Source organism: Dermacentor andersoni, chromosome 10, assembly GCF_023375885.2.
Source record: "Dermacentor andersoni chromosome 10, qqDerAnde1_hic_scaffold, whole genome shotgun sequence".
NCBI classification, from domain to species: Eukaryota; Metazoa; Arthropoda; class Arachnida; order Ixodida; family Ixodidae; genus Dermacentor; species Dermacentor andersoni.
In genome coordinates, this window is record NC_092823.1 from 108,640,634 (window position 1) to 108,784,812 (window position 144,179).

A 144,179-nucleotide genomic window follows, 5' to 3' on the forward strand; every position below is an offset into this window, starting at 1 on the left:
AAATCTTACATAAGGTGTCCCAGTTCTGTTGAACAGGAAGTCGCTGCGTGGATTCAAGGGGGCTAAAGAACATAGTATATGCGTTGCATAGCGCGATTATTTCATGCAGGAACACTTGTGCAAAAACAGAGCAGAATTTCGAATCGAATGTGTAATGAGTTTTATTTCTGAACAAATTAGAACAAAAACGTTTCATAGAAAAACGATTCGTGGAAGCATGCTAATCCAAAGTATTCCTAATGAGTAGTGCCCCCGGTCTTTCTTTAGTAGAAGAGTAGAAGAGTCGATATCGCCGCTTTCTGGCGACGGCTACTCCTTTTAACTTCATTATTAACTAATTTAGGATGACAATATAAAAATATATATAAACTCTCGCCATCAGGTAATACTTTGCATTAGGCAACAAAAGAAAGAAAATGTTGCTAGGCTAAGGCTGGAAGCCCCCCGGAGGGTTTCAGTCCTAACAAAGTTCGCGGTTGTCAAAGGTACACAGACACCGTTTTTGTCAAAATTAAGCCAACTACTTCACGCCGTCACCCTAGTATGTTGTTCGGCTGTGTGGTGCGGCTCCCGAGGCACTCCTGACGGCAAAGACATTAGGATGTCAAGTGCGATGGTTCATTTTATTGGCAAGGGCGTTGGAACTTATGGCATACCAAGGAAAATCCCTTAAAGAGCCTGTTTCTCAGACTGGTGGACGCTTGAAACTTAGTCGACGTACTTTTGACAAAGAGGGTACGTTTCACGCACACGTACGAATGAGACACTCACAATTGCGCAAGGTTCTGTGCAGTCAACATTAACAACGTGTGCTTGTCCTTGCGTTCTACTAAATGAGTTGCGACAGGTCTTGCTCCACGAACGTTTATTGTATCGTAGGCACTGAAATCGTCCCTATGTCTTGTGTAGGGCTTTACGTATTAGAATTTATATTCTTTGCGTTGGCATATCTCACGGGGCGGAACAGTTCGGGCCTGTTGCTGATCTATTTTGATACTGGTGTATATCTTCCATTTGACTGGAAGCTTCATTTAAAAAAAAAGAAGGAACGTGTATTCTTTTAATGCTGTTACAGATGTTGAAATTTCATTTCATTTCGGCAAATATCCCGCGGATTTTCTACGATTCTTACCGTGTACTGTTGCCGATTGCGGCCTCGCACTTTAGAGGTTGACGGCTTGTGGAGATTCCCATGCATCCTTTCTTTTAACGCGACAGCTTTAAGGAGCTCGTGTCGCAGAAAAGCCGGTGTCGTCGGCGTCGGTGGCGTTGGTCGTGAGCGATAAATCCCGGCAGGCACTTCATGAATAAAAAACAACTTGCAAGATGGGCTGGGTGAGAATCGAACCAGGGTCTCCGGAGTGTGAGACAGAGACGCTACCACTCAGCCACGAGTTCTTTTTTTTTTCTTTATTTTCAGCCACGAGTTCGACGCTTCAAAGCGATACAAAAGCGCCTCTAATGAATGCGGTGTTGCCTTAGAAACGAGCTGTTTCTAAGGCTCAGGCGTGCGCCGCTTGCTCAGGCGCACATTTCGTTGCCGCGCCGAACACTGCGTTGCTCGACGCTCACCGCGTCCGATGCGGGGCGCCTCGTAAGTGATCGCTGCGCCATAGCCCATTGTCTTACACCCCTTGGCGGGTCGACGGGAACGCTGTCGCGTTCCACTCTTGAAGGCGAAGCTTAAGCGTCCTCCAATTTTTTTCTTCCTCGGCCATCCCGAGAGTGGCAAATAAAGTGAATTCTGTTTAATATTCGTCAAACTTTGTAATTTACGATGCCTAATACAAGGGAGAGTTCAGGGCTGGGCTAATGTAAACCACTCTAATCCGATTATTTTTTATTTCGTGTTTTGTCAGTGGTACGAGGTGTGCTGCGCCAACGTTACAACTCCAACCGGCCAGTCGTGAGCGATTAGTGACACGAAAGCGGTAGAACTGAGAGAAAGGAATTTCTAAATCACATCCAGCTCAGTTCTCTAAAGAGCGTACGGTCTGCCAGGCACTCTAGGAGATGCAGCTGAAATGTTAACTATACCTAGTTCTGAAGACAATGACAATAAAAGACAATGACAGCCATGAAACCAATCAAAAAGAGCGTACACAGCGCCTTCTTCTTTGTACTACAACATTCAAAGGAGGAAACGGATCTCATCGACTAAAGAAAGTGCAATACAATTGCACAGAACGTCACTGTGTGAGTATATGAACAGGGTAAGATCCGACACTTAAGAAGTTGCGTTTGGTTTTGCCGAGACTGCAGCAAATTCATCGGCAGCTAGGAGCTGCATCGTCGTCCCGAAATAAATGTTCCAAGCACTCGCTCACTAAGTTGCTGGTGCATCGGCGTAGCGACAAACTCAGGTTCTGCCATTCGCTATGCATACTAATTACAGGAATATAAGGAGCAGCGCTTAACGTCTAGTATATTACGTCTGGTCAGAATAGATGTAATAATATATACCGCGAACCTCGAGGCCTCCCCCCCCCCCTCTATTACACTTCTTCATAAATGGCTGATTATCATGCTTAGCTGAATTTAAATGTCGTCTTTCATTGCTTCAGTTATTTCATATTTGATCACCCTGTTTTTCTCGTCAGCTATATATAGCCAGTCTAATCTTACTAAGTGCATTAATTTCCCTTCGGCGCCCTTCAATCTTGCTTTTGAGTTCTGTATTTTTTTAGTTTTGTAGCCAATCTCTGCCAACTTCCTGTTTTCCGGGGAGACTAAGCCGACCGCCTTAAAAGTGCGTTAACGCACTTGAAGGTTCTTTTCTGCTGCCATCCTATACTTCTTCGAAGTACTTGCAACGCTACCCTTCCCCTCACCGCACTTGCCCGCTTACTCGCTTTCGCTACTAACAACTCCGTTATTGAAGCTTTCTATTTCCCTCACTTTACGCAGCTACGGCGCTTGCTCATTCACCCGGGGGTGGGAAGAGTGAGCAATGTTAAACGCTGCCAAGAAAAGCAGATGCTGCCCTTGCAAGGACAAGTTACGTAACCGAAAGACGCCCATCCCTGGTTACCGACTAAAACTTCCAGTCTTGGACAACTGTTGATCCCTCTCATTCCGCTGAATCGTTTGAGAGAACCATTGATTGCGCGGTTAGTTCCTCTTGAAGGCTCAAACTGGTGAATGTTGCTATTCCGTATGTACCGATATTAGCACGTGTACTTGCTTATCAAGGAACCGCGTTTCATCGTCGAACAAATGTTATCGCTCAGCGCAGGACGCGCCTGCATGTATCGGAAGTTTCTGGAAGGTTACCGATGGTGCTATCCGCTGTCTGTTGCCACCGAACCTTCTGTAATCTGATTGCATCTATGCGCGACGCGAATGGTGCACAACTTTGTGGAAGACGCACGGGCACCAGAGATTGTTCTAGAACGTTCGATGGCTCGTGTATAAAAGCCGACGCGCTTGACCCGCTGATCAGATTTCCGCCGACCGCCGACTGTGTTCGCCGCTGTCGTTGTTCTTTGAGTCTAGTCTGTTTTTGTGGGCCCAAGTTCACCCAATAAATGTTAGTTTCGTCATTCACAGTTTTGCTGCTGTGTTCTTTACCGTCACTAGTGCGTGACAATATGAACGGCATTTTCGCAAACACGGAATGTTAAATCCTCCAAAGCCATACCAATACGGCTGGCGGATTAATATTCCAAATTTTGAGGAATAATTGAACGTCCGTAGAGAGTGATCGCAAACAGCTTGTTACACTCTGTTCTTACTGTGCTAAGTTACACGTAAATGCCGTGGCAAGCCCGAGTCGCTAATTCTGCAGTCATTGAATTTCTGTGAACACTTGAGGGAACGATGACGGTAATAACAAAAGGGAGCAAACGAAAAGGTGTCCCACATCGGGAATTTTTTTCCTGCCACCAGTTCAGAGGACACTCAAAAGCTTTTAATCACAGGCCACATAGGGAATTCCCCTGGAATCCGCCGATGAGAGAGTAGGTGCGAAGAGGTGTGACATTTTTTTGGTGTCCACTTTACTAGGCTTTCACATTTGGTCAGTCGGGTCTTCTGCGTAATGTTCGTTCTGATAACTTTGCGGCTTTCATACAGCCCTTTCTGATTCTGCTACATACTCCTTCCCCTTTTACCCATACGACTTCGGTCAATTGGATATCGTTGCTTCTTTTCCTTTTCCCAGTAAACACGTTTTCATCATCTAAACGGGCGCTGCACCGAACAAACGCAAGCGGCAGTCGCATGCGCTGTCCTTGGACTCCTTGTGTTCGCAGGCAAGCTGACACGGCGCGCTTTCTATTCGCGATAGAGCATAAGGGCCCCTCGGTGTACGTTCCGAGAGGGCGTGAACTTTGGACGCGGTCGTTTGTCTGCATAACAGATACGAAGGGCAGCAGCTGGTGTTTGCGCAGCGGCTCGACTAAATTTATGCTTCGGAGAGTCTCTCCGTCTGTTGGGGCCGGACCGGCACAAGCGAAGGCGCTGCATCACGACCAAGTGGATATGCGCTCTCTGCGTGAAAAAAAAAAAAAGAAGCAAACTTTTGGGTAATCGTCGTCACCTGTAGTCCGCGAAGTCTGCGGTTCAACTGGACAAAAGGGACCAGGTAAGTGAAACGTGTAAGATGTCCTGTGCCCCGTATAATCTCGGCAAGGTAGGCTGAGTGAATCTAGTTGCTGTTGTCCCTTGTCCCAGAAGCTCCGTATAGCAAGGTTGCTTTGCAGACCTGCAGCTGTGTGTGTGACTTCTTGTTGTTTTTTCGCTTCTGTATGAGGAGCCTTGCAGAACGTGTAGACGTTATGTCATTTTTCGTTGGCATTATTCTAGGCTGAAAGCATAGAAAATCCTTAGTATTACTATGTGAAAATCCCGCGAGACTAGGTAGATGTCGTAAACGTAAAGTTTGAAGCAGTGAAAACTAGCCGCGAATTACGGGCAGTGCGAGACAGAATGTATCGACGTGCATAATTTGATGCAGATTTTTCCAGTTAGTTACTGAAAATATGATCGCGAGAGATACGTGCCCTCGATTCCTCCTGTCTTCTCTCCCGTTTTTCATTTCTTGCAGCAGGCTTCGCGTAACCTGCTGCTTCTCGGTGGCAGCGGTTTATTCCTCTTTCTCGCTGTCATAGCGTATCCCATAATCATTTCCTCGGGACACAACTCTGCTTTTGACTCTCAAGCTTTGTCGATGTTCTAGAAAACCATAGGGAACATGGCCATATATTTCTGGCCCACTGTATTATTACAGTGTGCCGGCATACTACAATAATTAATCATGGGGTTTTACGTGCCAAAACCACTTTCTGATTATGAGGCACGCCGTAGTGGAGGACTCCGGAAATTTTGACCACCTGGGGTTCTGTAAGGTGCACCTAAATCTAAGCACACGGGTGTTTTCGCAATTCGCCCCCATCAAAATGCGGTCGCCGTGGCCGGGATTAGATCCCGCGACCTCGCGCTCAGCAGCCCAACACCATAGCCACTGAGCAACCATGGCGGGTGGCATACTACAAAGAACACACGCACACACACACACGCACACCTAAATTTTGAGGTCTCGCCTGCCAGAACCGCAATGTAAGTATGCCACTCGCCGTAGTGGGCGACGCCAGATTAATTATGATCAACTGGGGGTTCATTAGCGTGCCCCTAAGTCTATGTACAGGAGCGTGTTCTTGCATTTCGACCCCATCGAGATGCGGCCTCCACAGTGGGGATGGGATACGCTAGCTCGAGCTCAAAGTGCGGCATCGCAGTCGCTGAGCTACGGCGGTGGGTCCTACATAAAAAAAAAAATGCTGCAGAAGTGATCTACGATGACTGTGTTTATGAAAATAATGTGACGTTGTGGCGTTATCACAGGGTTGATAGACTCGCGCATGTTTCCTCTGACTAGACATAAAAAATTGTACAGCGATTTCGGGGCCCACGACAGAAAGTAGGCGAAGGCTGTTTCCTTAAGTAAGTTACGTATATTAGAAATTTGAAATGCTTTGTATACCTTTGGCGAAGACGCAATCACACTCTCTGTTCATGAGTGGGGGAGTTAAATTTGTCAGAGGAAATAAAGAAAACAAACTTGCGCAGTGATCCCAAAGGCAACATGTGAGCTATAGAGGCTGCCAGAGCGCCAGCTCGCTTCCCGTGGTCACCGGTACTGCGCCCTAGGCTCTCACATCGACAGGTGGCGTTTCAATTTCAAGCACCGATTTCCGTTTCTGTGCTCATGTGTCTCCCTGTATTTCTTCTTTAAACGTCTCTTGATGCCAAGCTGTCTTGTATGAACTCCTCCGGACACTCCTGACCACGGCTGCTGGGTACAGCTGCTGTCTTGCCTAAAAGCTCGTACGTAAAAAAAAAAGGAATGGTGGAATTAAACCTCGGCCCCACAGCACAACATCCCGGTTCTCTAACCATTAGGGCCACTATAGCACGTACTACCGTGAGCAATATGAGCGGGAATGCGCAAACGCGTGGAAAATAACTTCGAAACCGCATTAGAGCGACACGTGGAAGGCGCTGCCGAAAACAGAGGGTGAAAAGGGGCGCTCTTCCGCTAACTGTTGACACTCCCACAGCGCCTGCTTTTCTTGGAAACTGTAGCAGACGGCATTCCACTGGCCGTTGACAGCCGCTAAGACGGTTATGTGTCGCAGTGACTTACAGTTAGACATATTTTTCTTTCATGCTTTTTATATCTTTAGAGTGCAGCTCACAGTGTAAGGTGCTTTCATACTCGTATATGCCCCAATAGGACCTCGTGTGTAGCTTATGGAGAGCATTGTGTCCCGCATTACAGGCAGACGGGCAGATTTCCCAGGGAAGTAGCTCTTGAATGCTTAGTCATTCTTTTACGCGTTACGCTTAGAAACAGGGATACTATTGGTCACGCTTCGGTGCACAGTTACCAGTAACCACAACACCAAACAGCGCGTTATCAATCTGCGTTGGCGATACGAAGTTCCGCACTTTGTATGAACAGACGCACGGTGGGTGTGCCAACGATTACTACAACGGCGTCCTCCTTTCCACTCTGTTTCCGACGGCGGCAGCCGCGTATCGCCCACAGCAGGGTTCGAGGCTATCTGAAACGCGCTCCTGGGTTCCCGCTCATATTGCTCGCGATAGAGCGCTGCTATCGTGCCAACTTCAGCTAGCTATTTGAGATGAACTGCACTTGTGTCACAGTGCGGAGCACGGGCGTGCGAGAATGCACACTGGACAGCTTGTAACTTGAAGGTCTGGCTTGGGCGGGTGCCCCTTCGGCATGACCTTGCAGTCAGACGGCAATGACTTGGAAAAATGACACAGGTTTCAGCACCGTTTTGTGTGCCTGAACAAAACTTCGGCGTACGTAGGTCCGAACAAGGGGCCGCAGTTTTTTTTATCCATTTTACCCGTGTTGGTTGGGAAACCAGACGTTTAATGGTTAACCTCCTTGCTTTTCCCTTGTTTCTGTCCCTCTCTTTTTCTCTCTGCAGTGTAATTTACGTTATCAAATAAAGGAATTCACATTTTGCGCTGGTATGCCGTTAATGGGACCCGTTAAAATGATCTTGTCCCCTAGAAGAGTCAGGTTAAAGAACAATATTTCCTGCGGACAGTGCAATGCGGTTTTGTGGTGGTTGCAAAGCGCACGTGCAAAACATTCCATGCAAGGACTTCGGCACTGACCACATCGACGAGTCATGGAATTCTAAACGTCGCGTGAGGCATCACCAAACTGATGACACCACAGCACGCTGTAATTCGAGGGCCCTATCCGAGCAATACAAAAAATAGGCGGTTCATTGTATCGACCGGAGCAGAGCCTTAGTAGTTGCTGCCGATTAATGCCTATCGTACGTTTGAATCACTTCACACGGAAACCAGACCACATGCCCTAAATCGGGCATGAGACACTCCTCCCAACATTTATGCGTGCTCGCCGTGTCTTGTGCTTCGTCCCGAACCGAAACGATCGAATTTAACATTTCACACATAGGTTACTTGAAGTACGAGAGAAAATTTTACCAGCTTTTGTATTCGCGGAGCGAGGCATTTACGATATAGCACTGACTCACTGGGAATGTTTTACGCATCCGTATATTTTTCTAGGTCCGCATAATTGTATGTAAGCTGACGAATGTCGGTGGTTTGGATTTCTGGTTGTAATTGCTCTAGAACAGTCGCAGTGCCACAGCCGCCATGTGAATAGTCCGAGCCATCCTGCTTTCCGCCTGCCCTGTTGGTCTCCACTTAACTTACCTAAATACCTAAACGGGAGATGTGCATTACATTGTTTTCACTCACACTTGCAAAGCGACACTTTATTTCTGCACTGGCTTATATTCTGGTATGATAGTTCGCTCATTTGGCCCGAAAAAAGGCACCGGCTGAGAGTCCAATTTCATGGAAACTTGTACCACTGTTCTGTAGTTGCCGTGGCTTCCAATTCTAAAGTACCGTTACAACTTGAAGCTGTGGGAACAACAGACCATTGGTGTGTGCGTGCAGGGAAAGTGGACTTTGAAGTCTCCTGAGCAAACAAGCGAATAATTCGGCTACCACAAAGCCAGCGTAAACGTGGATATTGAAAGCGTGTCATCGAGACTGGGCCCACGCTTGGCAGGCGTGATACGTGAAACTGGCCGAGGCTCACACGTAAACTGAGATTTAAAGAAAAATAACTTCAAAACACGCTTTAGAGACGTTACGCGCCGCAGAGCTTACGCTAAGGAAGCACGTTCATTGTGTGTGACACAGCGTCAGGCATACTGCGAGCGCGTGAAAGCACGCACAAAATCACGCTTCCTCAGCGTTACAGGCTCAAAAGCGTATTTGGCGAGTGCATCTCTTTTTGTGTGTCAATGGTGCTCCTTCCTCACCAAGTTGCTTTTCTGTATGCACTGGCGTACACCATCATTAATGACAACTATTGCACGCGTCTTTCTGCATGGTATAGCCAAACCCACGGGTGATTAGTGTGCATAAGGAGGGGCAAAACTGCGATTAACAAAACAGCGATGACACGAAGCCCGCGCTCCGTGTGTGCTCGAGGTGAAAGTTTCGACCGACACTAGAGGATCACGAAAGAGCTTCCGTGTATTTGCTTTCGCTTCCCCGTCGGGGCTGTGGTTGGCGCTGACGGATCCTTGAATGCGCTTCTCAATCGCAACCAACTCGGGTGTGTCAGCAAAATAGAGACGAAGAAAAGGCCCACACGTATTCTATACAAAGCGGTGATTATCGAAGTCACCTGAAAGACGACGTGACATTTTCTTTGGGAACGGCTTCCACGGATGCATGAAGCACAACTTGAAAGCCGACACCGAGGGCATGCCTGTTCCCTTGTTCGTTACTTGGTTGAAAAAAAAAAAAGAACTCGTTTAACCAATGTAAACATTCCACCTAGGCTGTAAACTGATTAAACTATAATTGCAACTGTGCTATGCCATATCTTTCTTGTCTCTTTCTTCTTTTTGCAGTTTGCGCAGTATGTTAAAAAAATTACAGGGTCTCTTAAGATCTCTCGTAAGAGGTGAACGGCGAAAGCCTACTCTTCCTCCTCTTATCATTCGCCTCTTTCTCTTTGCCTCTTCTCTTTCTCTTCTTTGTTTTAGTCATTACTGCTCACTACTAAGCATTTTTAGTCATTTGTAATCAACTGTGGTCATTACAAGCCGTCGTTAGACATGTTGGTCATATCACAGTCATTAGTAGTCGTTACAAGGTATTAGTAGTCATTTAAGTCATTACTACTAATTACTATACATTTCTCGTCAATTGTGGTCCTTACAAGCCGTCGTTAGGCATATTGGTCATTTCGGAGTCATTAATAGTAATTACAAGTCATTAGTAGTCATTATTAGTTATGGCTAGTGATTATTAACCTCTACCAATCTCTATTATAACGTTATCATTCACTAACTGTCACTGTCAGTCATTTTTTATTCTTTTATCTCTCTTCAATCTATCTCCATATGGCGTGATGACGCTTCAGCGGACACTCCGGCGGTCAAGTCTGCTGACGCAAACTTCACCACGAGCCTAGAAAGGCTTTCACCTTAATATAATGGTCCAATCTTGACAACTTGTTCCTTGTGGTTCAAATTGACGGCACATGTTTTAAGTGTGGAATCACGAAGTCGTAAAAATAGTCGCACTTGAATTGGTTTTGAACTAAGCAAATTTTCACATTATATTGAAACAATTTAAGAACGTAGAGCAATGTTCTACTACCAACAGTCGTTAGAATGGAAACTTTTCTTCTACAAAGCAACAGAAAGTATACTCGATTCGGTTATACAGTTGCCCGAGGAGCCAATCTGTGCGTTTCGCAAGCTTCATTACCTAAATGGGAAATGGCGTCTAACCAAAACAGCTGTTTATGGTTGCCCTTGTTTTCTTTGCGCATTTGTCCAACTTCTCTAGCACGGAGTGTCTTCCCTCTGCAAAATCACTTCCTCCCTCTCCCTAACCTAACCTTGCAGTGTCACGATCTGCGTCGCACATTGGCGTCCAGTGATAAGAAACAAATATATGACACCAAACAATCGCCGTGAGTCATTCTGCCCCATTCCAATCCACTCTTTCTGTCGGTCTCCTTTACCATTGCTGACTCAAGGACGCCTGGTACCGGTAGGTCGTACTTCTTTCTTGCATGAATTATCACGAACGAATGATACTCATAGGGCTGGCCGGTGCTGTTGCACGTGAGGTCGAACGCTCTCTCACGTTCTCGTTCCGTCCAAGGTAGCATTAAACTTGCAAAGCACGCTCTGTCTGCGTACGGAAGTCGTCCGTGAAGATCGTGTTGTGGCATTCATCGGAGGTCTTCGTTCTGCCGTCCGTATGGCGGCTACACGAAGCTGTGTGGTGAAAGGTATGGCAACACTATTTTATTGCCAGTTCTTGCCTTAACTTGCCAATTTCGCCTTCTTGTCAGTTTTCTTTCAGAAATGGTGTAGGTAGTGTCAAATTGTTACTTGTAATGAACTTTTGTGCTGCTTTTAAACGGGCTATTAAACTTTCTTTCGGGGTCGTTGGTTTATTTCGATCAACCGGCTTTTATTTCATCTTACTATTCCTACACGCTGAACAGGGTTTGCACGATGGTCTGAGCAGACAAAGCTAAGATTGGGATGCGTAGTTCTTTGATCCCATGGTTGGGCCTTGCTTTGCGCAACACTGTGCAGATGGGTTTGTTGGCGTTTTACTATTGAATTTTGAGTGCCCAGGAGAAACACGAATACTGAAATACGCCAGATGGGTTCCAAAGCTCTGTTAAATGCGTATCGTAACACAATATTAACTTAGTAGGTATCAAAAATGAGGCATTATCTCAAAACTATAATAAGACTGCATATTGACTGTAGTATATATGTATATGACTAAAGGCTCTATGTTGTCAAGTCAGCCACTGGGCTTACAGTAGCATGCGGAAGGCAGTAGAATAGCTCCGTGAGAGCGAATTCGTCTTCGTCTACTCTCTCCCAATTCCTTGCGACTGGCATGCAACGCAGGGAAAATGCACTCAACGTGCATGTCAATACACAGCACTATATAGACTTCTCGTAGAGTACGCTGCTCCTTTGCGGATTTGTTCTCTTGGCTGTGTAATCTCTATAAACTCTCTCTAAGCGAGAATAAGAAAACTTGTGTACACCGCCTAGAGCGCAGTCTTGGAACCGCCAACGGGACAGGTTTCAAGTAACACGACTGTGTCGTCTTAGCGGGCCGAATCAGACTCTACTGATAAGAAAAAGACTGTGTTTTTTTGAGTTTTTTAGAACCTTCCGAGTCGCACCTTCCCGCCTAACACAACTAAGTTAACAACTCTATTTCCGTAAGTCAACATTTGTTTCATCGTAATAAACGTTAAAAGCCTTAAGCGTTACTTTATGTAAGTGCGTTTGAACCTGCTTGCAGTGATATATTTACTGTGCAAGTGCCTCCTTTAATGAGGCTTTTCTTGGATGAAGTGCAGCTGTGACAAAAAAGAAAGTAAGCCCAGTATACCACTGCGTGAAACACCACGCTCTAGTAACAAGGCTCTTATGGCTGGTCGTTTAAGCTACAAGAGATTATTCACTTTGAACTTAAGCACGCGTCATCAACGGAATCGGGGTATTTAGCCTTTGCAGTGAGTATGCCTTACTTTTTTTTCAAGAAATTCCTCTAATCAGTTAGAGTCAAAATTGATGCTATAAGTATCAGAATGTATTTGTTTTTGCCATTTGTGGCTTCGCATTATATAAGCCATGGATTGGTAAATGATAGCTACGTCTGTTACGCTTCCTGCTCAATTATGTATTTATATTCGCCAGAATTAAGTAAAAAGTTATACAGACATGCAGGCCAGATAATAGGATATAAAACATACTGTTTGACAATAAATATTATTTTATATATGTAGTGGTTTACTCTCTTGGCTCGTATGGCAGCTCCTGGATAAAGGCGCATATTGTGCCCGACACACCAAAACAGTTGTCCCTCAATTAGTTCCACCCTTTAGTCTGCATACTTGTACTCGCGCAGCAAGGACCCTCCTGCGTACTCTCAAACACAACACCATGCCACTGTTCCCTTGTTACTGTTGCACCGATTTTCTTGTAATTTTTGTTTTGTTTTCTGCGTTCCTACGTTCTCAATGTACAAAGCTGACGCTATGATCAGGCATGGATAAGGTGCTGTAGCGCAATCTTCAAAGCAAGCGAAGAAAAAAGAAAGCCAAAAAGAAATAGCCCGAAGGGGGGAGTCATCAGATTTGGCGTCAACCGAAAACACAGCACCTCGTGTTTATCGCCGAGAGGCAATTCGCAGTAAGCACATAAATAACCTGCCTTGGGGCCGTTGTGCCTGGAAAGTCAATACGTTGACGACAGTGGCATGGCAGAGCTCTCCGCATACGGCGGTTATACTTTCCCAGAGATATTTACGACGGAGAAAGCTGTTTAGTCGTCAAACGGCTTCTCCCTCGTGATTCCATCAAGCTTGAGACGCACTTAGTGTTTCTTTTTTTTTGTTTTCTGAAGCTTGTTGCAGTGTTTCTTTCTCGTTTATTGATGCTCTATCATTAGCAAAGGCGCTACTCAGATGGGAGAGCGTCTTTCGCTAATTTGCTCATCTCTCGCTTCAGTGGACGAAGACCACCTGTAGACTCGGCGATAACTCCCTTGAGAATCAAATAAATGAAACCTAAAACGTACGATAAAGCACGAATTGCTGACAAACATACACTCATATGCGCAAAACTTTCCTCTGGACAGTGTCAAGGAGGTTCGTTTCACATTAGTCTTGTTTTCTGTCCTTGGTATCTTTTCGTTTTGTTTTCATATATGCCTACCTTTTTTTTCTATGTTCATTTCTGTTCGACCACTTCGCTGCGACCAGGCACACGCTGAACGCAGGATGGATGATATTTTTTGTTCGCGTGATGCTCCCTCGTTGTTTCAGTCTATTTAGCGGAGCGAAGTTCACAGGTTCATTTTAGATATGAGCTGCACCGGATAGAGAAAAAGAGAGGGAAAGAACACAAACATACGTACGCACTCACGGATGCTACAAAGCTGACTAAACAGGCAAGAAGGAGGTGGGGATGGAAGAGGGTGTCGGCGAGTAACGTAGACCGCACTAGGGTTGCGAAATTCGTCTGCTTGTCAAGCCTCATTTCGCGGGGGGAGAGTTGCCCGTTACGTCAAGCGCACGCTTCGGCATCGGCCAAGCCCCGAGTACTTACGGTGCGCGCGTTCGGCTTGTGCAGACTCGGGTGGCACGTGGCCTGTGAGAAACGCACGAACAGTAGACACTGCCTCGGAAGCCGGTGCGTCTCACATGCCCACCTCGTTCGCGTAAGCAGCAACCGGTCGCCAAGAGAGAGAGAAGAAAAAAGAAAAAAAGAATCCGCGGGCATTAGCAGGCTTGGTAAAGCCGAGGAGGCGGTGACGCAAGCTAGCGATCGCGGAGAAATCGTTGCCGATCGCGCGATTCCGTGACATGCGTTGCTAGTGAGTGTGCGTGTGCGCAGCGAGTCGTCGGAAGGTGCCACAGCCATTGTCGACTTCTCCCCGCTCCTGTGCGATTTGAATTTATCGGGCGCCGTTCGGCAGAACGAAAGGTATCGCCAGACGCGTTTAGTCGGGCAGTCAGCGTTGAAGTGGACGATATCGGAAAGGTACGCCTCTTGCGCGAATGTGCGATGTAGTTAGTGCCGTCACTTTGTGCCGGCGCTGGCCAACCGGCCTTTTGGGATTGTGCTAGCGAGCTAGCGTTGCAGCAGTGTTAGGATACCACTGTTTCAGTGTTAAGTATGCAGCTGTCTTCCTACAAATGAAAAAAAAAAAACGTTCTAAATGAGCTTGTGTTTTTGCCGATACTGATCTTAGTTGCTTCGAGAATGGCATCGGCGTCATCGGTAGCACCTTCATGTATTTAGTGAAGTCGTGATTGTCATAATTTGCAAGGCTTAACTGTTGGCGACATATGGCATTGAATATTCTCTGAATATTGGTGCTCATGTAGTAGCCATGGGAAGCCGCTTAGCAGTCGCTGAAACTTTTAATGTGCTAAGTTTGTCATTGGCTCCATGCAGTAACTTATGATAAAATCCTTGCTCGTTCTTTCTAAAAGGTACAAAGCGTCACGTGAGCTGGGTAGTGAATGATAGCTTTACTGTGGAATTTCGCCTACGGGATTAAATTAAGTATACTCAGACGTCATATTTTGGCCAGTTAATAACGACTGATACTTTATTTGGGCAGCCAACAGAAGACAAAGGACATCATTTCGTAAACGGCCAGATGCTCAAGAAAAAAAAAGAAAAAACAAACAAACAAAAATATAGTTTTTTTTTCTAAAAAGTATTATTTATCATGGCGGCGTGGTTTCAGAGTTATCATTTTACGGTGCGGAGTATGTATCTTGATGTTTGATACAATTTGTAGGGTGACATTTTTCTCGAACGATCTTGAAATAAGACAGTATCAAGCTTTGCAATGAGCAGAAGTAGTAAACTGCTCGACAGGCCACATTGGAATCCTACAGGCAAGCTCCAGCGCACCACGTGACGAATATGCAATAGCGCTGATATTAGCTTTCACGTGGGTAGCGTGGATAGAACAGATTACCGGCGTGAGATTTCCGGGGCCATCAGTACTGATTGACATGTTTTCAACAGTTTCTGCATTTGCTGAACCACGAATAACGTTCATTTAGCAATTCTCGTTTTTTTGGAACAACATACAACGTGGTTATGAGGCAAAACAACCAATCGGATGCAACAGCGATGAACGGGGCAAGCTATGGTCTTCGTGCCGACATAACTTGGCAGACATTCCAAACACATGGGCCGCAACTCGGAACATGAAAGTCCTGCTTCTATTGAGGCCGCGTGCCGGAAGCTGGTGTTCTAATGCCACTTTTCGTAAATGACCTCTTTCCCTGTGTATGAACTGTGATTCCATCAGGAAAACATAGTTTACTCGTGTGGAATATAATGGCGCCGGTAGCCCAGCGACTATGGCATAGCATTAGGTGACGTGTCACATGTTCAAGATCACGTTTGAACTGTCAAGGTCACGTGTTCGGTGTCGGCCGGGGTGGCCGAATTTTGATGGAGGTTAAATGCAAGAAACGCTCGGGAAAAAAGTAGAGTTAGGTGCACGTCAAAGAACTCGAGGGGGTCAAAATCAATCGGCATCCGCCCGCTACATCGTGCCTCGTAATCATATCGTGGTTTTGTCATGTATTTTTTCTTAGTGTAGCAGCACGCCACACATGCAAAAGTAGTGGTTCTGCTAGCATAATTTTTGATTAAGACACTCGCAAAGGGCAAACAATGGAAGTGAGTAGAAATTAAGAACATTTAGGGCAAATGAGAACAATATCCAGATAAAAATAATTGAGTGGCCAGGGAGCCACTGCAATAGAATGTGATATCCATCCAGGGGACAATGGTGACGAGTTTGCGTAAATTTCATGCACTATCTGCTGCCGAGACACATAACGCCGGATTTGCTACAGAGTGTAGCGCTGCCTTCGAATGCTGAACCCATTGCGCGGCCGGTAGCATAGTGGCTATGACATTGTGCTGCTAATCTCGGGGTCACGGGGTTTAATTCCAGCTGGAGCTGTCGCCGTTAAACAGGGGCGAAGTGCAAATTGCACGGGTATTTAGACTAAGGTTCCCGTTAGGAACGCCCCATGATGGCCATAATTAATCCGCATTTCCTCACTACGGCGTGCCGCCTATTGATGTAGTGCTAAGGCGCGTCATACCCCAATATTTAATTTTTATTTGTAAAGCATGACCCATACATGAGGTGGCAGCTGCTGACGCACGTAGGTCACGATAATTTGAATAATCACAAATTATGCGATTGTACGGCCATAATAATGAAGTTTATTTGCACGGAGATTGAGTCCGACGGGACAACCGCAGCTCTGATAGAGCTGCTAGAACTGGCTGAACCGTCCATGAAAACATGCTCCCAGTCGCAGTAGGAGTCAATTGAATAAAAATGGCAGCAGTTTCATGGCTAGTGGTGACAACTTTGCCTGGTTCACGATCTCGACAACATGGAAATGCGCGTATAAGGGCTTTGGGAGGCACCAAAATGCAGAAACTGGGCGTTTCGGGCGGGGCTTGGACTCGTTTGGCATCGAGACTCGGGGTACAGCCACGTTACTTTCATTGACCTGTGCATCGGCTCACACACTATATGGTGCTATAGTTGCAGCGAGAGGTTTTGAATGTGTGCTCTTAGCTTTTCAACGGTGATATTTGTAATGACCAGGTGCACCTGCAGTGTGCAGTGACTGTTGTGCCAGCTTTTAGGCACATCCCGAGAGGCCGAGACACAGAGGTACGATGCGCTTGGTGCGTATGCTTTGTAGCTTCCAGAAGTATGTACTACATGTCTTCGGCAAGACATCAAGGTCGCAGCGCAAGACTCTGCACTATTGTAATAGCAAGAAAGCTTTGGGTGCACCCTGTGGTTGACAGCAGGCTCGTTCTGCCCAAATATTCTGGTGACGCTTAGAGCAAGCATTCTAGCGTTGGATAAAAATGCCCACTTATGACAAGCTCCACGCATACTTATGCACGTTGCCCCTCAGTAAGCTGCCTACTCGCTACTGTAACAAGTTTAGTGCAAGTATGGCTTCCTTTTCACTCGTCAAGCTACTTTGCGGCAAGTTTCCGTCAGTTTAGTTATGTTTTAACTGACAGGTGAAGTGCTATGAGCTAGTCGCTTCATGCCCTTGGCTATGCGTATGCATAAAGTTATCCTCTTTTCAATCGCAGCATCCTGCCAAACGGGGTGGAGTAGCGCGGCACTTCGTCACAACGATCAGGCACCGGCCATGAAGGTTTCCTGGGTTTTGTTCATCGCTCTGACTGCAGTGCTGTGGTACCTGTGGCCACAGCTTCCGCTCCTTCCGGGCATTGCCCACAGTCTCGGTTCCCTGATGGTGATGATGTGTGCGAGTTATTTTCTCGCAAAATACCTCTGGGCAATCGCTGGCGGCCGCCTGGTGAGCGGATATGGGAAGGCAGTGCTTATCACCGGTGAGTAACCAACGCTTTTTTATGAGCTAGTTGGCTGGTAGAAGTGCGGCTCATGTTATCAGCCTAACTGGGCCGACAACAACGAATCTACTGCTACGACACCACGAATGCTGGGCTAGCGCTAACATTCACTTGACACAGGGCTACAGCAGTGGATTACTGCTGTAGCCCTGTGCTGAACCAATTACGATAAGCAATAATTAACATACTCTATGCCCATTCTACTTAATAAACTCGCAAAGGAAGAGTTGGATCCGTTGTGTAATCCAAACCATACAAGACTATTTTTTCAGTTACTCCAGATATGCCACTTGTGTTGTGTATGATCTTTGTTTCGCTGACATTGTAGTCACGCATGCGTGCTATATATATATATATATATATATATATATATATATATATATATATATATATATATTCGTATGTTCGTAACATAACTACTATGTATACGGGTATTTCTTTTGCTTAGTCAATTTCATTCCGAGCATTATTTTCTTTGCGAGTGCCACATTTTTTGTGATGTTCTGCAGTGCTCTGCTGTCAACTGTATAAGGGGGCAGGACCCTTCTCAAGCTGTACCCCAGCTTCTAGTCCGGTATCCTCTTTTTCAAGGTGAAAAGGACAATAAGAACGATTGATCGACTGATTTACTATGGTAGATTGGTGCGGATTCTGGCTGGCGTAGCTGTCTGTGGAGTGAAGGGTTTTTGGAGTGAAAAGTTTCTTCCTCTGTCTTTGACGCAGTCTGGCCAAAATATGATTGCAGTGCCGCAGCGTTTCTTCAAACCAGCCGAAATGCAAACACGACCGTATCCAGTGTATTACGGGCACGGTAAAGATCCCCTGGTCGTCAAAATTATCCCAGAGTTTCGGACTACGGCATGCCTTACAATTAAATCGTGGTTTTGGCACGTAAAACTCCAGAGTCATCATTCTTGAAATCATGAGGCCTATGAATCGTTTGTGATTTAACCCAGGAAGTGTGAGCATGTGTGTGTTAATTCTGTTCCATCATTTTCTGTTCTTTTGTTCATTCTCCCCTTGCCCTGTGTAGAATAGGTAACTGGGCTCAGCCTATTCAAACCTCTGTGAATTTCCCTTATCGCTCCTTTCGGCATCTTTTCGTGATTGTTCACCTACAACTTATCTACTCGCTCCTATGGTATACCTGTGTGCGTGTTCATGTCGCTAGGGCATCTATATAAACAAATGAAATCATTTGCGTGGTGTAGTCGCACTGTTGAGAACTAGATAGGCTGGGCATAATCGTGTATTCACGCTTGTTTTCCTTGCACTGTACAGGTTGCGACACGGGTTTCGGACATCTGTTGGCTAAATTCCTGGCCCGGGACGGCTTTCTCGTCTTCGCTGGCTGCCTGGACGCTAACGGGGAAGGAGCGACGTCGCTCAAAAAGCTGGCTAACGTCAAAGTCCTCCAGATGGACGTCACAAAAGACGCCGAAATTGACGGGGCTCACCGTGCGGTGAGAGAAGAGCTTGGAACACGCAGTAAGAGACATATCATCTGCTTAGATTATATTGAAACTCTTATGAGAAAAACTTTTACGTTGGTGGCCAAAGGGCTGCACATCTTTGTAGTGATTCCAAAAGCGTTATAGCGAAACTTAAGTGATCCGACTTCTTCTGCCATCTGGTTTCTTTCGAGAAGAAACAGACTGTTTGGAAATAAGTGCACAGAAAGTTCCCACGTGTAGAAGAACACGTGCAGATCGTATGCAGATTTTAGTGTAGTCGATGCAATTCGAAACTCATTCTTCTTTATACAGAGCTGGAGCTTCACAACCAAACAAACTGTGAAATGAGATTTGTTTGTTCATTGGTCAGGTTTTCTGGCTTGGTTAGTTGATTGCTCGGTCAGGTGCATTGCTTGGTTTGTTTCTTGGTTGGTCAGTTAAAGAAGTGTCTAGTTGATTAGGTAGATGAGGGGTTCGTTCCAAATGGTTTAAGCCTTGCACAGTATGAATGGTCAACGTCTCCTTTTGAGCGTCTTTTACCGTGGCTCGAAAGCGTGCTACCCATTTACATCCACTGAATTTCGGGCATATACGTTAGCGAGTAAAATTCACGACACCTCTGTCCGGGCTATATCTACCGGCCTTCGGCGGACACTAGGTTGTAGCATACAAAGATGCTGAGAAACTGTTCTTTGCATTCTGTAAGTAGAAGCGAGGCAGCGCGCTAAAAATGACGGACAAAGGGTTCGCGTTTTTTACTTGCGCCATTTAAGTTCGTGTTTCCTGCGCGCTGTACTGCTTATAATGACTCAATGAACCAACTAGCTCAAAGAAAAAATAATTGCTCACTCTTCTTCGCACTTGAAAAACATGCTTTCTCTTGACGCCAAAGCACAGGGAGGACCTGATAAAGTACTTCGCATCACGCATATCAGTGCACTCTGTGCTAAAGTTCGACAGTTTTACCATCGTAATCACAATGAAAGTCTTGTTTTGCATTTGCCGCCATGAAGGAGCGTATTACCGCGAGACCCGTTCCTTTATTCTTGTGCGCACGTCGAGCCTAATTCTGACCCAAACGAATTAATTTTGCGTGGTATTTGGTGATGTGAAAAAAGTTTCATTGAGGAGAAAATTTGACGCCAATCCGACGGTAGCAGCGTAATTTGCCCTGTGGAATATACCTGCTTTGTGAGTTACCGACTAACTAAGCCTCACTGTGTGATATACTAGAATTTGGCTCAGTACGTATGGTAGAGCCACGGTCCAATTAAAATCCACGTCCCCGGGTTCGATCCTCGGACTAGGAAGAACATTTTCTTTGATCCGGGAAGTGCTTTCTTTCTAATGGATAAGTACAATTTTTTTCCTCTTAAGTTTGGGCCGCCGTCTAATGGATGGCCATTCTTGTGCCTTTCAAGGATTCTGGGCATGGCTCTTCCTTCCTCCATTGGCACCCGAATTGCCACGCCTGCCGGCACGCATAAAAAACGATGGTGGCGTCGCCTCTGCGAAGACGGTGAACGCATCACTTCGTGCGTATGTAATACAGTGCTATAAAACTGCAGTAAAAAGCAAAAAGATGAAAAAGAAAAGCGACCAATGTAAAACAAAGCACTTCGTAACTGCAGTGATTGTCACGCTCTCGTACTACGTTCGTGAATGGCTTGCGCGTCTCCTTTTCCGTACTTGCCGGAAAATATTGCTCGTGTAATGGGGCTCACAAAGGCATGAAGGAAGCTCCGCGCGCCACGCTTCGGCTGCCGTTCGAGAAGCGCGAAGTGGGCGACGCGTAGAAGTGGACCGGTTGACGCTTCCTTGTTCGAGGGTGCGCAGCTGTCTCTCCCGCGGGCGCATTTTGGAGCTCTACCCAAGGCGCCCTGTGGACGCGATGGCATGCCGCTGCACATTGTGAGGTTTTAGCGCGATGGCACCGCATCGCAACTATGAAGGAGGCAACTGAAACAACACAATGGTCATGTTTCAGCCAATCAGAGAAGGTGCACCCACGTTGTGGGCCAACCAGGTGTGAGAAAATGGCAAATTTTGCCAATTGGCCGAGGTCTGACAGTCATAAAGCGTGTCTTCACTGAAAGACACAAAGACAGAAGGAATGCAAAGCGTATCGGAAAAGCGCAAACAAGAACAGTCATTTTCGAGATATGTCGGTCCCTGGGATTGTCGATGGCTGCCCCTTTTCGCATAGAACGAGTGCGTAAGGAAAAAAAAAATGAAGAAAATGGTAATATAGTTTCTATTATTGTATGAGGAGGAAAAAGTCCAGAAAAAGCTATTTAGAGGTTCTTTACTGAAACAGATACATAAGCAAAGCGGGCAGTTTCCAGGATCCTCAAGTTCAGCAAGCTTGTGCCTTGCTCTCTCAACGTTGCGCAGAGGATTATAAGTATACGTCGTAGTTCCTCTATATATTTGTTCAGTATCCTTCTGATGGATAAACTTAAAAGCATACGCCACATCACTGAGATACAAAATTCAGAACGAAAAGATGTGAGCACAAATGTAATGTGCAATCATAAAAAATAAAACGAAATAGGTGAAGTGCGCTAAATACCGATAACTTTGGCCTACGAGTTTGTATTATGAGAACCTTGCATTGTACTCCTGTGCGGAGAACCTTGAAGTGACTGCGTGCAACTATGTAGACCAGAACGGCAAGTGCTTTAAGGTTCCCGTCAAATTTTATTAGAGCTAATGACACAAGTACGTAAGTACTACCACCATACTTTGTCATTAGGTCACGTTTCCGTTAGAGAGAGCAAGCATCAGTCGCAAAATATCCCCCGCAACAGCTCTTACGGCTTTAGCGTCTTTAGCCGGTGCCACCACCGCCGTCAGTTGAGCTGGCACATCTTGAGCACTGTCGCATGCACGTACATGGATTCGCCTCGTTGGCGCGTTTTAAGCCAATCAGAGAAGGCGTACCAACGTTGTGAGCCAACCAGACGTGACAAGATGGCGAATTTTGGCAATTGGCCGAGATCTGACAGTGCCCATAATGACACTTTTGGTACACCAAAAACCATCAGTCGTCCTCGTGCGCGATCGATGACTTAGCCGCGAGCAAGTGTGCGAGGCGGCAGCGGACTCTGCAGATTGACGTCACCCAAACTCCTCGCGTGTGCATTGTCTGCACCTCTGAAATAATGGCTCACTGCCAGCGGGTATGGGTGCGTCAGTGCGCTTCGAACCCCGTGCTGCCGGGATGACGTTTAGACCCGTGAGCGCTCGCAACAGATCGCGCAGCGAGCAGGAAGGAAGCCGGTGGTGGATTGGTGCCAAATGCGAGCTTGACGCAATTGTGCATGCGAAGAAAGGGATTTCTCCAAGGCGAGTCATTATAAATGCGACGAGTTGTCTTTATGCTATAACTGCTATAGCAAGTACGCGCCGCCATAACCAAGGTCACCAGATTGTTGTAGATTCAGAATGGTATGATGCAGCACATTATCTAGCTCAGGTGATCTCCAAGACCGGAGTGGACGCTGTCGAAGGATTACAAAATGGCGCTTGTGACACCACGTGACTAGTATTGAAAATGTGTCGACAGCTGCATAGATAACGTGAATTCTTTTTTTTTTTGGCTCGTCGAGGTTACCGTCTGGGAAGCGCTGGTATAGCGTACATGTTTGGATCAAGAAGCACGCCCTCATGACTACCGCTTGGCGTAGGAAAGAAGCTTATCGTAAAAAAAGAAACCTTCTTACCGACGTCGGCGAACAATTTTTTTTTTACTCGCAGAGCTCTGGGCCGTAGTGTGCAACGCTGCAATAATGAACAGCGGCCTCATCGAATGGCTGACGATGGCGAGCATCACTCGCATCTTTGACGTCAACGTGTTCGGTGTGGTGCGCGTGGTCAAGAAGTTCCTGCCGATGCTCAAGGAGAACAAGGGTCGAGCAGTCATCGTCACGAGCAATCTCTGTGAGTGTTTATCGTAACGATGAAAAGAGAAAACGGTTGGTTGCAGTTAAATAAGAAAGTAAGTCCAGTTACCACTGTTGAACAAGTTCAGGCATTAAGGACAAACTCTATTACTTTTCCTGCTTTAACATATTTCAATTGCAGAATTTCTAGGAATTCGACATTTATTACAGTTATTACAGTTTGCTTCAATTGAATGATAACAAGAAAAGGCGGGAGAGACTGCCAGGGACGTAATTTGTTTCATGCATGATAATGATCTCTAAATAATAAGTGATGAAAATACCGAAGATTAGAAAAATTAAACAGAATGTTAATATCTTTGTGATTATTGAAACTATCTATTCGACTGTCGTTATCACTGAGGATGTGTTTATAATTAGTATATACAAGGAAGATTAAATATAATATACATTGCTTACTGGAGTGGTTAAAGTTGTATTTACCAAAAATCCATGCTTAATAAAAGAAGGCAAACTATAATAAAGTATTTCATGATGTTTGACTACTTTAAGCGCTCACATAGATGCTATTCGCAGCATTGCCCCATCTTCTTTTGTTCAAGTGTTTTATACGGCACACATAACATTGCATGTTCCTTTTGCGAGTTTCTTCAATTTGTGTATTCAAATTCAATACCTTACATACTACAAAGTGACCAGCTCATGCTGAAGGATGGTTGTAAATGAAATAATCTTTATTTCAGTCACCTTTTGCAGTCCCTTTTCATAGACGCCTTTCACAAGTCAGTCACCTTTCAGAGGTTACTGAATAGGCATACTAATGTAACAAATTACTCATGAACCTCCACTTCAATGTAGCACTGAACTTCAACAGAAAGCCTTGCGGATCCCATGAAAGAAATGAGTACATCGAATGTGAATTTCGCACTCTGTGTGAGGTGAATAATTATGTGCTATACAACTGATGACGACGCGTAAAAATGTGTTTCTTTTCATTCTAAATAGCGTGTAATGAGATGCAATGCTTATCCACCACATTACGGTAATGTAATTTATTTTTATGCACTACATTGCTCCCAAGCTATGCCGAAATGCCAACTCTACAACAGATGGACACAAAGTGTCAGACCTCTGTGCAGTGACATCGGAAGTATGATGGCCGAAGCCTGTCGAGGGTAGAATGGTGGTGACGCACTGTGCACAGAGAAGCAAGTACATTAAAGTAAATGCATTTAGAGATTCTATACCTGAATAAAGGGAAAATCAGACATCCACCCGTTCGCAGCAATTGCTACAAAGGAAACCCATACGGGTTCCTCGAAAGAAAAGCCTCATAGTTGTAGAAAAATTCGTCCTGGTCCGGGACTCGAACCCGGGACCACCACCTTTCCGGGGCAGCCGCTCGAGTCCCGGACCAGGACGAATTTTTCTACAACTATGAGGCTTTTCTTTCGAGGAACCCGTATGGGTTTCCTTTGTAGCAATTGCTGTGAACGGGTGGATGTCTGATTTTCCCTTTATTCATTACTTCTCTCCAACTTGCGGGTTTCCGCAGAACTACTAGGTGAAATTCTATACCTTATATATATATATATATATATATATATATATATATATATATATATATATATATATATATATATATACATATATATATATATATATATATATATATATATATATATATATATATATATATATATATATATATATATATAGAGAGAGAGAGAGAGAGAGAGAGAGACAGAGAGAGAGAGACAGAGAGAGAGAGAGAGAGTGAGAGAGAGGAGAGAGAAGAGAGAGAGAGAGAGAGAGAGAGAGAGAGAGAGAGAGAGAGCGATAAACTACACCAAACCTTGGGGTAGGGAGGCGGGCCCGGTAAACAATACCTCACTTCAAATTACTACAGTTATTGCAAAATGAGTTATTATTATTATTAGTGATTAGAACAAAATTGTTACAGTTACTACAAAATTAGTTACAGAGAAAGTAGTCTGAATTAGAGATTATCCTTTGTCTGGTATGTGGTCAGTTCAAGCCGCGCGAGACATCGTTCTCGTCACCATGCGCACAGGCTGCACGTTCAGCGTGAACGCCTCGTATGCGGAATAGTATGCAATAACGTTCATTTTAGGTTAGAAATAATAATTGCGCCAAAGTGGCCTGCTGAATATACATTCTGTGGAGACCGTTCGTTTTGTAGTCGAAGAATAAGCGGTTTTCTATATCAAACGACATTTTCTAACTTACAGCGTGCCTCGTTTACTTAGTGTAACTCCCAAAGAGTCATTTCTAGGAATTCGACATTCAGAACTTCGGTACTCGGGCAGAGACGACCTTGTTAGTGCGGCAAAAGTTTAGCCTCAGGATGTTTGTGCACGCAGCTTTTCCGCTTGTCTGCAACGTTGGGGTGTTGGTAGAATCGGGTATGAGAGAGGTATTTATTATGATAGAAAAGCTGGGAGGTCGGCCTGATTCAATGTTCGGACCTGCTACTCGGTGTTGGGGAAAACGGCGTAGAAAGAAAGAAGGAATCGGGTATGAAGCCGCTACGCATTCTTTCCGTCATGCACCTCCGAGTTTTAGGGTGAACACGCTGGACCGAAGACACACCTTTTTCGACACTACCACTGCTAACATCTGCATCATCTCGAATTTTAAAGTGGGTGGCAGCAGCTCGCAATAATAATTATGTAAACGGAGACACAAGGAGGCTAATACTTTATTTATCCTCTTTCCATTCGCAGCGCATTTCACGCTGCCATTCACAACGCCTTACGCTATGACGAAGCACGCGGTGCTGTCTCTGGTGGATGGTCTGAGGAGAGAGACTTATGGGAAAGGAGTCGACATTGTCGCCGTCGAACCACTCACCTACAGGTAAGAAGGGAGCTCAGTACGACAGTGGCACATTTTGTAGACGTCACCTTCTCTCGATAACACGCCAATTCAGGTGTAATTATAAGACTGGAGATACTCAAATGAACAGTCCCTCTGGAGCTTCTTGCCTTAAAGCCGCCGCACTAGCTGGTGTCTAAAACCTGATGTTTATGACGTGTTTACGGCTCCTGCACTCGCTTCCGCTGCATGCAACGAAGCAGAAGCATGGCCTTCGAGATCTACATCTGTTTAACCAGAGGGCGCCCCCACTGGGGAGTGGACTTGGGTGCCACCAAACGATACGGAAGTGCACGTACGTCGCACTCAGTGCCGCGACTTAGCATATAGCTTAGAGAGCTCTTCAGTAATAAGAGTACCTGAGGCTTGCGGAACGGAGGTCAAATACACGAAAGAGAACGCGCTCTCATTCATGCAAAGTCTCCGATTTGAAGTTTTATTACACACATATCAGATCGATAGAGAAGAAAGGAAGGATACCCTGCACCTGGAATTCCATCTAGACTACAAAAAAAAAAGAAATAGAGAGAGAGAGTGAGATAAAGAAAAAAGACCTTGAGCTAATTTATCACGAACATATTTTGCTCCACCGACTGAAGAGAGTATATTTCACGTTTCCCTCGCAGGTCCAAGGTTACCGAAGCCGTAGGCTCCCTCGATGCCGTCGAGAAGGAATTCAAGAGTCAACCTGCCGAAGTAATGGCTGGCTACAACGCGCAAGAACTCCACGACTGGACCCGCTCAATGAAGGCACTCTACGAGTGGAGGATTAAAGACGACATCGAAGAGCTGGTCGACCAAATGGTCCTGGCTGTCAGGGAGAAGCATCCGAAAACGCGATACCGGACGATGGCCATCTTTGACTACGCATGGGTAACTTGCCTGAGGACGTTACCGGCCGAGGTGGTGGACCTTATTTTACTATGGTCGAGACGGATGGCGTTGTGGAAGAAGTGAGCCGGTGAACATACCGGCCTGCGTTTGTGCCTTTATGGTGGTGCTTGTGTCCGCAAGACTTTAGCTTGTGCAATCGCAGTGAATTGAGTGTGCTGGTTCGCGCTGACTGATGGAACTCTTCGTGGCAGTGAAGGGTCGGTACCTTTTCGGCACAATCTTCCATCTCCGACTTCATCGTTTCGACAATTCACAATAACCCTTTGTTGACATCACGGGCTCATTCGTCACACATGCCGGCGCCACAAATGGAGGCGCGCAAGAATTTTTGTTTTCCCGTCAACGAACTGAAGGTGTTGCAGTGGAATCTGAAATTTCCCAACGTGTCATGTTTTGTCTCGCATTTTAAAATGAGTTTGAAGTTACCATGTGGAGAGAATGTAAAGTGTTGATTGATTGAAACGCTTTACTCAGAACGCATGGCTGCCAGATGTTTTTACGGCACCTGTCGGCTCTGGAGACACAGAGCTGATGCATTGTGGCATAGTGTGTAAGTGCGTCCTTTTGTGACGGATTGTGACGGTATCTGGCCCTCCAGCGATCGCCCAGGACTCATTGGTGGCGCTAAAGGCGCCGCCGCCATGCCCTCCAAGTATCGCGTTTTATTCGCTGAGCCCCCCATGACAGCCCCTTGCGCTATCTTACTGATTGACGCTAGAACGGTATTGTACTTTGCACTGAGAGTTCAACGAAAATTTAGGATTAGAAACGGTTACACTGTGGCAATAGAAAATAAGAACGGGCGTATACCTAGAAAAGACACACTATGAAGTTTGGTTTCGTTGACTGCATGAACTGTACCAGTGTTTTGTGAAGGCAGACGCCAATCGAGACACCCGGCATTTTTTCGGGGTTAAGACTCGTTTAACATTTTCGTGCCCTTTTACGTCATGACAGTGCAAAAAATGCAATTATTATTGTTCTATGACAGATGTTCTTGCGCACAGCTTTAAACATTTATCGCATAAATGTTTGAATGGTTTTATGCTGGATGGTTTGGAATTTATCAAAGAGTTGTCTTAAGAGTGCACGATTTGTATTAGTTGTAGAATGTGTCATTGCACCATTCCAATGCGAAAATTTATTTATGCAGGGAAGGGAACCTAGACGAAACTTTTACGTTGAAGGAAACCAGATGATATTTACTTGAAGAATGTAGTGGAGTCAGGAGTGAAAACAGAGTTATAGCAATCAAGTGACAATGCCGTGCTAATTTTTGGAGATGCTTTAAGTGTATCTAGTCCACGTTGCATGCCGCAGCAACTACTGAGTTTTTGTACTACCATGCCCTCTTTTCTCAGTGAAGGGTAGCTAGCCGGTCTCACTCCCGGTTATCCACCCTTCCTTTTTTTCACCGTTCTCTTCAGCGACATTTCTCACACATAGGTACATATTTCTTGCCTTAGTAGGAGCAGAGAGCAGGTATTTGTTTGCCTAAAGAAGCGTTCACTGATGCCCTTCAACATGACTGATGCAAGTGGGACTAATTGCACAAGTTGCAGATTTCGTAAGCCCTCTCATACATTGAGACAGGGTCTTGTTTAGCTAGCGCAACACGATGTCTTGGCTAGCCGCACTGCAATTGATCAATAAAAGTGTACTTGCGGCTTAGCTATCCTACCCATACTGTACGTGGCACAGTTGCTCGCGTTAACATATACAAAATACATGTAGTGCAGAACAATAGCCGTTGGCAGTAACCAATGAAGCATAGCATCATCTGCAGTGGTGGCTGAGTGGCTATCGCGTCTTGCTGTTCACCGCTATTTTTCAGGTTTGATTCCTGACCAACCTCCGGAAGGTGTGTGCTAGTTTCGGTTTCGCTGAACATGTGCGCTCCAAGTGCTTGAGGGACATCGCAACTTATTTCTTTTCTTTTTCTTTTTGGGGGTTTTAAATCGGACGAAGCGCGGGAAATGGTTGTCTTCGTGCGTCCGTCGAGCTTACCAACGCTCACTCATGCCACTCGCTCCGCGATATCACAAGTCGGATCACCCTTGGTCATCTGCTTCGGTTGTCGTCCCAAGTACGAAGATGGGAAAGATAAGACAGAGACGCTTGATCAGGCGTGCGACGAACGGAAGACGCAGGAAACCAGGTCAACCAAGCATTAGACGAAGACGGCTAAATCGGGGCATAACATTTGTGGCGCGGTTCTGTGGTGTTCCAACACCAGAAATTCCAGTTCTGAGAAGTCTTTCAGGTCTCCTAATGACAGCAGGTAAGCACAAGTATTTCACTTTATTTTCTGAGCAGCTATTCATTCTGCGCGGGTAAACCAGTTCTGTGCAAGCCTCAGTGGACTGACATAGGAGCAATGTCACTCGACCCAATCGTCATGGCGGCAGCCCATCTGCTGTCGGCGAAATACTTGTACTCGAGGGCGCGAGTGAATGTTTGTTGGGCTGTGCAGTTTGTGTACTCTTTACTTTGTCGACACATACAGCCAAGGCTAAAGAAAAGAAAAATCGACACAGCCGTGATGTTTATCAAATTTCTAGAGCAATGACGGGAAAAGAATGCGCGTACGCAATTTCTTGTTTCGTTTTGATGCACCGCTACTAAGACACCGTACTGAAGAAAGTTGAAGCTCTCAAATGTATCTGAATTTAGGAGCGTGGACGGTACTACGCGCTCAGTTACCTTGCTTTAGGCTCAGCTTCGGCGTCTGCAAGTTTTTGAGCAGCTGTATTACAGACGAGGCGCAGTGTTACTTGTTTTGCCGGCAAAATGTATTTAATAATATCAGTAATACAAGTATAGAGCATTTATTACTAATTAAGTACCAACTGGTAATCACCCTTGCAATGTGCTATTAAGTTTTTTATGAATGGTTGGTTCCTTGCGTTGCTGTTTCGTCAAAATAGTGTCCTAATATTCTCCATGCTTTTCTGTATATGTGAATAAGACGCAAAGTATGACGACAGGCAGATTATATGCGCTTGTAAGCGGTACAGAAATATGCTACCTTATCCGGCACGTAGTTCAAATAATGAGAGCAATTACAGGCCACTTTCTTTTCATGCAGATGCATGTAGCCAACTTAAATGTCTGTGGGTCCTTACTTTTCATGCTGTCAATGAAATACATGTACTGTACTGTACCTTCTTTCTGTAAGCCACAAAATGTGTCGCCGTCATAACATAACTGATAGTCCAGCTTCGTGTGACCAGCCCGTGGTCCTTAATTTTCGCATTGGTTTGGATCTTCTGGAATCTATGGTCGCTCTTTATGTACAAAGTCCCGTTGTGAATTAAAATTGCTGCTGCAGAATGGAATTTTCGCACTGCGTGGAGGTCAATCTTCTTGCAGTACGGAATGTGTGAATAAAAACAAAAAATACGTTCAACTTTTACTTGTGTTGAGTTTTGGCTGACTGAGAAATCGGCCAACTTTAGTGGATCCACTTCACAACACACGAACAAAATGAACTATTGATGGTGTGTGTGTATGTCTGTGAAAACTTTTATTGTAATGAGGTCCGGAGGCTCGACTTCTTAAACCAAGGCGGGCCGCTCCCACGTTGGCACTGTCAGGCCAAGCCTTTCAGCGACATCATGGGCCCTCTGGACGGCCCTTAGTTGGTAAAGAAAATAACTTCCGGGCACCATCAATCGTTATAGATGGTGCACAACGATTGATGGTGCCGCGAAGTTACTTTCTTTATACTACCACCACTATATCTGTGGTCTAGTTGAACAGTAGCCCGAAACTTAAGCACAAGTAAGGAAATTCAGAGTGGCTATTTTCACTAAATGATGATATTAATACATTACCTGCAAATATTGGTTGTAAGAGACGGTTTGCGATATAAAAGTTTTTCATTATAGTTGCTTGGCACTGTTGTGTACGAGCGCTGTTCCAGTAAAAAACGTTTAGAAGCTTTCAAGGTAAACGAAGCTTTCAGGGTAAAAAAAGCGGATCGCAAACACGGGTCTCTTCAGTGGCTTCTGCTCCGCGATTTGGCCAATGTCGCTCGCACGGCCAGCAGACCTGCAAGAGAGCACGAACGCAGTCCGTTTGCACGCAAAGTTTGAAAAGAGGGCTTCGCGGCAAGCCTCTACATTGGTGCACTATAAGGCCTCCTCCTCCCGGCGGCATGCCCTCCCGTTCTACCTTCTAAACTCATCGGTGACGTCATGGAGGTATTGTTTTGTTTGTGAATTATTTCTCGTTGGATATCCGGCAACCGCCAGCGTTGGAAGCTGCTCTGCCACCGCGTATATCGGGATGGGACCAATTGTCCCAAGGGAGGTATAGGGAGTCTGCGCACCCTGTCCTGACCGCCACTGTCGTATTCCGATGGAACAGAAAGATTAAACGCTCATTCACTGTGCGTTGGGTGGATGGATCTTGTGCTATGTAGGGCCCACACTGACGGTGGCAGAAAGAACAGTGACTCGGAAGGACGACACAAGCTGACAGGAAAAGTGCCACTCAACAACTGGTTTGTTGTCCGATCTAATCACATTTCCGTCAGCGTTTCTTTTGCGCCCGGTAGTGCATGCCATACATATCACAAGAAAAGTGAACGCAAAGCCACTAGCTCGAATAAGGGATGGGGTAAACGTGCTTTGAGAGCAGGTTAAAGAACACGAGGTGTTGAAATTAAAGCGGAACCCCCCACAAGAGCGCATTTCATTGGTAGTGTGTTACCACTAAACTACACAATGTAACGCTTTCGGTGACGGTGTCTCCATATATAAAGGCAAATTACTTTTTGAATGTTCCGACTGGTGACTTCAAATAAAATTCGAAGATAACCCAGACTGTAAATTTAACCATTCCTCAAAAAAATAAGTCAACGTGAGAAATCATGCGAGTGGAAGGTAATGCAGAATCAGGGTATTATAAAGTGTGCGCTACCAGATTCAGCAGAAGCTTGATGTGGGCGAGTTGGTTGAGCATACTTGATGAAAAAAAGGTAAGCGAAGCGCCTTGTCTGTCGTACATGTTGTTCTTTCGTCCTCGTCTTCGTAGCGCTCTTTTTTCATCAAGCTACCAGATTCGACGAGATATTAGACGTGTTGATCGAAGTGACTGCTGTAAATAATATTCATTACTGCGTCAGAAGGCAATCGATAAAATAATAACCAACGCATCTATTTGTGACTAATATTAAAGTTATTTCCATAATTTAACGCATTACGTATAAGAGATCAATATTTGCGATAATATTTGTAAAACTTGACGGCTGGCTTGATGTGAGTGATATGTTTATGGTGCAGTTCCAAGGGTGCTTTCTGGAATGTGTTCATGATCTCTCATCGCAATAGCTAGCACGAACGAAAAACAAGAAGTGGTCATAGCGCCCGTGAACGCCTCTTGTTTTTCGTCTATGTCTACTTGTTGCGCTGGCAGATCATGCACACATTCCAACTCGTACAGTTCTCACCCTTCGTGCGTGCAATGTTTGCGGCATGTTTTTTAAAAAAAAACATAATTTAGGTTGCCTTAAGAAGACTCCGGCATAATTTGTGACTGAAGGGGTAACATGGCGTGCGTTGCGAACGTTCAGAATGTCCAGCCCTTCTAAAAACCTCAGAGCAATGTTCGCATGAGCAGGAATTATTGGCGCATTGTTCAGCTTTGTGGTTGAACAGAGAAGCTTCACGCCGTTACAGTCCTCTGGTGATTGATTTGCTGAGGCTTGCTTGCAGCTGGCGCCAACATTAGTACCATTATGACAACATTTCGTGTGAAAAAATTTCACGAATTCATTTCTGACTAGGGCAGTCACTTCATCCTGAGCTGAATCTTCCGGGTAATGGCAGCGATTAGGCTAGTTATTTCACTGGGTAATGCCGTCTCGAGGAATATGTAGGGTGCGTCTCGTCCACAGGGTGACCGGTAGAGATACTTAGGGCAAGTTTCCCTGACTGCTTTCTCGATGATGTCGACAGCTTCCTCAGGGTCTTCTCTCATGAAAGTGCTGAAGGTGTTATCGTTGGTCTTAAGCCAGTCCTCTATGTCCTGGTGAGTGTAGTCAGCGATGGATTCTGGATCTTGTTGCTTGAACTCTCGCAGCGCGATGTCCATGGGAGCCGAGCCGGTTTTAAATATGGACGTCCTAGACGTGGGAAAGGCACAATAAACAATGAATTAACACTCCCTTTACATGCCGTTTTGAAGCATACAACTAACCGTTCATGGTCATAAACGCTGAGCGTCCCCTTAGAATGTTAATGGCATAAAGGCCAGTGCATGGATGTCTAGCTAAGAAAATACATTCAGGGAAACTTTATATAGACTGCTGAGTATCCTGCATAACTAGAGGGTGGCTATGGCATTGCTTAAGTTCGTCTTGAACCTTGTGGCTTATTATTAGCATATTGTTTTGGCAATAATGTAGTTATTCCACCGGAAAATCAAGGGCAACAAACTTGTCACTTATGCTGGCTTATAATATAGTTTTGTAATATACACATGTAAGACATTTATAAGGCACAAATCAAGATTTGTGAAAGATTTGTGGCTATACCCGCTTTTTAAATAATTTTAATTTACCTTTACTGTTGGTCAACCTACCGGTAAGCCGAAGGCTCCACTGTAACGAAGTCGACCCCTTTGCCATAACATTCTCGGCGGAGGCCATCCATCATGGATACCACGGCGTGCTTCGACATGCAGTAGGGCACGTTCATGGGGAGTGTGAAGTGGCCTGCAATGGGTCGAAAAAATGACGTAAAGCGAACGAAACATCCAATAGAGCTCGTGTAGGTCTAGTACAGTGCGGCTACAGGTCATAAAGAAGTAGTAGTAGGCTTTTGCTTGATCAATAAGTAGAATTTAGCAGACCCTTTAAGCTTGCAAAACAGGTATCTTAAGCGAAGTTCTTTTGCCAGCACGGGTTCATTACTTGTTAGTTCTATAATGTGCCCTCTGCGAAGCACCAAAACAATACAACAGCCTTCAAAATTCCTGGCGCGGTGCGTGTTTGCCTGCGCACCGGTTTGCTGCTCAGGCAATCCGAACACCACAGCGATTAAAAAGACACATTGTTCCCACATTCAAAACACTTTTATAAGGGCTCAGATGACATCTGGTCCCTGAGGTCCGAAGTGTTCAATCTGCTTTGGACTATGCTTAAGCCCCAAAATAAAAGAAAGGCACCTATCGCTCGTTCGCAAGAAAAGTTGATGGCGCTTTCTAGTTATATGCTGAAGAAGTAAAGGATTTTGCAAAAAGTATGAGAGAAAGTAGAAAACTTTAAAAACGTAGTACATTTCACTCATTTTCTCGAACACGACAAAAATGAGTAGATTGCGAAGTTTCTATCATTGAATCACTATAAATGTAAAAAAACGAATGGGTAGACCTACTTATAAATTAGGGTTTTTAGCAAACACTGCTCTGGTAGTTTATTTCAGTCAGAAATTAATATGAGCCTCGCACCATGGTATTACGTCCGTGTCCCGTTTCGCTGCCAGTCATATACATCCACAGCTTGCACGACAATGTTAAGTTACTGTTAACAAAAAAGGCATTGGGCACTGAATTCCTGCACAAGTACAGTGCACCGTATGAAAAGACTGAATGTGCTTTCAGAAAATAGTTGGTTTCATAAAACAGTCGCAGATAATTAACTTCTAATTGCCTACAGTTGGCTGCCATCTAGCATAGATGAGGGTTTACGATGTGTGAGTGATTGTTGAAAATGAAGAAATAGTACGCGCATTGTGTTCAGGTTTGGGACATCAAAGTTAACGTTAATTCACTAGGGCATAAACCTTTTGGGTTCTATCAGCAAAAGAAGGACAAATAAATGATGAAGTTGACATAATTTTCAAGCAAACGGCCCGAGATACATATTGAAACAATCGCTGCGCACAATGAGATAGGTAAGGGGGTCGATACCCCGCACTTCCACCAAAAAGGTTGTTACGGGGATGACGTTTATTTACAAATTATTACTGTCAATGGTCAATTGCATCCTGGTACATTGTTACAACTATGATGAGAAGCACCTCACTTGACTAGACGCAAGCAACTTTGAGGAGAAAGTAAAGCAAGGTAGGCGATGGCGCTTTTCGGAGCTGCGAGGGGTGAACGTGATGTTAGTGGCTTAGAACAGAACGGTTAACGGTTGCTTAAGCGATGGTGCAGTGCTTTGGTGTGGACGTACTAAGACGTCGTCGGTGACTCGCCACTCTGACGGCACAGCAACGGAGCGAACGGCCAGGGCGGAGCAAAAAGGAAAATTTTTACTTAATGCAGAATCTTTCCTCACGAGAGGCACAGAACAGAAGTAGCATCCGTACCGCAATAGGCAACAATGCGTCGGCGTTGTGTGTTTGTGGGGTGAGCGTCACCTGCTGACGCAATGTTAAAACGAAACTGCCCATCTCCTCCCCCCCCAATCTAAGAGTAGCGCGCGGCTACGAATAACCGGCGCAGTTACCCTGTGGAAATGCGTGAGGCTGCAGATCTCAAGGCAGAGATTTCGATCCCGGCCACGGCGTTTGCATTTCGATGGGAGCGAAATGCAAAAACATTCGCGTACTTACATTGAGGTGCATGTTAAAGAACGCCAGCTCCCCAAAATTATTCCTCGTCAACCCAAGAGTAATTGCCCACGATGTATACTTTCAATTTGGAGCTTATAAGTGCGCGATTGGGTCTTTTAGAACACGCGCGTGTGCTGTTCTACCTACCTAATGGGCTCGCGATAGCGACAACCCTGCCTTTGCATTTCTTCAGGAGAGGTAGGAACTTCTTGATGACTCGAAGGACTCCGAAGACGTTGACGTTGAATACGTCGATCACCGTGTCCATTGTGAGCCACTCCAAAAGGCCGGCGCTTGCGATGCCGGCGTTCGCAACAACCGCCCAGAGCTCTGTGTCGAGGAAGGGGAATAATAAAAACCGATATCGTCATTTTCCTGTAAAGCAGAAAGAAAGCCTTCCTCTCCACATCTTTGAATCCTTGCCTGTTTTTGTGGGACAATTCCATAGGCAGTTCTGACCGTGTACTTTGATACTTAGCAAACTAGGTCTCTTTCATATATTAATTGTATCATCGACTGTGGGGTGGGTTCTCAGCGCTAGTGCATTCAGTGTAGGTGAGACTAATTTTCTTCTTTTCTTTTCTTTTTTTCCCTGTCCACATACCTCTCCACCTTGTTACTGGAAATATTGCGCATGAAGTTTTCGGGAGTCAGACGATTGTCACTATGCACCGTAATTTATCTTAGAGACGAGTGTAGACCTTAGCTTCATTGACTTTGCTACTCTGTAGCATGCGATGCGGTCGCGTCACTTAAAACTATTCATCATCTGTTCACTGCATTCTCTCTCATCTCATCTTATCATCATCATGATCTGTTCTCAAAAGTATGTGCGCGGTTCTTCTCACTGTGCGCGTGAGTTTAGGAGATTGGCGTCAACGATTGCTTTCAAAGTGTATTTTGCGATGTAGAACTTCCCCAACGGTATACAGTATAAAACGAGAGAGTTAAACGCATATGAATTGTGCCTTGCGGAAACGCCTCTGCGCCTATGCTACTTAGAAGAGAAAAGGGACTACAAAATAGAGCTGAAGGGTATTTTACCTTCGTAACAAAACCCCACTAAACCAACCGGCTTTCCAGAGCCTACTTAATTATTATGCAGCGCAATAAATTTGGATACGACACTGTGGTTGAGCGGCAATATGCACCATATCAAAGTCGACAAGCAGTATATCACTTGCATAAGGAATGCATAGATAACATAATGGCCTAATAATTATAGTTATTTTCTTGCTGCGCGGCAAAGGCTGTCCGTTTTATTATTATTGTTTTACGTCTAGCTTTTCTAGCATTTGCCACATTACGGCAGCGTTCATAACAAAATGGAGCATTTCACTGTTTGCGGCCTTTGAATTATTATCTGGCGCAATGTTGCTTTACTGTTAGTGGAAAAAAATGTTCACGTCTTACATCCACATTATTGACGTTTACTTTTGCTCACGGAAATGACATGGCGAAATACAAGTCGACTAAACTTGGCGACGGCAGGAGCTCTTCATCAACACGCATGCAGTTAAAGGCACAATATTGACTCCTTGCATATTATTTACCTCAAACTGTTTTCATTGTTCTTATTGTGATTAGAGCTTATACAAGAGAAAAGTGTTTTCCCGGTCATAAGCAAGTTGTGGAGTTGCCCTCCAAGGATACCTCCACCCCACCCACAAAAAGGATGTACTCCTTTGTTTCGATTTGGTTGTTTACATTGCTTAAGTCATGACATTTCTCATAGTATTTCGCCTTTCCATGGAGGCTGGTAAATTGATTGTGGTTGAAATGGTAAGTGAACTAAAAAATTCGCAGTTCAGCCCCAAAGGCGAAGCACTGATTACGATAGCAAATTAGTAGATAGCTGTACTAATTAAGCTAGGATAGTAGTTTTATCGGCCGTGTAAACTAGTAAACATTCGCTTACAACCAAAATTAACAATGATATAATTGTAAGCGTGACTCCACGAGGACGTAGAAAGAAACAGATACACACAGACAGCGCTGTTTTTGCGTGCCTGCCTCCTTGTTCAGCCGCGCTTAGCCATTCTGTCATAGATTCCAATGAACTAGCCCGTCAACGTGTTTTACATAAATTAACCAGCGCGGTACCACGCGCGCACAGGTAAACGTGAACACATCTCGCTCAATGACAGCAGAAACTGTCTGTGAAAACACTGTCTGTGGAAACTGCCTGTGGAATCGCGGTGGTAGCCGCGAGCCAATTGACCTGCGTGCATCTGTCGCTTCAAAGCGAACGTCGAAATGCGCATACGAAGCTGCATACGAAGCATACGACGTTTGCAGAGTGCATTACGAGTACTCTGCAAACATCTCAGATCGCTTCGAAGATGAGGCCCGCTCGGGCGCCCGCTTTGGCCACGTCGCAGAATGCGTTCAAGACACTCGAGCGCCGGCAACGCGTCCCTACGGTGTCCGCCAAAGGCATCTACTACGGCGTCCGCGATTCGCCTGGCTAGACACCTCCGCTGTAATAACACTGTAACGCTGTAATAGGCACCTCCATTACTGTCTCCACTCTGTGGGGAACCAGCGCTGGATAGGCGGCGCGTCGAAAAGAGTGCGTTGTACGCCGCCCTGGCGACGAAACGCGGCATATTCCAGCCGCACAACCAGACGACACACATATACGCAGCCGTATTATAGTTCGTATATTTCCGTTTTCGCGCCGCTTCAAGTGGAGTTTTTGTAAAGAAGCTAGCGCCATCAAGTGAAGAAATGACGAAAGAAGCTTTTTAAACTTTATATATTTTTCACAGTGCGTCGCGGCGAGCACGTGTGTTTCTTTAACGGTTGCGTCGTGTATCGATGCCATGCTTGCGTGGCTGCCTGCCTCGCAAATCTAGCAGTTATGGCTCCGGTCGTGCTGCGCTATGGTTTCGTAAGTATTAGTTGGCCTGAAGATATTCCATATTTCTCTGGCAAGACATAAAAAATTCTGATGTTACTTCGCCACAGCAGTCAATGGAGAAGAAAGCTTTATCGCATCAGCTGACTCGCGCAAGCAAAGGTTTGAGTGCTCGGCTGCTTCATCCGTAACAATCCTGGCTATATTTAGCACTAATTACATAAATTTGCCGGATGCATCTCAGCGCCGAGTGCTCATCCGCATGCGCATTTTTATAAACACATAGGTGGCTTAGTCGCGCGTGCGCCGGCACTATGCGCATACAACTCGTATTACAAGGCAGCTTCCCTCCCACATAATTCTTCGCAATGAATGGATAATTTTTACCTTTCGCATCGTTCACTTGGTGCGGTGGCGTTGGAAGGGGCTTGGCGGTGGCATTGCGAAGGAAAAATGGTATATATGCCGGATGGTGCATGCTATTGCTCATTTTGTTTCCGACGAAATACCGACAGCAGATTCTGCTGTTTGGTACTGTCTGCCATGGCTGACCGTCTTCACTATCGAATAAACCAAGGATACACGCGAAATTTGATTTAGAAACCAGCCCGACACCGCTTGACAGGGCGACAAGACGGGAGCTTACTCCGCTCGCCTGCCTGCTTGGATCCAACGCCGCCTCCGTTCTTGTTCGTAGGGTTTAGATGGAAAGACGCAGAAGGATACATCCTCCCTCATCCCGACTTAGTTGTGGCACTTGTATACGCAACAGTATCGTCGGCGCCCTTTTGTTTTCCTTCGACTTTAAGGGCACGCAACGCAATTTTCGTTTGCGGGGGAGGCTGCATTGTGCACGTTCTGACCGCCAGGGCGGCGCTGCAGGCGCCGTGAAAACTCCAGCGCTGGTTCCCCGTACGGAATGGTGGGCAAGGAGGACACCGAGACACCCTGGCAGCCGCCGGAGAAGAACGCTCCTCCTCCCTCGCCTGACCCTTGCCTCGCGCGCCACAGGAGAGGGCACGCATCCTGGCCGCGTTCCTCGATGGCGTACGCGAGATTGAACCGCGTTCGCCGGCTTACCCTCACACACTTTCACTCATACGGATCCTCACGGCGACGGCGATGCCAACGCCGACGGCAGAAATACGCCTGGAGTGTCCAAATAATGGCTATCGCAATAAGCCAAAACAAAGCATGTGATGTTGCTCTAGAAAATAAAAACGAACAAACGGTGCCTTACCCCTTTCGCCGAGATGCTTTTTTATCGTACCCAAGGCTTTGTCCACTTGCTCCTGTTTTGTCACATCCAGCTCCAAAACAACTACGTGTGGAAGAGCCTTCAGCTCCTCTGCGCCAGCGCTGTTGGAACTGAGACAACTGGCGAACACCAGGAAGCCTTTGCGCGAGAGTCGCTTCGCTAGTCGATAACCAAATCCCGTGTCGCATCCTGAAAGGTGAAGTGTTGAAATGAGCAAAGCCCCATTGAAATTTTTACGTTCAGGTGACCTAATAGGAGGCTGTAATCCTCCTTGACTAACCCCCCTCGTCAACTGTTTTAGCGTGTCTGCTTTCTTTCTCAGCTGTTCCTTCACCCTTACACTTGCCACCTGTAGGGTAGCAAACCAGAAGATTGTGTTCCAGTTAACATGCCTGCGCTTCTCATCTCTTTTGTTCTCTCTTTTTAAAGTGAAAGTATTCTGCGGTCGAGATGAGCTCTCACATACGCAAGAAGAAATGACCCGGAATACAAAACTGGGACATGTAAATTCAGGGCAAGGGATGAAGATAAACAGACAACAATGACGGCGCCATGTTTCTCGTCTCGCTTTCTTGATCTTCATCTTTTGTGCTGTTCCGAGCCGTGAATTTTAACGTACTTGTCAAATTCTCTACTCCTCAAGAAATCTTCATAGTGAAAGATCCAACGAAGTTCCCCAAATATGAGGTTATGTGTATAGGAACTATCCGCTGTAAACATGTATACGGGGCATGATGTTCGTTCGAGGGAACATAGGGTGCACTTGTAAATCAAATTCGTCACTAAGGGGTAGGCAAGCTCTGTTGCTCTAGAAATTTAGTTACATGATTTCCGCCATACCACCCACATAGGTATAAATATTTGGGGGAAGTAATTAAATACCACAGCAACAAAGAAGCTCGACTGCACAACAACTCTAACATTTAGGGCAACTTGAAATACTTAATCCTCACGTATTTTATATCAGCCAGTACACAGATAGCAGCAGCTTTTCTGTGTACACAATTTCTGAATGGTTTCTTTAGACCTTTTACAGTTCTCTCGTTCATTAAGCAACTTTCTTCAGCATATATTTCACATTCAAGCGATGAGCACTTCATTGCAATGACAAAGCGTTACAGCGTGGTTGCATGTGCGTTGCGGCACTCGCATCATGCTGCATAGCGATTTAGTATAGCAGTTAGGATGATAACACAAAAGGCAATTTGTTAAAAATTTGCAGCATGGTTGTAAAAAAAAGGTGAAGATCTACCACTCTTTGGACGCTTCGAACACAGCCTAGATTCAGCCTTTGGGACGTGTAAAATAACATAAAAATATGTTCAGCGTAGCAGACTCGTAAACTAACGAGCACAGTGAGAAACTCACATGCTCCTATCATATGATGTGCCAGTACAGGACTTAGCATTGTGAACCTCCCGCTAATTTGGTTAGCACACGAATGAATGTTCTGCCCTAAAGATCACGTTATTTGGTCTTAGATGACTATTTTGCTCAGTATCAGAGCTTGCCAATCGGCTTTATGATGTCCATGCATGTGTCTAACTTTTGCTGCAGTTTTGGACAACGCAAAACTAGCCACAAAAATTTAAACGGGTACCTGTGTTAACGAGTAGGATTATTGCAGCAGTAATTATGACATCGTTGTCATCGCCATCACCCCCTCCACCACCACCATTATTATCATGGTAATCAATTTGCTCCGTCTTCTTTGCGAAGTTACAGGATAAAACGCACGAAGTCGGGATTTCTGGCGTTTTGTGAAGTCGACTACTACTACTACTACTACTACTACTACTACTACTACTACTACTACTACTACTACTACTACTACTACTACTACTACTACTACTACTACTTATCTGTTACTCTTCCTCCCTAAGCAATCTCTAGAGTCTAATTCACACTTGGGTGATTTGTGTACTGTCCGACTTCAATACTACCGAAAAAGCGCCTACTTCACGAAATTCGTACGTTTACACTGTCAGTCATGTATGTGTTTGATACATACACTATTGTTACCATTATGTAGGAGTGATGAGTTCAGTTGAGAGCCAGTTAGCACTGTTTCTTTTTCTGCCCTGTGGTATATCGCTTTAAAATAGGAAATTCAGAATCAACTCAAGTGGGATTCTTAAAAAAAAAAGCATTCACACCAAACATGCACAGTCCCTTGAGGGCATACTCACCCGTGATGAGCAGCGCCCGACCTTCGCCGCCAACCTCGCTCACAAAAACGCGTCCGAAAACTAACCGAGACAGCGTATAGGACAGAGTCAGGACAATCCACGCTGTACCGACTATCCTGCTGACTTGTTGCAGAGGAATGAGGTAGTTCCACAGCTGCCAGAAGACAAGCAGGAAGGCGAAGAACAAAACCAACGACGTCCTCATTTGCAGACTGGTGAAACTCGGCGCGAGCAGATCTTTGTTGCCACAGTGACCGTGAAATCCCTGTTCTACTTCAAATTTGTGGATGCGCAGTGTGAGTGAGCATCCCGAGGTGCGAGCACGCCATTGAAGGAGCAACGCCACGCTTTGTGGGTATTTTTAAGAGCACCCGACGCTACCTGCGCGGGGCCTCGTAAATAACTCATCTCACTGACCCAACTCGTTTTACTGAGCTGGGCGTGGGGCAGGTACGAGGAATATTTTGCAAGGAGGATTCATTCTGTCGACGCGAGCAGAGCACAATGAAACACCGTCAGTGAGTTTGAGGGTGAGAGGAGGAAGCGGGCACACATTGAACCTCGTGTCATTCCCTGCGTTGAGAAAACGGGTTTTCGCGGCTGTGCGAGGTCACAGCTGAAGGCCGAAGAAAGCGGCGTACGGAGTTGCAAAACAGGAAGGACTACACGCGCTTCTATTGTTCGTTTGCATACGTTCGTTGATGTACGTTAGCACGCGTTCATTGACTTTCGTTGATGAAATCACGATCTGACGAGAAGAGAAATCACAGCCCCGTATGAAGGCAAGATTGTAGACAACATCTTAGAAGCTGTAACATTTATAGGGTTCGACTAATACCCGATTAATGAATCCTTGTGTCCTGTTGTGGCAGTACTCGACCTATGTCTTGGGTTCTCGCACGCCGAAGGACTTATTTTTTCTTTGGTATTTTTTTGCATTTACAGTTATTGCACGTGTTAGTACGCCTTGTGGCGACGTGTTTGCGTAATTGAGTCTATGTCCACGTCAGTAAATTACCGGCTAGCGGTTGAAACCCCATCTACGTGTACATCCAAGTATTGTATATTTGTACTGCTGCACGTCGGTGGGCGAGTTCTCTTGCGCTACAGTATAAACGCAAAGTGACGATATAACGAAGCTGTAATCTACACAACTTTATTTCCATGCTCCGCCAGCACGTGGTACATGACAAAACTGTTTTCGCTATACATTGTCGTTGGGCTGGAACTGTAATTGTTCGAGGTGCTATATTACTAGGAGGGTGGCGGCGTCACCTTTTTGGTCGTCCATCTTGAAACGAGTGAGATGTAGCGCGGACAGGGGACACGGGGACTGTGGCAAAGTGCACAGTCAGGCACACACGCTTAGCCGGCCGGGAGCCACCCCCTTCGTGTTGCGTGCATTGCCTTCTGGAAGAAACATTCATTCGTGCACCGCGCCCTGACGTATCTACACGGTGTCAGAAGTGGTGCATTAGTGACCTAGTAACGCAACCCACGGCCGAAGAACGATTGCGCAGCCGTCCAACACGGGAGGCTCCAAGTTACATCGGACCAGCGCCGCGGCGAAAGACGAGCAGCAACTTCGTTCGCAGTCGCTATGCTTTTGCCACCCCCAAGAGCCCTAGACACAACGGGAGACGTTTGGCAGAACTGGAAGGCATAACAGCAGGATTTCGAGCTCTTCGCAACAGCAACGTGTCTGGAACAGAAGACGAAAGAGGTGCAGACAGCCACTTTTCTCATCAGCATGAGAGAGGACGCGCGCAATACGTACAACACTTGAACGTACAAGCATTTGAAGCCGGAAAAGAAAAAAAGCGACGTTGAAGTACTGAAGCGAAAGTTTGAAGCTCTATCCTAGCGTAGTATGGAGTTTCGGTTTGGAAAGCGTGACGACAAAGAATAACATTTTAACGACTGGCTGACTGAGCTGCGTGTGCTTGCAAAGAGCTGTGAAATCGGGGAGTTGGAAGAACGCAGGCTAAGAAGCAGAATCATTCTAGGAGTTAGAGACAAGAAACTTCAGGGAAAGACTTCTTTCAGAAAATGCTTCTTTTGCCAAAACTGTTGACATGCGCCGAGCTCGGGAACACGGTAAAGAGCAAAGCGAAGGAATTGAGTCTCGCATGAAGGGTAGAAGTCGACGCCGTTAGTAGGTGTTGTAGCATGCAAAAATCTACAAAGACCGGGAAGCAGGCCCTGCAAAGGGACGCACAGCGTAAAATCCGGCAAAACCAGGAGCGTAAGTCTTGCTGCGAAAGAACAATAAGTGGCATTACTCGAAGGCAATGCAGACAGACAGGCAGAAGATTTCTGGTTGGAAACGTTATTACAAACCAGCCAAAATGATTATCGCTGTACTGCAATAGTAAAAATGGAAGAAACGTCCGTTGTCGACAAGCTCGATACAGGCAGGAACTGCTCAGTCATATCACGCAGTCATCTGCAGAAGATAAAGCGAAAGCAGCTCACAAACTACGCCGCCGTTCTAAACACGATTCCTTGGCTTTCAGAAAAAAAGCAACCAAATATATTTGCATTCATGTGACCAGCCCTGAGGGAACGTTTGAAACGGAATTCTTCGTAGTGGAAGACGACGTATCCGTGACTCTAAGCCCTCTAAGCGGCTAAGTCACAGAGAAGCTGGACTTGGTTCGTCGAATTGCTTCACTGGAACAACAACATTCTTACGACGTAGTGAAGCCTTATGATGTTTTCACCGGAGCTTCACAGGCGAACTCAAGTGTGTCATCTACCACCTGAAGCTCAAACCAGGTTCCCAAGGAGTGGTCAAGTCAGCAAGCAGGATCCCGTTAGCAATCTAGGCCACAGTAAAGTGGGAACTGGACCGCATGGAAGCCGACGGAGTAGTTTTCAAAGTGACGGAGCCAACAGAACGGTCCAGCTACATGGTTATCGTCATAAAAAGAAGGTACAGATATGTCTTGATCAACCGGATTTTAACAAAGCACTGTTGAGGGAGCATTATCCTGTGCCAAAACTAGGAGACAGTGCACCGTCTCTGAGCGGAGCACAGTACTTTTCGACTTTGGATGCTGATACAGGATTTTGGCAGATAAAACTGGGTGAAGAAAGAACCGCAATTTGCACGATGAGCACTCCGTTCGGTCGTTAGATTCCTACGTATGCCGTTCGGTATTTATTCGGCTCTGGAAATATTTCAGCGCGCCATGTACAACGTACTAAAGGGTCTTACAAGGGCAGCAGTTGTTATAGACGACATTCTATTCTGGGGTCAGACTAAAGAAGACCATGAGAAAAACATTGTAAACGTGCTGTGAAAATGCCAAGAGCACAACTTGAAACTAAACCGCAAGAAATATATTTTCTTACAGGAAGCTGTCAAGTACCTTGGGCAAGTCTTAACGCGAGGCGGGTTGAGCCTGGATCCAGGGAGGCTGGAAGACATCCTTCACGTCGAGGTGCCTTGCAATTGGGATGAGCTACAGACACTCTTAGGTATGGTGAATTTCGTCTCCCGGTTCATTTCGAACATGTCAACACTCCCAGCTTCGCTCCGAGAACTCTCGAAAAAAAAAAAACGCCGTATTGGCTGGGGAGCACAGACATCAAGCGAGCCTCGACGTACAGCGCGAGGCACTAGCAAAAGCTCCCGTATTAGAAAACTGCCAGAAGAGAAAAACCATTCACTCTATAAGTAAATGCAGCACAAAGTGGAACTGATGCCATGGTAATGCAGGGTGGGACTCCGTTAGCTTACTCATCGCGTTCGCTGGTGGAGAAGAAACAGAGATACGCTCGGATAGAGAAAGAGGTGCTCGCAATCGTCCGCCGCTGCGCGAAGTTCCAAGATTACCTTTTTGCTCAACGAGAAGTCATTTTGGGATCGTGCAATTTCCCCCAGTATGCAACCGCAGCGTGGCTCAATGACAAGATTGACGTCATTCCCGAACTGCGCAGCAACTGGAGCTCCCGCGACGAGCTGCATAATTAAGACGGCCTCGTGTTCCGGAGCAATGGCCTCATCATTCCTGCCTGACTGCGAAGTCAGGTACTTGGTCGTCCTCAGACATAAACGTTCATTCATGCACCATGCTCAGACGCATATACAGACACAAGAAGGCACAAAGGAGTGTGCGCTACGTGCGAGTATTTTTCTTTTTTGTCTTCATATGTACTTGTTCCCCAGTCCGCGCTACAACTCACTCGCCACATTTCTCTTTTGCTTGGAATGCCGTTTGACATTTCGAGGTACTGTAAAAGTTCTGCAAGGGAACGTTTGACCGGTCTTACTCTTGTCATGGTGTGAACAAAGGCTTCCCGACCCTTCACTTAGACGCAAATATCAGACTAAAGGCGCGCATAAATGAGACATGCTGCAGAGTTTCCTATGAAAGCAGCATCGGCATTTTTCACGTGTGGTCGATGCTCTCCACCGCAGGCTTACGCGCGGTGCTTTTTGTCACCCAGTTGCGGTACTTATTGATGTTTTATCGTGCCGTTGATATGCATACACCATTTTGACACGCTTAAAAATGTTTTTTCAATACTTATGGTGTATTTGGGTATTTAGTGCCCAAATGGTGCTTCTTTTCTTTTGTCGTTTTACTGCAATAGCAGTCAAGTGCTCGAAATTTGGCTTTTATTGTCCGTCTAATCCGTCCGACCATTCTGTTGTGCTGACGACATCCGTTGTCGTCATCGATGACGTACCGCGAAGATTTTTGCCGGCTTCATGGTCCCACGTCATCCCCAGCTTCGCAATGACCGCAGCATGAAGCAAACGAAAAAATTAGGAGGATGCTTAAGCTTCGCCTTTAGGAGCGGAACGTGATAGCATCCAAAGATCCCTGATTGCTTCTCATGCTTCCCGGCAACTGCGGTTTATCTAGCCGTTATGTTCACCGGGAAACGCCGGCGGCGAGCGCTATGAACGAAGGCGAGCTTCGTGTGTGTGTGTGTGTGTGTGTGTGTGTGTGTGTGTGTGTGTGTGTGTCTGTTTGATGGTGTGCAAAGAGCCGAGGTTGCCGCACCGTTCCTACTAAGATACACCTCAAACGGCATCTGGAAGCTGCTATCGCGCTTAAAGGGGGTTTCTGTTTCAGTTTTCGCGTAACAGAATTATGTTTTCTCGTATATTCAAATTTCAACCCGACGCTATCATGTCTGTAGGTTGTGGTGTAATTGGTATTTTACGATTTTTCTGCGTATTTTACCTTCAGAGAGTCAAGTGGTTCATTAATTTCCTTGTGCCATATGGAGGGCCTGCGTGGTTGGGTACTCGTGGTTCGTGATTCTTTCTGCCGAAGGGACGTCCAGCGTGGGACGCCGGCTTTCCCGCGACCGGGGCCCTTAAGAGGAATCATTAGCATGGGCCCAACTCCGACGTGGCCTATTCAAATGGATGTAAAACGCAAGAACGTTTTTCTGAGGTAACCCCTGGACCGATTTTAATGAGACTTGTTGCATTTGAGAGAGAAAGTTAAGTTCTAGTGACTGTTGGAAGCTGAATATCGATCCAGGGCCTGAATTTTGTTAAAAGGATTCCCAAATTTCGGAAGCCTGAAAGAAATAGAAGCACAAATTCGATTAATTAATAGATCTGCATCAAGAAAACATATCGCGGTTCTCTAAACGGCATCTATTAGAACATTTAAAGGGGGCGAATTTGATATGTCAATTTATATGTTACGTGTATTTGTTACGTTGAGTAGAAGGCTTCCGCAAAAGCTGTATTTCCATATTACATTTTTTTAGATTCATGTGAAACTTATCAATTTTGTCCGCTTTAGATGCACTGTTAGAAGGAATTCACACAATTGTGGTATCATCTTTCATTGCAGGGCTACAGTGTTGTAAACTTGGTAGTTTCATCATCAGCGAATCGCAAGTTACTAAGGTATTCTCCGTGAACTCTTATCCCCAATTCTCCCCAATCCAGGTCTCTGAATACCTCCTGTAAACACGCTGTGAATAGCATTGGAGAGATCGTATCTCCCTGCCTGACGCCTTTCTTTATTGGGATTTTGTTGCTTTCTTTATGGAGGACTACGGTGGCTGTGGAGCCGCTATAGATATCTTTCAGTATTTTTACATAGGCTCGCCTACACCCTGATTCCGCAATGCCTCCATGACTGCTGAGGTTTCGACTGAATCAAACGCTTTCTCATATTCAATGAAAGCTATATATAAAGGTTGGTTATATTCCGCACATTTTTCTATTACCTGATTGATAGTGTGAATATGGTCTATTGTTGAGTAGCCTTTACGGAATCCTGCCTGGTCCTTTGGTTGACGAAAGTCTAAGGTGTTCCTCATTCTATTTGCAATTGCCTTAGTAAATACTTTGTAGGCAACGGACAGTAAGCTGATCGGTCTATAGTTTTTCAAGTCTTTGGAGTCCCCTTTCTTATGGATTAGGATTATGTTAGCGTTTTTCCAAGATTCCCGTACGCTCGAAGCCATCAGGAATTGCGTATACAGGGTGGCCAGTTTCTCTAGAACAATCTGCCCACCATCCTTCAACAAATCTGCTGTTACCTGATCCTCCCCAGCTGCCTTCCCCCTTTGCATAGCTCCCAAGGCTTTCTTTACTTCTTCCGGCGTTACCTGTGGGATTTCGAATTCCTCTAGACTACTCTCTCTTCCATTATTATCGTGGGTGCCACTGGTACTGTATAAATCTCTATAGAACTCCGCAGCCACTTGAACTATCTCATCCATATTAGTAATGATATTGCCGGCTTTGTCTCTTAACGCATACATCTGATTCTTGCCAATTCCTAGTTTCTTCTTCACTGCTTTTAGGCTTCCTCCGTTTCTGAGAGCATGTTCAATTCTATCCATATTACACTTTCTTATGTCAGCTGTCTTACGCTTGTTGATTAACTTCGAAAGTTCTGCCAGTTTTATTCTAGCTGTAGGGTTAGAGGCTTTCATACATTGGCGTTTCTTGATCAGATCTTTCGTCTCCTGCGATAGCTTACTGGTATCCTGTCTAACGGAGTTGCCACCGACTTCTATTGCACACTCCTTAATGATGCCCACAAGATTGTCGTTCATTGTTTCAACACTAAGGTCCTTTTCCTGAGTTAAAGTCGAATACCTGTTCTGTAGCTTGATCTGGAATTCCTCTATTTTCCCTCTTACCGCTAACTTATTGATCGGCTTCTTATGTACCAGCTTCTTCCGTTCCTTCCTCAAGTCTAGGCTAATTCGAGTTCTTACCATCCTATGGTCACTGCAGCGCACCTTGCTGAGCATGTCCACATCTTGTATGATACCAGGGTTAGCGCAGCGTATGAAGTCTATTTCATTTATAGTCTCGCCGTTCGGGTTCCTCCACGTCCACTTTCGGCTATCCCGCTTGCGGAAGAAGGTATTCATTATCCGCATATTATTCTGTTCCGCAAACTCTACTAATAACTCTCCCCTGCTATTCCTAGTGCCTATGCCATATTCCCCCACTGCCCTGCTCCTTGCCTACCTTGGCGTTGAAGTCGCCCATCAGTATAGTGTATTTTGTTTTGACTTTACCCATCGCCGATTCCAGGTCTTCATAGAAGCTTTCGGCTTCCTGGTCATCATGACTGGATGTAGGGGCGTAGACCTGTACAACCTTCATTTTTTACCTCTTATTAAGTTTCACAACAAGACCAGCGACCCTCTCGTTAATGCTATAGAATTCCTGTATGTTACCAGCTATATTCTTATGAATCAGGAACCGACTCCTAGTTCTCGTCTCTCCGCTAAGCCCCGGTAGCACAGGACGTGCCTACTTTTCAGCACTGTATATGCTTCTTTTGGCCTCCTAACTTCACTGAGCCCTATTATATCGCATTTACTGCCCTCTAATTCCTCCAATAGCACTGCTAGACTCGCCTCACTAGATAACGTTCTAGCGTTAAACGTTGCCAGGTTCATATTCCAATGGCGGCCTGTTCGGATCCAGGGATTCTTAGCACCCTCTGCTGTGACGCAGGTCTGACCGCCGCCGAGGTCAGTTGCTTCGCAGCTGCTGGGGACTGAAGGCCGGGGTTTGATTGTCGTGTTCATATAGGAGGTTGGTAGTTTCATTTTCTTAAAATTTTTGACTTCCGCCACTGTTTAATAAACAATTGACGACCGATATAAAAAATTCAAGACCACCTGTGAGAAGATTTTAAGTTCTTTTTTTAAATGCCACAAACCTCGCCAAATTTGGTGCAGTGGTTGCCTAGAAAAACGAATTCTCCTTTTAGATGTATTTAGACTGGAGCACCCGGATTAAAGCTTCCTCTTAACGCTCTCGCGTTGAAACTTCGCCACAACAGGCTCCACCGGGATTTGAGCCCATCGCAGTGAATCAATGTGCATTTGAAAGTCGAGCGCGCTAACGACTGAGATATCGCGCAACAACAGTTGCAAGCATGTGGTGTAAAGGTTTGGGCTCCACGCAGGCTCTCAGGGCAGTAGCGTCTGTGCATGTGTTTCCAACGCCATAAAGAACAGTACTGCAGAAAACGAGGATAAGGCTTTGCGTACCGCACAGAAACTGTTATTGGCAAGAGCGGGTAATTATTGATTGTCATGCTTGTTAAAACTTTGGCGGCCCTAAGCAGGCGTACAAGAGAATGATGATAAACCTCAAACGTGGCATACACAAACAAGAAAGGATGAGCCTAGAACAAGGTAGTCGACGGAACACAACGTCGAAACCATTGTCAATGTCAATTCCATCAGCAACGTCGCAGCTACTATGCCAGGTTTACACAGTGGTTCACAACCACAGCATTTAAAGCCTGCCAAGTGTCCTATATACCAGCACTGCAAGCTTACAGAAAAATGGAATAGTTTAAATTTGGTAGGTGGCACTGTGACATTTAGCTTGGGTCCCACCTTCCGGAAACAGTGGGATTTAAAGCGGATAGATGAATTAACCGTTCAGTAGTTGAGAAGCAAGAGACGTTTAGAGTATTGGCGGAAGAAAAACAGGGAAGAAATTGATAGAACCGGATCCGTTACAGGCATAGACAACTATACAATGAAATAATTGGAGGTTTAAGGAAGAGAGAAAAGATTAAGGACACAGACGAAATGCTAGGACTCATAAATATCTACAGATTATAGTTAGCTCAACAGGCTTTGTGACTCTTCGACGCCGCACCATTTCGAGTCGGACGCCAATTAAGCATCATCACCATCATTATCATTTGTTGTATAAGTTGTGGTTAATCTTTAGATCGAATATTCAAAATGACGCATCGAACGTGAGAAGCAAGAAGCTTTAATGAAATAAACCTAACTTACTCCCACGGGAGGAATCTGAGTGTGCTATAGCTTGTCCGTGCACGCAGTTCTAATTCAGCAACATCTATTACTAATTCATACAGGAAGGAAGTTGCGTGCATCACAAAGAAGTGAACGTCGGCACTTGTTTATCTAATTCACACTAATCTTTCTGTGCTGTCACACAATCATAATTCCCTTTTAGAGAATGCAGTAAATATATATTTTTTCAAGTTCTTTCTTGAAGTTATGATATACTTATACAGCCACATACTTCCGACCCGGACGCAGCGCCCTATAACCGCTAAGTTCTATGTTCCCCGTAGTATTTGAGCACATTTATTCAAGAAAAAAAAAAGGCAAGCGAAACTAACATAGTTTTATTGACTGTGGAGAAATGCTGCGGCAAATGAATAGATAACCAAAGAAATCGCTAAAGTCTGTGGTCTTCCAGGTTCCGTTTAGGCACACAACGAATCTCCTATGAACTGGTGCTGGTGCCGCCAAAGCTAGCCTATGTTGGCTCTTATATTCAGTGTTAGAATGTCTCACGCACGTCGTCACACCACAAGTGTCGATAATCAATGAAGGACTTTAAAGCCAAAAAGGACGAGCGGACAGTTAAAGGCCTCCAACATTTCACCTAGCTCACGTCAAGATATCGTTTGCACATGATCCTGGATTTAATGGTGGGGTCAAAAAGGCTGACGGAGTTGGTGGCATTTCTGTGGAATAATGTTTAGAACTTTATACATGGAGTGTCCCGACCATGCATTGAGCTGTTTGAGGCTTTGGGGCATGTTTCTCTCACTGCGGTGTTGATGATACTGATAGCTTGTTCAGTATCCCTTCGAGCAAGACAGTTATTTACTAGAGCTTTCATCTCATCCAGAACGGCACCTTTCAAAACAGGTATGTGGCAACAAAGAAACCTTACGGTGCACCATAACACTGCCCAAGCTGACCCATAGATGGATATAAGGTAGGCGTCTCGGACAGCTCTCTCGATTAGCAGCGCTCTCTTTGTAACATTTTCTTACGAGCTAACAATAACCGAAACTATTATTTCATTCTGAGGTGAATCTTGTGCAAGAGTAGAGAGGCGAAATCTGTGATCTCTCGGGGAAACACTGTCATAAAGAATACACAGGGCGTGTCAAGTCCCCACGGCGACCTGTAGATGGCGTTGGGGTAGGTTTCTCTCACGGCTCGTTCCATGACACTGACGCCTTCTTCGGGATCTTCCCTCATGATGGCGTTGAAGCTTTTGCCAAGAGCCTTCATCCAGTCCTCGACGTCCTGATGAGTGTAGTGAGCAATAGCTTCGGGTTCCTGCTGCCTGAATTCCCGCATCACGAGGTCCATGGGAGTGCTGCCCGTCTTGAAAATTGGCGTCCTGCGAGTCAACAAACGAACGACAAAGGCTGAAGTAACAGTTGTTTTTTGGGCACAGTATCTTTCCAGCTTGCATTTAGTCGCACCGGGAAATAATTTTTTTTTACCGTAAGCGTAAGTTCTCCGAGTCTATGGAGGCTCGTGAAAAATATTACATGCTAAAACATTGCAGGAAAAGGATAGACCCGTGCAAGTATATACTTGCAGAAAAGGACTGATGAGGTTGGCAGAGGCGCGCACGTTTTATCTGTGCTTTTTTTCTTTATGAATGTCTGTTAGCTCCTATCGTCCATGTGGCGTAAGATTAATAAGCTTAGAATCGCATTATAGCCATAACAATATATCAATTTTCTTTCTTTAGGTTGTGATGGTACCTCAATCTCTCAGACAATCTCTCAGACAATCTCAGACACACTTAATATATTTTTTCATTCGGCTGTTTTCTCGTGGCGACATGATAATCCCCAGTTTTGACCGCCCATCGAATTTTCATTTCGTTGCACATCCGCGGAGTTGGAACTGGATTTAGCTGGTGGTTTGCCATTCTAAACTGTTGTGGGACGTATTTGCTTCAAGCATGACTCCGTCGTAAGCCACGGTCTCAAATGGAGGTTTAATTAGTGCAATGCACAGTAGCCCTTTGTCTCTAGGGCATATGTAGAGACTATAGCCTACTCCATCAATGAACACGGCCTACAAGGCGCGAATAAAATGATAGCAATGGCTAATGTGGTCACAAATTGCTCACTTTGGGTGCTGCAATAAAGCATCAGAAAAACAAGAACGATGGTTTTGAATGAGTTTTGCCACTTTTGCTGAGGACGTGTTTTCTGTGACATATACGTGAGAACTCAGACGGCAATCTTTCAGCATTGCAAATCTTGCAGGCTTCTAACCTAATGTTTGTAAATATTCTTTCACTTGCGGTGCTCTGGCGTACTTTGTCTGATCAACGATACTGAGATGAGGCAGTGTTAAAACAAATTATGGGGTTTCACAGCCAAAACCCCGATCTGGTTATGAGGTGACGATTTTAACGAGTATCTAAATATAGGCACACGGGTGTTATTTGCATTTCGTCCCCTTTGATGAGGCAGTGTGTTAGACACCATAACTGTTGCCATGACTCAAAGCCAACCTGCGGCGATCTCAAAACATCTAAGCATTGGCGAATAAGGTTCATGAACCTGCGATGTTATGACTGATTCGTGCATTTCACTCGACTGAAGGATGAGTGCCATCGTCGCTGCCTACTTACCGGTAAGCTGAGGGCTCTACAATAACAAAGTCCACACCACTGCCATGACACTCTCTTCGTAGACCATCCATCATCGAGACCACGGCATGCTTCGACATGCAATATGGTACGATCATGGGCTGGGTGAAGTGACCTGCACAAACATATGAAAAATCAGAATTATCTAGTTTAGTCTTTCAAAGGGGTTCTTATCCTTTTGATATTGTGAGCCGTGTGACAACACGTCACTTGGAGGGATTAATTACAGAACAATAGACAGGTTTCATTGCACTTTAAGAAACAGAGAAGAAAAACGGTCGACTAGTTTACGCTGGTGAGATTGTTTTCAACATTAGGCAAAGTTATTATTTCAGGAAGAGGAGGGGCGACGAGCTTACTGCACTTCGCTGTCTAGAACTATTCTTACAAACAATAAATGCCTAAGACGCCTATAGTCTATGCATCAGTGTGGTCATCCAATAAATGTGTTTGCTCGTTTAATTACGTTATTTTATTGCAGGGAAAACATGGTCACAATTAGCACATCACCGGGGTAGTTGGTGAAGTACGAGAGAGGACTTTGCCCTGCAGTGGGCGTAGCCAGGCTGCTGCTGCTGCTGCTGATGATGATGATTTATAACTGGTCGTTGCATTTGTCGCTGAGTGGGACGCAGCATTCTTGGGTGTGGGTGGGTTCTGCTTGACGCCTCGACAACAATATCAATAGTTCTAGAGAAATGCTGCTTTCATAATTAGGCCGTTGTTTTTGATTGTTTGCGACTATGCAACCTGCAGATTGCATTATTAGAGTGAGAAATAAAATGTTTATTATCGCTCAGGGGATAACTGAACAGGTGGCCTCAGTCCAGGCCACTTCTGTCACTCTGCTTGATGGTGGATAAGATGCATGCTGTCAGGTATTCTTGCTCCTAGAATACGTGGCCTTTGCCAGCAACCCAGGGTCTGGGTTAAGATAAGGAGGTGGGATGACGTAGCGTAGGAGCCGGAGGGTGGCATAACGGCAGGATATGACAGGAGTTCGGGCTGTCGCCTCAGCATATGCAGGGATGAAAACCTGGGTCGCAGACATTATGATTGAGTTAACGAGAAATAAGTGGGGTCAGGCAAGTCAAGTATTGCGCAAGATTGATAAGCAGTGGTCTTGAAGGATGACAGATTGGGTGCCAAGAGAAGGGAAAAGGAATCGAGAGATTGCTTGGAGAGATGTTCTTCCTTAAGTGGACTAGAATGCACTAATGATGACGGTGATGAGAATGTCGACGTTAAAGACATGAAATAAATAAAAGAGACTACGAAGGAGACCGGACTCATCAATTTAGTCTGTGTGCCAATCTTTAACGCCCGCGTGAGTAATTACGTATTCGTCTAGCAACGCACTTTGTTAAGGTGGTGCCGGAGCACACACAACGCCCATTCTAACGTACCTGTGACACAACTAAATATGTAATCAGACGAACCTGCAAGCATTAACGTGACTCCCCCCCATAGGAGTCACCCACAATATGGCAACACAAGTTGTCTGCGCACCGCGCATAGGGAGGAGAGGGTAGTCCGTGTCGTTGACAGGCACTGATGGTCGTCGAGCAGAACTGTTGCTCGTTTTGTTTGGAAAACCACGCCCATGTTTCACTCATACATAGCAGTGAGGCATACCCGTTACACTTTATCGCTCGTATGACGCTTACCGAACGGACTCGCAATGGCGATGACTCTGCCACTGCTTTTGTGGAGGAGAGGCAGGAACTTCTTGGTGACCCGAAGTGCCCCGAAGACGTTCACGTCAAAAATGTTGGTCACGGTCTCCATTGTCATCCACTCTAGGAGGCCGCAGCTTCCGATGCCAGCGTTAGCGACCACCGACCACAGTTCTGCGCACAGAGCATATCGATGAACCAAAAGTGACCTTGCTCTTTCTTGCGTCTAAGAAAAAAAGTCGCAGTCGCAAGAGAAAAAAAAGCATCTATTGCGACAGCAAATTAGTGTGCACCTATAGACCAGAACACGCTAGCCTCGCACCCAGACTAACCGAACGCATACTCTCGCACCCGGATTACCCGGTCGACCAGCGTCATATTGTACTGGGCTGCCAAAGTGTGTTCGCCGGCGACCAGTAGACATGGCAAGCGCCAGCTCTAGGACTCCAAAGTGCGGAAATGTGCCCGTTCACGTGGATCCAAAGTACAAGAAGTCATCTGGGCATCATTGCGTCGTGTTTGGATGCCAAAATAACCAGCGGAAAAGGAGCAGGTTGCTCAGCGCTGTTTGCGAAGAGCACTATACACGTAGGGAATCGTGCCGGTGCGGTGCTTTCAGCCTGCACCGATTTCCATCCGCAACGAAGAATGACAAGCTGTGCCACTGGTGGATAGCTGCAGTGAATAGGAAGAACTACCAACCCAGTGAAAATGCACGAGTGAGTATTCGATCTGTGTATATTTTGGTGCCGCGTTCAACTTTGCGCCCTACGAACGTAATATGTGTAACACGCAGGTTTGCTCCGAGCACTTTCTGGCCAACAAGCCTACAGAGCAGAATCCCGCGCCGGTGCTTCGCCTTGGCTATAACAAGAAGGGAAGCCTTTTCGTGATTTCATTCAGGCAGAGCTCCCGACGGTTAAGCGGAACAGTTGAGTTCGCGGTTAGCGATACTTGCAGCTGGTGCACTGCATGACCATTAAGCGTAAACGACAAGTTGTAGGCAATAGTATGTTGCCCTGCTGGTGGGCGTTATTGCTAATGAATGTAAACTGAAGTCTGCTCGTCACGTAGCATGCGTCCACAAAAACGTAAACGACGACTGCTCGCCGCCGAAGGTGTTCTTGCAGCGCGCCTGTCTTTACGAGCTGGTGTTGCAGGTGTCATTCGTAACGAATTCATTTGAACCTCCTGAGCTCTAAACTGGGTGCGGGCTGTTATGCGGGGCAAAGTGCAAAAATTTTCCGTTCATATGGCGGAGAAAATAAGGTGCTTAATTATTGTTTTTTGTAACAAAATTTTGCTCGTTCTCACCAGTTCTTTTACTGTTTTTTCTAAGGGAGCGCCAACAATCCGATATGGCCTCGCACAAGCGAAACAGGTCTGATACCAGGTAGCTGCAGTTGGTGGAGCTAATTTTTTGGAATGCAGGTGCGGTTGTTGTCTTGTACCAAAAGGGTCCCTGATGATGCAGCTTTCAGTAGGAATGATAATTTTATGTGCCCTGTCATGGTTTGTGCAACTGTACAACACCTGCATCTGTCATGCTCGCCCTGTTAAACGGGCTTTGACTGCACATGTAGTTGAACATTATAACTACTGTAGTTCCTCATTTTCCAATGAGTGCAGGTTTACCATCATATGCTGCTTGTTCGAGTGCTGTAGGCTTGTGTTCTGAATGTTGTACTCTTAAGTGGTTGCACGATACAATTGGCCTGGTGTATTTTCTATTTCATTTTGAGAGGACTTTATATCTTCGCAACAGTGATGGCATGGGAAAGAACTACAGCCCTTCTTACAATAACATCTATTTTGTTTTCAATGTGCAGGTGGTGAAGGGCAGGCGTCTGCTAATCAGGCAGTCAAACGACCTCGCCAGATGGTTGCCAAACGCGGCCAACCCAATAGTGACCACGACAAACAAGACCAAACTGAAAGTGCAGAGGACAATGTTCTGCGTGCTTTAATAAAATATGGCACCAACACAGTGCTGTAAAATCCTTCACAGGTTACGTACCAAAAAGCTCACACGTGTTCTAGCACATAGCGCGCGGTTTGTACAAACGTAATAGCGTACTTACCCGATATATTCGCTTCTGCAGTCTGCACAGCACTCAGTGTGGCCATTGCGGACTTGCATGAGGTCTTGAAGTTTGATTGAATCAAGACAGCGAAAATGACAGGTTACAAAAAACGCGAAACGCCTTCCGCCCAGCTAAAAAGCCCAAGTTTCGCTTTCGCGCCGGGTCGCATCTCCCAGCGTGGCAGCCCAGGCCTGCTACTTCGCGATGCTTGGGATAGATGGCGCGACCGGCGCTCATCAATATGGCGGCGCGCTTAGAATTCACGGTGTTCTGGTGTATACGAAGCAAGGATAGCAGTTTTATTGCTCGTGTAAACTTGTAAACATTCCCTTACTACCTAAATTAAAAAAGCACGGTGTCACTCGTGTACTAGCAAACATGAACACATCTCACTCGATGGCCACGCACAGTCGCTGTCTAAGCGCTGGAGGGAGGAAGCGCGGCAGTAGAAGCGAGCGAATTGACCTTCGTGCTGCCTTTCGCTTCAATGCGAACGAAGCGGTGAGAACACAGTGCACACGAAGCTAACAGTAGTCGGCGTCCTCTGTCCACATTCCACATCGTTCTCAAGACAGGGCCCGTGCGGTCGCAGACGGCCGCGCCATACGCTGCCGCCGCAGGAGTAGAACCCCCTTTTCCTCGGTGCCCTGCACGCGATGGAAGACAACGTGCTACTACCCTGCTTTCCTCCCTTGCGTGAGTGCAATGGAGCCACATCGTCCGCTCATCATAGCGCACTTTCCCTCAAACATACAGCATACACAACATACGCATACATTCCCTCAAACATACAATGTTATCACACTTGGACTTTATACGAAAGATCACGGCAACGCCGGCGCCAACAGCAAAGATGACGGCTGTAATGCGCCTGGAGTGTCCATATAATTGCTATTGCAGTAAAAAGAATGTCCACTACATTGTCTTCGAAAATACTCTAGGTATTCGCAACTCTTAATGGAACACTTTATGCGGCAAATTTATGTTAGCAACTGCATTCACCAGAGCGGGAAGGATTCCAAATAAGAAGGAAAAAAAAACTGCAGCCTTCTAAACCAGTTTCTCGGGCGAGACGTAAAGCAACATTCGCCAGAAAAAAAATAATTTACAATAACGCTGCTTGCAGGACATCCGAAAATATCGTTAATGGTTGTAGTGCCTGTTTTTCGTCCAACATTAACTCAATGGAAAAATATTTTCATGCAACGTACATTCCCCGTATAAATACTTATGTATATCTTCATTCTACAGGCGAGCTTGAGGTGGCTTCTATTATTTAGAGTGTACTAAACACAGCCTCTGGAATTATGTAAATGATAACTGGTAGAAAATTTATAACTGGTGCATAAAATTCTCTCTGCCATTGTGTTTTCTTGTTTTACTTATTTCAGCTACTTTGTTTTACGTGATTGCGAAGTAAAACATAGCAGCAATTACAGAGGTGGTTCTTCCTTAACAATCGGTATGTGCTTTAAACAAAATTTTTGGGCCCCAAAAGTGAGCTTTATAATTGTATAGCTTATTTACGTTAGAGAAACATTGTAACTTTCAATGTCTAACTATCAATGCAAGAGCTCTATTTTCTAGTCGACTTACCACAATGAAAGTTTTTTTTTATTTGCCGTGTTTAAAGAGATGCTGGTGCCTACATTGCACCGGCTTTTTCTGACGTGATGATAGTGCTGAATGAAAATTACAGCGCGATTAGAAGTAACACATCGGTGTTACCTGTAAAGTTTTCGTGCAGAACAAAGATTGACGGGAGTCCATAAAATACGCACGTGTTTTCGGGCTATTACAAATGAGGTCCCACAAGAGTACCTCACTCCGAGCAGAACATTCAGGAACACTAAAACTAGACCGCCCAGTTAAAAGAAGAACAACCATTTCAACAAGAACAAACAAACAACTAAAACAGCAAGACGCTAGAAAATTCGTAAGCAAGAATATATGCAAATACAGAAGAACAATTCTTGCACAACGAGAAGAAAGGTAGCGTGATCACATTTAGTATAATTTCTACATTTCTCATCTCTCCAGAAACTGAACTATTGCGCGTGCCTGACTGTTGTAATTTTTGCAATGGCCATAGACCCAATGCCTTTCTTAATTATTGGATGGAAACAAAAAGCGCAGAGCTAAACTTCCGAAGGCACTTGGGTGCGTTGCAACTTTGTATTGGAACGTTTTCTAGCGGAGGCTTAATTTACGCGTGGGTCTTTCGAAGGAAAGCTGCCGTTGAAATAGTTCAGGATAAGACGCGTGCGCAAAAGATGGTTACCATTCGACTTCCCCTTCGCGATGTGGCCTCGAGCCCATATACATCATGATGTATGCAACAACGACTTCACAGCGCCTTGTTAAAGGGAAAATTGTTCTTTAAGGTGCAATATAAATCTCTCGGCACGAGAAGTTTAGTTCCTATGGGACTCGTCTGCATTGAAGACGTTGTGTCATTGTTATAACTCGGATAGAGCGCAGCTGCTCTGCCTAGGCCAAACGACGGTAACAAGTTAGAACAGGTGTGGCATTCTGTGACGATGCATTTCAGTTTTCTTTCCGATTGTCTTATCTCTCGTCGCAACAAACGGCTGAATCCACTGATGACGGCAGCAAGATGGTGTCCTGATCGTCAACGAACGAAAAGGTTGCAAAATGAAGCGGATCACCATAAAATAGAAACCCCGTAAGACATGTCATTAACTTACCACGTAAAGAGAAATGTCCTCATTATGAGATGCCAGTTACCCTAGTGAAGTTTCACTCTTCACGTTATATGGGAGACCGTTCAGTTTAAAGAAAAGATGGCGAACGTACTCAAAAAAGGCAATGCAAACGCGCGGCTTAATAGCTCCGGCAAGAGTTCATGGAATACAGTACGGTGCTATTAGCGGATCTACATACGCCACTTAATGATCTTTCAAGAAAGCTTTATTAACGAGAGTTTTTAATTTTTTCTGTGTTTCTGTGTCTTGCATGCTAAGTGGAAGCACTGCTTCATTTGCTCTGGAGCTCTGAGAAGTTTTTTTTAGTAAGTTTCTTTTGTTTAAAATAATTGATAGGATGGCATGCTATATACATGCTTACATATCTGCGGTATATATATATATATATATATATATATATATATATATATATATATATATATATATATATATATATATACATATTACGCTGTGTGTTCCAGCAGTAATGCACCAAATTTTTAAAAAGCACAGCCTCCGGGCGGATGAAACCACTGGTATGTCTTTAACAGGAACCCGAAGAAGCGTCTTGTATTTTGTGTGTTCTTCCTAATTATTTACCTTGTAATGAGCAATTACTAGTTTTTTATTTGTTAAAGTAGTGACAGATATTTCAACACTAGGTGTCAGAGCGCCTTGTAAAAGTCAATTTAATTTGTTTGCGGCGTGCCGCCTTTTACGTGGCTTGTCACTCAACGTGCAAAAGAAAACTAGTGAAAGCGAAAAAAAATACAAAGTGACTACGCGACCGTGCGATGGCAGCACTTCCAAATGTGCTCGGTGAGAAGCTGATCGCCTCGCTTCCAGAGCATCACCCTGCACAGTTTGTCATGTTTAGGCTGGTATCCGAAGCTAAAGCGCTAGATCGGGCCGCACGCGTCAATGTGGTGGGATAAAAGAATATAACGCATGCGTTTGCCTAAAAGTGGTGAGTGACATGCGCTAGAAGTCTAATAAAAAAGCTCATGCAGATCCCAAGCAATGTGGGAATCGGTGTACGCGAAGCTGACATGAATCGGCAGGGCTAAACGCCGCAATGCGACGAGAGACGGGCTGCATGTTCGGCCTTTCAAGGTGGCGGTGACTGTCCCGCGCGAGTTGTACACTCTAAAAAACAGTTTGCACCCTTTGGGGTGTATATTTGTCCCACAACGATAATGGTCATCTGCCTTGCTTGCGTTTCCTTTCTTGAAAACTCGGCGCTCACTACTTTCCTGTCGAGAATGCTGCGTCACACTGATAACGCGCGTGCCGTTCGTGACTGGGAAGTACCGGGCTCGTATCGTTAAAGAAAGGAAACGCGGGCAAGACATATGACGATTATCGTTGTGGGACAAATATACACCCCAAAGGGTGCAACTGTTTTTAGAGTGTACGGCTATCCAGTTGCGGGAGAGAGAGAGGAAGCGTTAGACTACAGCTCGGTCGTTCACTCGTTCGTTCGTTCGTTCGTTCGTTCGTTCGTTCGTTCGTTCGTTCGTTCGTTCGTTCGTTCGTTCGTTCGTTCGTTCGGGCTATTCGCTTAGAGTGACAATCATTGTCGATGGTTTGTGCACAATTTTTATCGTGTAAATGATTGAAAAAAAAATCAGCAAAGGGTGACTTGCCTCTGTTGCCGAGGTGCTTTTTAACAGAGTCCAGGGCCTCATCCACTTGCTCTTGTTTCGTAACGTCAAGCGGCAAGACCTGAATATTTGGGAGGTTCTTGAGTTCTTCGGCACCGACACTGGAGCAACTCAAGCAGCCGGCAAACACCAGAAAACCGTTGCGTGACAGCCGCTTCGCCAAGCGGTGGCCGAATCCGGTGTCACAACCTGCGTGGAATAGCGTTACGTCCTTGAGTGCGCGTTTTGAAGGGATGCTGAAGAAGTGAAGTTTATTGAAAGTGTCAGGATACAAGTACACTTCAGGAGAAGGGCAATCGAAACAGTACCTGAGCGAATCCTAGGCAACTTAATCTAAGCCTATCTGGAACACCTTATGAATCCAGAGGTTAAATAACGCCACCTAACAGCATTCACACTCAATATACAGGGTGTTTCACCGAACGCTTTCAAAAATCTTTAAAGGTTGCCTGTCGCAGATGTCACAATTCTAGTTCATGAGGTGGTCTACTCGAAGCGGCGGACAATACTTGAAAAAAAAATTCAGATCCAAAATCGACTAATTAATAAAAACTCACTAATTAAGGTTTTAACTAATTACATCATGGCCCATATTGTAATTTACAAATTCTAGCCGGGGAGTTCGCAAGGCGGGTCCACTTTGGACAAATATTCAAGACGATACCAGTTTCGAGATATAAATTCCCTAACTTTCCGGAGAAATGCGTTGGCGTTCCATTTAATTTGTTAACGAATTGTCGTTTCATGCACTCAAGCACAGAAGTAACTGGAACGTCAATGCATTTCTCCTTAAAGTTCAGGAATTTATATCTCGAAACTGGTGTCGTCCTGAGAATTCGTTCCAAGTGGATCCGCCTTACAAGCTAAACTGCTAGAATTTGTAAATGGCAATATGGGTCATCCAATAATTAGCTAAAAGCTAATTAGAGAATTCTTGTTAATTAGACGCTTTTGCATTTCAATTTTTTATGCAAGTAGTGTCCGCCGCTTTGAGTAGACCGGTTCATAAACTAGACGTTAGCTATCTGGCACAGGCAACCTTTAAAAAATTTTGAAATCGTTCGCTGAAACGCACTGTACAATGTTTTCTATTGAGCAGCAACCACTTCTAAAACTAGACAGTAGAGACTTACAATGCATTATTTAAAAGGTCTATTTCCGTTAATATTGCGCGTGATAAAAGAAGCAGTTATTCATTCCGTCATTGAAATACACATAGCAAGAAAATATACAGAACAAGGACCCATAGCTTTCGACTGTAGAGGAACCTCCTGTACAAAGTAAAAAAAAAAGAACAGATCACGTTGATTCAAATGCAACAAAGAGGTAAGTTTAAAGAAATCAGGTTAATGCACGTGCAACAAGGAGGTAAAGTTGTTACTAGTACAACAAATACTGGCATAACAAGAAAGGGAACTTAGACGTAATATAACATAACCGAATGTAACGTTATAAAGCACTAATTATGGAAGACATAATACAGCGTTGAAAGCCCGGTAAATGAAGTTACAGTAAAACAATTGCAAGTAGAGAAAACAGGAAAATAGATCTCTTTTGAAACTGCCCATGCTCGGAGACGGCTTTACTTTAGTTGGAAAAGCGTTCCAGAAAGAGAGGGTGACGAGCGAATTGAATTTTGGATAATTAGTTCTAGTTTGAGGTACTAAGAACGTATTAGCTGGCGCAAATCAAGTCGTGTTGTCATTAAGAATTTGCTCCTTGTTAATTGTTGAGAGAGAGAGAGGTATAACGAAGGCAAGGGCGTTAACTAGTCAAGAGTCTGGTTAGCTACCCTACGCTGGGAGAAGGGAGAAGGGGAAGATAGAGAAGAGAGTGAGAGAGAGCATAGAGACGTGCACAGACAGTCGTTGAGTCAAAGCCACTCGTGCAAAGCAGACGTTCTGAGAAAGCACAAAAAGTGCCTTCAATGCCTTCTGAGCCAATGATCGGTGGATACGGCGCTCTAGTACAGTCTGTTCACTCAGAGGACGATCATCTAGTTTCCTGAATGCGTTGGACAAATATTGTCTATGTGCTTGAAATCGAGGACAGTGGCACCATAAGTGGTCAATGTTCTCCTCGCATCCGCAAACATCACATGCAGGACTATCAGCCATTCCAATAAGCGCTGGGTAAGCTTTCGTGAAGGCAACTCCCAGCCAAAACCGACAAAGAAGAGACGCTTCGCGTCGGTGCAGTCCTGCCGGAGGTCTGAATAGCAATGAAGGGTTTATTCTATGCAGTCTTATGTGCATTGTATGTGCGGTATTCTGCTCTGCTAAGTAGAATGTGCATGCTAAAATACGGAGTTGTCTCGCAACGTCGGTCCTTGATAGAGGAATGGGGACGCAGCGGTCTTCTCTGTTCGACGTCGGAGCTACGTTATCTGCGTCATCATTTCCAATGACACCGCAATGACCTGGTATCCATTGAAAGGAGGTATAATGGCCTTCTTCTGTTAAGTGATGGAAAAGTTCCACGATGTCGCACGTGAGCTGATCGTGGGCTCCATGTTGGAGAAACAACGGCACACATTGCAAGGTCGGCCTTGAATCGTAGAACACTGTCCATTTTCGAGGACTTTCAGCGTTTATTACATGAAGCGCGTCGCGGAGAGCCGCGAGCTCTGCAGCTGTAGACGTAGTAATATGGGAAGTCTTGAACCGCTGGGTTATACCCATCGTTGACATAACTACAGCGCCACCGGAACTGGTTGATGTAGCTGATGCATCAGTATAGACGTGTGTGCAGTCGCTGAATATTCCGTACAAGAGAAGTAAGTTGCTTGAGTGCTGATGACGGCAAGTGCGACTTTTTATGAAGTCCTGGGATTGTAAGATTTACTTGAGTACGGCTCACACACCATGGAGTAATCGAAGGTCTTGCCGCAGGTGCGTAACCTGATCTGAGAGAGGCACGTTGCGCGAAGACAGTTGCACTGAATGTCGTGTGGGGTCTTTCTACTGGGAGAATTGCGAGGTGGTGGGTAGGGCGTCCGAGCGAAGTGTCTTACACACATTGTTTCGATGGTAATGTGCGTTCTAATGTTGTAATCTTGAGTGGCTACAATAATTTCAGTCGTTGACGCACTCCGCGGTAGACCAAGGCATATCTTGAGGGCTTGACCTTGGATGCTTTGGATTATATTCAGGTTAGCTCTGCAGGTGTTGGAGATGACCAGTAGGCTGTACCGCAGGAATCCAGTAAGGAGGATCATGTACAGTTGCCGCATAGATTGTATTGGCACTCCCCAGGTCTTTCCTGCTAGGAACTCAAACATATGGTACATTCCTGTGAGGCGTTTTCTCACATAATTCACATGAGCGGTCCAGAGAGAGATTTCTGTCAATGACAACCCCCATAAATCTGCGACTTGTGCTGTATGATATCAGCTGTCCATCGACAGCTGATCTCATACAGCTTCAGTGAAGTGAGAGTGCTTCAGGGAAGGGAGTTGCAAACAGTGATTGACATGGATAATTTAAGTAACTTATGAATTGCGATAAAATTATTCTCTTGCAAAAGTGTTGATGCGCTCCATCGGGGTAATCAGAAATTGATAAGGCGGCTGACCTGGTTCTCAGCGTATTGTAGAGGAGCTAGGTGACAGTGACATGTGTTGTGCCATGACGCAATGCGGTAGGTAAAGTCACTATGAATGAGCGCATTATACGGAGAAAAGAAGGCTTTAGGCTGAAGTATAGACGTGCTTACAAAAGTATTCGGATATCATATGCCGTTTTTTTGCTTTAGTTTTGAGATAAGGGATGTGTTCTTCAGGTTAGAATTAAGGGCAACCCCCTGAAATAGACAATAGTTAGTAGCCTTGAAGGGGTAATTATAGAGTGTTCTGGTTGAGGTACTTTCGACCTTCTTTCGAGAGGAGTTAAAGAGCATGAATACTGTTTTACTGGGGTTAATTTCCATCTAGTTACGACGGCACCAGGGAGAAATGCTTTAAAGATCAGCATTTAGCTTACAAGTCAGGTTTTCACTTGAGGCGTCAGCAGTGGTAACCGTAGTGCCATCCGCATAGCGGTAGGTTTCACAGCGCGGAAGACAAAAAGTGAAAAATAAACGGTCAAGTAATGAACCGCGTGGAAGATGAAATTAAAGTTCGAAAGGTCAGAAAAACTAACAGCCTGTTGTCTCTTAGTTAAATAAGTATCAACAAAGAGCAATGGGCCGATACTACAGCGGACGCACTCGACTTGGCAAATAACACGTTACTTGCTTCTGCCAATCATCATTATTCATGTGTATGTTATTTTGAAAATGCCACTCCTGTAATAATCCTGTCAAAGGGTTCACAGTGAGGCTTTCGGGAGGTCAATGAGTTCTGCATCATATTTCCTTGCGTCAGAAAAGTGCTTAATTCTGCCTGTGAAAGAGAGAAGGGCAAGATTAATAGAGTGCCCTGCAGGATGGCCGAACTATGTGGAAGAAATTACATGAAATTTTGTTAAGCATGTGCTTGTGAATTTTGTTAAGTTTTATTATATTACTGCCGACACCCCAGCGTCGGTACGCAATTGTAACGTCTAGATTTTGAAACCATTTTTCAGTGTTGAGGCCACTCTGATTAAATATAAGTTCTCAGAATTGTCTACTTCAGCCTGTGGCGCTTACAGGGTGAATTGTAGGTCATATTTTTCCCCGAAATAAAGTTAACTACGCCCGAGAACTACGCCACACAAATTTGTGACGTCACAGTCAGCTGTTACGCGAACTTAGAGGCAACATCGCCACCCATCTGTAGTTTCTGCCTCCTTTCTGGCCTACCAAACGCCGATAAGAGTTGCTGTTTGGTATAGTAGAAGGTTAACTTGCTTATACTTCTGTGGTGATTTTTCTTAATAATGTCCTTCTGTGCCAAGGAGAGAAAGCTTTGTAGGGGGCCGTCAGTGTTCACATGCTCCCTCGTTAGGCAACCCCACATGATTATGCTCATGCAACGCACGTTTCCTGGTTAGGCAGCTGGTCGACCTATTTCAGTGCCACTTCTTGTATAATTACGAGACAAAAAACCTAAGGTACCACTTTTGTTGCGCCAAGGTCATCACCTCAATATTCCTACTTAGCGCAATGCCTACAGCAGCTTTCATCTTATATAGCAGCAATCTCTGAGATCTGGATAGCTTCACAATCAATTGATGGTTGATTCAATAGTTCGGTAATTAGTTAGTTATTCAATTATCATTTCATATTGTATCTTTTCTGCCCATGAATCGCAGTCTTTGGGACTCTTGAAGTCAGCAGCTGCGCAACGAAGCTGGCCTCTCCAAAGAAAACTGCAGTCTATGCTCGACGGAGGCGTACCAGCTCACAGCTTGCACTGGGTCTTCCTAGTCGTCTGCAAAAAGCATTGACGCGTAAAGTGAAATGTAGACCGCTTAGGCGTCCTCGGAGTTGTACAGCTGACGTAACAGAAGACGGGATTCTACGAGGATTTACACATCTCCTGCTAGCTCAAGGCCGGCTATTTGGAAGGAAAACCTGTTAGCGTTCTGGCATGTTTAAAGCAGCTAATACAGTCGTCGGTAGACGCAGCTTCATCACCGAGTCTTGCCTTGGTACCGATTCTTGGCGCTGCGCCGTGCCACCCGGAAGCCTTTATTGAAGTGGGCACGCACGCAGTTTATAGACAAGGGGACAACGCTGTGTGCGCCGAACCCGATATGTTATCTAGGAAAATATTACGAATTTAATTATGAGCCTATGCGAACACGTTAAGAATAAAAGAAAAACGTGTAGGAGTGACTTATGCTTCATTCTGGCAAAATGTGTGTTGCTATCCGCTGCGATATAGATCAGCAGCTTGGACGTTGTGTTATTTTCCGAAGTGGTCACGACTGAAACTTCAAGGCTGCTGCGACCACATTTCGATAACAGCGTAATGCGAGAACGCTCACGTGTTGGGGCTTGTGGTGCCTGGAAAAGAACTCCGCGTGACCAGAATTATTCTGGAGACTTTTACAACGGTGTAGGGCTCAATTATTCACTCTAATAAAACACTATAACTTCGTTTGTTTGCTGTAGAAGTGACTGTGGCCATAGTCAGGATTGAGATACACGGGAAAATGAAATGCTTTTGGTGTCGCCGATTTGGCATAGCTACGAACCAACTTACACATATTTGCAATACTAACAAATATTTCATTGATAACTTGTCCTGTATCTCCACACTTCACGGCATTGATGCACTACAATGAGTCCAAAGAAAAAAGGAACGAGCACTACTTGCTGGTAACGTTGTGCGCAGAACTTGGTACATGAATGTGGCAAACACAAGCCTTTCACTATGTTCAAACGAGGGAACATTTCAACACGCCTGCAAATCAATCAGTCAATCAACTCCTCCAAATTGCATACTTCTTTCTTATGAGCTTGTTTCCTCCTTGTCATAGCCCACCCACACTTGTAAAAGGAAGCACTCACCAGTGATCAGCACAGCTTTCCCGTCACCGGCAATCTGGGTGACAAAAAGACGCGTCCATACAAACCGTGACAGACTGTAAGACAGCGTCAGTACGATCCACGCTGAACCGACTATCTTGCCCAGTTCCTGCAGCGGTGCCAAGTAGTTCCACAGGCGCCAAAACAGAAGCAAGAACACTACGCACAAAGTCAACGATGTCCTCATCGTTGCGTAAGGAGCCCGGCGAAGGAACCTTAAAAAAACTCACGATGGCATGCGCTGGGCCTCAAAATTGCGTTTCGCCGGTGGAAAAATGCGATGACTAGCCGTACAAAAGGCAAATGCACGCACAAGAAGATGCTACTGGCACTGTCAGATCATGATGCAACTGCAATGAATCGCAGCTACGCACTGGGCACATGGCACGAAACACAGCCGGAGAAGAACTTGACGGCCACAACGCGAGAAGCAGTTAGGTGTTTGCGAGGCGAGTCTAAATGGAACGCGCAGTTTTTGCCACCGGAGGGCGTGTTGGAAAGACTTGTGGGTCGGCTTTCGCGGGGTATAAGGAAGGTGGGACGGAACGCGCGCAGTAACCCCCCGTCTATTCCCTCCCCTTACCCCAAACGCTTTCCACGCTTACACTTCCTCTGCCGAAAATAGCGGGGTGGGGTAAGCAGGTGAGTGGTCGAGTGTGACTCGCGCGGTGGGGAAACGAATGGTTGGTTCAGATGCCGAGATGTACGAAGAAAAGTGAACGAGAAAATTAAAAGAAGAAACAAATAATAGGGCGAGAATTAGGAAGAGCAGAAATTTCAAGTAATCACGTGGTACAGCGCCGCAATACAGTATGCTTACTTGTGCGAGAGCGCGATCTGACTAATTTACGTATGATTTGATTATTCCATGTTCGTGTATCTGTCTGAAGCGGTTTAAGTTTAATATGCACTGTTCACACGAACGAGAAGGATTAGCCGGCATCATAGATACTGTCAGACTATCCAGCATACTCATAGACTACTACTACTACTACTACTACTACTACTACTACTACTAGTACTACTACTACTACTACTACTACTACTACTACTACTACTACTACTACTACTACTACTACTACTACTACTACTAATAATAATAATAATAACAATAATAATAATGAAAAGAACATATGCAAAATGAGAGGTTGAAGCAGCAATACTCTGCCACACCAACACATATTTTTACTGCCTTTCAATAGCTAGCATGATCTTTGGAAGCCTTTATACCATTCTGCGCTAGTCGCTGTATTTCGTCCTCGAATGTCAAAAATTATGGGGTTTTACGTGCCAAAACCACTTTCTGATTATGAGGCACGCCGTAGTGGAGGACTCCGGAAATTTCGACCACCTGGGGATCTTTAACATGTGCCTAAATCTAAGTACACGGGTGTTATCGCATTTCGCCTCCATCGAAATTGCGGCCGCCATGGCCGGGATTCGATCCCGCGACCTCGTGCTCAGCAGCCCAACACCATAGCCATTGAGCAACCACGGCGGGTTCCTCGAATCTCAAAGCCACCAGGCGGGTTCGTTTATTTATTTATTTATTTCAATATTACTGCCTGCCTCTGGTTAGAGGTCTTCAGCAGGAGTGGTTATATACATGACGAACATTACATTGAGTACAAGGTGCGAAGCGTGAGCAACATGAAATAGCACTGAATTTGAAAATGTGAACAACGTGTCATTTTCGAAAACGTAGCATTTAGCGCGAACAATGTAAAACCATTCCAGAAGAAGAACATGCAAACTGTTCTTAGCGCTACGTTGACGAACATTTCAGAGATAGAAAAGCAAAACTAGAAGAATATATGTATACAAAGCGTGGCAAACAATTTCAGGTTTGAGAAACAGGGTGGAGTGAGCGGAATGTCTGGTGAGCGACATAAAAAGAAATATTGGCAAGATTCCCACGCATACGTAGTGTTCGTATGCATATGTGTCGCCGAAGCTTCCCGTCATCCTTACGGAAAATGCTTTCCCATCAGTTGTTCTGATTTGCGTCTAAGCACCTCAGCGGTCCTCTCTAAATGCACGATCTGGTGCTGCTCCTGCTAATGATCCTCTGTACAAATGGGACACACCCGCCGTGGGGGATCGGCACAGAATTGGGGGCTCTGGTGGAATTTCGTTCGTTTCACTTCATCCCCTACACTTGGCCGTTTTTGATGTAGACTTCTTCCCTCCTTGCCTCTTGCTCTACTTGTCTATTCCGACGACTACCCAGTGGCATATGCTCGAGGATTGGTCAGCGCTTGTGTCTCGTCCTTGGTACTTTGTGGCTGCATGTGTTTGTGCTGTTACAATATTTATGTCAAGTATGCACCAACTCGCCCAGAAAGAAGCTTTAAGGGTCAGAAACGTTCACACACAAAGCGCTACGCTCGCAATCGCTTGTGCCGAGCGGCCCAAGGTGCTATATAATCAGCATGAGAGCAGCAACCCGCGCCCTCAAGATGGGGGAAATAAATCTAAGAAAGTCCCGCTTCAAAAAATAGAAAAAAACAGACACTGCCACAAAACATTTCACCAATATAGCTGCGGTGGTGGCGCAGTGGATGTGAAGACATGCTGCTGAACGCGAGATCGTGGGTTCGACAGGCGACTGCGGCAGTCGCATTCCAGAATTGCGAGATGAATGAAAAAAAAAAAAAACAGCCATGCTCCTGAGATTGAGGTGATTTATCAATTAGGCCGGGTGGTTGAAATTATTCTGGAACTCTACAATGCAGCGTATTTTTTCCGCAGAAGCGGCAGTAAGTTGCTTTAGAGTAACGTGCAGAGCATTACGGGAGAGTGGCACTCGGGGGCCAAGTGTTTGCTGCGGACAGCTGTTATGATCTAGGAAAGAGGCCGATATGGCTCATTCGTGACGCTTTTACTAACGAACTACGCGGCATTACACTAATAAAATATGTCTGAAACCCCCCTCCCTTCCCCCGCCTTCAAAAAGAAAGAAAAAAATTTGCACCAGTGATAACGTGTTTTTAAACCTAATATTCGAAACACCAAGCCGCGACCTCGAGCAAGCAGACAACACCGGCGTTGGGCACGGCAGGAGAGGAAAAAAGAGAAGGGTGCTTGGTCGGCTGGAAGCTTTTTCACGGCCTCCACGCGGTATCGGGAAGGCTGCAGACGAGACGCGTGTCGTCTACGTTCTCGCTCGTGCGGCAACTCGCCCCATTCAATACGCACAAGGCCAGCGTTCATTCAACCGTGACATCGCGGAAGTTAGCCGGCAGCTCTTACATTCAAAGGAGGACGCCGGTCGACACTGCGTGTCCTTACGGTTTTGCGCGTTAGGGGTGCGCGAATAGTAGAAGTTTCAGGTACGAGTAGAACAGTTTTTGCTACTCTATTCGCATTCGATTAAAAAAAAATTATTATTCCAAATTGTCGGACATTCGCTGATTTCAAATAGGTCTTGAAACAAATCATATTGAACACATTGAAAGTAGACAACGCTCATTGTAGCCTCGGAGGACAGAGAGCGATTGAAGTGAGAAGGAAAGCTTTCAGGATGATTATGCAGCAGGGGAGCTACGGTTGCCTCCCCAGAGGCACAGTTCTTGAGCGAACGCACGGGGCACACAACTTCTACTCAAAAATATTCGGACATTGATTATGAACGGCTCAACTTTAGCAGTCGGATATGCGAATTTGTTGACCCTATTTAGCAAAAGCAATGGATTATTTCGCAATTCTCACCATTTTGACGTCCCTTCAAAAGGTTGTACGCTGTTGTGGTGTGACCCTTCTCTCTACTCTTTGCGCGCCCCCTATGCGTAATCGTTGCGGAGCACAGGATAATTGAAAGCAGCAGTTTCCCATTTCGAAGCTTCTCAGTAAACCAGAGATCCATGTGCGAACGGAATCGTGCGCTTATTAATATGCCCGTAAGTAAGCCATGCAAATAAGTACAGTTGTGATGTAGCGGCTTAGGTGTTGCGCTGCTAAGGCTCCGCATGGCGTAATCAAATTCCGGCAGCAGCCGCCGCATTTCTATGTGGGCGAAAGGGCAGAACACCTGTGCATTGGAGGCACGTTAAAGGGCCCGAGGTGGTGAAATATATTCCGGAGTCCCCCACTACCACGTGCTTCATACTAGGGTTGTGGTTTTTGGCGCGTAAGAGCCAAGAATTGAATTAATTATAATCTGAAGGAGGCTTTTTTTCTACAAGAACAGGTGCACGCAAACTTCCTAATATTTCACTTCGTTTAAAAAGGAAATATTCAATATTCGATTCGATGTTCGGAGATCATTCTTCTCGAATATTCATTTTCAGATCAGTTCGGAAGTTTCAATACACCAACACTCGTATTTCACATCGATTGCTGTTACGGGCTGGGAAGTTATAGTGGGCCTATTCCTTGTTAAAAATTAAATTCTGAAGTTTTCCGTGCCAAAACTACGATATGATTAGGAGGCACGCCGTAGTGCCCTCTGGGTAAACTTTTCACTACCCGGATTTCTTTAACACGAACCCAATGCATGGTACGCGGGGTATTTTGCATTTCGCCGCCATCGAAATGCGGCAGCCGCCACCGGAAGCCTTTTGCTTGTAGTTAGTTTGTTGATTCTGTGCTATGTGCTCTCTCTCTCTCTCTCCTCCCCATCTTTCATGCCACCCCCCATTCCGCTCCCATGTGTAGGATGGCAAAGCGGTTGAGCTAAGCTTGTTAACCTCCCTGCTTTTCCTTCTTCACTTTTTTTCTTCCTTCCTTCCTTCCATCCTAGTTTGTTGATTACGGAGTGTAGGCGTACCGATGTAACACTTGGGCTGAAGTGGAGTGGTTTCGGTTAGTTTTGACCATCTGTATGTGTTCAACCGTAGTTGGTTTAAAAATAAATAGAAGGAAATCTGGCACTCGTGTCCTCGGAAACTGCATGTATGGAGATTCAGCGAGCATGGGTAAGATGCGTAGTACATGGATTTGCCTAAACTGGATCCTTTTTCGCTTGAAACGTCTTTCTGACTTCGTAAATGGACAATTTTACACAAAATTTTGCGTTATGCATGCAGTCGTCGCTGTGAGGATTCACGTTTGGAGGGACTTACTGCCTGCTTGGATTAGAAAAGGAGAGTTGCTCGAAAAGTTAAACAAATATTCTGCGGTATAAGTAACGCCACAGGGACGTCTAAAGCCACAAACACGAAAGCTATTGACTGGTTCACGTAGTGTCAATGTCAAATATTCCCGCGTACGGTAGCTGAGCGATTGCCGTGGGGGTTTTAGAGTTCATTCTACAATTTTTTTTTTCTGGGAAGCTCGGTGTGCTCAAAGGTCACCCGATTTTCTGCATTCTAACGTTCTCGTATTCTGGCGGCCAGTGAAAAATGCAGCAGCCAAGGCTGGGATTCGAACCAGCGACCTCGCGCTCCGCTGCAGAAAGCCTTAATAAGCACTGTTTCATCTCGATGTGTCATCTGGAAACAGTACGAATAATGACCACATAAATTGAGTCCTAGGTTCCTCAGAGGTTATTGCAAGAAACCCTTTGCACCTCGCGGATTAAGGCGTAACTCGTTTGGTTTTTTAACTGCTCGGCATTTTGATGAATCGGTTAATACGTCTTCTCCTCACGGATATCCGTATACAGAGACCGGTTGTGTGTGTTGTGGCCTCAATACTTGGCTAATGCCAATGAATATTGTTCGTTTCAGTATCTTAATGGTGATGAACCTCACACGTAGCTCGGAGCTGCAACTGGGGACAAGTCAGAGATCGTACCGTTGGAAAAAAGAACGCAATAGAAGTAATAAACAGCCAAATGAAATAACAAGGTTTAGAAAAGGCGGTAAAAATCTGCAAATGAAAACACAGTGCGAGAAAAATCCATTAGAACCAAAAAGGTTTAAAGGAAAAATTCAGTCCCATCCGACTCTGTGAGGGTGGCTGACCAGCGAAGACGCTTATGTGGGCTCCTTAATCGCGAACTGTCCATTGCCTTGCGTCCAACGCTGTATGCACATAAAGGTAAGGCGAGGCGCGACTAGTCCCTCCTCCACGATGTTGGGCCTCGGAAGATAATGAGGCACCGGGGGGTACGCGTACTCATGCACTGTTGCAAAACGCGGCACGACACCTTTTACTAACGAATCCTGGCACGCAGAACAGACACCCACCTCACCGCACTACAAGGACACACACTGCTTCACCGTAAGCCAGGTCATCGTGCGTTGACCGTCATCCCACAGTGCAGTAATGGCTGTGAGGTTACTCGAAAACCGCAAGCGGTCACGCACAACACCAGCCACACAAAATTGGTTCCCCACAAACGCCCTCTGAAACCTGGTCGTTGCTTCGGTGACAAGTTCCAAGTTTGCGGGATCGGGGCCACATGGAAAATTCGATTTTATTTCTGCCTCGCGGTCCTGGCGGGCAGCACACTTACAGGAGCGGCACCGCGGGAAAGCGGAATGAAAGGAAAGAAGATACGCAAGCGCTTGGAACGCCGACAAAGAGAGGGTGCGCGAAGTAGACATGGCCGATGCAGGTCAAAGTGCAGTATCTGTTCTTATCCGCTAAATATGTGATACGGGTTGTATTTGGACTTAAGATATTAAACTTATTTGCGATTGTTGGCGGAGTGCTTAAAGCCTGCTTCACCTCCGCCGCGGGTAGGCACGTTATTGCGCTGACTTCGGGGTCAGCCCACGTACGGGGAAAATTTTTAGATCCACACGGCCCGATAGATGCACTCAATGTTTTCGAGAACCTAGCCATATACACTTTCGCTGTAAAAGGAGATTCATTCAGTGCTATAGATCACGAAAAATTTTGAAGCACGGAAATACTGACAGTTAAAACAAGAAAATGAAGTTACAAGGTAAAGGTTTTCTAGCATGAAGTAAATCCCACACATCAAACACGTCACTGCAGCTTAACCTTGTGCTGAGGCCCCAAGGGTATACATATATACAGTGAAGTGAAACTTCGCGAAGCCTTTGTTTCTGAACTAAGTTATTATAGCTTCCACGTGTGAGGGGTCTTCGTCGATGTCTCTCGTTGCAAGCTGCCCATGTTTCCCTAAACCCTGTAATTATCATGTCAGCAATGTCACATTTTTTGTAAAGATGTCCACAACACACGGGTCCAAAACAATCAAGAAGAGTGCATGTGTATATTCATCGTTTGGACATGCGTCGCCGCAGAACTGTGGCTTCCTAAGCATGTGCTGCCTTCTATTCCATCACCGCTAACTGGTACACCGAGTTGTCGTTTGAGGGACCGGATTTTCCCTTATTACTTCGCTTCACATTTAATTATTTATTTTTTATTTATTTATTTACAAGTGCCTTACAGGCATTCGAGAACGAATTGTGTAAAGGGGGAAATAAAGGGGAAATACAATAACATATTCGTGTGGAATTGGGGAAAGAAAGAAGAAAATACATCATTACAATGAAAGGAATATCCACGCAATACACCAGTATGAAAAATTAATATGATATTAGCAAATACAATATGAAGAGCAATAACAAATAAACAGTAAACACAATGATGTAATAACATGATAACATTATAAACGTCTTTGCATGTATAGAGTAATAAATATAGTAGAAAAATTAGAATCACTGAAATTCTTTTATTAGCTTGTACAGAAGTGCCGGAAACAAATTAAAAGAAGGCAAGATGTGTTAGACTGTTGAAACGGCATATTGATCGATTGCAAGATTGTGAAATGCACTGTGTTTCGGTTAGCAAGCGATGTTACCTGGGCGAGCGTTCTATAAACGGACCGCATGGGGCAAAGCTGAAAAATTAAAAGCGTGTGTATTGCCATAAATTGGGGTGTAGCTGAACTGATTGTTCTTTCTTTGCGACGTCGAGGATGCTTATTTCAGGTTTAATAAAGATAGGCCAGCTGTGTCAATGAATCCATGAAATAATAATTGAAGGGAAACATCACGGCGAGTAGTTAGGGGCCGCAATAAAAGATCGACTTTATTTGGGCTACACTTGACGGGTTACTATAATTTTTTTAAAATATAACAGCTCGCTCTATTCTGGATGCTCTCCAGGAGTTCGATGAGGTATTTTTGATGAAGTGACACATACAAGAGGCGCACTCAATTTGCGGCCGTACAATAGTAACGTAAGCCAGTTTTCTTAGTGGTGAAGGCGAGTTCTTAAGTTGCAGCGTAGGAATCCCAATGATCTGGAGGTGTCAGCTGAAATGGAGATGATGTGATTAGTCCATGAAAGATTGTCCGTAAGGAGCGCTCCAAAGAACTTATATTCTTTGGTGTGGTCAACCATGTTAGAATCCAAATGATAAGAAAAGTGAGAGCTAACAGTTTTTCGACAAAAGGAAACTACTTTGCACTTCGACACGTTTAAGGACATGAGCTACGTAGCACACCAATCACTCATACCTTCAAGATCATTTTGGAGTGCCGTGTGATCAGCAGAATAGTTAATGGAACGGCCTACAATGCAGTCGTCAGCAAATAATCGTACAGAAGAGGACATATTATTCGGTAAGTCGTTAATGTAAAGTAAAAAGAGAAAAGATACGATTACGCTGCCCTAATGTACAGCGGAGGTGACGTCACACAGGGCAGAGGAAAAGTTACCAACAGCAGTTAACTGCTTGCGATTAGAAAGAAAATTATGAATCCATGATAGGGTTAGTGAGTGAACTTTAATTGCCGAGAGATTTGATATCAGGCGACTATGTTGCTACACGATGGAATGCTTTCGAGAAGTCGAAAAAGGTGGAGTCAGTTTATTTATTACTGTTCATACCAAAGTGTAAGTCTGACGTGAGTTCTAGTAGTTGGGCTCTGTAGGAAAATCCTTTTCGGAAACCATGCTGTTTCGGGTAAAAAAAGTTATTATATTCAAGATGAGAATATATGTAGGATGCGATAATGTGTCCTAACATTTTGCAGCAAACTCACGTTAGTTATATAGGACAGTTATTTTCACTAGAACTCTTGTCACCTCTCTTAAAGACAAGCACTACTTTTCCTATCTTCCAGTCTGTTGGAAGCATACCAGTTGTAAGGTATTGGTTAAATAGGTGTAGCAGAATATTGTTTGATACTAGTATTGCGTTCTTTAGCATTTTAGAATTTATACCATCTATGTCAGAGGACGAAAACATCTCAACGTCATCTGTAAGATAGACTGCGCCTTTTAAAGTGATAGTGATGGGATCCATGCGCAGGAAGTAGAAATCGGCTACAAAAAGTAGGTTATAACTAGTTTCTCTTGTAAAGATGAATATGAAAAATGATTTGAATGCTGTCGGACATTGACTGTTAGGAATAGGTGAGCTGTTTTTATCCTGCAATGAAATACTACTGCACTTAATATTTGGGTTAAATATGTTCCAGAATTTTCTTGGATTACTTCTAAGAATTCCTGGTAAATCTTTTGAGAAATGTTTATCCTTGGCGACCAATAAAGCTGTGCAATTGTCTTTTAGATAGTTTTTGTATTTATCTCAAGCCAATGCTGTCTGTGCACGCTTCGCTTCTTGATACAGGCGTTTTTTTCTTTTTTCTCATTCTGTGAAGTGTTTCAGTAAACCATGGATTGGAATTATCGTTAGCTATAGTAAAGAGAGGGATGTGCTTGATATCAGGCGACTATGGGCTACACGATGGAATGCTTTCGAGAAGTCGAAAAAGATGCAGTCAGTTTATTTATTACTGTTCATATCAAAGTGTAAGTCTGACGTGAGTTCTAGTAGTTGGGCTCTGCAGGAAAATCCTTTTCGGAAACCATGCTGTTTCAGGTAAAAAAAGTTATTATATTCAAGGTGAGAATATATGTAGGATGAGATAATGTGTTCTAACATCTTGCAGCAAACTCACGTTAGTTATATAGGACAGTTATTTTCACTAGAACTCTTGTTACCTCTCTTAAAGACAGGCACTACTTTCCTATCTTCCCGTCTGTAGGAAGCAATTATTGCAGACAACCTATCTCTGAATAGAAACCAATTTTCATCTACAGTAAAAGGATGGTTCCCATACATCAATAAAAAACTTGCCTAGATCTGAGGTAATGATACCATAATTACCTATATTGTAGTCTCTAATTTGCTTCTCTGTGAAACCGCTGGACGCGCACGGAATATTGATGGGCACTTGGAGTGGTGGTCACTGAATCCAGCTAAGTAAGTTAGTTGTGCGACAGTTTCTGGAGCTGTTGTTAAAATGAGATCCGAAAGATTGGAATTACGAGTCAGTTGGTTATCTACTTGAAATAGGTTAAAATCTAATGTTATGGTAATTAAGCTTGCGCACACATGACATGATGAGGCTAAATAAACCGAGTCAATTAAAGAAAGATTGAAATGTCCGAATAGATACATTATACCTGCCTAATACAAACCAAGTTCCTCATTAATACTGCCATGTAAAGCAGTAAGGAAGCAAAAATCAGAATCCGGCGCATGGTAAGTTACCGACCGAGCCGTACATTCACGGTTGATACAAAGCAGACCATCCCAATAATTTTGAGGTTAGTATGGGTTTTAACAACAAAAGATGTGATATCTTTTTATAATTCCTATCATGATACCACCCCCTCTCTTCTTATCACGGTTGCGCCTGCATGTGTTGTCAGTTGTGTTACCGGGGAAGATTTCGTTGTCCGTTATTCCAGGGTTTAACCAGGTTTCGGTGAAAGCAAGAGCCTCCGAATTGCATTCGTCGACAAAAGAAGAAACAAGATCGCGCTTTGACATAATACTACGGATGTTACCAAAGGATAATCATAAGGATGAGGAAATAATCGTTTGATTCGGCTTATGATAATTGTGCACATGCGTATTGTGTCGGAGTTATGTATTGACCATGAGAACTGCATCAGTTGCGACATCGTAGGTGTGCAGACTCCACGCGCATTCGGTCGACATGCAATTTAAACGCCTTGTTTGTATTCTTAGCAAAACTAATCAATTTCCGCCTTGCTTGTCGCGTTGCGGGGAAAAAGTCTCCGCCGATTGAAAACGTCAATCCCTTAAGTTTAGACGCTGAAGCCAAGATGCGCTCTTGCTCTTGGAAAAAGGTAACGTTTGCTATAAGTGGTCTGCGCTTTTCTTTCGAATGTTTACGCAAATGCTGCGCGCGCTCGAACTGTTCACATGTAGTTGTAGCGCCAAGTTTTTCTGAGGGAAACTGTGTGATTTCTCGGGGGCAATCCAATATTATTTAGGATCACTATCTATTCCAAAAAGGAGATTCGAACGGCGTAGTCTATTTTCAGCGCCATTACATTTTGAAGATATTGCTGCCAACTCCTTAGAAACATTGCTTATAGTGCGATGCGAAGAAATAGTGGATTCTAATTTTAAGATTTTTGCACTGAGCCTCTTGATTTCGTTTTCTGCTGCCTCCTGTTGGTGCTGCGTGTCCTTGAGTTCTGCGATTAAAGCAGCGTGACAATTTTCAAGCTTTCGAATGGATTCCATAGCCTCGGCCAATGTATCAGCTTGCATTTTGGACATTGAGCCAGTGTTTAGATGGTTTTGCATTACGCGATTTATAACGGTGCTGTAGACAGTTGTGCTTTACACTGTTCAGCTAATCTGAACGAGGCTACGAAGTTTAATTGAATCCGTGTTTTCTTTTGTTCAGAGAACAAAAAAAAAAAACATTTTGTGCACCTTACCGCCAAAGCACTGTGGGAGTGGCGTGACATAGAGCGTTCGACTACCTTTCAATTCTGATCAGAGCATGCAAGTGATTTGCGCCGTATTCGAAAAATGTACTTTCTGTCTTTCAGACGTGGCATAGCGTTATGAAGGGCAGAACGCAAGGCAAAACATGTGCGAGTCCAAACAATCGGATGACAGGTGGTCAACTGATGCTGAAGGGAAGGGAGAGGATCTGCCTCATCGGCAAATATGGAGCTTTGCAATAAATGTGTCCAGTAGAAGAAGGAAATGGGTCAGACTTCACATAAGGACAGCTGACAGCGCAGAAAAAGTATTCGCAACCATTGCGAAAATTGTGAAAAAAAATGAAGATTCGGCATGATGGGGTTAGATGAAGACTCGAGTGCTTCAGGACTGAATCACTTCAAGGTCGATGTTTCATTTCATGAATTTGACGTCGAAATCCCAGCGCCGGCAGGACATTGTGGCGTAACGGATTTCAGTTGTTTGTTTGCATTTCGGTGGTTGTGTGGCTATATAAAGGTTCTGTAAGCAGGCTGGGTTCTGTCCTTGCCTTTCCTTATATTACAACCTAGTACACTTTTACCGGTAACGAATTAATTAGGCCCGACCAGACGTCGTCGATTTCCTTGACGTCAGCGCGAGCTGGTGCGGGAACACCAATGTGGCGTGGTCACGTGTCTTCTAGTTCTCACGCCTTTTTTGGCTTGCCAAGACTTTACCATGGCAAGAGAGGGCTTTTTGGTACCATAGAAGGACTGTTTGCAAAAACAGCTCAGGTTATGTATGTACTTAGTGGCCTTTTATGGAGGTCGATTGTTAGTAGCAGCCCCGATCGTTCGAGCGTAGAAAAGACGATCCGTTCCTCACTAGCAGACGGCAACGAGGAAACTTGGCGACCTCTGCGCTCCACTGCACCCATATATACACAGACAGATGCCAACGCGTCACTTAATAGACGCGAAGGCAATCGCCAGGAAAGTGATGGCCGCGACACACTTAGACACCGCGTACGAACTGGGCCCTTTACAAATTGCAGAATTAGTATGAATGGAGCCAGGTAAGACAAAGATAGGAAATACACGCCTTCGTTTCACGGCTGCTGTAAGCAGCACGCGTAACAATCATGATGCCACGTAGTCATGTGATTCGTGGTATAGAGTGCTTGCAGGCAATTTATTAACATATTCTGTTATTTTTTCTTTTGTACTGATAAATAGAGACTGTTCGTTAGGACAGCCGATAGGTATCAGTAAGTGATGACATCGACCAAATATAGGCGTCTTGGAAGGAATAGCTTGTTTGCCGAGAGGCATATTCACTTATTATGTCGACATTTGTGTTGGAGCCTGTACTTTTTTCGAGAACAGGGCCTGATTACGGTTTGTAGCTTTCCATTAAGAAGTTGTTTTTGAAGGTGGGGGTTTATTGTTAAATATGTTACTCCAAAATATGTTATGGAATTTAGTATGGGGAACAACAACACGTGGTAATTGCGATAAATTATTGGTATTCCAAAAATGAATACTACGCTGTTACGAACGTTATAAAAGGAACCCACGGGACCTTAGAACGCCACCTTTAATTTTAAAACATGATATGTTAAGAGCTGACCAAATATTTTATTACAAGCTACTACTATTTGTGCATCATGAAAAATTATACACAAATAGAAGCATTGACAAATCATCTTACTACTTCACAGAACAAAAACGACGCATGCCAATAACATGGACTATGGAAAACAATCTATGATATATCAAATACCATCGCTTCTTAATAAACTAGAGATAGATGTGGACTTCGAAGTTAGTCGAAACCTCTTTAAGAAACAGCTAAAGAAAGAATTATGAACCAATTAATCCAGTTTTACTTTATCCAACTAAACAAAAAAGTTTTCTTGTGTTTAAGGTATCGTTTTTTCTTTTATTGTCTACAACACATACTGTTAAGTTGATTATAACACTGTGCATACGAAGCTCTCGTAGTTATATTGTTTGGTAGGTAGGCATTTTTAAGAGTAAATTGTGAATATACCATATTTTTTGTTATATAAAAGAGAATTGCCACATGCTGTGCACTTTCATACTATGTATGTATTATGTTTATGTATAACCGGTACAGAGGCCTCTGTAAGGTATTGCCATACCTTTAGCTTCTGTACCTTTCTTGAAGAAAAAAGGAATTCAAGTAAAATAATGCATGTGACTCTGAAGAGCCTGACATATTGATACGGTGGAGTGGCAGTAAATAAGCGCGAACATCACTCTGATAAATGAATGCATAACTTAACTTTCTACTCTACGAACTTGTGCCCATAAAGCAAAGCAACACTTAAGAGATAAACTATAGCGGTGAGTATACAGTCGGCGGACGTCAAACGTATTAGCGCAGGTTAAGTCGATGGTTTACTCTTATAGGCGTACTGACATATCTTGAGAGTTCGCTGGTGCTCACGTTGATTCGGGAATGTATAATTGAATTACACTTGTACACAGTGATTATTATTATTATTATTATTATTGTTATTATTACTATAGTAGCAGTAGTAGTAGTAGTAGTAGTAGTGGTAGTAGTAGTAGTAGTAGAAGTAGTAGTAGTAGTAGTAGTAGTAGTAGTAGTAGTAGTAGTAGTAGTAGTAGTAGTAGTAGTAGTAGTAATTGTAGTAGTAGTAGTTGTAACAGTAGTATTTACAACGTTTTCTGTGGTGACCGGGACTTCAGCGGATCTCAACAAACAGGTGGCGTCGTACTGGTTGCTGTTGACAACTCGCTGAGATGACAACTCACTGAGTTTCACTATGATGTGTTCGGTGAAACGACGTTGAAAGTGTACAGGAGTCGATTTGCGTAGAAGTAAGCCTAGCGCGTTTTGAAGACTTGTTGATTGGATCTTTCGGTACACAGCAGAATATTTCCCGTGTATTGTTTGATGGGGTCATCTTTTCTATTGAAAGTGTAACCCGCGGTGGTTGCTCAATGGCTATGGTGTTGGGTGCTGAGCACGAGGCCGCGGGATCGAATCCCGGCCACGGCGACCGCATTTCGATGGGGGCGAAATGCGAAAACCCCCGTGTGCTTAGATTCAGGTGCCCCCACTACCCAGGTGGTCGGAATTTCCGGAGTCCCCCACTACGGCGTGCCTCATAATCAGAAAGTGGTTTTGGCACGTAAAACCCCATAATTTAATTTTTTTATGGAAAGTGTAGTATATTCCCATAGAAAGGACAGAGTACTACTCCTGGGCGACCTTATAGCACCTCGCATTCATTGGAACATGCTGAGATATTCTCATTATAATAATTACATATAGAAGATATTCAGCCTGCTAGACTTTCTGTCCTTCTGTTGCCTTCAGCAGCAAAACTTGATCGCCAATTCTCGTGGCACAATGTTCGATCTTTTCATCTCGAGTGCTCAAGTTTTCGATGTCGGTTGTTCTGACCTGTCCCTTGTGCGTCTCGATAAGTTTCACCCGTCACTTACCTGCCTCGATGTCAGCACTGAGGCAGAGCTCCTCCAGTGGCGGAAATGAATCATCTCGCTGTGCTTTCAAGCGGGCTGATCATCTTAGTTTATATGATTTCTTGTCGACCACCGATTGGTCACCGGTTACAGACAAAAACATTGTTTACGACCAAGGGGATCCGCTTACGGAATTTGTTTTGAGCAGCATGCGCAAATATATTCCCTAGTACAGACCCAAACGTTCTAAATATATCCCCGCTGGTTGTCGTCTGTACTCACAATTGCAATAAACCATAAATCAGATCGCACGCCCCTAAACGCTAAAGTTCCTGTACGTAATGACTGGGGAGAAGACTGGCGCTTTTTTCGGGCTCTCTGTAAGCGCCTCTGTATTCCCGACGAAGACCCATATATTGCATTCTTGTAAGAGCGCGCCCACTAACAGCCGGCGGAATTTTGGAAGTACATCCGCAAGCGCTGTTATATACGTGGAGAGTGTTTTCGCCTGCTTCGCTGTAGAAGAGTAGAAGTACAAGCAGTCGCGAGTTGTTTTGCTGCCCATTTCTCATCACTATATAAAGCTGGAGTCAGTCAGTAGCACACGGCAGTTACTGCATCTAGTGCTGTATTGTTTTGATAAATATATCATCCACGAATGCCTTGGGAGCTTGAAGCCTTCCCTATCCTGCGGCCCCGATGACATCCCATCCGCAATGCTAAAAGCTTACGGCAGTATATTTGATCCAGTATTGACATCTATACGTAACAACTCTTTGACCACTTCCACTTTCCCTCACATGTGGGAAAGTGATCGCGTTTTCCCTGTATTGAGGTCTTCCTGTAAAACCGATGTCTTGAACTATCAATCGACTTCTCTGTGCCTCGTCTAATATTTTTGAGCTTGCTCTTCACAACATATTGTCTTTTACCGTGAAGAATTCACTAATTCCGAATCAGCATGCATCTCTCACCGGCCGCTCCACTATCACAAGTCTTGTAAGTTTCATGACATAGATCTCCACGCCGGTACATCAAAGGGGGCACATTGAGACCGTTTATTCTGACCTGAGCAAAGCCTCTGATGTAGTCTGCCACTCACTACCTCTGATCAAGCTTACGCGCTCTGATGTTGACTGGTCAGTTGTCAATCTCTTGCGCAGTTATCTTCTTGATAGGTCATGTTATGTTAACGTCAATGGCCAAGCGTCCTCTTTTTACATGGGAACTAGCGGCGTTCCTCAAGGAGCAGTATTATAACCGCTTCTCTTAAAAATTTGTATTGATGACGTTCAGTCCGTTATTCGGAACTCTTCTTTCCTTCTATACCCCGACGACATCAAAATTTTAAAGAAAATTTGCACTATTCATGACATTCGCACCCTGCAGTCAGACCCGCTTTACTTTTCTAAGTGGTGCGGAGGTAATAACCTCTCCATGAATGCAGCTAAGAACAAAGTCATGATTTTCACATGCAAAACAGCAAGCATTTCTTTTTCTTATACTGTAGGATGTGAAAGGTCTGTGAAATCAATGATCTTGGAGTAATTTTTTATGCAGCATTGCGCTTTTCTGCTCACACTAAACGCGTTGCTATGCAGACTATGCGCTCTCATGGCTCTGTTTGCAGACTGTCGAATGAATTCAAGTCTCCTACACCATAATGCAAGCTATACACAACTATCTTTCTTTTTCAACTTGAATATGCGTTGGTCATCTGGAATGACTTTTCCAGGTCCAACAATGACCTTATAGATCGGGCCCAGAAAAAGTTTCTAAGCATATATCTTCACCACTTTGCAAACACTGATATTGGACTTTGTTTTGCTGCTGTTGGATTATTGTCATTGTCCTTACTTCGCTCCCAACGTAATCGCGCCGGCCTTTTGTTTCTCTTCAAACTTCTTCTCGGTATCCTCACCTGTCCCGAACTCCTCAGTTGTATCATGCATCGTATTCCGCGCAAGATCACCAAAGAACATAGACATTTCCATGTCCCTGCCTGTCATCAACAACACGCAACGTCCACAGAATACAGTGTCCTTATAACGTTTATTTTCATGATCTTAATATTTTTCGTAACTCCCTGTTAAAGTTCCTTTCCGAGCTTGACTTTGTGTTATAGTTTGACTATTGTTGCCCGTAACATCGCGTTACTGAGGGGATTTTTCTCGTTTTTCTTCTCTCTTCTTTCTCTTTTTATTCCCTTTACCCCTTTCCCCAGCACAGGGTAGCCAGCCGGTATTTACACTGGCTAACCTGCCTTTCTTCCCTTCCCTTTTGTCTCTCCTCTCTTCACTGCATTGTTTTTTTCTTCATTGCACTTCTTTTCTTTTTCTTTTTGTATTTACATTGCGCTTTGTTGTATCTTTGTCTTTTAGGAATTGTTCTTCTTATTTATTGCTTTGTAATTATATTCATACGCAGTGTATTTAGTTTCTGGATTTTAATGTATGCGTGCGTCAGTACTCAGACCTTAGGGTTGTTCCTGGGCACATTAAATGAACATAATTGATTGAGTGATTTATTTATTATTTTTCCTACCCTCACTTGTAGTCACAATAAATTGGATGTTCTTTTTCTTCACAAATTAATACATTGAAAAATCTGCTGCTCGCACTTGCTTTCTTACGTGCGCTTTTACATTCCGCAGAAAGGCACAAGGAAACAGCGCGCCATTCAGCCTTCACATTTTTGTTACCCTGTATCTTAAGTGCAGGCGGCACGTAAGGCCCATTCAGAGTGCCTGGATATCTTCATGCCTAATTTTATTATTTTACCGAAAGGAGTTGCATAGGAATTTAAATAACTGAACAGAAACTATCATATCTGTTGCGTGTTCGGTCATTCTGTTCGTCCTCATAATCAGAGTCCCCTGTGAGTAATTGACCAAAGTAAACGTACTCTTTCACAGACTCTAGAGGCCGACTGGCGATCCTGAAGCCTTGTTCCCTTGCCCGGCTATTGATCATTATCTTTGCTTCTGCATATTAATCTTCAACCCCACTCTTACACGAAACCAAAAACAATGTTGCGAAATATGTGGCGTACATGGTGGACTGCGCCCCAATGCCGGCTTACGTCTGATTCTGGAAAAGTGCGATGATTATTTGTGATTGTCGAAATAAATAAAGGTGAGAATTCTGCTGTTTTCACCGGCGACGCAAGTCACCTGAACATTGGCCAGCAAAATGAGTGTTGCAACAAAGAGGCAACAGAAAAGAGAGCGCACAAAGTGCAGCGAAAAAAAAAATTAAATAAGAAGGAGCTACCGTCAGTAATTACCGTTGCCGAAGGACAATTAATTTAATCAATAAAGAAGCAACACAAAAACGCAGGTGGTGCCGGCCAAGCACGAGCACTGATCTCACGGACAGTGACAGCCACGAAGTGCTTTTTCAGTCTCCTTTCTTCGTTACCACTTATTATTTAAGATAGTAACTGTTAGGGCTATATATTCGGACGATTCGGCCCGTGCCGGATAAGGGCTTGAACAGGGCGGATACAAAAGGGGGTTTATTTCGAGAGGCCAAGCTGACGGGCTGATGCAAACAGAGCAAGATTGCAGAAGTTTTCTGAAGCTCCAGTTTTGTTCACTTCTGGTACCGAGGCGTTTTAGAAGTCAACGCGAAAATTTCTCCTCAATTCAGCCCACATGTATGACAAGAGTTCCCGTAGGTTATAGAAATACCGACCAATGTGGAAGCCTCTGCTGCGGGAATGTCTGCGAAATAAACGTCTCCAAGTCGAGAAGACATGTTCACCTGTGATCCGTCTTGCATCCCAGGTGCAGCTCGCGGATGGATGTATTTCGTTGCGCAAATATGTGAAGCCGCACTACTAGCTTATCTGATTGGCGGGATGGGTTGCTCATGTGCGTGGTGGCAAAATGGCGACGCAAGGTTTTTCTACCTATCGAAGTAGACAACGTTGTTGTCCGGTGGGGCGTGTGCGATGAAGAGTGAGGACATAGGACCTTGGAAGGGCACGCGTTTGTCGTAACATAGTGGACTGAGCGGTGAAGAAGAAAAGAAGGAACACCGGCTTCGTTTTTTCTTGTTTAGGGAAAGAAACCTCGAGCGTGGTTGACTGCGCGATAGGCAGCGATGATATCGTCTCATCTTGCTTTGCGGGAATGTGGACCCCTGTTCATGCGTAAAGGCCGGTCGCTGTGATCAAGTGTCTCCAGAGAAGTTCAACGCTCGTGAATGTCGTAGTAGCGACGATATCTATACCGGTGAAAATTTATCGATCGGGCACCTTAATTTACCCGCGTATATTTCGTCAGCTTCGCCGCCCTATGAGGGTGTGTTCAAAAAAGATTTCATCTGAGCCTGTGAAAAGTATGACTGTGGACACATTACTGGCCTTTCTTTACCTCAACGCAGTACGAGTACGTGAGGTGACGGCCCTCAAGTCATCGCGTTTTATCGCATCTGCCTTGGAACTTAAGCGGAGGTGTTAGTCGAAGACATTTATTGAAGTATCTGAGCTAGAGCAATAAAACACCGTTTTATGCGTAGCTTCTTTATGCTGATTTCAAATCTATGACCAGAGTTTTAGTGAGTCGCATAGCTTTCGTTCTGTATCATGACAATGTGCAATATGTTGACGTTTATCCCCCCCCCCTTCCCCTTTTCGATCTCTAAACTTGATGGCTCGTATTCCTCCACACAAAGCATGGAATGCCGAAAGATAACCAGGAAGTTCATATAAATTATGTTAATAAAGGTAAAGAATTCTTACTTGAGAAGTATAAAACGTACATACTCTAATAAGAGTTAGTCGAAGTCTGTTTTAAATACATAAGAAATGTTAAAAATTAAACGAAAGAAATGACACTCCACGCATATTAAAGATAATATACGGAAGATTTCAACCAGATCTGAACATCGCTAGCACCAAAATCAATATGGGCAAACGTGAGAATTTGTCACAAATTGCATATTGCGTAAAACGCATATTAATGTTTAATACTCCTACGCAGAACTCAAAAAACGCGGCAGAGATATGCTTTTTTAATATAATTTCATGCTTCGTGGCAGCTCGCACAACCATGGTTATTTCGAGAACGCAGTTTGGTTGAACTAATAACGCGAACTGCAATAGCGAGCGGCTGCGGTGGGCCGGCAGCGGTACGATAGACGAAAATAGACTAAAAAAAAAAACAGAATTGGTAATAAAAAAAAAACTCTTTTTTTTTTGGCTAGGAACTCCCATTATTAAGAAACATTCGACTATCAGCTTTTATTTTTCTAATGCTTATCTATACAGCTCTATACAGCAAGACAAAACGTTAGGGATCTCTCTCTCTCTCTGTATATATATATATATATATATATATATATATATATATAGTAATATTATCAGAAGCCAACAAGCACTGACACGAAGGACAACATAGGGGAAATTACTTGTGCTTAATAAATGAAATAAAGAAACGATAAATTAAGTCAAATCTACTTTCATTTCCATCAATTTATCGTTTCTTTATTTCCTTTATTAAGGTCAAGTAATTTATCCTGTGTTGTACTCTGACGAAGGCTGGTCCACCAGCCGAGAACGTTAAGTAAATAAGTCTTCCAAAAAGTTCGTCGTCTCTTTCCTGCGGGTCCTGCGTGCTGTAGTTTGAAGAAACCCCCTACACACACACACATGCACACGCACACGCACACATGAGAGGGAGAGGGAGAGGGCGGGCGAGCGTCATTACACCGATCTTGGAGAGGAGTTATATAGGCCGGCTATAAAACCCCTAGAGTTCCCTCTAGCATACAAATATTTGATGAAATAGCTAAATTCTTGATTTTTGACTCGCTAGCCACACATGATGCTGGTCCCATTGTACGAATGCAGTGGATGAAGGGCGTGGTGTGTCGTGGAATGTTGCTTTTTGCGGTTACAAATTGGCACGGATTGTCGAACGCGCGTTCGTGGCCCTTTCTTTCCTTCTGTAGAACTGTGAATTTGCGGCACAGAAGAGGGGCACAACAGTTAGGTGATAAAATGCACTTCCAACTTTTTCTACGGTCTAGTTTAGTAGTTTGTTTATGTGGATTCTGACACGTGATCGCGCGGTATTCGCAATAATGTTCGAGTTCCCAGACTTGTGTCTGCGCCTGTCTGGGATGCAATGCATTGTATATGAGAGGCTGAGTAAAATGGTGGGCTCGACTCTACCTTCACTTCCTCGCATTTCTTTAACGTGCACCTGAGCGAATGGCAGCTACGGAAGCCTACAGTGTCCAGGTAACTTGATGTTAAAGTTGAACAGTTTGTGGTCAGTTCATTTGTTAAGAGATCCCTTGTTTCTTTTTGAGTGGTTTCGCTGGAGCTGACAACAAGTTTATTTTCTAATGCCTAATATCACATATCAAAATCGGGCCGTAAAGTAAAACTTCAAAACGAAAGTCCATCTAATGGCCTCCGAGTGTCAGCTTGTCGTGGGACGCAGAAAAAACATACAAACGAACAACACGGTTGTTTGAGAAACACACCAGAAACGAAACAAATTATTTTAGACCCTTTCAAAACGATGGCCGAAGCGCTAAATCAACAATGGTGCTGGCCGGGCTGTCCCTTTCTTAAACTTTTGCCATGTGCGCGTGAGTGCGATGTCATCAAATAACATGGTTGAATGACACATTAATTCTCGTCTGCCATGGTACTGGCATGCGAAGCAGTGAAATGAGACAGGCAGCTCCAATGTGGCCTCGATCTCGAATAGATGAGTTGCATGTCTATTTGAAACATGTGTGTCACGTACGCACGCACGCACGTACTCAGGCCCTCGCAACCTTTCAAAAAGACACACATTGGGTCTGAGCGAGATGTTCATTCGCAGTTTCCTTTGACATCTCGGACGCTAAAAGAATTGACGTTTAATACTGCGTTCCTTTCCTTTGACAGAGCGTCTGTTTTAGATGTGACGGCGCGGTCGGACATACTGAAACAATCGCTGAAAAACAGTGCTCATGCATTGAATGCGGCACCACAACAGGAGAAACCGCCAGCCAGGAAGCCAGAAGACCGCCGTAGGTAAGACCTCGTCGACGTAGTATAGCTGTAATACAGATTACTTTATTGATCTGAACGTTTTGCTAGCCACAAAATAGTTTCCCTGTTTTCTCTTGACGCTCAACGCATAGTAGACGAAGAAGTGAGCCGTTGGGCTATCTATCTATCTATCTATCTATCTATCTATCTATCTATCTATCTATCTATCTATCTATCTATCTATCTATCTATCTATCTATCTATCTATCTATCTATCTATCTATCTATCTATCTATCTATCTATCTATCTATCTATCTATCTATCTATCTATCTATCTCTATCTATCTATCTATCTATCTATCTATCTATCTATCTATCTATCTATCTATCTATCTATCTATCTATCTATATATATATATATACATATATATATATATATATATATATATATATATATATATATATATATATATATATATATATATATATATATATATATAATAGGTGGGAAGGAAGAGTGGAACGTCGGTGATTGAGATACAGGAAGAAGACAATGTCATTGTAAACAGAATGATGGCTACGGTATCTAGATAATAAGTGATGTATGGGGTTTTTTGGCGCAAGGGCCAAATATGGCCAAAGAGTCAGAGGCGATCCAGTGATATTCTTCCCGCTAAACGTATACCGGGTGTTCCAGCGAACACTTTCAAAAATTTTGAAAGGTTGCCTGTGGCAGATAACGCAATTCTAGTTCATGAGCTGGTGTACTCGATGAGGCGGGCATTACTTGCACAAGAAATTGAAATGCCTAATCGACTAATTACCAAAAATCACTAATTGAGTTTTTAACTGAGAACCTCATATGCCATATTGCAATTTACAAGTTCTAGCCGTGGAGTTCGCCAGACGGATCCACTTGTAATGAATTCTCAGGATTACACCAGTTTCAAGATATGAATTACCAAACTTTGCAGAGAAATGCATTGGCGTGGCACTCACTTTCTTAAAGAAACGTCGGTTTATGCATTGAAGCACAAAAATAATTGGAACGTGTATATATTTCTCTGCAAAGTTTGGCAATTAATATCTTGAAACTGGTGTCATCATGAGAATTCGTTGCAAGTGGATCCGTCTTGTGAAGTCCGCGGCTAGAATTTGTAAAATGACCATATGGACCATTAGGTAACTAATTAAAACATAATTAGTGCAATTTCATTAATTGTTCGATTATGCATTTCATTTTCTTCTGCAAGTAATGTCCGCCGCTTCGAGTAGACCAGCCTCTGGACTTGAATTGTGCTATCTGCCCCAGGCAACGTTAAAAAATTTTTGAACATGTTCGCTGAGACACCGTGTATATATATTCTGATGAGAAGTCCCATAGAATATAACGCACATCGTCTTCAATACTTTCCAAAGTTAACTCGAAAAGATTTATGTAAAATATTCATACCGAATGGGAAGTGTGATACCTGCAGAAGTGTATGAAATTGTTCCGGTTATATTACTGGCAGCTGTTTCCAAGAAAACTGATTGTAATATTAAATATAACGTTGTGTCATCACAAGCAACCATGAATTGTGTTTTGAATGCAGTGAAATGAGAAGAAAATCCAAGATACACCACGAACATGGCAACACACCAGACGATGTTGCACCTTCAACTCTGGTTATGCAAACAGAACCAGTTTTTGCTACATCAAACATGACCAGACGGTCATTTTGTCCACGTGCATGGAGATCCTGACTTCCGTTCTCAGGAACACCCACACACTATATATATATATACACCAGAACAAAAGAATTGTAACACGTAGGAAAAAAGTATCTTTACTAATGATTCGGCCATGGTATCGCAGTTGTCAGAGTGATCACTTTCATCTCTCTATCTCTAAAGAATTTATTTTAACAAATGCCGGGAGGTTAGCCTGAGGGACAATATGTCTAGCCGAGATTCATGTGTTGCCTATCAGCTAGGTGACACGAAACAATTGAAGAAAAAAATAAAACATTTATCTATGATAAAAGAGGAAATGCTCGCAACTTCATCTGCTGCAGCAATGGCTTCTCCTCTATTATTGTCACCCATCGTGTTCTATCATTTCATAATGCCCAACACTGGATCTAATCCTTTGGTATTTTTCGAACACAGGTTCAGTAGGCTTAAAAGAGAAGCCCTGGTTCTCTGAATGCTGAGTGGTTACCTAACTGATGTGGATGTCCATTTGAGCAGTTTGAGACATCCAGGCCCTGTGCAATTAGCAAAAACGTGAGATATTGGACTCCCATGTTACAAACAAACCCGCCTGTCATGTGATCCTCCTCTTTGGCCTCCTCGTGATCATTATTTTTTCTTTTATTTCCCTCTGCCCTTAACCCTTTCGAAGGGTAGCTGGCTAGAGGAATGCGTCTGGTCCTGATGCCCTTTCTCCTAAGTAAATTTACCCCATCCTGGCCATTAGGAAGAGGCGCTCATTTTTAATTAATATTTCAGTGGACACCAAGGCCGCGATGGAAAGCACATCGGACGATTCAAGCACGAAGGCCGCAGAACAAGGTGGCCACCCCCCTGCCCGCGAGAACAAAAACCTCGACACTCCGGTTCTTTTGACCCCGCAGTACTATGCGCATAATAACGGCTTCCAGAGGAAGTTCAGCAACTGGGTTCTGGACTTCTGCCAGGCCCTGTTTCGCCGAGAGACCGACGAGACGCAGCAGTTCCTGGACCTCGGCTGCGGCACTGGAGACTTCACGCGGGAGTGCCTCCTTCCTCGATGCCTGCCATGCCGGAGGATGGTGGCCGTGGACCTGTCGGCGGACATGATCGACTACGCCAGGAGTCATTGGGTCCACGATGCACTGGAATTCAGAAAGCTGGACATCACTGTCGACGAACACGTCGCGGATCTCCTAGGTAACGCAACGAAATATTTGGCTGCCCCTTAATTCCCAGAAAGCGTTCAAAGCCAGAATTTGGCGTCGAGGATAATTAGAGCGTGTTCATCTTTACATCTGACAATGCAGAGTGCACTTGGTGAAACAGTTTCTTGGTCGAATTAGTTCATGACTAAGAAAAGAAGAAAGACTAGTGCAAAAATGAAATGAACAGAAGTGCAGAGAATACATAGCAGTACTGTGTATTCGCCTCGTCCTAGTTTTATCGCGCTACTGTTTTCTTTTTCCTTGTTAAGGAGAATAAATCCTCACAAAAAGGAATGAAATGCTATTTGTGTTATAACTCTACAGCAATTAATCAGTTAATACTTGGTTTCAACAACTATCTACAACAGGAAGGGTGGCAGTTCTTCGCTCCAGCGTACTAAAAAGTCCGCTAAGGGCTCAGCGCTATGTTCCCCTGCTTAAACAAGAACAATGAGGCATAAAACTGAGCTTATTAAAATAAATGATACATAGGGCTATGTGGAAATAAAAGTGCACTGCTATGAAAAGTTAACGAACCGCGAAATTAACTAGTTTCTCTTTAAGGAAGGCAAAGTAAGATTCCTTTTAAATGAGACAGGAAAGTACCGCACAGCATAAATCAGCATAGGCTTCCCTTATTCTAACAATAAACTTTGGTAATTTCTGAAACAGTTTCTTTTACCCCGATAGAAATTACTAGGGATAGCTGACAGCATGCAGTTTCAGTACTTCAACGCAATGACAAAGTGGACAGTTTGGTACGTCAGAATTGGGAAAGGAAACAGCGCTAGACGATAAGATGAACGTGCAGATTATGAAACGAAAAACAGGCTGTCATTTAGTAAGAATCCGTAAGCGCTCATTCACACTAAGCCAATACAACACTGATTTTGGTCTGTCGACTGTCGGCGACAGCATTTTTTCCTTCGTGTAGGCGCCTCTGTCACACTGTACCGACACCGGCATATTGCCGACAGTCGGCGGAGAGCATCGGTACAGTGTGACCAAGGCACCCACACGAAGGAAAAATTGCTGTCGCCGACAGTCGACAGACCGAAATCGTTTTTGTATTAGTCTAGTTTGAATAAACCTTATGTGTATTCGTCCCACAACGCCGTTCATTCACCTTCTGATTTACCGCATTATTCTCCGGGCGACGAAGGAAATGTCTTTTTTTTCGAGAGATGTAAAATTTTTTTATCGGCTGTGGTCTCTTTATTTGCCCGGTGGCATATGGTTCCCCTTTTGTTGCGTTTGTTCACCTTGCCATGTATTAGCTATTGATCTCTCTTTGTAGAACCTGACTTAAAACAAATTTCCTCTGACGGACCGCGCAGTTATGGTCCGTCAGCTGGATTATGGAAGGGCCTGCCGTTACCTGTACGACCAATCTCAGTGCAAGCTAGGGTAATTCAAAAGTTTGACCACCATTTAAACTTTCAGTTATGCACTCTATCGTACATGACACTATTGCGGAATTTTAGTCCAGCATCAATGAAGTCACATTCGTTTGGCGAAAATCGAGCGAATATTGCACGAAGTTGAAGAAATAAGGCCGTGAAATTTGCGTGGAAACGCATTTATGTTCTTGTCAAAATGTGTCTGGTGTGCGCGCGCGTACACACACACACACACACACACACACACACACACACACACACACACACACACACACACACACACACACACACACACACACACACACACACACACACGCACACGCACACGCACACGCACACACAAGAAGGGAAGAAGCAGGCTGGTCATCGCCACAGGAAGGGGGACGTATGCGCCCCCGAATTATGAGAAATGAGGAGAAGCATAGAAATTGATGATAGAAAGAACAAGTTGATAGATCGCAAAGATTGAAGTGAAACAACGACAAAGAGCAGACAACTGCAATAGGATAAAAAAAATGTCAACCATTCAGCTTTGTGATGATGGAATGGCAGCGAAAGCTGACGACAGTCAAAGCTCTCAAACGAAAAGCAAAGTGCTTCCGCCGCCATTCCATCTTCACAGAGTGGAATGGTTGTCATTTTTTGCCTTGCGAGTCTGGCGTCGTTGCACATTCGGAGGTGCCCGGGCTTACGATTGTCGTTTTCGTTCAACATCGCGAGAACGTTGTTCGTCGGTCATCGTTTCACGCCGGCGCTGTTTACATTCTCTTTGCTGTTCCCTCCGGCGCTCCCCGTACGTATGTTGTTCTTCGGGTGTACAAACTAGATGTGTCCGCCCCATTGACAACGTAGATGTTTTTAGTGCCGATACCTCTCTAATGCGGTAACCTTGACGTCACGCTATTGTTCACGGCGAGCGTGCTAATCTGTTCCGCACTTTGACATCTGCGCCGTCGCACTGCACCCGTATAAGTTTGTTAGAAATCGCTAAGTCCGTTTCTGTTGGCGGACGCCGAAAAAAACTACGGAAGGCTGCTCACATACAGATTTCACTGTAATAATATATCACCGCGTGCCCACAAATAACGAAAGATACAAATAAGCATTAAAAAAGCCTCATGTCTTGTCACTTGCAAGAAAAAAAAACGGAAGAAGAAAAGGAACTGCGCAAAGTACCAGCGGCGATGATTGTCAATCTAAGCGAACAGCCAGAACGAACGAATGAACCAGCGAGAGAGCAAATGAGAGCGCGAGAGGGACGCAGAGAGACTGAACAAGCGAACGAACAAACGCTTTTCTCAGCGAGTCGCGCCCCCGACCACCACCAACAAAAATGAAAGAGCCAAAGGAAGCAGCTCGCTTTAAAATGCCCTACAAGGAAACTAGGTCAGTTTCTCCGTAAAAGTAAGAAAAGCATCTCGACCCGCGTGATAGCTCATTGGCTATGGCGTACTCACCTCCGCCATCCCACCCTTCTTAGTACGAGGTCGAGGTTCGATTCCAAGCTGCGGACCTCACATTTGATTAGGGTGGAATGTAAAAAAAAAAAAAAAGACACGTCCGTGTACGCTGCTTTGCGAGTACGTCAGAGAACTCGAAGGGGTCAAAATGAATCCGGAGCCCTCCTCTGCGGCCTACCTCGTAATCATGTGCTGTTTCAGGACGTTAGACCCAGCAATCTTAAGTAGAGCGCAGTGAGCTTGGCCGCATCCAGACACAGCACTACCTGTATCATAGTGCTCAATACAGAAGCATTCCGGAAGGGGAAAAAAAAGCAACGCAGACATTCTAATCGTGGTACAAAGCACTTAGAACGTCATGTGGAACGAAGCACATGCTGGTTCAGACAATAACAGAGAGCTAAGACACATTCCTCGTCCAGTCGGATGTGGTAGTAAACACATTGGAGATTAATTACAATTTCCTTTACTCACGTGCTGACTGCGCCATCTATCGCACCAACACTAACGCCTTTGGCTGACAAGCTCTACGGAATAGATCTTAAACAGGCACTAAGCTAGTAACGATGCTTAATGAGAATCACCCCCATAACTGCAAATATGTATTCTGTCTCCCGTCGTTCTAAACCACTTCACATTCCGTACGTATGAAGTTTCTGTGGACACCATTAACTACTTTACGTACTTAGGTGTCACATTCTTTCCTGACATACGCATATCGCTAACTTTATCTCATTTGCCAGTAAAGAGCTTGGTTTCTTGAAACGCACCCTAACGACATGCCACCCAGACACGTAAAGCTTCTCGTTTATAAATCACTAGTTAGACAGCAGCTTGAGTATGTATCCGTCATTTGTACCTCACAGCAACGAAACGTCACAAGCGCTTTAGAAGCAGTTCCGAATTGCCGCATTCCTCAATTCTGCTCATCAATACGACGCTAACGTGTCACCATCAAAGGCAGAATCTGGTTTGTCGTGTCTTTACCTTCGGCGTCGCATTACAACAGCTGTCCTTGCTCAATAAGTTTTTTTTTAGCTTTCTCCGCTATCCACCTTATATCTCGCCCCAATCGCACCAGCTATAAACTTCGTGTCACACCCATGTGCTCCTACTCTTGCATTATACTCATCGTTTTTTCCCATACGCAGCATCCGAATGGAATGGCCTTTCCGACCAAATTGCTTCAATAACCTCTCCGTCAATCTTTCTGAAAGATCAACTGAAAAGATTTTTGAGTCACTGACAAAACGCGACCATCTCGGAGCGCAACCCTTATGTAATACTCCAAATAAGGGTCTCCGAGGAAATGAGTTGATGTGATGTGATAATAGGATTTCTTGCAAGTATATGGACACCTCAGGCGCACTTCCGCCGTCGTCATTGCCGTCGGCGTCGCCATTAGCTCCCGCATAAACTTCAAGTGCAGTAACATAGTCGCCGCGCGCCGTATGCTGTATGTGCGAGTTAAACCGTGCGATGGTGAGCCGATGATAGTGGCTCGATGCCACGCGAGCAAAGGACGAGAGTGGGAGGGGGGGGGGGGGAAGCGTGCCGTCTTCCATCGCGCGCAACACACCGAGGGGGGAAGGGCGGGGGGCCTTTTACTTCTGCGGCGGCGGCGGCGGCGGCGGCGGCGGCGGCGGCGTATGGCGCGGCCTCATGCGGTCGCATGGGCCCTATTTTGAAAGCGATCTGCGATGGGGACAGATCGCCTCTCGTGCTCATAGCTTCCTGTGCGCTGTGTTCTCGCCGCTTAGTTCGCGTTGATCAAGATGCAGTACGATGGTCGATTCGCTCGTTGCTGCTGCCCCGCTTCCTCCCGCCAGCTTTTTCACAACGAGGATCCACGTTCATCGGGTGAGATGTGTTCATGATTGCTAGTGCCTGTCTATCATGCTCGTTAGTTTAGTTAGTAAGCGAATGCGTACAAGTTTATACGGCCGATAAAGCTACTATCCTTACTTTCCATAGCTAATAATTTGCTACCGCATGCGATGCTCCCCCGTTCGGGCGAAACTGCGACTTGTTTTCTTTCACATTGCTAGGCGAGTATGGTGCTTTCGACAGGGTCTACTCCTTCCACTGCCTGCACTGGGCGCTCAATCAGCCGGCTGCTTTGAAGAACGTGGCTCGGCTCCTGAAGCCTGGAGGGGAGTGTCTCCTGGTATTCCATGCTTCCCTCCAAGCCATGGACGTCTGCCGCAACATCACCAAAATTGAGCGGTGGAGCAAGTACGCACCGGTAGGCATTGCAGAATATTACTTACGAGAGCGAATTATGCGGGAGGGTTCACACCAGTTCTCAAAGGTTTTTGGTTGAAGCCTGTTGTATGTCATATATGCCTCCGAGATTATGGTTATGACTAACAAAAAATGAAGCCCTCGGTTCGACCCCTTATTCGTGTCTGTCGGAGATGCGTAACTGCACAATATTTTTCAAGCGATATTAAGGTAATGTTATAGTATTTGTAAGGGGGCGGTGAACCAGCATCCCTGTCGCATCCGCTGTTTCATCTATCTAATGAATGTGAAAAAGAGGAAAAAAATTGCGAACATGTGCATATACATGTCGAATGCAATCACCACCGCACACTAAGTACATGCTAGGTGGCGCCTCAGTACAGCGTCGCAGGAAACAATGGCTTAGCCATGGTATACAGTATACGTGTCTAGTTAGCTTAAGTTTATAAACTGTGGTCGCGAGATACACTTGAACACATTTTGTGTGACAGTTCTTCGACACACGCGTCCAAGGACGATTGCTCGCAGCTGCGTTAGCTGGCGTTCTTCAAAGACTATTTCCAGAATAAATCCACTTCGGGGAACCTACTCTCTAAACCATATAAATAATCACGGCAGAGGGCTGTGAAAGGATCGTTAGTATACTTAAGGGCACAAACCTGCGCAATCTGATTTAGCACTAACCCGTTCTAACGGCTATTCTCTGGTGTGATCGTGTGCGGCAATCATGGCCGGCTATGATCTTGCGCCTGTGCTGTGTGTGTCTTTCTCTCAATGTCCTTATCTTTCTACTCCTGCCCCGTCCTTTGGTGTAGGGATTCAAAACGTATCTTGGTTCTTCTTAACCTAGTTGTCTTTTTTCCCTTTCGCCTTTCTCTCAACGTACACCTGAGGCACCGATGGATGAGGAAGAAGCACACATGTCAACGGCAACGTTCGCAAAAGAGACCTGAAGTTGCTTGCTCTACTTCAGATCTGAGATTCGCAGGTTTTTTGAATGCAAGGTCGTTTTTCAAGAGTTCATGTACACTTGGGGTTTGTGGGATCTGGGTTCCTGGCTGTTTTCATGTCGTCGGTAGACCAATTTGAGACCTTCTAATGTACTTAGGACAAGGAAAACGGCGTCAGAATGAACTTTTTAGCAATAAAGACGCACCAAGCTAGCGTAGAGCTATGTACGGAGTAATAATATTGTGTAACTAGCGAAACAAAGAATGAAATAACCCAGATGCGCTCGTTTAAACTGAGCCTGCCTAAAGCCGGAAGAGAAACTGTGGCACTGCTCGGGGAAAAATATGGACCGATCATGTAAATAGTGCACTCTGAAAATGCGGGTCAATCCCGAAGGTTGTGTCGCCTAACAAACCGCATGGTGCACAAATGCCTTTTTGTCTTTCTTCCACGTCCACCGCTGTTGTCTCGCCTTTTGTCGATAGATGACGTTTCTACGCGGAAATTGCCTAAGTTTGAATGGAAGGCTTAAGTTTTAGGACGTAATGAAAACAGTTATCACAGTTCTGCTACTTGTTTTTTCTGAGGTAGCCTAAAGCAACAAAAGAAATTTGACAATGCAAAGTATGCAGTATACCAATGAGCTTGCGTAAGACTTCTGCGAAATTCAAGCGAAGTGCTGATTTCCCGTATGTTAAATTGACGCATTAGGCTAGCTCCCTTTGCATGGCCATTTAATGAAAGGTGTCCATACAGTTTTTATGGCATAAGGTGACATCGCACAAAGACAAAACAACGAAGAGTGGCAGTACGTAGTAGCTATGCTGAAAGCGCTAGTGCTTGCTTTTATTATTCATTTGTGAGAACATGTGCTGCAACGAGCATCTCACTTATTTCACCACGTAGGTGGTCGACCGCTTCGTTCCAGCAACGCAAGACATGGACGACTGCGAACGCATCGAATACGCTTCAAAACTCCTCAAAGAAGCTGGTCTATCGCCGAGTATCCTGGAGCTGCCGCGCTGCACAGTTTTTGATGGCTGCAGCTTGGATACACTCCTCGGTACGTGCGATGTTTAAGGGTGCTCACATGAGAACAAACTTGAAATAGCGTGCAGCTTCACGGCACAACTAAAGGGAGACGTAGCGCGCTATTTCAAGATGGTTCTAACGTCAAAATATCAACTAGTACAACATTCAACCCTTTTAAAGGTGCTCGCAGTTTGCCGGAAACTGTACTGACAATGAAAATAGTTGTGTTGCAGTGCTGATGTTGCCGAATGGAATCGAATACGAGAATACAGTAAAAAAATGGGCACTAATATCGAATCAACGGTGAAATATTTTTTTGTGTTGGAATGCAGGGCAGAAAAAGAAGGACAGGTATATATTTTAGTACCTGCAGAGCTTCTTAGAATGGATGTTAATAAGTGTATTCGATCAACTGCGATGCTTGTGACTGACTGTCAGGCGAAATGCAAGGCTGAAATGTCTGACCACTAGCACGACTACAAAAGAACACTGTATCCTCAAAGAAGATATGCACGCACAAGGTATGTTGGGTAGAACAACGACTGAGAATGCCCTAAATATACGACAATTATAGACATATTTCTAAAAGGCTAGCTATCTCATTATATAAAAAATTTGAGCTGAATTCACAAAACTCTTTCCTTAGTGAACTATGTCATTGACCCGTCGCCTTTGCTAATAGTATGTCCAGCATAATGATTGGCTGGCGTGCTTGAGCGCAATGTATTAATCATGATTTCGTTTTCTGTGTTTAGGCAATGTCCCAGTACAACCCCGTGTTTGAAGATATCTCTCGCGTAACTGCAGACAGTTAGGTTCTGCCACTGCTGTGGTTTATTTGGCACTTGGAAATAAATAATAAAATGGGAGCACATTGATCAGCAGAGTACAGTTGCCAGTGTTATGAACGTGGCTTAAAATGTTTACACTCCCAGTTATAATACAACTTGAACAAATCACGCCACTGGAAGTTCAAAAGTGCTGTTTCAAAAACAGATCGTCGTGCGTTCACAATGCGAAACTAGGGTCGCGACTGTCGTTTTCGCGGTATTCATCGAACGAAGAGGCACCATCCGGGATGCTGCAGTTGATTCAAGGAAGGAAGAAGTGGAGCAGGAAAGGCAGGTAGATTAACCAGCTTAGCTCAGTCTATTTGCTACCCTACACATGGAAGTCTGATATTTATATAGGCAGAAGATTAGTCTACTGAAAACTGTTGGTTTGTATTACTTCAACAACAAAGTGTTTTCCAGCCTGCACAGTAAACATACTCCCTCGGAAAGTCTAAAGCACCCAACAAAAGTTTTTCGAATACCAGACAAGCAGTCTTTCAATATAAGGAAACCTTTCTTATAGGGCACCTTTCTTGACATTGTACTCAAGATGAAATAAACATTAATTCATTCAAGGAGTTTTCGCAGCACTGCTGTGTTCAGAATGCAAAAAAAAAAAAATCCTGCTAGAACAGAGAGGCGAAACAAAATAAGAAATCAATATAACGAAAACATTGGACATAAAAACTGTGTTTGCCAGGTATTCGTTAGCATGGGTGTTAATAAAATAGTTACGAAGATTGAAGAAAACAAAATATTTAAAAAGAGCCTTGTAGGAAACATCATAACGGGGGTGGGAGAAGCATCCCTTTTACAATAATCTTTCTTACAAAAATTACTATTCAGAACTCTGACGCTTTGGTCGTTCGAATACCATGAAAATGATGGTTAGTACATGGATTTGTCTAAGATTTGTCCTTGTTGATAAGGACGTTCTAAATTTTTAAACATTCCCAGCTTACAAACAAGTCACACAGCAATGCATTAGTCTTTGCCAACGTACGAGATCATTGCGAATTATTGAATATATACTGCAAAATTTTGTTGAACACGAGAAATTTGCGAAGTCAAAGAGCAGTTCGAAGCCAAAAACGATAGAGTTCAGATAATTGCACGTACCACCCGTGATATAAATGCCAGATCAACAGCCACCCCTGCGGCTCCCGCAGAGAGTAGCGTCAAACTTCCGCCTGTAGTAATTTTTAACTGAGGCTTCCTGGGAGAACCGTCCCGGAATTCCCTGATCGCGGCTGCTGCAGCTGTCACGTCGAATAGCTTAGAGTTCAAATAAAAATCGAACCACGCACCCGATGGTGGGGTTGAACCTTGACCTTCCAGCACAGTAGTTCGACGTGTTTCCCAATAGGCAACAATCGTACGTACAGGTCTGCCAAGCCAAAGCCAACTAGCACTTTCAGAAGGTCGTGGCGTGTGTCACAATTCGTAGCACGCGCGCGTGAGAGCGTGCAAGCGTGCATTGATGCGTGTCAGTTGCTGTTACGCCCGGGACGCAGGAATGAACTGAGCATATTTAAAGAACTTGAATAACCGTTGCTTCATGAAAGCTCCGCATAACACAGGTTCGAAGATGTGTGCTACATCTGCCTAATTTTTTTCCAGGAATCTGAATGCATTTGTACCCGCCACAAGCCGGTGCGAATTCGTGCCGGAAATTTCTCTGGCCTGCAACTTATGCTTTACTCTTGTAAAAGGCAAGTTGATCCTAAATGTAATTAATTGCATTTTGTTGGCCGCAGGTGTATATATTACCCTAAACCCGGTCGCCGACATCCTTCCTGACGAGGAGAAAATGGCGGCAGTCAAGGACACTGTAGAGCTCATCCGAACAATGCACTCCTCAGATGCCGACAAGTCGCGCTATCGCGTATACGTCATCAAGGCATCCAAAATGTAAATATAATATACTCGAACTCTACAAGCTCTCTACAGGCGCTTGTAATGTATTGGGTACGAAACAAAGCCACAATGCAATGTCACCAAGATCAAGTTGCAGCTCCCGCTGCACTGCAGTCCAGTCGGCGATCGCGAGCAGGCGGAAGACTTATTGGATTGGATTGGATTGGATTCATTGGATTGGATTGGGACAGGCTTCTACCACGTCTTCACCGGCAGCACAGGTGTGCCACCCGACACCTTCAACAGTCTCATGTTTTTAAGGACTATTGAAAATACATTTCTGACTAGTCATTCATTATTGCTTGATATGAACATCAAAGCATCGTAAACACTACACAGAAAACATTGTCAAGTGCGAATAATACTCGTTTCTACGATTTAGTTTTGGTTTGGGCTTCTAAAAGGTAACTGCCTCATGGCGCCATGAAACAACTGCTCTATCCGTTTCTGCCGTGACTGCGGCTTTCATATGAAAGCGCTGCCACAAGAAGCGCCCGCAGCGGCCTTGTTCATCGGTAACCGGTCAATCATTGAAGCGGCGGCTGAATTTCGATGGGACAAAAATGCTAACGTGGTCGTGTACTGTGCATTCCCAGGGAGTGGAAGAACTCTAGGTGGCCCAAATTAATGAAGAGTCCTCCACTGTGGCATGTCTCATAATCATGTCGGGCATTTGGGTCGTAAAACTCCAGAATCTACTGCAAAAGAATTTTGTTTATTTTGGTACGAGCCGCTTCATCGGATCACCGCCTTATTGTGGTACGACGTCCGCAAATTTTTCCCTGTGTCATGATGTAACGACAATGTCGATGATGACAGGCCCGGCATTTCGAGGTAGACTTTTGCATCAACATATAATGTACGTGTTTTTTTATCTACATACGGGTGAAATGTCATCCAGACACGAGCGAGAAGCACGTTGTAGTCTCTACATGCTATAAAGTATGTGTCAGTGCTCCAATAAACCCACGCCCATATGCTTGCTCTCAATACTTCTCGGCGAGTAATGTAATTATGGCCCTTCGACTTCTTATTGCTTTGCATTAAATGAATGCCATTGAATTCAGAACTCCAAAAACTTCCTAACGAGGCTCAGAGGGCCCCAAAAATTTGCTGTAATAGCTTTTTCACAAAGAAATCTCGACTTCATTTTCAAGGACGGGACCTCAGCTTGGTGCCGGGACGGCACCAAGCTGAGGTTGGTCACGTGGGAGCCGGACATCACCACATCAGCTCGCTCCGGCTAACAAGGTCATCTGCTATGCGGCCAATAATTGTGTGGACCTACGTAGCAGCATAAAGGACCACTGTGGGAACAGTAGCGAGTACAAAACTGCGACCGATTTCTACTCCTACAGGAACCTCTTCTGCTCCCACAACGTTATGGCTCATACACGTCCTAGAAAACGAAACCAAACTGGTTTTGTAGAAGAATAATTATAGTAAATTGTTCAGGATGTTCTAAGGCTTGCCAGTATATTCTGTAGGATATCAGCTCTACGACCTTCACATAACGCGACGACAAGCTCAACATATAATGTCAGCGTTGTTCAAGGAACACCGTGAGACGCTTAAAACGGCGCGACCAGGAAGGCTCAGCCAGGCTTGAGCGTAGATTGGTAATGACTCCGCGATAGATGCTAATGTCTCAACTATAGTAGTTTTACTGTGACTGGACCTCCATTACAAATCAACTTTCTTCTCTCAGTATTATTGCTTGCACACACAAAAAAATGCAAGGAATAAACGAGGAAAGCGGAAACGTGTGAATAAAACCGGCACAGAGCCGAGCGCAGGCATCCACAGTATTCTTGTAAATGCAGTGATGCACGAGTGGTGCTTGCTACGTGCTTTTCACGGAACAGCACGCACTCTTTTGGGCGCATTTACGTGCGATAAAAGCTGGCTTATTATGAAAGAAGGAAGAAAATAAACTTCTTACAAGCTCCGTCTGCGAAAACACAACCATCGGGACAAGCAGAACTTTGGTCAACAGAAGAACCTAAAAGGATTTCCCCGTACTCGAGGCAAAGTGTCCAAAGTTCTCTATCTCTTCGCCGGTTATATTCGTGTCTTGAATGCATTGCTGCGGCCAAATATTGAAGCAAAACCACGACATGGGCAAGTGGCAAGCTCATTCTTACTTATCTGATTTCAACGGCCACCACCAACACGTCGGGAGCGTACGCCAGGAAATCACCCCATATTTCGCCCTATCTACCACTAATACCCTTTTCTTAGCCCTCCAATGCCTCATGGAGAACTGTAGCGCCACTTTTCCTTATTAGCACTATAAGCAGCTCTACGATGGTACTCTTGACATTCTTGAATTAACCAGCAGCAAGTTGGGATGTTAGGCTGGATGCGAACCATCACCAAACTTCTTAATAGATCTTTCCAGAGCACGCCGTGAACGCTTGATTGTTGGTTTCTTTTTGTCTGGGTAGGTCGACAACGCAGACGTCGACCAGAACACTTTTGACCAGTCCTGAAGCAATCACCTAGCCAGAGTTATCCACAGCGATCGAGGACTACAACTCAAATGCGATATCCGCACGGAACTCTATATCCCGTTTTCTGAAACTGTCCTCCACTGGAACTTCCTTCTTCCATCAAACGACTTTAGCACGAAGCTACTTCTCTCGACAGAAGAAGACACTACGGTGTAGAAGTAGTTCGTTAGAGTGTTAACGAAACCTTGTGACCAGTTTTGTCGAGAGGTAAATGCGTACGCCCCTATATTTGTAGGGGGCTTTCTTGCGTACACGTGCTCCAGCAGGGTGTATGCATAGGTTTGAAGGTGTGCTATAATTTTAGTCAAGATGGAACGTCGAATGAAGGCAAGTTTGTTATTATAGGGGCATAACGCTTAAAATGGCAATTTCATTTTTGCAGCCTAACCTCATGCCTTCGCCGATAGCGTCCACAGCACCACCGACCCCTACCCATGCGAATCCTGTTCTAGATGGACACAGCCCCCCCCCCCCCCCCCCCCCGCCCCCCCACGTACACGTACAAATGCTGTCTTTCCCGTAATCGAGCGTGTATGTAAGCATGAATTGGCTACCGGCAAATCAGATTGGCTGGAGTATTTACAAACATTATACCCAACCACCTCACAACAGTCCCAACCATTTCAAAACCATCCGCAGCGCGCCAGACGCTGCCGGCCGGGTCATGAAGCGTGGCGCCATCTGTCGAAGAATGCGGCGCAAAACCCGCGCCGCGGGACTCGCGGACTGCTGACGTTGAAAAGAGCACAGGCAACCCTGTCTCAGCGCTAAAAGATGACAATCAACTGTATTTATTTGTTGATTTCATTACTTTCAATTGCCGAAGGCGTCACGAAAGGAAGTGGGAGGGAAAGGAATAGATAATTGTCATTCTTGGCGGCTAGTATATACAATAATGATATTCGACAGCGGATTAAATGCAGAAACACTTGGAATGGTGACGACGGATGGGCAGGTGCTTCAATTACTTCGATGTCTTTGGTAAGAATGAATCGGAAGATAGGTTAGTATGACACAAGGGGATTTCAACTTTATTACGGTGATTAGTACGACATGACAGGTAAGGTGACTCATCAGAATTTTATTTTTAAGATGTGGATTATGAAAAGTCTGAAGAAATAAATATAAACGAAACACTTATCTGCGCAGCTAAAGGTTAGGAAGTTTCGGAATGTGTTTCATCGACGATACATTTGAAAAGCGAGAATAATTTGACAGAATGACAGGCGCACAAGGGTGTCTTGCCGATTCTCATTGGTTATTAAGAAATTCTTTACTGGCATCCCTCAAAGCGCATGCATATTCAAGCTTAGACGTTACAGGTGTTTTGTATAATGTTAATTTAAGAGAAGATGGTGCACTTGAAAATTGGCGGCGTAAGAAACCTAACGTGCGATTAGCATTGTTAACGACGTAGTTAACACGGGTTTGCCAGGAAAGGTTAGCAGTCAGGTGGATAACTACATATTTATACGTGGTAACCTCGCCTAGTATCTAGCAGTAACGTCGTCTAGTATCACTGTACCTGCCTATTAAACGTCGCTATTGGAAATTGCTATTGAAACTTCAGTGTACTAGAAGATACAGGTTGAGTCATATTGCCCACAAACATTAGAAAGAACTCGAAAGCAATATTTTTTAGAAGTTGTTTGGGCAATAAATAGCGTATGCAATGCGGCCCTGTCCGAAGGGTTGAGGCCAGATACCGCATTTACTTAAGTTTTCACTAGCTCTCCGGTTGATCCCGTTTTGTTTTCGCAAACATGCACGGATGTTCTCTTCCGAGTGCGTGAATAACGGAGGTCGCCGACAGCGGGAGATCAAAGCATTTCATGCCTAATATGTGGATCCCCCGAGCTGTGCTAATTGATGTATTCGAAGCTTTTTGTCCTGTTTGCTTTGACTGACAATAATTAGCGGTGATGCTCACGGCGATTGCATAATTTCTCCAATGTTTAGACCAACACAAGAGTGGTCAGTTCCTCTTAAACATTACTTTGCATGCGCCGTGGCTCTTCGTGCGAGTAGTACGCAAAACACACAGGGTAAGAGTTTGCTTGATGCGTTGTTGTGCGCCACACTTCATAAGCGCTGAGAGAGATGAGCACGTTCATTGCCTCATATAGCACACCGCTTCGTGGCAGTATTCAACTTGAATGGAATTATGAGGCTGTAGCTGTCGAAACTACAACCAAATTATGAGGCACGCCATAGTGACGGACTCCGGAATAATTTTACCACCATGGTGTTCTTTAACGTGTCCGTAAATCTCAGTGCACGAGTGTTTTTTATTTCGGCCCGGTTGAAATACGGCTGCCGCGGTCGGGATCAAATCCACGACCTCGAGCAATGCTATAGCCAAAAAGCTACGGCGGCGTGCACGAGAAATGCTGATTAGACGTGTGACTGCTTCCGTAGTATCACCTAGACATTAAGGTGCGCTTTAAGGCGCCTTTGCTTCTGCACGGCCTTCGTAAGTAGTTCGCTTGAAAAACTTGCTTAGTGTTCTTTTCTCAGAAGTAGAACAAAGTTACCATACCGCGCCTTGAACTTGAATTTATCCTGTTTTCGCGCAAGTGCTGTCGTGTCCTCACGTCACCTTTTCCCTGTCCGCCCTCGTTGTATGGGAACTGTGAGCCAAGAGTGGCAAGACGAGTTTCACTCGTTTCACGACTGTTATCGGTTCTACCCATTCTCTGCCTACTCGCCTCTCTCCTGTCTACTACTCTTTCAGCTTCCCTCCGGACTTGCACGTCAGTAGAAAGATAAACGCTGTAATTTCTGCGATGCTTTTGCGGAGATCAACGATAATTACAGCTGTCAAAAGGATAATGTGACGGTGCCGAGGGAGCTCCAGATGGTGTTGTGCACATTCAAAACAGCGCAAGGAACCAAATGAGGTTTTCGCGTCGCTTTTACTCTCTGCCGCGCTGCTGTCATACGTACACATGCACCTGACGCGGTGTGCGAGACTGTGGCGCAGGCGGCAGCGGCGGCGGCAGCGGCAGCAGGAGCAGCAGCAGAAGCAGCAGCACTCTCAAAGTCGAAGGAAGAGGCGAAGCTTAAACAAAAACCGCAAAGAATGGACGAAGATCACGAGGGGAATAAATTTATTATCAGCGCACTCCAGGATATCACACTAGACGCTTGAGCAGGTCCCGCACTCGGGAGACAACGCTCTTGCTCAGCTTTGCCGTGTCCTTGAGCTCAGTAATTGTGCTCCAGTTCCTCAGTGAGTGGGAAGCCATAACTTCATTCAGCCGTACATCACTACAGGGTCGAAGTAGAACGGCATCAGCTGTGGGCTTTCCTTGGTAGGTATCATCGCAAATCACGTCTGTGCACTGCATGGGCAAAACAGAGAATGTTTCAACCGACGCGCATATATAGGCAGCTTGGAAAACTGAATTTGCATTGCATGGTCATTGATTGGGAAAGAGGCAAAGAAAACACTGCTTTAAAAATGCTTTGACAATCTTTGCTTTTGCCAATTACTTACTGCCGTTGCAACGATGACGCAGCGATGACGCAGCGCAGTGCCTCGACATTGGTGTTTTCCTTCCGAGCAAACTCTGACGGCGTTCAGTCTAGCGGGTATCTTCAAGACTAACTTCCGTGATTGACATGTGAAGTCTAACCACGCTAGAAGAGATGACAGGCCCACCCACTACCTGAACATATGCGCGCTCTAGATACTACATCTTCTTGATTTGTGGCTCAAAATCAGCGTCAGTTTGAAATGACCTCTTTGTCAACAGTTTTCTGGCCTAAATTTCTTTTTACCACACCAAAAATTATCCATATCATGGCTTCCTGGTCTTTATCATGACCCCTATATTGGTTGGCGTAACGCACAACAGCTCAAGAACTCTCAAACGAAAACAATGTATTCTGTGTCCGTTGTTCCCATGAAATAGTGACGCATAAGTTACGAGTTTGCCGCTGAAAACTCGGCAACTGTGAACATATGATTGCACCAAAACCGTAAATGCGAGAAAGTGAAAGCTCAACTGATAAATGAAGGACGGTTCATTGTGTTGTTCTCGTTTTCCCTGCGACGTCTATGCTTTCGACTTTATGAAGGGAGATTACGTATTACCGCACAATTTATAGTATTTATTTGATTTTTATTCATAAGGGGCATACTTTTATCGATACTAGCATAGCACAGGAGGCATTTTGTCCGATCTATGCAAGCATATCGAAGATGTAGATCAGGAATAGAAGTAGCTGATAACAAACTCTTGCAGGATTGACATGATATTTCAATGCAGCTTTAGGAGGCTTCGGTCGATGAAAATTGAATTAGGACACTTATATACAAATAAAAGATTCTGCTTTAGCAGGTTCTGTATTCTTGATTAATTGCAGTTTTTTACATCTTTAGAACGCATACTTCCAGACTCTAATCAGTATATAAACGAGATTTGTCACTTCCTGCGAAGACTAATCTCGATATGTCTTTTGACTGCTTGTGACAATTGTCTAAATATAACTCACAAGTTCCTGCTGCAGTGACTTATTGGTGACTGAATAATTGATTACACTGCTTTAATTCTCACGGCGGCACTCTCACAATGGCCACATAAGGCTCTCCCTATTCTTGCTTATGCCGACGTGAAGGTGTCCAAGGCACATGGCGACTATGGACTATCGAATAGTCTGCGTCCATTTACAAATTTTCATCTTCCTACGGCGAACATTTGAAAGCTGTCTGCACACACGATACGTAATATTTTATACTCACGCCTAAGTGTAACGTTACGTCTTCCACTTTTTTGTATTTTCTTGTATATCGATCGTTCTTCTCAATAAAATTTTGAGATACGTGAGGCCTGCGCCAATCTAGAAGTGCAGAAGCTACAGGAAGTGCACTTATTTCTTGCGTATGCCACCTTATTTGGTAGCTAAATCTAATTTACACAAGACAGGTGGGACCTAGAGTAAGCCAACTACCTTGGATGAGCTCTGACATTGACGCTAAAAAACAAAGAATAAATACCACATATTTTACTTGTGAAGCGAATGATGCCACTTCAGGAAGAGGCCAATCAAGCACTCAGCTATGAAGACCGTGAGAACGACAAGCTGAAGCAAGCAGTAGAGCTGCACGAATGTCACCAGCTCAATGCTCTCCTCGTCGGGCACTGCTGCGTCGAGATCGCAGCCAGTGTCCAAACCGCGAACCAAAGATGATTCGCGCACCGCAAAGAACAGGTTTCTCAGAGCCGAGAGGTAAGGGAACCCATGTCGAACAGGAATACCATTGAGGATCATTGTAAATGTTTCACGGAATGGCCGGACGCCAGGGGCCATCTTCTGTGTCTTGCAGCGGGGCTGAACAGTACAATAGCAGACCCTGTCGAGCCGCTCGGCCTGCAGCATGCAGTCTTCCAGGGTTGGCACGACTAGCTCCCCCCTCGAGTGCCGTTTGTATGCGGCATTGAGCTTTCTGAGGAGCGGAAAAGAATGACGAGATGCTGCTTCCAGGATGCCCAAATTCGACCAGCCTTTGACCACTACGGGGGCGACATGTCCAGCGTCCACAGCTTCTTCGAGCTCTTCAAGCGTGTCCATGTGATCGACGGGTTGGGTCGCCGTGATAATGGCTGTAATCTGACTGCGAATGTAGACAGAGAGAGACAATATGGCCGCCATCCAGCAAGCGTAAACAGCGCGCCGAGTCCACGGGCGCCTTCGGTGCCGTGGTTCGGGAGCCGAGGTGGCGAGAAGTGACGCCAAGAGAAAGGTAGCTTCGCGAGTTGCGCTCTGAACGAACAGCTTCCCTGTGCGAACAGAATTCAGTGATGTAAAAACGAGCACGGACGTAATCATAGAGAGCAATGTCAAAGCTACGCCCCAGGCTGAGTAAGACAAGACAGCAAACACCGAGACGATATGGGTTTCGTTTGCTCGGGCGTAAAAGGTGTCTTGCTCGACATTCGTGTCAGCGAAGGAAAAGAGGTGGGGAATGCTACCAGCCAGAATTAAATAGCCCAAAAGAAGGTCAGCTTGTCCACCCATCACGGATGCGAGAGCGTCGCGTGTGCTCAAGTGGTGTGTATATGTGAGGGACAGGTTTTTCTTAACCAGCAGAAATCGCAAGAGCTCGTAGGGCATCTCATCGCATAAGTTCCGTGTTTGAATTATTTTCCTGAAGGCCGATTTCTTGTAGCGAGATAGTTGCACACAAGCGACTGAGAGCTCATTCCCGGAGAAGCCACGCTGACCTGGTCTCCAGGTTTTGTCTGCCAGTGAACCGATGTGAGCAAGTGTTCTTGCGCTGTAGTACACGGGTTTTTGAGATTGCTCAGAGAAAACAAATGCACTGCCTATGCCGCGTTTACATCGACCGAGCACTGATAGTTTAACGGAAGGGCACATTTCTGCGTACAATTCCCTCTCGACGCTGAGCGCAGCTTGATCTCGGATAAGGACCCAGTGTACGCCAACATGATTTGTTAACATGGACCTGAAAAACCGGAGAAATACGTCCAGCCGTATCTTAAGACTTGGAACGATGGCCAGCGTCTTCCTGCTCTCGCTTGCAGCAGTCTTGAGAAAATGCCTGAAATCATCGTCGAAGAAATGCCATGAGGTCTGTTTGGATGGGAGGAGTCGGGACCACTCGAGGTCTTCGTCGTCCCAGTGAGACCGGAATGATACCAGTACGACATTCGCTTCATTTAACACAAAACGACGCAGCAGTTCTTCCGAATCCACATAGTCGACGCATCCTTCTGTCTGACCGTTGAGAAGTGTGCACTGCAACAACACGTAGAGCACTGCAAACAATCGACGTAGGTACAACATGGCTCGTCGAGTCATGCGCCTTGCACTAACGCGTCCTTGCTGACTATTGCCGCCTTCCCAAATCTGGCGCGACTGATCGCGATGCGTTCTCTCACCTTGTCACTGCAAACACCAATGCGCCAAACACTTCTACGCGTCATGTCGTCGAAATAAAGGGGAGTGGAAAGACGAGTTGACAGACTGTGATACATTGAGATTACGGACGCATGCATGTCCTCGTGTGTGTTGCTCAGTTCCCGCCATAAGACCATTATCGGCAAGCCGGGGTATGTGGACACAATGGGCGAAACTTACTCGAGACAGCAGAAATTTACTTTGTTACGCCTGGACTCTGATTAAAACTGGAGGGGAAGGCAAGCGTTGTTTGTTAACCATTCATTTCTTTCGCTCTTATATTGCTGGCGGCTGTCCGAACGTGCGCGAATTAAACTTCCCTTGACAGAATGACAATGAGCCTTTTTCCTTTCTTAAAAAAGTACGTGATATGTAGCAGAAAAGTCAAACTTGAGGCCTCGATGCCAAAGCCTCTAAAGGCGCGAGAGGAGTGACTGCAATAATCAGCGCACTAGAACGCAGTATTTTTGGCGGGCGTTCGATGCCAATTTCGTCACAAGCGTACATACTCGGGTGTGGTCAGCAAGAGCGACTGTGATTGTGGAGCTGCATTGTAGCCCTGAGTGCAAGCCATGCAATGTTCTTTGCGCCACTGGAAACGGGTACAGCTTTAGAGGATTTAATTACGAGACGCAATAAATTAATTTCGTAATTAAAAAACGTACTGAACTGCGGCTGTTACTCTGCCATCACACAGTATTTGCTCTTTCCCCAATACCCCGCAAATCACAAATATCCATTGAAGGACCAGAAGAAAAAACAAATATCAAGGACATTTATCAACATCTGGTTAGCATATATAACATGTTGCACTAGCACATGGAAGTCGAGAGTCATCGAAAGGACGTCGAATGTTTTTCTGATCTGGACATTTCTTGCACATCCAAAGCTTCCGCGCATTGATCGTACATTGTGCGTTGTGGCTAGATGAATACCCCATGCCACAGAAATACAAGCAAATTGTCTACAATTTGTCTAACAATCAAATGCTGGGAGAGGAAAAATCGCGCGCTCTGTTCCTGCTCAATCATGTGCATGTTCGAGATTTTACGAGAACACACCGTGGGTGCTTAGTGGCTATGGTGTTGGGCTGCTGAGCAGGAGGTCGCGAGATCGAATTCCGGCCACGGCGGCCGCATTCCGATGGTGGTGAAATGCGAAAACACCCGTGGGGGTGCTTAGACTAAGGTGCATGTTAAAGAATCCGATGTGGTCGAAATTTCCGGCGTCCTCCACTGAGGCGTGCCTCATAATCAGAAAGTGGTTTTGGCACGTAAAACCCCATGATTTAATTTTTGTTTATCTTACGAGACGGTGAATGTTTTCCTAAATTGGGAAATATCCAACGTTATTGAAGGCTCCATGGAGGTCCAAACTGAGAATTGCTTGCGTATCTAGACTGCTATTGGGTGTAATGATGTCATGCTTCATTCGAAGCAAGATATCTTGGCATGAGAGAGATATTCGAAAACCTACCATTTCTGATGGATAAAGATTGTTGTCCTCCATGTATTTACTGAGTCGGTTGAGGATGAAGAACGCCGTGATGGCTGTGACAGAGTTGTCGTCTAGAGTGCGGAGTATTTTATTGTTTATAAGATCGGGGCCTGGTGCTGACATTGTGCGCAGGGTGGCGAGGGCATGGCGAACCTCTGCTTCCGTGATAGCGGCGCTAAGTAGCTCATTGGGTTCGCCAGTATATTTTGGCATGTCATCCATCTGAGCGGGAGGCAGATGTTTATGGCGGAGGTCGTGGAAGAATCCGTTGAGATTGTTTTTGTGTGCATGTAGCAGTTTGTTTATGCTATGGTTGTGGTGTGTGCGCGATGTGGTAGGGTCTAATAAGTGTCGCAAGAGTTGCCATGTGCGCTTGTTATCGAGGTTGTCATGCATGCTTTCACATACCTGGCCCCACTGCTGGCAGGCCAGTTCTGTGGCATACTCCTGGATCTGAAGGTCTAATTTGGCAATTCTGAGTCTTAGTTTTGGTTGAACCGTTGCCTCTTCCACCGTTTGAGAAGACACTGTTTGGCTTCCCACATGTGTAGAAGCTTGGAATCAACCGTAGTGAGAGCGGTTTCGGGGGGCAGAGTGGTAGTGTGCGTCTGGGCGTCTGAATATAGTTGCTGAACCCATTCTGAAATGTCTTGAATGTTTGTGGGAGCTGATATCTGGCGGGCCTCTCGAAAATTGTGCCAATTGGTAAGACTGAGGCGTTTGGGTGCAAAGGGTTTGTGTTTGAATTGTAGTGTGATGGTAATGATGTAATGGTCGCTACCGAGGTAAACTTGTGAGTTGTGCCATGTGACGTGTTGCATTCTGTGGGTAAGCGTAAGATCGGGGGAGGTGTCCTTAGCTACTCTATTTCCTAGCCTGGTAGGTGCATCGATGTCGTTATGTAATGTGAGTCTGTGGTCTTGTATGTGGATCCATGGGGCTCTGCCTTTAGGAGTAGAAACGGAGTAACCCCACAAATGGTTGGGTGGGTTTAAATCTCCAAGAATTAGGAGGGGGTGGTGGGTGGCAGCGGCAACAGCTTGAGCGCGAACAGGGAGTCAAAGCGGTGATGTTTGTCTTGTGGACGACTATAGATATTGAGAATGTAAAGGCCAGACGCATTATTTTTGCGAAGAATAATTTCTAGAAAATGTCGCTCTATATCGACGCTGTCGAATTGGGAGTGATTGGCAGTGAGGTGCTTTTGCATAAAAATTGCCGTATCGGGCCGGGAGACCTTATTGTTCTGATAGACATTATAACCTGGGCAGCTGATTAGTCCTTGAGTTTCCTGAAGCGCAATGACCGCTGGGAGATTAGAAGAGGAGGCTAGAAACTGCTGGAGGTGTGCTTTCTTTTTTCGAAACCCCCTACAGTTCCACTGCCACACTTCAAACTCGGAGCGTGTCGGGTTATTGGCCATTGTTAAGCGGAGTTGGTGTGGAGGCGGATCGAGCAGGTGCAACTTTGTTAGGATGATTCGCGGTGACTCCAGCTATCAAACTTGTAGTTTGTTGGATGTGTGCTTGTACGGATTATATAAATTTGTCGAGCTTTTCATTCCTGGCTGTGTAATCTGTATCGATATTTTCAATTGCAGTGAGTATATCTAGTCTCCAAATCTAGTCTCCAATCGGTTAGCCTGTCGTTATAATTTTAGATTGTCTCGTCCAGGGTGTCCTCTGACCGCGGAGTGCTCGGAGTTTTACGTTTTCTGGGGGGAGGGTGAAGCGGTTCCCGTTCAGTGGAGGGGCTAGTGTCCACGGGGCGGTGGGAAGAGGTTTCAGGTAGGACTGATGTATGGTGAGTCGAAAAGGTCGTGTTAGAGAGAGGGGCTTCAGAGGTTGAAGTAGAGGGGTGACGAGATTGGAGTTCTAGTTTAAGTCTTTGAATTTCGGCTTTTAGAATTGTATTTTCTTCAAGGAGGGATTCATTATTAACAGTCTGGTTTGAGGAGCAGCTGGAAGAGGCTACCTTAGCCCCGCTTACCTGGAATGGGTTGCGCGAGGAGTTGGCGAGAGTAGGGCTTGATGATAGAGCTGGCCAGGCAACGTCTTGGGTTGCATAGCCAGGCCCGCGGTCTTTGCTTTTGTTGCGACTTCTTCGGCGGCTTGAGTCGCGAGTGCGGTCGAGACTGGGAGTTCGGTTGGTGGGTGAAGTGTCTTGTTTATGCCTGGAACATGTAGGGCGCGGTTTGAACCTTTGTTTGCACAGTGAGGAGCCGGTTTGATGGTTTCCGTTGCACACAACGCATACCGGGTCACATTCGTGGTCTATGGGTGCATCTTTCATTCCACACTTGGGGCAGAGTGTGCCGGTGGCATTAGTGCAGACGTCCTGGCGATGACCAATCCCGTGGCATCGGGTGCATGCTTCTACCTTCTGCCTGAAGGGGCGGCATCGAAGTGAACAGCCGTCGTAGTTGACGTAGAAAGGGATGATTTTGCCTTGGAATATGACCATGATGGTTTCAGTATTGCCCAGGCGTCGTGCACCCCCAATAATCAACGTTGGGTTGCATCTGCGGAGGGTTGAGGCGATGTCATCTTCTGAGTAATCTGGGGCAAGTGAATGCATCTTCTGCAGGTATCGATGGGATCGGCCACATGGGTGGCGACTTCGTAAGGGTTACCATTGAGTTGCAGACTCTGGATTTTGTGGTAGAGATCTGCACGTCCCATGTCTGGTGTGCTGATTAGAAGGGTATTGTTGATGGTGTTGACACGAATTTGGTCAGAACTGGTGCGGTCGGTGATAGGGAGCCCCGCAGCCTTAAGGATGACTTTTCTGAGGATGCATGCATGGATTCCAGCGCAGTTGAGGCCCCCACAAACTCTTAGGATGGTTTTATAATCGCTGCGCGGCAGCGGCGGGGGCTTCGGTTCTGCTCTTGATTGAGTCCTATGAGCCACTGTGGGGTATGCTGGTGGCGAACGATGCTGACGCTGTCTTGAGAGGTTATCGTGGATCTCGCGCCAGGTGCGCGCGCCATCGCGCTCCCTTCCTGCGCCCATGCTAGGCGGAGCTAGGCCCAGCAGCGAGACGGTCAGCCGAGAGCCCTAAAAAGGGCTGCGGCTCGCGTAAGGGACGTCGGAGTTGCTAAAAGAACTGTCAAGAAGTGCCGATAACACTCACATAAGTCTAGGCAGGAAATCAGGCTCTTGAAGTGATCGGGTAGGCACAAAAATAAAAAAAATGCAGGAGCCGAGGCAACATGCGACCACTCGCACCGTCGCCGTCTTCTTCTGTCTGTTCTCGCCTGAGAGCCCGGACAACGGAGGTCGCCGATAGCGGTAGCTAAAATCATTTCATGCTTAATATGCGGATCACCCGAGCTGTGGAAATCGATGGAAACGAAGCTTTTTGTCCCGTTTGCTTTGTCTGAGAATAATTAGCGGTGATGTTGACAGCGATTGTATAATTTCTTGACCATTTAGACCAACACAAGAGTGGTGAGTTCCTGTTAAACATTACTTTGCGTGTGCCATGGTTGTTTGTGTGTGTAGTACGCAAAACAGACAGGGTATGTGTTTCCTTGACGTGTTGTTGTGCGCCGCACTTCATAACCCCTGAGGGAGATGAGCCCGTTCATTGCCACATCTGGCACAACGTATTGTGGTAGAAGTATTGAACTTTAATGGAATTATGAGGCTGTATTTTACGAAACTACGATCAGATTCTGAGGCAGCCATAGTGACGGACTCCTGATTAACTTTAACACCATGGTGTTCTTTAACGTGTCCATAAATCTCAGTGCACTAGTGTTTTTTATTTCGCCGACGTCGAAATACGGCTGCCGCGGTGGGGATCAAATTCACCACCTCGAGCAATGCTATAGCCAAAAAGCTACGGCAGCGGATACGAGAAATACTGATTAGATGTGTGACTGCTTCCGTAGTGTCACCTAGACATTAAGGTGCGCTTTAAGGTGCCTTTGCTTCTGCATGGCCTGCGTAAGTTGTTCGCTTGAGAAACGTGCTTAGTGTTTTGGAAAGTTAGCGTGCTTAGAAAGTTACCGTACCGAGGGGGGCCTTGAGCTTCCATTTGTCACGTTTTCGCGCAAGCGCTGTCGTGTCCTCACGTCCCCTTTCCCCTGTCCGTCCTCGTTGTATGGGAATTGTGAGCGAAGAGTGGTAAGGCGAGTTTCACTCGTTTCACGACTGTTATCTGTTCTACCCATTCTCTGCCTCCTCGCCTTTTTCCTCTCTAGCACTCTTTCAGCTTCCCTCTGGACTTGCACGTAAGTAGAAAGATAAGCGCTGTAATTTCTGCAATGCTTTTGCGGAGATCAACTATAATTACAGCTGTCAAGAAGATAATGTGGCGGCGCCGAGGGAGCTCCAGATGGTATTGTGCACATTCAAAGCGGCGCAAGGAACCAAACGAGGTTCTCGCGTCGCTTTTAATCTCTGCCGCGCTTCTGTCATGTATGCACTTGCACTGAGCCCCCCCACCCCCTGACGCGGTGTGCGTGACTCTGACAGCAGCCGGAGCACTACGAAAGTCAAAGGAAGAGGCGAAGCTTAAGAAAACAACCAAAGAATGTACGAAAATCACGAGGGCACAAAGTTATTATCAGCGCACTCCAGGATATCACTGTAGACACTTGCACAGGTCACGCTATCGGGCGACAACGCTTTTGCTCAGGTTTGCCTTGTCTTTCAGCTCAGTAGTCGTGCTGCAGTTCAATATCGAGTGGGACGCAACAATTTCATTTAGCCGTACATGATAACTTGGTCAGAGTCGAACGGCGTCAGCTGTGGGCTCTCCTTGGTAGATATCATCGCAATGTCACGTCCGTGCGCTGCATGGGCAAAAAGAGAATATGTCAACAGACACGCATATATAGGCTGCTGGGAAAACTGAATCTGCAACGCATGATCGTAGATTGAGCAAGAAGCAAAGAGAACATTGCTTTAAAAATACTCTGACATTCATGCGATTTTTGCCAATTACTTACCACCGTTGCAACGATGACGCAGCGATGACGCAGTGCTGTGCATCGACTTTGATGTTTTCCTTCCGAGCAAACCGAGACGGCGTTCAGCCTAGAGGGAGTCTTCAAGACTAGCTTCCTTGACTGACATGCGAAGTCTACCTATGCTAGAAAGAATGACGGGCATACCCACTTCCTGAACATACGCGCTCTAGATAGTACATCGTCTTAATTGGTGGCTCAAAATCAGCGTCAGCTTGAAAAGACCTCTTTGCCTACAGATTCCTGCTTCAATTTCTTTTTACCAGGCCAAAAAAAATCATCCATATGATGGCTGCCTGACCTGTTACATGACGCCTCTATTTCTTGGCCATGTGTACACATTTCCTGAGCGTCCCCCACCCCCTCTCCCCCCCTGACGCAGTGTGCGAGACTGTGACAACAGGAGCAGCAGCAGCAGCAGCAGCAGCAGGGTGAAAGACGAAGGAAGATGTGAAGAAAGGTTTGCTTAAAGAACATCTAAGGAATGGACGAAGATCATAAGGGGATATATTTATTATCAGCGCACTGCAGCATATCACTCTACACTCTTGCACAAGTCCCGCTATCGGGCGACAACGCTTTTGATCAGCTTTGCCTTGTCCTTGAGCTCAGTAATTGTGCATCAGTTCATCAGCAAGTGGGAAGCAACAATTTCATTCAGTCGAACATCCTTACTGGGTCAGAGTCGAACGGCGTCAGCTGTGGGCTCTCCTTGGTACATATCATCGCAAAATCAGGTCTGTGCACTGCATGGGGAAAAAGAGAATCTGTCAACCACATGCATATATAGGCTGCTGGGAAAACTGAATCCGGAACGCATGATCGTAGATTGCCAAAGCAAAGAGAACATTAAAAATCAGCTGACACTCGTGTGCTTTTGCCAATTACTTACCGCCGTTGCAACGATGACGCAGCGATGACGCAGTGCAGTGAGTGGTCACTGGTGTTGTCCTGCCGAACAAACTCTGACGGCGTTCAGTCCACCAGGAGTCGCCAAGACTAACTTCGGTCATTGACATGAGAAGTCTACCTATGCTAGGAGAGATGACACGCACACGCACTTCCAGAACATACGCTCTCTAGATACTACATAGTCTTAATTCATGACTAGATGTCAGCGTCAGCTTGAAATGACCTCTTTGTCTACAGTTTCCTGCCTGAATTTCTTTTTACCAAGCCAAAAATCATCCGTATTGTCACGCGCGTATTTGTGCCCCTGTGGACAAAAGGATGTTGGGAGGTGAAGAGGAGGTTGAAGTGTCTCGACGATCGGCAGATGGTGTTACCCTCACTTTGGAGCTACAATCTTGTGACTGTAAATATTGTAAATACATATATTTTTTCCTCCGTAACATCTTGGCGGAGGTGCGGGGTAGTCTCGCCAAAAGCTGGCCATGGATCTTCGCAGCGGGCGTCACATCGGTTCTGCTGTTATGGCTTCTGACGCTGCCTGCGCTGCTGACGCTGTCTCCATCGCGCAGACGCCAGCGGTAGTGCTAACCCAGCTGCGTCACCTGGCAATCTTCATCGGCACTGGTAAGGTTGACGTCGAAGACTGGCTGACGTAATATAACTGCGTCGGTAAGCACAAGTCGGATGGCACACTTTTTCTGGCCAACATGATCTTTTATTTGAGAGGAACCGCGAAAGTATGGTTCGCGACGCATGAAGCCGACATTAGAAGCTCAGACTCCTGCAATGAAAAGCTGCGTGATCTTTTCGAAAGACCTATGGGGCGTCGAATGGAGACCAAGCAAGAGCTAGCGTCTCGTGCCCAGACATCAACCGAATCGTACGTCGCATATATTCAAGATGTTCTGGCTCTCTGCCGTAAAGTGGACGCGGACATGCCGGAGGCCGATAAGGTTGGACACTTCTAGAAGGGCATCGCGGACGATACCTTCAATTTAGTGCTTTGCAGGAACTCCTCAACGGTTGAGTGCATCATTAAGGAATGCCGGAATTTTGAGCCCGCGAAGAGCAAACGCATCGTACAACGCTTCGACCGACTTCCTAATACGGCTGCCAGTCCCTCTTGCAACGACACTTTGGCATCACATAACGACCCTCCGGCGTCACATCCGCCTACAACGCCATGCTTGACACAGGTCATAGGTCGCAAACCTGAGGCTATAGCTTCAAGTTCTCACTGCCCCATACGCATGACAACATGACTATCTCGCTTAGTCAAGCTGTTGGGCGCCAAGAAATTGCAAACATGGACATCCAGTCCACCATCTCTATATAGTGTAAATACATATATATCCTCCCCGCAACAATATTGTGGTTTCCAGGCCTGTCTCATGACGCCTCTATTTCTTGGCCTAACGCACAATAGCTCAAGAACTCGTAAACGATAACAATATATTCTGTTTTCATTGTGCCCATGAAGGAGTTACTCATAAGTGACGAGTTCACCACTGAAAACTCAGCAACTGCGAACTTATCATTGCACCAGAACCATAAATGCGTATTAGTGAGAGCTCAACTGATAAATGAAGGACGGCTCCATTCAGCAACATCGGCATTGCGTTGTTGCCCTTTTGCCTGCGACTTTTGCGCTTTCGACTTAGTGAACGGCCATTACGTATTACAGTACGATTTAAGGTATTTATTTGATCTTTATCCAGAGAGGGCATACTTGTATCGGTACTAGCCGAACACAGAAGGCCCTTTGACCGATCTATCCAAGAATATCGAAGATGTGCATCAGGAATATGAGCAGCTGATAAGAAATTCCACTAGGTGCGACATGATTTTTAAATGCAGCTTAAGGAGGCATGGGTCGCAGAAAGTCGTATGGGACAGTTATATACACATAAAAGACTACTGATTAATTGCAGTTCTTTACATCTTTAGGACGCATACTTCCGGACTCTAATCAATATATAAACGAGATTTGTCACTTCCATAAGCCTTCTGAGTACTTGTGGCATTTGTTTAAATATCACCCACAAGTTCCGGCTCATGTCACTTATTGCTGACTGATTATTTACTTAAAGGCTCAAATTCTCACGGCGGCACTCTTACAATGTCCACTTAAAGCCCTCCCTTTTCTAGCTTATGCTGACGTGAAGGTGTCCAGAACACATGACGACATTCAACTATCGACTACAGTCTGCGTCCATTTACACACTTTTATTTTCCTACGGCGAACATTGAAAGCTGTCCGCAGACACGATACTTAACACTCTTCATACTCGCGCCTAAGCATAACGCTACGTCCTCCACAATCTTTTGTATTTCTTGTATGTCGATCGTTCTTTTCCAACAAATTTTAAGACTCGTGATGCCTGCGCCGATCTAGACGTGCAGAAGGTGGAGGAAGTGTACTTACTTGTCACGTATGGCACCTTATCTTCCAACGCAATGTAATCTACACAAAACAGGTGGTACCTAGAACATGCGTAGTACCTTGGATTAGCTGTGACATTTACGATGAAAAACAAAGATTAACTACCACACATTTTATTCGGGAAGCTAATGATGCCCCTTCAGGAGGAAACCAATCAAGCACTCTGCTATGAAGACCGTGAGAGCGACAAGCTGAAGCAAACAGTAGTGCTGCACAAATTTTACCAGCTCAACGCGCTGCTCTTCGGGCACTCCTGCGTCGAGATCACAGCCAAAGCTGACACCATGAACCAAGGATGATTCGCGTGCCGCGAGGAACAGCCTTCTCAGAGCCGGGAGGTAGGGGGACCCATGCCGAACAGGAATGCCGTTCAGCGTCATTGCGAAGGGCTCTCGGAATGGCCGGATGCCAGGGGCCATCTTCTCTGTCTCGCAGCGGGGCTGAACAGGACAATAGCAGACCCGGTCGTGCCGCCCGGCCTGCAGCATGCAGTCTTCCAGAGTTGGCACGACTAGCTGTTCCCTCGAGTGCCGTTTGTAGGCGGCATTGAGCTTTCTCAGCAGCGGAAAAGAATCAGCGGATGCTGTTTCCAGGATGCCCAAATTCGACCAGCGTTCGACCACTACGGGGGCGACGTGTCGAGCGTCCACGGCTTCTTCGAGCTCTTCAAGCGTGTCCATGTGATCGGCGGGTTGAGTCGCCGTGATTATTGCTGTCATCTGACTGCGAATGTAGACAGAGAGCGACAATATGGCCACCATCCAGCAAGCGTAAACAGTGCGCAGCGTCCAAAGGCGCCTTTTGTGCCGTGGTTCTGGTGTCGAGGTGGCCAGAAGTGACGCCAAGAGAAAGGTAGCTTCTCGTGTTGCGCTTTGCACGAACACCTTCCCTGGGCGGACAGAATTCAGTGATGTCAAAATGAGCACAGACGCGACCATAGAGAGCAATGTCAAAGCAACGCCCCAGGCGGAGTAAGACAAGACAGCAAACACCGAGATGATATGGGTTTCGTTTGCTCGAGCGTAAAATGTATCGTGGTCGACTTTCGTGTCAGCGAAGGAAAAGAAGTGCGGAATGTTACCAGCGAGGGTTGAATAGCTCAGAAGAAGGTCAGCTTGTCCGCCTATCACGGATGCGAGAGCGTCGTTCATGCTCAAGTGATGTGTATATGTGAGAGACAGGTTTTTCTGAACCAGCAGAGATCGCAAGAGCGCGTAGCGCCACTCATGGCACATACTCTGTGTTTGAATTATTTTCGTGAAGGGGGATTTTCGGTAGTGAACGCGGAGCAAACAGGCGACTGAGAGTTCATCCCCGGAGAAGTGATGCTGACCTGGTCTCCAGCTTAAGTCTGCCAGTGAAGCGATGTTGGCAAGTGCTCGTGCGGGGTAGTACATGGGAGTTCTGGATCGGTCAGAGAAAATAAATGCCCTGCCTATGCCGCGTTTACATCGACCGAGCACTGATAGCTTAACGGAAGGGCTTATTGCTATGTACAATTCCCTCTCGCCGCTGAGCTCAGCATCATCTAGGATTAGGACCCAGTGGACGCCCACATGATGTTCAAACCTGGACCTTAATAATAAGAGAAATACGTCCACCTCTATCTTCAGACTTGGTACGATGGCCAGTGTCCTTCTGCTCACTCCTGCATTGGTTTTGAGAAAATCCCTGAAATCTTCGTTGAAGAAATGCCATGAGGTCTGCTTGGACGGGAGAAGTCGTGACCACGCGAGGTCTTCGTCGTCCCAGTGAGGCAGGAACGATACCAGTACGACATTCATTTCTTTTAAAACAAAACGATGCAGCAGCTCTTCCGAATCCACATAGGCGACGCATCCTTCTTTCTGACTCATGAGAAGTGTGAACTGCAACAACACGCAGAGCACAGCAAACAATGCACGTAGGTGCGACATGACTCGCCGAGTCATGCGCCCTCCACTAACCCGTCCTACTGACTATTGCCACCCTCGCAAATCTGGGACGACTATTCGCGATTCGTTATCTCACCTTGGCGCTCCAAACACCAATGCGCCTAAGACTTCTGCGCGTCGTGTAGTCGAAAAAAGGGGAGTGGAAAGGAGAGATGAAAGACTAGTACAGCGAGATTACATACGCATGCATGTCCTCATGCGTGTTGATCAGTTCCCGCAACAACACCATTATAGGGAAGCCGGGGTATGTGGACACAATGGGCGAAGCTTGCTCGAGAAAGCGGAAATTTAATTTGTGACGCCACGACTATGATTAAAATTGGAGGGGAAGCCAGGTGTTGTTCATTCGTCATTCATTTTGTGGGCGCTTATTTTTCTCCCAGCTCTCCGAACGTCGGCGAATTACAACTCCCTTGACAGAATGACGTTGAGCCTTTTTTCGCTTCTTTGAAAAGTACGTGATACGTAGCAGAAAAGTCAAACTTGAGGCCCCACGCCTACGGCTCTAAAAGGCGCGAGCGGTGTGACTGAATTAATGAGCGCACTAGCGTGCAGTATATTTTGGCGGGCGTTCGATGCCCAATTTTTCAGAAGCGTAAATACTCGGGTGTGGTCAGGAAGAGAGGCCATGATTATGGAGCCGCATTGTAGCCCTGTGTGCATGCACTGCAATGTTCTCAAGTTGCGTCCTTTTGCGCCACTCTAATCGGGTAGAGCCTTAGAGGATTCAGTGCCTAACAGCAACCGACTGGTGCTGCGGCTTGAATATTCTCTCAACAATACGAAGCAGTATGAAACAAGGAAACAAATATATTACACTCAAGGCGTAAATAGCTGAGCCGCTCCTGACCGCTTGTCATAATTACGAAAACGCGAATTGCGGCTGTTATTCTGCCATCACACATTATTCGCTCTTTCCCCAATACCCAGCAAATCACAAATATCCGTTGGACTAGCACAAAAAAAAAACAAATATCGAGGGCGTTTAACTACATCTGGTTCACATATATAAGATGTTCCACTTGGACATGGCAGTGGAGGGACATCCACAGGACGTCGAATGTCTTTGTGATCTGGACATCCCTTGCACATTCAAAGCTTCCGCGCATGAATCGTACATCGTGCGTTGTGGCTATAGAGGAATGAAGCACGCCGCAGACATACAACAAATTGGCTCTAACTTGTCTAACAATGCGATGCCGGGAGAGGAAAAATGGCGCTGTTGTCTGTTCAAGCAGTTTGGTGGAGCACTTACTTTTTTTTGTATGTTCGAAATCTTGCTAGAGGAAGAACGTGTTCCTAAATTGCGAAATATCCATCTGATCATTTTGAAAATATTGAAGGTCAAGTATTAAAGCCCAGATTTTCAGTTATGACAGCATTTATTGTTTTGTAACGCGGTTATGAGTAACAATTTTGCACGACCGCTGCACCCACTGCTGAACAGCGCGCGTCAAGAGCCAAAACTCTTGGTTTCGGTTGCGTCATTTTTTTTGCATCCATGAACGCTTTCTTCTTCAAGTATATCCATCATTACACAGCCGACATTATTAGTATACGGCCGAAACACGTAATTAGTACGGGATGAAGTGAGCCTATATTTTCTCTTGTTTTGTATTTTTCTGTTGACACGATAACACCATTTGCCGGAAGTGGTGTTACTTGGACACCTTGCGCGAAGTTTCCCCGAATCAGGAGAAATTTGTAGCCACGCGTATAATTAAAATTTCGCAGAAACGTAAGAGTCGTTTGTTCGTCATTATGACGTTAGCTTCATTTAAATGCCACCAGCCTTACCCAAATTTATGCAGCGATTGCCGAGAAAGGAGATTTTTACCCTCGAGTGTGTATAAAAGATTGCGCGGCTTTAGCCGGACCTCGGTTACACTGGTGCTACTGCGGCAAAGAAAACCAAAAGCGCGCCATCTCTCAGCAAGGTGCAACGACAACTCGTTTCATTTAGAACACCGTCGCTACCTCTTTCGACACCCTCTATCGATACTTCTGAATTCTGTCGCGAAGCGTCTTTACAGTAGGTAAGAGGGGGCGATTGCTATGGAACCACTTGTAGCGAAAACATGCTATAGTATTCTCGCTTATATCTCTGCAACCCTACTATAAGTGCCGTGTACTTTGGTATCGTTCTGTAGAGAAAAGAAGCCCTTACTTGATCACGCATGTGTCATACGTTGTTGCGCCACTGACGATGCTATCAGATCTACATCGATCTTTACGTACGGCGTTGGGAGAGGCATGTAGCTCGGTAGTACGTTTGTCGATCTGAGCGGAAGGGGTCGCTATTGAGGGAGTGCCCTCAGCCATAATTTAAAAAAGGCATAATCCATCAAGCTCATATTTGTGTTCAGCTAGAGCAACGAGGACTACCGATGTGAGCAACTCTGGCAAAAAAAAAAAAAATAGTCGTTTCTTGACTATATGACGCGGCCGCGTATGGTATGTGGGGTCTAGAGATGGGGGGCGTCAAGAGATTCGGGGGCAGCAAGGTATAGAGATGCCGATTCTCGCTCACCATCTTTGAAGCCGGCGTGTACACCACGAATAGGGAGCGAGCACGACTGCGAGATTACATCGTAGGACCACCACACTGGCTGTGTCAGAAGTTATTCATCTAAGCTTTCTAATGAATAAATAGCGGCATGGGCTTTTACTCTGGCATCTTTGTGTAAGGCAAAGAGTGCACCAGTCGATGATGCATGTATTGTGTGCATACATGCGCGATTATCGCACCACGGTTGATGTAAGTGGAGCGAAATTCGGTTTCGCGCACAGTGTTCAGAGAGGCCTAGCTCGCCACCACGTTTGACCATCCAATAAGGAATGATGGTGATTGAGCGAGCTCACTGTGCCGTAATGGCTATATACCACGAAACTCAAGCTAGTAGCTCATCGTGAGATTTTTTTTTTGTTGTTCTGGGGTTTTACGTGCGAAAACCACTTTCTGTTTATGAGGCACGCCGTAATGGAGGGCTCCAGAAATTTTGACCACCTCGTATTCTTTAACTTGCACCTAAATCTACGTGCACGCGTGCTTTAGCATTTCGCCCCCGTCGAAATGCGGCCGCCTTGGCCGGGATTCAATCCCGCGACCACGTGCTCAGCAGCCCAATGCCATAGCCACTGAGCAACCACGGCCGGTATCTTGTGTTTTAAGGGCTACAAGTGTGCAATTCGTTGGAGAAATTTCAAGCTTGCTCGGCTATGGCACGCCTGCTTTTGATATGTGGGGTCCAATTGGGGCAGCGAGACCAAGGCATGCTCAGTCGCTTTGACGACGGCGGAATGTGTCCGTCGTCATAGAGAGCGCAGGCACTTGAGATTGAGGCCAACGCAGGAGTTTCAACTTCCTACGAGTGGTTTGGGCTTGACGGGTGGAGGGTAAGGTCCCTAGATAAAACTAGGTTACAAGGTATCGACAGTCATTGTTCTTTACCCCGTCCTCCTCACTCTCGCACTTACTCTCTCTCTTTTCAGCTTTATTCTAGTGAGTGACTGGTGCATTGCTTGCAGGTGATGTTCTAAATGGCTAGATGTGACGTTTAATATATTACAGAAGGTTCAAAACTTGCGCGCATGCGCCGATGATCTGGTCGGATTTTGCCGGAAGAAAAGGCGTAGTCGCAGCCAAGACATAAGACCGTGTTTTAGAGTATACCATGGCAACTGGCATAAAAACGCACACGGCCCTTGAATAATCTGCATGAGAAGCTCGTTGCAGCTCTGTAGAAGCTACTGGCACTTCGGACAATGAGGAAGGCGAACACATCAAAGTGTTTTCGTCCGCGTTTTATGCCTGCTACCGGCACCTGTAGTGTCCCAAGTGTCCGCAGCGTCAGCCGTTGCGCAAAAATACGCAAATGTGGCGTGGTAGGAGAGGCATGAATTAGTAGTTACGTCACAGTATGCTACAGTCAAGCTTCCGTCGCCGCGGCAGCTTGCGCGACAGTAATCTCTACCCGGAATCGTATGAGGGGGGCGCTACGGGCTTCGCGTTGAATGTAGGCGTAGGAGCGCCTGATCATCAGTTATGCGTTTTCGATGATAGTTTTCAAATTGTTTTTATTGAAACGCATGGTGTTCTGTGTGTTGCGCGCTTGATTCGAAAGAATACATGCACTGTTCGCTTCACTTCGCTGAGTGTTCGTAGCCTCTAGAATTTCGACCACCAGGGGATCCTTAACGTGCCCCCAATGCACGAAACACGGGCGTTCTCGCATTTCGGGCTCATCGGAATGCGGTCGCTGCGGCCGGGATTTATCCCGCGCCCTCGTGTTTAGGAGTGCAACATCATAACCGATAAGCCACCATGGCGGGTACATTCCTCGCTCCTCAACCCGGTACGGAAAGCGCACACGTCAATACAATAACCAGCCTGTTTCAATAGTATGCCACCTAGTGTATTCCGCCTGAGATCCAAATACACCTTGAAAAAAATTTTGCAGAATGTCTCCGCGTTGGTTCCTGCCCCATAATTATTTCATCTAGTGTTACTGTCTTAATTTCGCATTACTGCCATCCCTTTTGATGTTGTAATAGTTATGTCTCTATATTTGTCTCTCTGTGTTGTCAATTTTTTTTTGTCGAGTTCGTTGCAACATCTCTATTTTCCTTTATCTTGCTAATGTTCGCTGTCTGCCAGGCGCCCTTGGTGAGGCTTTGGTAGGCCTGATTTTGGTGTACGAGAATTCATATGAATAAAGGTACTATCTATTTATCTATCTCTGCCTCACGGGGGTATGAGCTATTGCATGTAGAGGTATGAGGCATAGATGATGATAGTTTTCTGCCGACCTTACGCCATGTAGAAATCCCGGGATTCTTGCCATACACAGCTTCGCTGTAAAAAGCAGTCACACCTTTTGTGCACATTGGACAAATACAAGTTCATAAATGTACGAAGTTTCCTGTTTTATAATTACGCTTTCGCTCCCAGGGCGAAGCAGTGATAGCAATAGGAAGCACGCAAGTTCTATGCCGCATCGCATCGTAGAAAACACCCGAGAGGCTACCAGGCACGACAGACGCATTCTGCGTGTAGGTGAGTGTGTAGGTGGCGAAACTGCGTCTTTTGGTGGCTGTTGTCAATGTTGATTCATCACCAAAGCCAGCTGCTCGAATCTCACCGACGCCCAGGTCATGCGGCCGCTTCGGGACTTCTATGCAGGCGGCATTGCTGAATGACGCTATCAACTTTAACCTCCGCAGCCAATGCAAACTCCTAGCCAGATTCCAAGTTAAATTACACAATACTGGCTAACACGAAACTGCGCAGAGAAGTTCTTGTCTACCTGTGTGAGAGGTACGCAAAATAACTTTTAGGTTACAATCACTGGCAATTGGGTTTCAGAGCGAAATGGCAGAGCACGTTGCTTTAGCGTGTTGACGATGATTTCTTGACACACTTACCAGGGAACGACTTTTGTCATTAAATTAATTTAGTCATTATAGTCATTAAAACTAATTCTATTTCGGCAGCTATGCCAGCTGACCACCACCTGGCCCCATACGGGGATGCTGCGATTCCCGGAGGAAACGCAGACGTACGCTAGCTGTACATAGCTACTATAACCTAATGTAATATATCCAAGGTTGGAAAAATTCTTATCATTTGTGATAACACTCGCTAAAGAGTTCCAAATATCCCGTTTATTTGTGGCGCTCTGCAATGACATGGCATCTCATGATCTCAGGCGGTATCAGAACGACCTATTACATAAAAAACTTACGCCATGACGCAAGCAATTGTGGAGACCATGGTGTCTTGGCAATAACACCTTTCCACGGCCAACAATTGCAATGTCATCAGAATGTAACATCTTTCTACGCAAACACACTCCCACAGGGTTCTTCCGGCTGCCACTCTCATATCAGGGGATCCTATAACAGCTGTGCGCTCCAAATGCACTCGTGCTTGGTGCGCTGTGTTAGAATTTACTGCCTTCGGAATCGGTCCACGAAAACGGTCAGGCACCTGGCAGGAACGTTGTTCTATGTCCGACAAGAATACTTCGCATTAATAAAGAGTGTAATTGCGTGTGTGGGAGAGATTGGCACCGTAAGAAGAAGTCCTCTTTTCTTTCTGTACAAGCCAAACAACAAATATTGAAGACGATTGAATTGAATTCTGGGGCACCACGTACCGAAAGATCCGATCAAGAAACGCCAATGTATGAAAGCCTCTAACTCTACGATTAGAATAGAAGTGGCAGACCTTTCCAAGTTAATCAACAAGCGTAAGACAGCTGACATAAGGAAATATTACATGCATAGAATTGAACATGCTCTCAGGAACGGAGGAAGCCTAAAAGCAGTGAAGAAGAAACTAGGAATTGGCAAGAATCAGATGTATACGTTAAGAGACAAAGCCGGCAATATCATTACTAATATGGATAATATAGTTCAAGTAGCTGAGGAGTTCTATAGAGATTTATACAGTACCAGTGGCACCCACGACGATAATGGAAGAGAGAATAGTCTAGAGGAATTCGAAATCCCACAGGTAACGCCGGAAGAAGTAAAGAAAGCCTTGGGAGCTTTGGAAAGGGGGAAGGCAGCTGGGGAGGATCAGGTAATAGCAGATTTGTTGAAGGATGGTGGATAGATTGTTCTAGAGAAACTGGCCACCCTGTATACGCAATGCCTCATGACCTCGAGCGTACCGGAATCTTGGAAGAACGCTAACATAATCCTAATCCATAAGAAAGGGGACGCCAAAGACTTGAAAAATTATAGACCGATCAACTTACTGTCAATTGCCTACAAACTATTTACTAAGGTAATCGCAAATAGAATCAGGAACACCTTAGACTTCTGTCAAGCAAAAGACCAGGCAGGATTCGGTAAAGGCTACTCACCAATAGAACATATTCACACTATCAATCAGGTGATAGAAAAATGTGCGGAATATAACCATACCTTATATATAGCTTTCATTGATAACGAGAAAGCGTTTGATTCTGTCGAAACCTCTGCAGTCATGGAGGCATTACGGAATCAGGGTGTAGACAAGTCGTATGTAAAAATACTGAAAGATTTCTATAGCGGCTCCACAGCCACCGTAGTCCTCCACAATAAAAGCAACAAAATCCCAATAAAGAAAGGCGTCAGGCAGGGAGATACGATCTCTCCAATGCTATTCACAGCGTGTTTACCTGGATTGGGAAGATTTGGGGATAATTGTTAATGGAGAATACCTTAGTAACTTGCGATTCGCTGATGATATTGCCTTGCTTAGTAACTCAGGGGACCAATTGCAATGCATGCTCACTGGCCTGGAGAGGCAAAGCAGAAGAGTGGCTCTAAAAATTGATCTGCAGAAAACTAAAGTAATGTTTAACAGTCTCGGAAGAGAACAGCAATTTACAATAGGTAGCGAGGCAGTGGAAGTGATGAGGGAATACATCTACTTAGGGCAGTTGGTGACGGCGGATCCGTGTGATGAGACGGAAATAATCAGAAGAATAAGAATGGGCTGGGGTGCGTTTGGCAGGAACAGCAGGTTGCCATTATCCCTCAAGAGAAAAGTGTATAACAGCTGTGTGTTACCAGTACTCACGTACGGAGCAGAAACCTGGAGGCTTACGAAAAGGGTTCTACTTAAATTGAGGACGACGCAACCAGCTGTGGAAAGAAGAATGATAGTTGTAACGTTAAGGGATAAGAAAACAGCAGATTGGGTGAGGGAACAAACGCGAGTTACTGACGCCTTAGTTGAAATCAAGAAAGAGAAATGGGCATGGGCAGGACATGAAATGAGGAGGGAAGATAACCGATGGTCATTAAGGGTTACGGACTGGCATCCAAGGGAAGGGAAGCGTAGCAGGGGCGGCAGAAAGTTGGGTGGGCGGATGAGATTACGAAGTTTGCAGGGACAACATGGCCACAATTAGTACATGACGGGGGTTGTTGGAGATGTGTGGGAGAGACCTTTGCCCTGCAGTGCGCGTAACTAGGCTGATGATGATGATGATGATGATGATGACGACGATGACGTACCGAAAGCACGATTAGATTGAGGCACATTGTTGTAGGGGACTCCGAATTATTTCGACCATCAGGGGATCTTTAACGTGTAACCGAATGATCGGAACACGGGCGTTCTCGCATAACGCGCACGTCGAAATGCGGAACCCGCGACCTCGTGTTTAGGAGTGCAGCATCATAACCGATAAGCCATCATGGTGGGTACATATTTAAGTTAGTTCACCTCACATATATATAGAATATTCCTCATATGTTTATGCCCTGATGAGAATATTGTGAATGTTTAAGGGGGGCATTATTATCATATGCAAGGATTCCAGTGCGCACAACGGTATGATGGGAAGCGATCACTGTGACTACCCTAGAAACACTGCGGAAAGCTATGAAGAGGAGTGGTCTGTGTCTGGTAAGTTATGGCGCCACAACGCTCCCATGGGGGTATAGTCAGTCCAGCTGCCTAGCTCAAACATTATTCTCGAGTGATCGCAAGGTATGAAAGAACAGAGATTGCGCATAGAATGATGCTACATTAGTGCCGAAACAATGCAGTGACGTTACAAAGGAACTCTCAAAGTCTCAAAGCGAAAAAAAAATGGCGGTAACCCTTAAAACTCAACACGACAGTACCAGCAAGGAACACCCATACATTAAAAAGAAACCGTTAACAGCTCTTTTAGTATAACTCGACAATAGCGCTGTCACCGAAACGTTTGTTCAGTGTTATGTTAGAAATAATGCATTCTTGAATTGTTGGTAAGCGAGGCCAAAACGTGAAGCCGCCTTACGTTGCTAATCCTTTCTACGGCTTCAATAACTAAATCAGAACGAGAGTACTTTTCTTCTGCAGTACAAGAATGCATCACCTACATTTGTTATGGGGAGGCGGATGTCCTAGAAATTGGACGACTCTTAAGCTTTGCCTTTAAGAGGGGAACGCGATACCATTCAAAGATCCCTGACTGCTTTTATGTAGTTTATGTACCGGTAATGCAGTTATGCAGTTTATGTACCCGTAATGCAGTTATGCAGTGTATGTACCCGTAATGCAGTTATGCAGTATATGTACCCGTAATGTAGTTATGCAGTTTATGTACCCGTAATGTAGTTATGCAGTTTATGTACCCGTAATACAGTTATGCAGTTTATGTACCCGTAATGTTTACAGGGAAACAGTTGCGGCAAACGCTACCCACGAAGGCGAGCTTTCTGGCGGAAGTGCGGCTTCTTGCGTGGGCTGATCTCAAAGCGGGGGCGCAGCCGCGCCGACAAAAAAATTACACCATTTTCACGTCTCTGTCATTGTTTCGCACTTCTAATGTTTCAGTCTGAGAGGATATAACATAAAAAGGCATGCGCTGTTGGTGTTTTGTTTCACGACATTTGTTTGTGGGCTGTCATTCTCAAAATACCGAGAAATAACTTTGTCAAGAACGAAAGACAAGGTATGCGCAACTTTATTGACAGAACAGTGTGGCAATATAACCCGAATATACCGCACGTCCTGTAGCAAGGCGTGGCATACACCTAAATATATACGGTAATGTTCGCTCATGGGGACGCCGGCCCCGGACGCCGACAACCAGATTTTCAGCGACACGGGGCCCTTATCACTATCGCATTAAAAATGAAGAAACCTAGTCAAAAGCATTGTTATGTCGCATTTGGGCGTCCGTGTAAATGCGTAAGAATACTGCAATGATGGAGGTATCTCAATCTCGAGCTCCGCATAAATACAGTCGCGTGACGCGTACCGGGAGAACAATTATTTTTGTTGGCATTGCAAACCCCGCTGCTCACTCTTTTCGAAAAGGCTTTCGAAATATCGAGCTCACAACTCCCTTCCTGCGAAGCCCGAGGGCTTCAGAGAGGAAATGCTATAACAAAGCAATATAACTCGTTAGTTCAGTGTTACTTCTCCCGGACGAATGTGTTGGTTCAGGCCTGGAACCGACACATGGGATGACACTTTAACGGAAGAAAACGTTGTTCACATACTTTCTAAAGCGGCTGCGTAAACACGCCCTCATGCCAGAGGAATCGCACTTGGAAATGCGGGTTAATGCGCAGATGTGCATATTACTGTGCCCTAAGGCACAGTAAACAGAATCTGTCAGCGAGAGTGCTTTAGAAACTTGTCTCCGTTATTTCTTTTTATTTCACGGAATGCTTCCGATAGAGTATGATTCTTCATTCTCTCAGCAGGTCCGCACTTTATGAGCGAGAAGGATTCCAAAAAGGCTTTCTTTTGTCGAAGATATCGAAGACAAGAGACTGCGCCATGAAATAGTGCTTCGGGGCGAATTGGCACCACAACTATTCGCAAGTGTGTTTTTCAGTTTTTCTTGTTGGATGCTAGTTTCTGCTGAACAAAATGCGATTATTGTGGGCATGGCTGGCACCACGTTTACGTGCAGAATTGCTTTTTGGAGCGAAACGCGTAATCTTGATCTCCGCATCAAAATGACCCTCACAAAATCGAAATTGTTCGTCGTTATCGCCCTCACAACCCTTAGCGGCGGCCATGATGGATTAAGCGATAAGCGCAAACTTAGTGTTCCTATTAAAGCTATCGGCGCAGAAAAATTCCTCGCAGTTGTTTCTGCTTTATACGTACCTAAATCATTGCCGCGCTGCTCCTCTTGCTCGGCACTACGTTTTTCTTCTCACACTTTCGTTCCACCAACGACGAGAGTGGCTCTTTGTCGCGGGGAAATCGTACCACCAGTGTCAGCGGCGACAACACCCAAGGGAGCGTCACATCGTGCCTTATTCATAGTTGCTCTCCATCGCCCCTTGCAGGAGCGGTCATACCCATTCCACACGCTAGTACCGCTGGACTGACCTCAGCAGCTGACGCCGCGGAAGAGCGTAGCCGTCCACACTTCATGCCCCACTGCCCCCCCCCCCCCCCCTCGGAAGCGCAGATGAGATCGCCCACGTGGCTACGCATGCCGTGGCCGCCGGCAGCTTAGCGCATACGCAGGCAGTTTGGTGGTTGTGCAAAGATCGCTTGCGCGGATACAAGCGACCTTTGAGGGACTCCGGCTTTGATAATTAAAATACTCCTACTTACAATATATTACAGATACCTCTTAAGAGTGTCCTAAAATGGTCCCTCGGTAGCCCAATAAATTGAATTTCTTCAACAGAACTTCGTGATTAACTGTCTCAGAGGCTTCATGATATCCAAGAATAAAGAGCAGCTTAAGATACTCTTGTGGAACGCAGAAATTTTATCAGAAAAGTATTTAGAACCAAGAGAACTTGTCATTGAAGGAAAGCATGCTTTGCAAGGTAAATTTTTCTAATACTTGGAAAAGTATAGCCAATGTAGTTATAGGCCTGTTTGTCTTTTTCATTTATATCCTTTTGTCCCCCTATGTGAAGCGGTTTGAATAATGCAGTGTTTAGATTTTCAGGGACAGAAGTACTGTCCAAACACCCCTTCACCATAAAAAGTCGGATGCCTGAGAGCGCCTGAAAGCTACTTTGGAGCAAACGCGCCTAAAGACCGTCAAGACCGGGTAGTTCTTTTAGAAATGGTTTTAGTGCAATAAATAAGACCTGGACAAAAGTTTAAAAGACAACAAAAGAAGGGTGGAAAGAACAGACGGTGTGGCGTTCAACGTTACCTGACGCAACCTAACGAAATCTCCACTCGTACCATCAGGTTTGGAAAGACCAAGGCTGGGGCGAACCCAAATGCAGAGAGTGCTGTCTAGCAATAATAGGAAGCATGTCGATTCTTCTTTGTAATTTTGTGTAGCTGCTAAGGTAAAAGTGGAAACAATTCCAGGCAGAGACAAACGTGGGTTGACGTCTCCGTAAGCGATAGCTGAAGCGTTACAAAGAGTGACGCGCTGCATATTTATGTGATGAATGTACCTCTCAGCCATCGCGGTGGACTTTGCAGAGAAAGCGGTAATGTTAATCTGAACTAAAACGTGTTAAACCCAAAGACACGACGTACTTGACCTTCTCGAAACGTGCCACAGGGCAAGAGCATGATGAGGGATGCACGGCAAATTTCTTGCGGTTGCCAAAGAATGGCTCATAACCACTACAAGCTATTGGCCAACAAACTATTGTTATTTTTCTTTAATTTTTTTATTTCTTTATTTCGATTTATATAGACATACATTGTCTGGGATGAACAGGCTATAAAGGCAGACGAACTCTACCTGACTAGGGTCTGTCCACCAATACACTGCTTTGCAGAAGTGAGTAAGCAAGGCTTATTTTTGTTTTGCTTGTGTAACAAAGACACTAATGTAATCACACTTTGTAACTGTTGCAACAGTCACACTAATGTGACGAAAGAACGATCAGCGTCGCGTTAGACGTTTCACAAGCAAGAGCGCAACCGAAATAAAACAGCATACGGTTGCGTAATTTCTGCAACGAACGCGTTCCCCATCTTTTTTTTTTTCTTTTAGGAACCCGATATTTTGGTCATGCGAGCAATGAAGGAACGAGTGAAGCAGCAGACATGAGTACACTAAGCACATGAGCAAAAAGGTAAAGAATTCAAGAGACAGTAATCCAGCTTCAAACAGCCCCGCTCACGTAAAGATATGAAAAAATAAACCGGTAGCGATTTCTCTCACTTTTTCGTTCTAGCGCACACGTTCATTAGTCCTCACAAAGTATTCCAAATTATTGCACTGAAACTCCCTCTGGCATTACAGTAATTAAGAAGCGCAGCTCTCAGCCCCTGGCTGCAGGGTTGGCTGTCCAGTTGGCCACCAATATGCAGCTGTCTTTCCTCGCACTTAGTAGCTACCGGGAGCCAATTTTCGTCAATATATATATATATATATATATATATAGTTTAACTGCATCAGGTGTTCCTGCTCGGCCGTGATGTTTCGAAATCTGTGAATACCAGCACGTGGGAAGCGTATTTTCCGGACTATAGTCCGCATTTGGTGCACAGTGCACCGGAACTAATTTACACCTAAAATGAAAAGCTTTTCTTTTACCTGGTCAACACTGTATTGAGTCCGCAGGGACGAACCAGTATACAACAGAGAAGAAAATGTTTTATGGTCTCAGATTGCGCATAGCCGTCGATCCTAAAACCCGGGAAAATTGCTCTCATCAGGGATGCCAGAACAAAAAAGTAAAGCATGTGAGATTCGATGAACGCCTCGTCAATATGTCTTCAGAAACTTCAGAATAAGAACTTTAGTTGCTGCGCACAATTGAATTACAGTGAACTTGAGCAATTGCGCGAAGACTCTACGTGGTTTCGCTGCCATCGGAATTGTTGTTGCGCTTTGCGCAGCTATGAGGTTGCGTGTAACTGCATTAAATACACATTTTGCAAATGAGGTTTCGCGCGTCCGCTCAGGAGTCGAACCACTCAAAAGCAACCACTCCACGTAATTGCGAGCAGCATTCGCTTTCAAGCATATCTCGAGCGGCAAATATGGGCGGAAGATATTGCTCGTGCGCCATTCCAAAATTTGGCTAGCAGCCTAACGACTTACGTAAGAAGAGGGAGAAGGCACAGGAAAGGCTCGCCCTTTCCCGCTCTTTCTCTCCCTTCTTACGTCGGCGGTTGCTCTGCTAACCATGTATGTCAGATTACCAACATGCCCGTTTAACCACACTAGCGGCGATAATTGCACCGTTATTTCGTGGTGTTTTAGTGCGGGAAAAATTTGCAGGCGCCATGTGGACGCGTTTTCTTCAAGCATGCTTCCGACCTTTGAAAATGATATCGTGCACAGTCCATAGTCCAGCAATAGTCATAATTACGCAGAAACTTAAACTTACGAAGCCTTGCGGTCCGTGGGCTATAACCCAGAAAATAAGGTAATCCTTTTCTTCTCTCCTAGCCCCAAGATTGGAATCATGACTGCGTTGGTTAGCGGACGATGGAGACTCACTTTTATTTTCTGTACTTGTTGTGCCTTTCGTGATTTACCTTAACGAAGTGGCGGCACCTCTATTCACAGAACCTACGACTCACCGGGAAGGACAAGAAATAGCATCGCATGAAAGTAATTCTTAAATAATGAAGGCGCCGGATCTGCGAATAATACGCTACGAGTGCCTCGCTGACAATGCCGTCTGCGCCGTCTCCCTACAACCACCGTCGCTATTGGCGGTGGTGAAAGTGCAAGATGCCAAAACGAGACGGTTGCTTTACAGCGAAGCTATATATGTCTACGCTACCATACATTATTCAACGTCCGTGATAATGATGACGATGATGATTTAATGGTGTCCCCTTTGAAACGGGGCAGTGGCAAATAGTCACGTAGCATGCTTCAATTATTCGGGTGTGCTATACTTGTTTTTTATCTAGCATTTTTGTATACATTCCCTGAATCTTTCTTCTTTTCGCATCCAAATCTACCTTGTACGGCAAGCAACGACTGTAAGAGATCCGGTCGTATCAATATATTCTCTGCTTTCCCCCCCCCCCCCCCCCCCCCCCAATACTCCAAACGTCTCATGCTTATCTCGACTGCTGGCCGGTTGACGCTTCAGTCCACTTCAAAATTCAAACGCTTCTGGAAAGTGTACGTTACCTACGGGTCGCACTGAATGAATCCCTTCGCATTCTATGAGGATGTACTGCGTGGTCTCCGGATCCTTACTGCAGCATACACAGGCCCATCTTGTTGCAAATATTTGCTCGGGCATGTTTTCGTTCATAGTAAACCGGCTCGAGAGTGAAATAGCAAGGTACTGCCCCTTGTGTCGTCCTACAGACTTTCCCTTCTAGTTTTTTTCTTCTCATTCTTGTAATTCTCCATGGTTTTTTTTTTGTTTCTATTCTTTGCATCCAATTTACTGTGTCTATTTAGCTCAATTTACTCCCGATGATTCCTGCTTGTGTATTTAAAGTTTCAATTACCGTGTACTTGGTACCAACATTCTTGACCTCTTCCTCCTTTATGTGTCCACGCTTTTTAAGTACAGATACTTGCGCACTTTAGGTGCCAATTTACTTTCATCCATCTTCCTGAGTATTTCTTAAAAACTAATTTTGCTCTGTGCTTCTCTGACTTCAAAAGTGGCCTAACCCATCTCACTTATAGTATTATCATGGATTCCTAAAGCCGTCTGCCGATCTTTGGTTAACTTTCAACCCCGGCAAGATATTTGATTTTAATCATAGAAAGACATTTGCTGAGGTCAGTGCTGGCACCACTATTCATTTCCAGAGCACACGTACCACCTCATACTTATTGCGGCCCCACAGTACTCAGTGTTTCATGATTGCAGCTTTCCGCTGCTCCTTTATTTTCAGGTTGTCTTGGTGGGTGCTGCAGTAAGTATTTCCTTCGGTTATGTGTACGCCAAGATCTTTATATTGTCTGACTATCGGTATGACTTACTGTTAAATTGACGCAACGTAATTACTCATCTAATCATTAAAGATCCCAATTCCCGATTTCTCTGCGCTAAACGTAAGACTGAGATTTGTCGCTGCGTTGCGACAGAGATTCCCAAGTGTCTGTAAATCTCTTTTATTGTCCGCTAGTGACACTATGTCGCCCACATACAAAAATTCATGGAGCTTCTGTTGCATCATTTGTCCACTGCGCTTGTACGATCAATGAAACCTTAACTCGCTGATTTTCAGTCATCTTTGTATGCCCTTAAGATAAAGTGTGATCAAGAACGCAGACAGAGGATATCCTCGTTTCAGTCCTTGATGAATTCCCGCCACTTCCTTATCTTTTCGTCCTTCCCATACAAGTTGTACTTGGTTGTCTCTATATATCTCCATAAGCAGCTGCACGAAATCGTGGTCTATGCCGTCGTGCTTAAGAATATCCTATAACAATTCCCGGTCTACGTTGTCATATGCTCCTTTGTTATCTATAAATGCCATCGATAAAGGTCTATTCTGAACTGCTGACGTCTGAGTTAGCAGAAAAATATTATCCTCGAAGTGTCTGACTAGCGTTAACCTATTCTACAGTTCTCGCGGTACATAATTTTTCCCCACCCACTTCGAGAGCTCCAATTTTATGGCTTGCATTGCCATTCTTGGTGTCCCATCTAACTTTAGCCAGAGTTTCAAAATATGCGAATGCCACGTAGCTGGACAGAACAAAGATAATGTTGGTTTCCGTCACTTGGGTGATACTCAGATTATTTTTTCATTCTATCTAATTACATTATTAGTGCCAATTAATTAATCAGATTCCCAAATATTCTAATTAGATGAAAGGTATCAATAACTAATTGTAGAGCCACATGAGAAACTCTCGATACAGGTTTGTGTTGTTGAATACGTGCTGCATACAAGTGATTCTCCGAGCATGAAAGAAACCCGCGAATACACGCAAAGTGCTTCGAGCGGCCAGTCGAGCGGCAGTTTTGCAATGCGGGCAAGCCCTCGCCTTGAGACGCTTGACGCGTTTCAGCTGGGACACCTCGACAGGTTGAGCCACTATTAGTAGTGATTGGGTGTGTTCATAAAGTATTCTACTGACGGGGAAAGCTCCAAAACGCGCAAACTTTTAGACTCATTGGTTTCCTTTGCCTCTCTTACAGTTCCACTGGTAGGGTACATTTACAGAGTGGGAGGCCTGCGAATTTTTGTGGCTAACTGCATTTAGCACATGAAATAGATACAATGAAGCGGTCTTTCTTGCGCAATTTCATTTGTTATATTGTCCAAGTGTGAAGTCATTTCTGGTTTTCGATCATTTCATGTCTCTACGCTTGGACCTTGATCAACTAAAAGCTCTCAATGTTTATTACATTGTTCTGTTTAGGAAGTTCATGTATCTTTAGAGCAGAACAGGGGTATGGAAGCTGTCGTTCACTGTCCGTTATTGGGTCAACCCGTAGAAAATATATTCTCTTTAGCACTGGGCATGATGCTATTACACGCTTCTGCGGTAGTGCAGATGAAGATACAGATTTCGTTTTTTTAGAGTGGCGGAAACAATTTCATTCAAGAAGTCGACTAATGTTCCATCTGTGAAACTCGTTTGGGTTTCCTTCGTGGATTCGTGGAGCAGTCGGGTGCCAATTCTCTCTTTCATGAACCTTCTTCCACCACGAAGACTTTCGGGGAACTGCTTTGCTATATTCTGTGGGCCTTAAAGGAGAAAAATGATCACAAAGAAGCCATTTCGTGTGCTTCTAAAAACTGCTGTCTTCAACCAAGCACCTTTTGCAACAAAACAGTTTTTGAAGGCCAGTGACGTTGTAGACCAAGACTAGAAAACGTAAACATAGTGTTTGCGTCCAGTGAGAGTGACAATACAGGTTGTATTTTATGTATTTCTTTTTTGAAACAGTGATACGGGACTATTTTTTGCGATATTTCGTGTTTTATGTATACTATCGGCGACCTTTTATGTTCTGCTTCCTTGCAAATTGTGACATGTCGGCATTTAGCCTTTGTTGTTTTCAGCTCATCTTATGGCCAGTTTATTTTGCCTTTGGAGCATTGTCTCACATGAAATAAGAGGTCTGTCGCAAACCTTGATGCAAGCAATCAGGAGAAAACAGGGAGAATGTAGCGGCGCCACTCTCTCGCTCTCTGCGCACAAATGGACTCAGTTGAACTTTTCTATGACCCGGACCGCTGCATGACAAGGCAGAATTTAGTGCGTGCGCTTTTAGTTCAGTCCACGTTGGGTTTATGCCAAAATGGAGATCAAGAAATACGTGGAACAAAGGATCAATAATAAGGTTCTTGTGAAATTGGACAAAATAGCGCGGAATTTCCTCAAGTGTTGCAAAATGCTTAAAGAAAGGATGTCTAAAGGAAAGAACGGCGCTGAAGTGGGTCCAGAGTTTTCGGAAAGAATGCGGGGACCCAAAGGATGATGCAAGACCAAGATTCCATTTCACTTCATGCTAATATGACAGCATCAGTCGTGTGCGTTTACTAGTGCCCTGCGACAGCCTAATGACTGTTACAATGATATCGAAATTCGTTCGTTCGCGAAATTTAGACTGAACATTTGGAAATGCAACAGGCTGGCGCCATAATGGTGCCGAAAGTGCTGAGTGCTGAGAAAAACCCGCGACTGAAAAAAAACTGTTAATTGTTAAAATGTTAATTGCAAAGGACAACCATTGATTTTGCAAAGAGCCGTCACTGGCGACAAAATATGAATTGAGGGATACGACACTGAGCTGAGCTCGCAGAGCAGGAACATGAATAAGATGAGCCAACGTCATAAAGAGCGCTTAAGAAAAAAAATTGGCTGAAGGCTTAGCTTGGTTAAGCCTGGAAGATTGCGAAAGCAATACCCTTGGCTGCGCATTGGTTCGGCTGATGGTGTGGACATGGTTGCCCTTTGTTAAACTTATGGCTATACATCATCCGACATAGCGCAAGGCAGCGCGCCGACCACTGCGAGGAGCCGAGCTGTAGCCCCATTTATCCTCCTAGCGTGACGTCACACCAGCGCGCGCCCTCGCTCGGTAGCGCCGCAGCAGCGGCGCGCAAGGCTTCGCCTCCACGATCGATGCCGCGAGCTGGGGCCCCGTCTCTCGGTCTGGCGTGACGTCACACGGCCACGTGATGCGCAGCTGTGTAAGGAGGCGCCACGACCACCGATGGGCCGAAAGTGCGAGCAGTATTGCTTTCGCAATAAAAGCAATAATCAAAGACTTGTTTATAGTGTCTTCTTTAAAGCTATGAATTTTGCACCGACGCGTCTGAGAGATTGCGCATGTCCTGTGTGAACAAGTATGTTGAAATGAAGGTGCTGTATTCTGCACCAGGATAATGTCCCTGCGCACTCGGTATTGATAGTGCCTGAAATTCCGGCACGCAGTTGCGTGACTGTGCTGGAACACACTTCTTGCTCACTGGATTTAGCCCCATGCGACATCTTTCTGCTTGTTCAAATGCAACTTAGTAATCCATGACCGGAATTTCGGGGTTATGAAGGCAATTCATAAGGAAATGACATCGCAGATGAACACTTAACGCAAGAGAACTTCATGCAATGGATGGAAATTAGGACAAGGGAATTTTGTTCAGTGGGGAGTATTTTGAAGCTCACCAGGCTGACATATTTAAAAATATTCGAAATAATACTTTTAAAAGTGCTGCATGAACTTTTGCCACATAGCTCGTACGTTTGTTGTGTTTCTCATTTGAATAGTAGTAGCTGGCCCTTTCTCAATGTGCTAGTGTCTTGTTTAGTAGTGACCATAAGAAAGCCGCTGGACGTCGAACCCTTATAGCTTTCGCATATACCCGTCGTGGTTGCTCAGTGGCTCTGGTGCACGAGGTCGCGGGATCGAATCCCGGCCACGGCGGCCGCATTTCCATGGAGGCGAAATGCGAAAACACCCGTGTACTTAGATTTAGGTGCACGTTAAAGAACCCCAGGTGGACAAAATTTCCGGAGTCCTCCATTACGGTGTGCCTCATAATCAGAAAGTGGTTTAGGCACGTAAAACCCCATAATTTAATTTTTTTAGCATTCCCATTGCATGTCTTTTAGATAGCTCTTTGCGTATAATGTAGTAGCCAACATGCCCCAATAACCCAAACTCGTGCAATAGATTGCTTCTAGGCAGCAGCCATCGCATGGCACACATCAGTGGTTTTTCTGGGACATGATAACGCAATCTCTTGGAGCACGCGCCCTAAAAGTTATGTAATAATTTGACTTGATGTATTACACCTTATGGGTTCCGAAGAGAAAATCTTCAAGTCTCTGCAGAGATTCAGAGGCAGTGTGCCCTTCATACAAGCCACAGTGGTTAGAATGGCGATTGGAAAAGCCGGATTATCACACAGTTCACATGTATGTACACCGATAAAATGATATAGCGCCTTTTGATTACGTGCTACATAATTATTCATTGTGAAAAGTGCAAACAGTAAATAACAAACTTAATACCGGGGTTTTACGTACCAAAACACGATCTCATTATGACACACGCCGTGGGGGCAGACCGCAGAATGATTTAGGCCACCTAAGAATTACTAGACACCGAATGCATAGTAAACGGGTGTTCTTGCATTTCGCCCTCACCCATCGATATGCCGACGTTTGTGGCCGGCTATTTAGTTAT

General features: G+C 45.2%; 4 protein-coding genes and 1 pseudogene across 5 annotated transcripts; 3 read left to right on the plus strand and 2 right to left on the minus strand.

Annotated features, from left to right (window-relative positions):
• Positions 1-10,551: 10,551 nt before the first annotated feature.
• Positions 10,552-30,040, plus strand: LOC126544641 (retinol dehydrogenase 7-like). The gene is made up of 6 exons (XM_055077783.2): positions 10,552-10,602; positions 17,267-17,530; positions 18,833-19,039; positions 22,765-22,947; positions 25,658-25,790; positions 26,435-30,040. Exons 2-6 carry the CDS (start codon positions 17,326-17,328, stop codon positions 26,763-26,765), a joined length of 1,059 nt encoding a protein of 352 aa, XP_054933758.1. The 5' UTR covers positions 10,552-10,602; positions 17,267-17,325; the 3' UTR covers positions 26,766-30,040.
• A 1,763-nt stretch (positions 30,041-31,803) lies between these two features.
• On the minus strand, positions 31,804-42,074 carry LOC126544643 (short-chain dehydrogenase/reductase family 9C member 7-like). The gene is made up of 5 exons (XM_050192085.3): positions 41,577-42,074; positions 39,370-39,576; positions 35,417-35,599; positions 33,291-33,423; positions 31,804-32,832 (listed from the first exon to the last, which is right to left on the minus strand). The coding sequence occupies exons 1-5, from the start codon at positions 41,779-41,781 to the stop codon at positions 32,499-32,501; spliced, it is 1,062 nt and encodes a 353-aa protein (XP_050048042.1). The 5' UTR covers positions 41,782-42,074; the 3' UTR covers positions 31,804-32,498.
• Positions 42,075-42,655: 581 nt separating this feature from the next.
• LOC126543603 (juvenile hormone acid O-methyltransferase-like) lies at positions 42,656-103,232 on the plus strand. 2 transcript variants are annotated; one of them, XM_050190712.2, is made up of 6 exons: positions 42,656-45,059; positions 90,102-90,230; positions 92,683-93,102; positions 98,019-98,215; positions 100,072-100,228; positions 102,788-103,232. In XM_050190712.2, exons 2-6 carry the CDS (start codon positions 90,176-90,178, stop codon positions 102,943-102,945), a joined length of 987 nt encoding a protein of 328 aa, XP_050046669.1. In that variant the 5' UTR covers positions 42,656-45,059; positions 90,102-90,175; the 3' UTR covers positions 102,946-103,232. The 2 variants fall into 2 exon arrangements, with proteins under 2 accessions (XP_050046669.1, XP_054933760.1); XM_055077785.1 differs by lacking the exon at positions 42,656-45,059 and adding an exon at positions 59,758-59,945.
• On the minus strand, positions 50,811-68,561 carry LOC126544644 (retinol dehydrogenase 7-like). The gene is made up of 5 exons (XM_050192088.3): positions 68,067-68,561; positions 61,611-61,817; positions 55,167-55,349; positions 53,482-53,614; positions 50,811-52,224 (listed from the first exon to the last, which is right to left on the minus strand). Exons 1-5 carry the CDS (start codon positions 68,269-68,271, stop codon positions 51,891-51,893), a joined length of 1,062 nt encoding a protein of 353 aa, XP_050048045.1. The 5' UTR covers positions 68,272-68,561; the 3' UTR covers positions 50,811-51,890.
• On the plus strand, positions 74,574-74,753 carry LOC126546402 (U2 spliceosomal RNA; annotated as a pseudogene).
• Positions 103,233-144,179: the final 40,947 nt, after the last annotated feature.

Bases quoted from the DNA above. Each gene is read 5' to 3' on its own strand.
- LOC126544641 (XM_055077783.2), top strand. From the start codon at position 17,326: ATGAAGGTTTCCTGGGTTTTGTTCATCGCTCTGACTGCAGTGCTGTGG. The intron at 22,948-25,657 runs GTGAGTGTTTAT...TTCCATTCGCAG, and splicing joins CATCGTCACGAGCAATCTCT to CGCATTTCACGCTGCCATTC. The intron at 25,791-26,434 runs GTAAGAAGGGAG...TTTCCCTCGCAG, and splicing joins GTCGAACCACTCACCTACAG to GTCCAAGGTTACCGAAGCCG.
- LOC126544643 (XM_050192085.3), bottom strand. From the start codon at position 41,781: ATGAGGACGTCGTTGGTTTTGTTCTTCGCCTTCCTGCTTGTCTTCTGG. The intron at 33,424-35,416 runs GTAGGTAGAACA...GACCCATTGCAG, and splicing joins CGCTATCGCGAGCCCATTAG to GCCACTTCACACTCCCCATG. The intron at 32,833-33,290 runs GTAGGTTGACCA...TCCCACGTCTAG, and splicing joins GTGGAGCCTTCGGCTTACCG to GACGTCCATATTTAAAACCG.
- LOC126544644 (XM_050192088.3), bottom strand. From the start codon at position 68,271: ATGAGGACATCGTTGACTTTGTGCGTAGTGTTCTTGCTTCTGTTTTGG. The intron at 53,615-55,166 runs GTAAGCGTCATA...ATGTTTGTGCAG, and splicing joins CGCCATTGCGAGTCCGTTCG to GTCACTTCACCCAGCCCATG. The intron at 52,225-53,481 runs GTAAGTAGGCAG...GTTGACTCGCAG, and splicing joins GTAGAGCCCTCAGCTTACCG to GACGCCAATTTTCAAGACGG.
- LOC126543603 (XM_050190712.2), top strand. From the start codon at position 90,176: ATGCGGCACCACAACAGGAGAAACCGCCAGCCAGGAAGCCAGAAGACC. The intron at 93,103-98,018 runs GTAACGCAACGA...TCACATTGCTAG, and splicing joins ACACGTCGCGGATCTCCTAG to GCGAGTATGGTGCTTTCGAC. The intron at 98,216-100,071 runs GTAGGCATTGCA...TTCACCACGTAG, and splicing joins GGTGGAGCAAGTACGCACCG to GTGGTCGACCGCTTCGTTCC.